The following is a 143467-nucleotide window of genomic DNA, read 5'->3' as shown; positions in this document are numbered from 1 at the left end:
GACACTCAGGCCTATTCTCCTGCCTCCTCACCCTAGAAACTGGCCAGTGCTCAGTTGCCCTGAACCAAAGACCTCCTGGAAGGCCAGCTCCCTCCCGCACTGTTCCCAGCAGAGTAGGCCTGTTATCAGAGTTAATGAGAGTTACTCATGGTTTAAGTGCCGTTTCCGACCTAGAGTTGGCATTTCTGCTCTGGTTCTGCCTCTCCACCGTAATTAACTAATTAACTATCAACAAGGGGTGATGTAGTTATGACACAGAAAGCCTGGCTCCTTGGCTTATCACCCAGAGAACCCCCTGGGCCAACCCCCCCAATCCAAAGGTGCTGGCCTGAGTTAAATAGGATGTCCTCAGGCCCCAGCGCTGGTCACTCAGCCAGTGTTCAAGGCCACTCCCTTCCCGGGTTCCAGAGGCCGAGCTGGGGCTGGGGCTGCCCTCATGGTGAACACTGGACTCTCGACAAACTGCTTAGCCACCAACCACTGTGTGCCCTTAGGAAGTGCCACTGCTATGGCCCAGGGTTTATCACTGAGGCTCCCTGAGCTTCTGTCCCTCGTCAGTCAACAGATATAACAAAAGCTTTTATGTTAGTGAATGTAAAAGTGCACTATGCCATCCCCCCTTGTATGGATGGACAAACTGGGGCCAGGGGCATTAAGTCTCTTGCCTGGGACCACTAGTAGGCAAGTGGCACTTGGGTCCAAATCCGGGGCCCCGCACCCAGCCAGCCCTGCCTGAGGCAGCTCTCTGAAGAGGGAGCCTCTGGCTTGCTGGTGCTCTCAGGGCAGCTGACCCACCGGAGGGGTTGGAGTCTCCACTCCTTCTACCCCAGCTTCCGAAGATGGTGGGCCAGGAGCTCCAGAAGTCAAAGAGCCCCCAGCAGGAGTCTGGGGAAACTCCAGAAGGCACACCTGAAGGGGGTTCAGCCTATCAATGGCCCTGGAAGCCTTGGAGGCCCAAAGCCATTGAACCCAGGCTGGGGCCTGAGCTCAGTGGGGTTCCAGCTAACCCACAGCTTTGTTTTATCATGTGCCGCCAGCATCCATGGGATGCTGGGAGAACTGTTTTGTAAAAGGCCTCTCATACCAGACTCTTGATGCTCCAACTTGGAATCTTGATGTGGAATAACTGTGGAAGCAGCCTCCAGTCAGAATTCACTCACAGTCTTGTGTTTGGTGATGGATTCCCAACTCTGCTGTGAGGTCCTCCTGGGGGCAAGCCTCAGGCCGCAAGCCTCTCTCAATTTCCCAGAGCACTTACCACAGTGCCTCAGCTGAACAGCTGCTCAATTATCCTCATATTATCAATCACAGACTGTTTGCATTACCAGTAATTTCTTTCCAAATCCTGTCCATGTAATTTCTAAACATGTTAGCATTACTGTAATGGTATGCAAGTGCTATTTGATTCCCAACATTTTTTATTTGACATTATTTTATCTATTGCACACTTCAATTCATAATCCACATACTTGTCATTGTTAATGGCTACACCGGATTCCAGGGTCCCGACGTCCCATACTTTGCTTAAGCATTCCCTGATGGCTGGGCAATTGGGTTGCCTCCAATGTTTGAACACTATAAATAGTGCTGCTAGGTCACCTGGCTTTTCTCCCCATCGCCTGGACATGAGAAGGGGGTAGGATGGGGGTGGGAACCTCTTCTCTTGTGCATTCCTGGAAAGGCCTACTCTTCATACTACTTCCCTAGACTAGGGGTAACAGAGGCCCACTGCTGCTCTGTTCCAGACAGGCCGGGGTCTTGGGCTGTCATTGGGGAACTTCTTACCTGGCCTGTGGTGTTCCGGGAATGAGAAAGGGTACTCAGCTCTGGGATCTTGAATCAGCAGGGCTCCCACATTAAACTCTTTGCTTTGGAGCTGGCCTTTGGGTGCAGGGGCCGTTGGATCATCTCATCAGACAGCCCTGAGGGGAGACCCGATAACATATTGCTTATGTTCCTGGCAGGTCAGCTCAAGGTTGCCCTGGGAATCACAGAATGTCTGAGCTGAAAAGGGGACCTTCAGTTTATCTAATCCAACATTTCCATTTTATGGCTGAGGAAATTTAGGTCCAGAGAGGGGCAGGGACTTTCCCAAGATCACCCAACTTGGCAGACTTGGGTCAGGAGCCAGGAGGCTCCTATAACCAGGCTGGGCCTTAGCATCCTCCAGCCTCCCCACTGGAGCATGTCGATGGATTGGAATACTCACCATAGTTAGTATGCCAATTCTTTACAAATTGACCTATAGATTTAATACCTTCCCAATCAAAATCACAGCAGGAGCCTTTGGAGGTATGGACAAGTGGACTCTAAAATTTATACAGGAAGGTAAGCCAAAACAAATTTTGGAAAAAGAAGAACAAAGTTGGAGACTCACACTACCTGGCATTCAGACATACTAGAAAGCAACAGTAATCAAGACAGTGTGGTTTTGGTGAGAGGACGAACCCAGAAATAGGCCCACACAAGTATGGGCACTTGATTTCTGGAAAAGATGGAAAGGCAAGTCAATGGAGAGAGGAGAGTCCTTTCAACAAACGGTGCCACAACAAGTAGACAACCCACACAAAACAATAAACTCTGACTACATATCTCATACAAAGATGAAGAATAGGTCATAGATCTAAATGTAAAAATGTAAAACTATAAAACTCTTGAAGAAAACACAGAAATTCTTCGTGAATTAGGCAGAGAGTTCTTAGATACAATAACAAATATATGATCTATAGAGAAAAAATAATTAGATTTGATCAAAATTAAACACATTTACTCTTATGAAAGACACTTTAAAGACAATGAGTAAAAACCCGACAGATTGGGAGAAAATATTTGCAAATCACAGATCAGAGAGCAGACTCATACCCAGAATATACAAAAAAAAACTCTTGAAATTCAGGAAGACACAACCAAATTTTTTGAGTGGCAAAGATTTGAAAAGGTGCCTCACCAAATAAGACAGTCAGGTGAAAAATAAATACATGAAAAGATGTCCAGCATCATTAGTCATTATGGAAATGCAAATTAAAACCAGAGTGAGATACCATCACATACCTATGAGAATGACTAAAAATATCGACAATATCAAATGAAACAACTGGAACTCTTATTATACATTGCTGATGGGAACGCAAAATGGCACAACCACTCTGGAAAACAGTTTGGCTGTTTCTTCTGAAGCTAAACATATATTTACCATATGACTTGGCACTCTCACTTCTAGGTAAATGAAAACTTATGTTCATACAAAAACCTGTGCTTGAATGTGTATAACAGCATTATTTACAGTTGCCAAAATCTAGAAACAACTTAAATGTCCCTCATTGGGTGAATGGATAAACAGACTGTGGTACCTCCATGCAATGGGATATGATACTACTGGGTAATAAAGAGCAACAAACATCAATGCGTACAACTTGGCTGAATCTCACATGCATGAAGCTAGGTGAAAGAAGCCAGTCTCAAAGGTTACTGTAGGGAAGGAAAAATAATTTTCCCTCCACCCTCCTGAGTTCCTAGCTGAGGCCCCCTGTAATAAAAGACAGATTAACAAGAAAAAAATGAACAGAAGTTTATTAATGTATACCTCATATATGTATGAGAGATACCCAGAAAAACTGAGTAACTCTCTGAGGTGGTCCAAGCCACCAGCTTAAATACCATCTTCAGCTAAAGACAAAAGAAAGAATTTGGGGGCTTGGATGGGGGGAGGCAAGCTGTGGGAAATTACCAGGAAAAGCGTGGTAAACAGGGTAAGGTTTGTTATGCAGATTTAAGTCTGTGTCTTCTCCCCTGATAACTGTTTCTGGAGATTTAGAGTCTCCCTTCTCTTCCTGGTACAAAGAAGGAGACATCTTCGTAAATGAAGACTTCCTTTTTGAATGTAAATATCCCTTACAAAAGGATAACTTCTACTCTGTTTTTAGAACTTCTTCTGTGTGTACTGTTTCTTAAAATAATCAGCTCAAAACAATTCTCATGCCAAAGAGGCATATTTTGGGGTGGCATACACTTCATTTCATACTGTATAATTTCATTATATGACATTCTGGAAAAGGCAAAACTACAGGGACAGAGAATAGAGCAGAGGTTGCCAGGAGTTTGGGGTGGAGGAAGGGTCTGAGTGCAAAGGGCTACCCCTTTGATGAGGGGTATTCGTTATAGTGTTGGAATTGTTCTTTATCTTGTCAGTGGTGCCTGTGTTAAAACTCAGGCAACTGTATGTAAATTAAAGATACAAAGAGACTTCTACTGTATGTAAATTAAAAATACAAAAAGCAAAAGTGACAAGGCACTTCTGTATCATTAACTCATCTGAGTCTCTTAACAACCCAGTAGTGGACCCATGAGCACTTTCAAAGAAGGAATAGATTCTTTAAGAAATATTTACGGGCCATTGCTATGGGCCCTGTTCTAGGTACAGGCACGAGGCAAAGTCTTGACCTCATAGAGCCCCCATTCCAGTAGACAATTCTGAAGAGGGCCTTGTCTGTGATCCTGTAAACTTCCATCTCAATTCTGCTTTCCCTGGGGAAAAGTCACCTCTCCTGGGACAAGTTGCTATGGTCTTTGTGAGGGCAACCCCGGGGCCCTGGGAGGTTGCACCAGGCAGCAGGAAGCCTGACAAAAGCAACGTTTCCATGTATCAGGACTCAGATGGCCAAGGCTGCCCACTATAGGGGCAGCATTTGGCCCAACTTTTCCAACAGAGAAAAGACACGCCCTGTTGACATGGCCCACCTTCTCTGGTTCACTCCACTTCTGCTGTGAATTCCCCCTTTTCTCTTGTGATTAAAATCAACTCAAATATGGGTAGGGGTGGGTTGAGGGGGAGGAATGTAAGAGCAAGAGAGAGTAGGTGAATGAGCAAGAGCAGTGGGTGGGTCAGCAACAGTAAGTCATGCCAGGTGACACTCTAGTCACTGTTCACATGCCGTTCTTTGAGTCCTCAACAATCTTATATAGCAGGTACTTCTCTCCTCTATAGAGGTGATATAAATGAGCCCTGGGGAGATTAAGTGACCTGCCTGAGTCCTACGACTAGGAAACAACTGGACCAGGCTTTTAACTCCTCTTTGGGATTCCACAGCCTGTGCTTTGGTGGAATAAAGAGTGTAGACTAGTGCTTCTCAAACTTGACTGAGTGTCAGAGAATCACGTGGTGGGGGCTTGTCAAACCAGTTTGCTGCTTCCTACCCCTGGAATTTCTGAGTCTGTAGCTCTGGGGTGGGTTCTGAGAATTTGCATTTCTAACAAGTTCCCAGATGTTGCTGGGGCGGTTGGCCTGGAGATCACACTTGGAGAATCATTGATATAAACACTGAGCTCATGTGCTCTTGAGCCACACAATTTTGAGTGGTGGGAAATTCTGGTTTCACCACTTTCTAGCTCTGGACTTTGAACAGTTAACTGTATGTCAGTTCTTCACCTATGAAATAAGGAGAATCATACCTTTGGGTTGTTGTAGGGTACTGTAAAGATTAATGAGTTAGTAAGTAAGTAAAGTGTTCAGAAGACTGCCTGATAAAATATAAACACTCAAAAATGTCAGCTCTCAGTGTATGCTGGACTCTTAAAATATATCCTCTCATTTAGTTTCAACAGATCTTTAGAAGTTAATAGCATTTCCAACACTTTAATTTTACAGATGGGGAAACACATGGTCAGAGAGATGAGGGACACAATGCAGCTAATCACAACCCAAGCTAGGATCTGAACCCAGGTTTTCTGGCTCATAGTTAGGGCTCATAACAAATTAGGTCTCGCTGCTTCCTGGAGCCTGGTCCCCTTTCTTTAAACTCTGAGCCCTGGACAGTGGATGTTTGCACCCTTAAGGCTGAGTGCACACATAATTAGCTGAGAGTGGGTGGGGCTGAGTACGGGAGAAAGGAAGAGGGAACAGGAGGCTTCAGGAGGATGTTTGTCTGGGAACCTGGCATGGAGTTACTCAGGATGCCTGGAATAGGCATTTTGTGTCTTCAGAGGGCAGATAACACAGGGTGACTCAATGTCTTGTCCACACATTCCCTCTTTTCTTGTGGCTGCTGTAACTGGAGTCATCAGTGAATGATGTGACAGGTGCAAACGGATCACCCACTGATGGTTTGCACAGCACCGGAGGACACCCCTACTTCCAGCCTAATATGGACAGAAAATCCAGCTACTGGACTACAGCATCAGCACACACTGCAATCCTTCCCGGGATGAATCAGAGCATCCCACTCACCCACACTGAACACAGTGTTCCATGAGAAAAAAGGATCAACAGTGGCAAGCCCTTCTGTGGTGGGCAGGGAGGTCTTTGTATCCCCCAGTCCTAACTGCAGTTAGTTGCCCTGCATTAAATGCTTATGAACATCAGTGGAGGCAGGGTCTAGGGTCAGCCCAACTACTCATTTGCTGGAAAGGAAACTCTGACCCGTGTTTGGCACTCGATGGGTTTATAAATGGATGACTCCCATTTCAAATTGGCAGCCTGATTTCTCCCCTGAATTCCAGATTCTTCTGTCTGCTGGTTTAGGAGACATGTCTACCTGGGAGTCTCCCACACTACCCAGATTCACCATGTCCAAACCTCCTCTCAATATCCTCTTCCCCCATGAGTTTGCTCTTTCTCTTGTCTCTACTGTCTAAGTTGGTGATAGCCGTGGAGCACCCAAACCAGAGGCTCAGAGAGGACCCAAGGTGCACATTCTAACGCAAAATTCACTCTGAAAGCTGCCAGTGGCCCTAAAGTAGGGGACACTCTGCAAAGAGCACTCAGGACATCTTTGGCAGCTGCCAAAGATTGCCCCAGGAATGTCCACTCCCCTCTGGCCTGTTCCCAGTTGCCTGGGCCCTGACTTGTTTCTTTCTGAGGGGAACTCTGTGTGGTGTGTAGATTGACCCTTATCTTAAATGCCAAGCTAGAGGAATCACCTCACACACATTTGGGGATGATCTGAGATGCAGATCAGGTACAGATTATACTACAAGTCTTGCTTCTTGACCACGGGGCCTGCAATTCATTCTCATTTTGCTCCTTGTGAATTCCTTCTGACTTAGTTTCGGATCCCCATCACCAGCCCTGGATTCGGGGAGGGAACAAAAAGTGGGGAGGCAGAGGGGATGGGGACAGCTGGAATCCTAAACAACAGCTTTTGGTCTGCTGTCCATTTGATCCTGTCGAAGTCCCCTGCTGGTGTGCTAAAGGGAAGGGGACCTTTCTTCTCACATCCCTCCCCCTCTCTTCCCTCCTACCATAGAGGCCCCCAGTGCTGGGGTGCGGGAGGAGAAAGAGACAAAGCACACCAGGAACTGAGGGGTTAAACCATCTTCTGCTCTTCACATTCCCACAGCTGAAGACTTCTGTCAGCCTTGAGACTCTCAGATGCTGAAATAGTTAACTTTAGAAGGAACAACGGAGTGATTTGGAATGTTTCCACTTATTACAGGGAAAAGGAACGCATTGTTCAAATTTCTTAGCCTTTTTTTTTTTTAATTTAAGAGATGTGGGCTATTAAAATGTTTCCTCTAAAATAAAAAGGCTTTTGGGGTGCCTGGGTGGCTCAGTTGGTTAAGCGACTGCCTTTGGCTCAGGTCATGATCCTGGAGTCCTGGGATCGAGTCCCACATCGGGCTCCCTCTCCCTCCGACCCTCCCCCCTCTTGTGTTCCCTTTCTCACTCTCTCTCTCTCTCTCAAATAAATAAATAAAATCTTAAAAAAAAAAAAAAAAGCCTTTTGAAAGTTTGATGAAGGTAGCCACATTTCAATTACGTTTATTACAACTAGGTTTAGACGTGTATTTGGTGTACCGCTGGGTAGAATGTAAAGCCAGGGATGAACATTCTAAACTCATCCCCAGAAAAATACACTTTGATTATACATGTAAATTTTGCATGCCTGGTGGGGGTGGGGGCATGTCTTGGATCCTCCCCAGCCACCTAGTTAGGATCACTAGGCTCACAAACTTTAAGAACCAAGCTCACGGCCACTGAGAAGCTGAGCGACCTCAATCAAATCCTAGCCTAGGGTCTCAGGCTTCTCTTCTGTGAAATGTGGAGCCTAGATGACAAGATCAAGAAGGCCTCTCCTAGTCTTCATATTCTGATTCCACACTAGTGCTACTGTGTGTGTGTGTGTGTGTGTGTGTGTGTGTGTGTGTGTAGTGACCAAATGTAATAAACAATAAAATTACTAGGCTGTGTCTACTGTTTTCTGACTCAACCCTTGCTGGAGAAGTTCCTACCAATACCCTGCCCTGCCTCTGTGTGGGTTTAACCACTCTGTGACATCGTCCGCTCTGGGAAGGGGTGTTCCCCCCCAAGAACCCAACTTCCCCTTAGCAAACTTTTATGAATATTGTAGGAACAATTTTTTGTTTCAGTGGAAAACTATGCATGTCTAGAACACACCCTTCCTGGTTATCAGATTCTACTGTTCTACTGTCTTTGAGCTATTTTGCAAGGCCCTTTAAATTATAACTGATAGATATGTAAATTATAACTGATAGGTATGTAAATTCTGTCCTGTTGGAGATGTAATTGACTTCCTCAACCCAGTTTTATCTTTATTTATCTCTAATTCATCTTAACGTTATTTACTCAATATACAATTGTGTGTTTCTGATTTTTCCTTTGAACATCTGCCTGCTTCCCTCATATCATGAGGAAAATAATTACCTGAACATGTACATTTTTAAATCTGTGTGCGAGTCATGATTTTACCTTTTTGTGAAAATTATCTTTTAATAACACAGTGTCTCTTCCTAACCTTTTAGGAGACTGTTTCTATGTTTAGCCTATTATTTGAATTTGGTTTCACTTCGGGGCTCTCCTATCCTTACCAATTACCCCCTCACGTCCTCCCTACCCCACCCCATGTATTCCTCCTTCTAGAGTCTTTTATTCGTTTACCCTGGACCTGGACAGAATCAGGCTTGAACATATCCAGGCACGGCTGGAAACCAAATGTTTTGGGGGTTTGTTATGTTGGAAATTTCAGCTTCAGCGCTTTAGAAACACAGCCTGGGCATGTTTTGGTATTTGGGATCATTTAAGAGCTACCTATTTGGTGCCAGGAGACAGACATCATAGTTAGCATTTTCCTAGCTTTGGAAGGCAGAGTTGGGGCCTGCGTCTTTTCAGATAATTTGTAGGACGTTAACTATGCAAATAATTTAACCCTTCATTTCAGATTTCTTTTTTTCACTTTACAATAGAAGGGGTATAATATTGAGGGCGATTTCTGGTAGCTTTAGTTAATGTTTTTGCTTTTTTAATGGCTTCAGTTAACATTTTGGGGTTTTTTTGTTTGTTTGTTTGTTTGTTTTTAATGCCTTTAATTAAGAACTACAACAAACCCTGAATGTGACTTTGCCAATATATTTAGCTGGCTTATTTGGGTGTGCACGTATGTGTGAAACACAGGAGATGGAGGAAATGAGAAAATGCCCCAACAATTTGCAAAGTGTATGAACTGGGATACTTATGTTTATAATTTCCGTTTTCTTTAGCTGTCAGGTTTGGACCCCAAACAATGATTATCCTGGGGGAAACAAGAGCCTTTGCAGGCAGCCCAAGTTCATGGCTTTTCTGGGCCCCTAGCAGGGTAGGAGGTACTTTGTTACTTGGACAAGCTAATTAGAGACACTTCATTTACTCTTGGTCAAATTTACAGCCAGGGAGGAAGGAGAGAGAGGAAGTGAATGGGTCTCACTTCTTAACTTTTTTTTAACCTTAAGTCTTCCTTGGCCCTGGTGTAGACAAAGTACATTTTTAATCTCCAAAGTCATGGTTCCAACAGTACACTTGATTAATGTTCTCAGATGTCTTGCCAGAAAACATGTTGTTGCATCAAAGAAAGGGGGAAATTATACATGTGGTATGTAGCTTATGGAGGAACAGTTTCTGAAAATAGGCATAGAGGATGGATCACAGATTGGGACTAAACATAGACTCTGTGGGCCTTAAGGAAATTTCTCTGAATAGTTCAGTGAGAAACAGGGAGGCCATTTCAACATTTTATGAATGAAATTCTTCATTAACATTTTTTCATTAGAGAGAGGCAGACTTAATCCTTGGCTAATATAATTGCAGCACCAGAGATATTAATGTAATTTTAATATCACATTATAAAAATGCAGTGCTATAAAAGCCTCTAATTTCCAAGCTCTACTGGGCACCAGATGGTATGCTTATACAAAGAAATCTTTTCTTTAAACAGGAGAAAGTCTGTGAGGTTATAGGCAGAGAAGTTGTCGATGCTTAGGATCTTGATTTGGATACTGATGTTCTTTGGAGCCACCAGAAGAAAAGGCCCAGCAGATACCGGATGCTAGGTTGCTTGGGTCCTAACTCTGCCTCATTCTTGGAATTGGCTTTCTGCTTGTGACAGAGAAATTCAGCAAGGAGTGACTGGAAATTCCTGGCCTCTGGAAACCCCACTAATGGCTTCACATGGATCTCATTCCCTTTGAATCTACCAGAAGCCCAAATGAGAAACCTTGGATCATTTCAGACTCACCCTTCTCCCTTCTTACTCGGCCCGCCCAAAGCACCATTGACTCCAACCCTATTTCCAACCCCTGCACTGGGGGCTACCTGAACAACAGTCTTCTCCATTCCCTTGTCTGGATAAGCAGTAGGCTCTGCGTTGGATCTCTCTGCTGTCCCGTCCTTCCCTTCTATCTTCTTCATTCTGCCAGAGTGGTTTCCTTAATTGCAAATTCTATCGTGATCCTCTCTTGCTTACAAATCACTGCCTGCTCCAGTAATGGGAAAATTGGGCCCTTAACTAAAGGTTATTTGGGTCCCACCTAAGAAGCTTGAAAGCAAGTCTCAAAAGATCAAATTGCTTCCAGGTAACTTAACTGAGTCTCAGAATGAAGCTCAAAAATATTTAAATTAAAAAAAATCCGGCATTCAGCAAGGTAAAATCCACATTATTCACAAGGTTATTCGGTTAAAAATTATCAGGCATCAAAGAACCAGGAAAATAAAATCCATAATGGGAAAAAAATCAATTGATAGAAACAGATACAGAAATGACACCAATGACAGAAATAATAGACAAGAACATTTTTTTTAAAGGTATTATAAATATACTCCACATGTTCAAGAAGATAGAGGAAAGCATGAGCATTTTGGGAAAAACATGAAAGATATATTTTTTTAAAAGACCCAAATCAAATTTCTAGGGATAGGAAAACTAAATGTCTAAGATGGAAAACATACTGGATGGGATTAACCATAGATTAGACACTGACTGAAGGATAAAAACAGAGCATGTAGGATAATGAGCTATAGGACAACTTCAAGCACATAATAGAGGAATAATTGCAGCCCCAAAAGGAGAGTAGAGAGATAAAGAAAAGAAAGAGCTGAAAAATTTTCCTATTTTGATAAAAGGAACCAAGAAGCTCAATGGACCCCAAGCACAAGAAACATCAAGAAAATGACACCAGTACATATAATCAAATTGCTTAAGAAGTAATAAAGAGAAAAATCTTGAAAGCAGCCAGAGAACAGCCATGAAGAACAAAGAGAAGAATGACAGCAGACCCATTGTTGGAGGCAATGCCATCGAGAGGACAGTTGAGCAACTTCTTTTAAGAACTGAAAGCACTATGGACTTCGAGTGCTACACAGGGTTGAACCAAGGAAGCTCTACCAGGCTCAGACTAATAGGTGGTCCCATGGGAAAGTCCTTTGTTTGGGGAGGAACAAAGGGCCAAGACGGTTCTGTCCTGGGGGCAAAGAGCTCAGGTCTCAGAGCAGCACTTCTGAAGTGTTTAACCATTTTAGGCAATGTTTCCCCAGAATTGGATTTCAGGGTCGTAAATCAGAGACACCTGTCTATAATGCCCTGCACTCGACAATGCATGGAAATCTCCATGCAGATGACTGATAATGGGGCTCAAGAGGATCACAGACACTCTCTCAAAGGATAAGTGAGGCTCCACAGCAGGGGCCTCATCTCTTTCCCTCACCTACTGTTTCTTCCAAAGAAAGAGTGGTCACCCACAGGCCACCAGACAAGTAAGCACACCAAAGTTGCCCAAGTTCAGCCCAGCACCTCCCAGACCTGTACCTCAGCCACCACCCAGACTGTGTCTGAGCCTGCATTTTTTCAACTCCCCCCTCCACCCAGCTGCAAGAGTTATCTTCCTGCAAATCACAGCTCCCTCTTATCACAGAACAAAATCCACATCCTCCAGCCTGGAATTCTCCACAATCTTTATTTGTTCCTTAGCATAAATGATGTGCATTCATGTCTGTTTCCCCACTAGCTTGCCTTAGCCTGGGTACCCCAGAAAGCAGAGCTCATGGCACAAGTAGATATGCTACTGCTTTATTAGGGTGTGCAGTTCTTGGGAAACAAGAACAAATGAAGAGGGGGCGAGGCAGGAAGCCAGGGGAGCCAACATGCTGTGTGCTACTAAGCTGGCTCTCACTTACATGAAATAAACCGATTGTTTGGTATCATGGGGCCATCTTCCAAGAGGCTGTATGAAGCTCTTGAGTCTCAGGACAGCCCAACCAGGGGGAAGGAAGCGGGAAGAATGTGCCCATGTCTCCATTGGCCAAAGATCTGCCCAACCTCATTCTTTGGGGTTGTGGGTATAAGGCCCATTAGTGGCACCTCATACCTCAGAGGCAATATGGAAGCCCAGAGGTAGGAAAAGAGGTGCACAGTGTGGGGATGAGCTGAGGGGCTGGCAAGATGGTGCCCCCTGGAAGTTGGCTGGAGCTGATGCTGAGCTGGTTGCACAGAAGCAGCTAGAGCACAAGCAGTAGCCAGGGGCCCCAGAAATGGTGAGGCCAAGAGCATCAAGGTGGTTTAGAAGGGTGTCTCATGGAATACGTGAGTCCTGTAGCCACCACGTGCAGAGGGTTCTCGAACATTTGAAGAGGAGTAGGTGCTTCGATATAACAACTATAACAATTTGTGTCAAGTGCTTGCTTGGCCTGGTGCTTTGGAAATGCTCAGTAAACATTAGCTACTATTATTACTATCATCATCCATGATATCAACCCTGCTCCATCTCTCTGTCCCGGAAAAGGTATTTCTTGCCCACCCCGTTGGCAGTGTTCCTAACATGTGTGGCAGGTGGGCCTTTTCCAAAGGCCATCCCACCACATCACATAGGTCATTCTGGCAGCCCACAGAGCTGGGCAAGAGAAGAGAAAGTGGGCCTGAGGGTGGGGCTGTGCTGGGAGGGGTCCCTCAGCTGCATTTCCCCAGATGACTTCCCCTGGCCCTGCCCAGCCCTGCTTCTGCTTCTCTCCACTTGGTCAGCAGACATGAACCAACACAGCAGGCCTCCTACCCAGTTGCCCAGGGCCAGCACCCACGGATGTATTGGGGCAGTTCTGCAGGTGCAGAGGCTCTTTCCTAGGCTGAGTGCCTTGGGAAGGAGGGCGCAGCTGCTGGAAAATACCAGAAACTCCCATTTGAAGGTGGTGAGAGCCTGGCCATGAAGCATCTCTTCCTCATTCCCTCATCCTGATGCAGTCCCTCTCCTCACTACATCCTGGTCATGGTCTCTCCTTACCAATCTTAGTCTGGAGCTAAGGCCTGTTGGCTTTGAGCAAGTCAGTGGTTCCTCGTGGCACCAAAAAGCAGTCGGGCTCCCGCAGGAAAACAGCTCACCAGTAATGGAGAGAGGGGCGAGAGCTGGAACTGTATCTCCCCCCCCCATCCCCCAGAAGCAGGGTCCCATGGCCCTCCCCATGATAGGAAATCACCCAGTAGCCTGCAGCAAAGAACTCCTCTGGACCCAGCTGGAGAGGCACAAGAGGAACATCCAGAAAGCTTCACCAGAAGGATGCAGCACAAGAACTTGACATGTGACCCAAGAGTCTAGCACATATGGTGGTGGACAATTCATATGTATGTTCCTCACTTTAGAGTTACAATTAAGTGATGTGATTTCATTAGCTTATTTGTTCATTCATCCGGCAAATGAGTTATTAGCACAAGAACAAGGGACATGATCGTGAAGTCCAGCTGCAGCAGGAAGAAGGTCCACAAGCAAGTTAATGAAATTATGACAGAGGGAAAGAAAAGGCTATTAGCTTCCAGAGAAGGAGAAACTCACTCTGCCTTAGGGAACCAGGAAGGAATTGTCAAGGAGGATTTTTTTAAACAGGGTCAGGAAGGAAAAATAGGATTCTGCCAGGAGGAAAAGTGAGGAGGCTGTGGACAGGATTGGTGCATTCCAGGGAGTCAGAGAACTGTACTAAACTATGGGGATATGAAGAAACATGTATTTATTATCTTTCTGTGAATTTTTACCTAAAACATGCTAGGTTCCAGGTAATTGGGTTCAGTGTCAGGAGGGCAGAAAATAACAAGGCAGGAATGATCCTTCTCTCTTTCTAGTTGAAAAACCAGAAATTAAACAAACAAAACTCACACAGATAAGTATACAATTGTGCCAAGTCTGTGAAGGGGAAGAGGACCTATGGGAGCATGAATGGGGTGAGAGGGACCCGGTTGATCTGGGAATCAGGAAAGGTTGCCCTGCGGAAGACAAGTTGAGCTGATTAGTCAGGCCAAACGTTCCAGGAAAAGGGAACAGCATGCCTGACAGTTCTGGAGTAGAAAAAGCATAGGTTCCAGAATATCTGAAAGAAGTACCGAATTCAAGCAGCAGAGGACCCTGGCTTATGGGATGCAGGCAGAGTGAGATGACACAGGACCAGAAGGCTTCCTTCTTTATCCTAAAAGCAAGGGGGTGACATAATGAGATTTGTCTGCCCCTGACCAACCCCATGGAAAATGGAGTGGAACAGTAATGGATGTGGGGAGACCAGTTAAACCAGCGAGTCTTAATCACAGCTATAGGTTAGTTAACTGGGAAATTTTTCATAAGCATGGTATGGAGCCCACTACCAGGGATTTTTTTTTTTTTAATTGGACTGAGATGAGGTTTTGGCATGAGTGAATTTTTAAAGTACTACAGGTGTATCTAGGGGTGAGAAGCCTGGAGTATATCTCTTTGAAGAAGAGGAGGAGGAGAAGGATGCTATCACTCCACTTCAAGTGACAGAAGATGGTGGTTTGGCCTAATGGTGATGGAAGGCAAACAATGGGTACTTTTAGGAGGCAGAATAGAGAATAGTAACAAAGAAGTATGACCTACCAGAGTTTGGGTTTGGGCAATTCACTGAGAACTAAAACACTGGGGAAGTGCCAATTGTGGGGTCATGACATGAATTCAAGTTTGGATGTGTTGAGTGTAAGAGGTACATTCATCTGAGTGGATGGAAGGCAGTTGGCTACATATAGCTGGATTTCAGAGAAGTCTGGGCTAGGGTGCAGATTTGAGTGTCATGGATGTAGAAGTGGTATTTGAGATGTGGCTGGGATTGCCTAGCAAAAGGAAAATGTGTGGGGTGGGAGGAGAGAAGAGGACCTGGGGACTAAGGCTGAGGGACTCCTCAGCTGGAGGTTGAGGAGTGGCAACAGAATCTATAAATACGAGGCTGGAGAGAGTCTTGAAGCCCAAAGAAGTCAACATTTCAGTGTTCCTGAAGGTCAAAAACAATAAGGTCTGAAAAATGTTGATTGGATTTGGCAACCTCTAGGTCACGGATGATTTTGGAGAGAGATGTTCTGATGGAGCAATTAGGGCAAAAGCCAGACTGGAGAGAATGGGAAGGAAGGAAATGTAGAGGACACCACAAGAGTTTCGTTGTAGAAGGAAAAAGGAGAGGGTCGTGGTCGCTGGAGGGGGTTGTGGGATCAAGGAAATGTTTGCTAAGATGTGAGAGAACAGTGTGACCTGAGTGACCTGAAATGTTACCAGGAAGGAGAGGAAGGGGTTGCAGACACAGGAGAAAGATGGGATCGTTGCAAATGTAGAGGGGTGGGATGAGACCCAGAGCCCTGGAAGAGGGATTGGGATCAGTGATAGGAGTCACCCTCTGTTGTAAGAAGATTGAGGAATGAATGGTTGGGCGCTGAAGTGAACAGCTTTGTCCCTTTAGGGCGGAAAGGGAAGAGACATCCCATCTGATAGCTTTCATATTCTCCCTGAGGCCATCTACTGGGAGAAGGGGTGTGCGTGTTGGGAAGGACCCTTCAAGGGTGGGTGCTAGGAGGCCTAGGAATCTGAAGAGAGTTAGGATGATCAGCAGTATTTATTGTGGAGAGATGAAGGTTGAGGTGGCCAGAGAAACAGTAGAATGTGGGGCACAGATCTGTGGAAAATGCTGCTCAGGAGTTTATAGTATTAAGTTCTAGAGTGGTTTTCTGAGACCTAGGGAGACTCTATTATATTAATTATTTATTACTGTTTAACAAGTTATCACAAAACTTGTTAAAACAACCGACCTTTATTACCTCAGTTTTGGGTTAGGAATTTGAGTACAGCTTAGCTGGGTGACTCTACTTTGAAGCATCTCACATGACCGCAGTCAGAGTGCAGCCTGGGGCTGGGGTCTCCTCTGAAGGCTCCACTAGGGAAAGATCAGCTTTCAAGCTCACTTGTGTAGCTTTTGGGGGGATCCCGGTTTCCCACAGGCTATTGGGCTGAAGGCCTCAGCTTCTCCCTGGCACTTGGCCTGCAGCCTCCTTCAGTTCTTTACCTTGTGGACTTCTCTGGAGAGCAGCTCACAACATGGCCCCTGGCCTCTCTCAGGGTGAGTGAGAGTGAGGGAGGGTGTGCAGGATAGAAGCCATCATCTCTTGTGACTTAATCTCAGAGCTGATACCCCATTGTTTCTGCCTTACTCATACGGTAGAAGCAAATCACCATGGCCAGCAACTCTCAAGAGGAGGGGATTACACACGAGTCAGGAGATGGGGATGACTGGGGCCACCTCAGAGGCTGCCTACCACATTGCACGGAGCATGCCAAATAGGAGACGAGGCTGGGGAAAGGATTTGGTCAAGTCGTGTAGGGCCATGGATGCCAAACTAAGAGATCAGAGTTTCATCCCACAGACTATTGGGAGTCATGGACAATTCTGAGGCAGAAGGGGGGGTTAGATGAGTTTTTCGAAGGCTTACTCTGAGGACAGGGGGATGATAGAAGAAGTTCAGAAGTCGGTGGCAATCATCTCCTGAAAGGATGGGGACTTAAATTGGAGTCTGAGAGTGCTTATGGGGAGGAAAAAATGGATTCCAAGGACAGCTGAGCAATATTACATGGTTCTCAGCCAGCCCAACTGGTTGTGGCCCAAGGGGTCTCCCCTGATGAGGAGTCAAGGGGTTCTTTAAATGTTGGGAGGAAGGACAGTGTGGACTCCTCCCAGCATGAAGCTGTTTTCATCTTGGTGAAATGAACAGACACAGGGTTGGGGTAGCCTCCAAGAGGGTAAGTGGGGCTGTCGATGAGCCACGTCGTTCAGGGAAGGTGGGGACTTTCATAGAGCAAAGGAGCTTTAGGAAAAATGCAGATTTTTGAGAAGCTAGTGGAGGGTGGGCTGATTCAGAGTCACCAGCTCGATAAGAAAACGTACAGGGTAAGAGGAGGAGGAAACAGGAAGGAGTGCTGCTGGGTGGAACCCAGGCTGGGCGGACTGAGGTGGGGGCTCAGCCACCGAGCTGAGCGATGGCACTGGGCCAGGAAAGCCCGCTAAGTGGCTCGGCCCACAGCGCAGCGGGCCCTGCCTCCTGAGGCAGGGTCATAACCACATGCCCTTCCATGGCATTTGACAGCCCGCAGGCCCCTTCCACGTGGGTTCCACTGTACTTTCACAACAGTGCAGAGAGGCAGGCAGGGCAGGGCAGATAGTCTCCACAGGAGAGGTGGAGAGAGAGAGCCTTGGGGCCCTCGGTTGATTTGTTCAAGGTCATGTGGCTAGTACACGGCCCAGCTGGAGCATGAACCCTGGCCGCCGAGTCCAGGCCCAGAGCTCTCTGCCTCACGGCACCTGAAGTCATCAGGGGGCCCGCACAGAAGGTGCCCCTCCTTCAGGGATTCAGATGGCCAAAGGCAGGGCAACAGAGCCACATGAAGAATCCCAGAGTTTGGGCTCTGGGGCTCACTTAGGAGAAACGGAGGAAGAGGTGGGAGTAATGACAGAGATCCAGGTGGATTCCAAGGGTGGAACCTGGGGGCCTCTCCAGGAAGTATGGGAATCAGGAACCGGCAGCTGTTAGGACCCCTGAGGGCGGTCTCTCTCCCTCTCTCCCAGTCTCCAGCTTCCCACGTTCTATCTTTGTGTCCATCTCTCTGGTCTCTCCCTCTGCCTGTGTGCACCCGTCTCTGGGCCTTCCTCTTTCCACTTCTACCTGTGCATCTGCTTTACCATCTTGTCACCAACTGTTTTCTCCGCTTCTATGCATGCATGTGGTGCTGAGGGAGGAGAGTGCAAATGGGCCCACCCCATGGTTCTTGAGGCCATGGCACAGCTCCACCTGAGAACACACCAGACCACTAACAGAACCTCCTGGAACACAGGATCCGATACGGCCAGCCCGGTGACTCTTAGAAAAGTGGGTCCCTGGGGCGCCTGGGTGGCTCAGTCGGTTAAGCGACTGCCTTCAGCTCGGGTCCTGGGATTAAGCCCCATATCGGGCTCCTGCTCGGCGGGAGGCCTGCTTCTCCCTCTCCCATTCCCGCTGCTTATGTTCCCTCTCATTGTCTGTCAAATAAATAAATAAAATCTTAAAAAAAAAAAAAAAAAAAGAAAAGTGGGTCCCTACGAGCTGGGACCTGAGCACTGGGGTCCTCAGCAGGGACTCTAGTTTGATGCTGTACCAAAGAAACAACCCCTGGGGCCACAACAGTGACTGCCCTCAGCCAGGCATGCTCCAGCCCCGGGGCCTTTGCACTTGGAGTTTTCTCTCCTTGGAACTCACTTCCCAGATATCCATATGGTTTGGTCCCTCATGCTGCCCGGGTCTTTGCTAACATGGAACTTGTCCACGAGCCCTCTCCTGACCACCTGATCTACAACCGTGCTCCCAGCCCCTTCCCACATTCGTTACTCCCAGCTTCACTTCCCTCCATTATACACCACCATCAGGCCCATTATAGGTCTGTCACTTATTTTTTTGTGGTCTCTATCCTCCTCCTGCAATGTAAGTGCCACAGAGGCAGGGAGTTTTTACTGTCTTGTTCACTTTCCTGTCTCCAGGGCTGAAGCATAGGGTGAGTGCTCAATGAAGATTTGCTGAATGTACTTGTTAATCAGTGAAGTATATCTTGTCTCCCCAAATGCCCTTTGCTCACATCAGTGAACGTGAAACAATGGTCTTGTGAAGTGGGGGTGAGTGGGCTCCCTTGAATGGACAAGAAAACAAGATTATGAACCCAGAGGTAGACCTTTGCAAAGGAAATCTTTCCTTCTCTATTCTTATGGGTTGACAGAATGAGCTAATGGTTTGGGAATGAACACAAATAGAGACTTTCTAGGTAGAATAACTACAGATGTGACAAACTCTATGAAATGGAGTAAGTGTAAATGTTAGTGAAGGCTGCCATGTTGTGGGGTTCACCATGGTCCCTCGAGTAACGCCCCATGGGCAGACACCTAGCCTTTAAATGACTAAGCCTGGCTTCCCTTGGCCTCGTTCCTGCCCTAAGTAACACAAGTGTGCTACCAAGTGAGGAGCCGTTGGCCAGAGACGTTGTTGCCCAGAGGGCCAGGAGGAACCATCCAGCTTGGTCAAGACCCAGGTGGGGCAAGGCCTCTGGTGAGGCAAGCCAGGTGCTTAGGGCACAAAATTTAAGGAGGCACACACTCTGGGGTTAGTGACAGTGCAGAGTTGGTCCTTGAGGGATCTTAAAGATGAGAGCCTCCCTAAATCCTGTGCTTTTAATAGGATACTAGCTCTCTGGATGGGAACCATGATGGCTTTCAGGGCCCTGGGCACTTTTGCCTTTGTGGACCCCTTCCTTCTTAAAAAATATATATTAAAAATTATATTTTCAAACTGTGTTAAAAAGACTAATGTAATCCAAGCTGGATTATATTCACATTTTTCTTCTGATTTTAAATATTTTATTTATTTGAGAGAGAGAGAGATTGAGAGAACGAGTGGGAGGAGGGGCAGAGGGAGAAGCAGACTCCGCAAAGAGCGGGGAGCCTGTCGCGGGGCTCCAACCCAGGACACTTGGATCATGACCAGAGCCGAAGGCAGATACTTATCGACTGAGCCACCCAGGCACTCTCTTCTGATTTTAAAATAAAACATTTTAATGGCCCCTAAAATTGTCCTGGGCCCTAGGCACTGTGCTTAGTGGCAAAGCTGCCCATGGCAAGGGGTTGTGCATGCTTGAGACCGAGTCCTCCTGAATGCTGCACCTTAGATGCGTCATTTGCCTCCCCTTAGTCCCCGCCCCGGGCACAGGAGTATTTACAATCCTGAAGTTAAAACCTCTTTCAAGTGATTTTATCTCCTTCCCTTCCCTTCTCTGACCTTCAGTACCCTCATGTCTCAAACAGTTATAATCAAGTTAAGAGTTGTTTATTGCAATATAAATAGGAGAACCTAGTAAAATCACCATGCGACTCAGCAATTCCACTCCTAGGTAATACCCACAAGAACTGAAAGCTGCGACTCAAACATACTCCATTCGCCCATGTTCACAACGTCACTGGCAGAAACCATGTAAATGTCTGCCGACAGAGAGAGACACAGAATTCGATACACAAGCACCCCAGAATATTATTCAGCCAGAAAATGGAGGGAAATGCTGACATAGGCTACGGGGATGAACCTGAAAACATCAGGCTAGGTGAAATAAGCCAGACACAAAAGGACAAATACTGTAGGATCCCACTTATAGGAAGTACCCAGAAGAGGCAAATCAGTAGAGACCAAAAGTGATTCAGAGTTCCTGTCTGGGATGATGAAAAAGTCCTGGAAAGGGATCGTCGTGATGGTTGCACGATACTGTGAATGTACAGAGAGCCACTGACTGAGACACTTAAAAATAGTGAAGATGGCACATTTTAGGTCTATTTTCCCACACTACAAGAATATATACATAAGCGCTTTACACAGGGTAAAATGTCATACAGAGTAAGACATCGTTATATTATCGTTATTGATAATTACTGTAGAGGTGCGTTCCAAAGTTCGCAGACAGACAGGCGGGCGTAAAGCTGCTTTGTAAACACAACCTCCTCCAGCCCAGACCTGTTGCTCAGCACCCACTGGAGCCACAGATGTGATGCCCGAGTCGAAGAATGCCTGGACCGTAGCCAAGATTCTAGAAGCCGTGGGTATCGCAGAGCGTGCACTTTCACCCTCGAGATGCACCATTCCCTGCCTTCCAATAGCATTTCCGTTGGGGGGCCGGGGACATGGGCTGGGTGGGCTGAGAGAGCTCAGACCATCTTGCTGTTGGTGGCGTGAGGAGCGAACCGTGAGAGGTCAGGTTACCTACTGGGCCCGGACAGTGGGCACTTTGTGCTGAGCTTGGCCCGATTCTGCCTCCTGGTTTGGAAAGAAGGTCTTGGTATCTGAGCTGAAAGGAGAGCTCTGGGGGCACTGTGACCTGGGAGGGGGGCCCACGGGCCTCAGCACAGAAGCTAGTTCTCCTTCCATGAGCAAACCCCACTTGCCAAGATGAATCTTCCAAAACTCACAGAAGGGGGTGAGGTGGGACGAGGGAGCCCGAGGACAGAAGGACACTTCACAAACAAATCTCCCACATGGTTCCTTTAGATAACAAGTCTATCCAGGGACACCTGGGTGGCTCAGTCGGTTAAGCGTCTGCCTTCGGCTCAGGTCATGATCCCAGGGTCCTGGGACTGAGTGCCGCATCGGGCTCCCTGCTCATTGGGGGAGGCTGTTTCTCCCTCTCCTTCTACTGTTCCCATTGCTTGTGTTCCTTCTCTCTAACAAATAAATAAAATCTTAAATAAAAAAAAACGTCTATTCTGTGCAATTTTGGATCCAGGGACACCATGCCTCTTAGGGGAGCCTGTGAATTCCCTGGAATTGGCAAGCAATATGCTGGTATTTGTGGGGAAAAAGTTTATAGCTCCCATCGGATTCTCAAAGGAGTGCATGACACCCCCCCCAAAATGCTTTTAAAAACACTGTTCCTGTGAATTTAGGGACCAGTATTCGACCCACATCGTTTCCAGCAAGTGTACAGATGGCTTCCAATTGTGTACTGGGCTGCATATACCTGGCGGGAAAGATACGATGCTTCAGGAAGGGTCGCTGCTCAATCCCCCCACCTTCTTAAGTGAAGCAACTGGTTTCTAAACAAGCAAGCTTTACATCTGGGCACGAATGCTGTTCACCATTATCTCTCCTCCTTCCTCCCAGCTTGTGTGTCAATGACACGCCCAAGCCACCAGTGAGCCCAGAGCACTGAGCCCGTAAAAGAATGAGCCCCACAAGCCCGACTGATTCCAGTCGATTTTAAGCCCCAGAGTCCTAGGCGATCTGCAGGGACTTTGAGCCAGCCTGGCCAACATCAGGCAAATGCAGCTGGCCTGGCCCCATGCTTCCCTGCATGGGAGGCAGTAAGGAGAAGGGTCATAATGCATGGGTAATTTAAAGGCTCTGAAGAGTGACTCAGACATTCCAACGGGGCTTTTATTTTTCCTTTTTGTTGATGTGTGAAATGTAATTGTAGTCATTTTTTCCAGTGAGTTGATAGACGGTGATGGTCTGTGGCAGCTTGTGAGCTAGGGCCATCGGGAACAACTCCAGATGCCAACGTTTTTCTCTCTCCCACCCCCGACACCTAAGATAACCACCCCAAGGCCAAGGTCAGAGGTTTCTCGGTCCCAGGAATCGTAGCAAAGGTGTAGGCTGCAAATGGTCACAGGAGGTTGTCTGGGAAGGGTGGTCCCACGGAGGGGTGGGAAGCCTGGGAGCTCAGGCCCGACCACTGCCCGTCCCACCCCCCAATATTCTGTTCCCTGTCATGAAGGAAGAACAGAGAAACGGCTCGTTGTGCATCAGAGAGGTGGTCATCAAGAATGGGTAAGACATATAACATTTGGTGAGCACCGTCTAGGGGCCAGGAGCTGAGCTAACTATGCCCTTCTTTCCACATGTATCATTTCATGTAGTCCTCACAACAGTTAGGACTGTTTGAGCCTGAATGCATACTCAATGTCAGCATCTACACATACCCCATCTTTACAGCAATTACTCCGTTCTGTTATGGTCTCTCTCTCCACTTCACCAAGGAGGAAACCGAAGCTCAGAGAATTCAGTCACATGGTCAGCTAGGGAGTGGTGGGAGGATAGGGGTATTGAACCTGGTGTAACTCTGAATCCAGTCTCTCGCTGCCACACCAGGCTGCCTCCCATCAGAGAGCTGGCTGTGCTGGCCCACGATAGACCTGCATGCCCCACCTTGGCCACGGAGCAGAGCTTTCCATGGATTTCACAGGTAGCAGCTCCTGGTTTCCCCCTCACCAACCATAGAGACACAAGCTCCCAAATAGAACCTGCTTTACTCATCAGCTGGTTCCTAACAGACCTGCCAGGGAAGGACAAGGCGAGGACAGGAGGACAGACCCTTAGATTGGCATTGCACTAGGGCATAGCCCTCACCTCTGTGGGGAGACATTCTTTGGTGGCAGGACTGTTGGGGGACCTCCCCCTAACCCCTGCCCAGGACCCCAGAGCCTAAACCTAGCTAGTGGTACTGGGTAAAGGACAGAGAGACAAGGCAGGACTGGGCAGTTCTTTTGTGGGCTGTTTAAAGACATTGTAGGGGTGCCTGGGTGGCTCAGTTGGTTAAGCGACTGCCTTCAGCTCAGGTCATGATCCCAGGGTCCTGGAATCGAGTCCCACATCGGGCTCCCGGCTCGGCTGGGAGCCTGCTTCTCCCTCTGACCCTCTCCCCTCTCATGCTGTTTCTCTCTCTCAAATAAATAAATAAATAAAATCTAAAAAATAAAATAAAAATAAAAACCCTCCCCCCTCTCATGTGCTCTCTCATTCTCTCTCAAATAAAATCTTTAAAAAATAATATTAAACCCCCTAAAGTTAATCATCTTTTTCTTTCTGACTGCTTTTAGGATTTCCTTTTTGTCTCAGTTGTTCTAGATGTTAATTTGTTACATCTAGGTGTATAACTCCATCTTTTGTGGGGCGGGAGGGGTTCAGTGGCCTTCTCAAATCCATGGGATGTTGTAGCTAATCACTTATGACAAATTCTCATCCATTTCTTTGTTGACTATTGTACCCCTCTCATTTTTCCCCATCTGCTTCCAAAGCCCCAAGTGGATGCATACTAGATATTCCATCTCTGCTGTCTCTACTCAATGTTTTCATATTTTTCACCTCTTTATCCCCAAAGTTGTTGAGGATGATGTTTGGCACATGAGAAATCATCGTACCCTTTCCTGGTAAAGGTGGGTAAACATAGTTACTTGGCGGGGGGGTGGGGAAGCGAGCTTTCTATTTAAAAGACAAACTGAGAAATGCATCACTGCAAAATAGATTTATATGAGGACGAATTGGGAATTGAGAATGGCCCTCTATATCTTTGCAACTCAAGGCCATCTTCCTGGACTGGTAGCCTTGGCCTCACTCAGCAGCTTGTTAGAAATACAGAACCTCGGGGTGCCTGGGTAGCTTAGTCGGTTAAGCGTCTGCCTTCAGCTCAGATCATGATCCCAGGGTCCTGGGATCGAGCCCCGCATCGGGCTCCCTGCTCAGTGGGGAGTCTGCTTCTCCCTCTCCCTCTGCTCCTGCACTCACTATCTCTCTCAAATAAAATCTTTAAAAAAAAAAAAAAAGAGGGGCTCCTGGGTGGCTCAGTCGTTAAGCGTCTGCCTCCGGCTCAGGTCATGATCCCAGGGTCCTGGGATCGAGCCCCGCATCGGGCTCTCTGCTCGGCCGGGAGCCTGCTTCTCCCTCTCCCACTCCCCCTGCTTGTGTTCCCTCTCTAGCTGTCTCTCTCTCTCTCTCTGTCAAATAAATAAAATAAAATCTTTAAAAAAGAAAAAAAAGAAAAAAAAAGAAAAAGAAAAAGAAATACAGAACCTCAGGCCATCCCAGCCCTCCTGAATTAGAATCTGCATTTTAACAAGAGCCCCAGAAAATTCATACACACTGTAAAGTCTGAGAATAGCTTCCTCCTCACAAACTTGCCTGAGAATATTAGAATTGCCTGAGGAATTTCTAAAAATACTGGCACCTGGGTGTCATTCCCAGCAACACTGGGGTGAGGCCTGAGCATCGAGAGGTTCTTTTGTTTGTTTGTTTGTTTTTTAAAGCTCCCCTGGTGATTCTAATATACAGTGAGCACTGAGGCGTTCAGGAGGGATGGGTGTCTGGTCAGGGGGAGAAACCGAAGAAACAGAGGATGCACACTCAGCCAGCGGGAGCCAGTCCTGGCTTTTCCCCGAAGGCGCCCACCGGGCTTACAGGAAGGAAGTTGCCCTGGGATTCTGGGTTTTTACCCCAATTCTGCCTCCCCTCCACAGACTGTGTTCCTGAACCTGGTCACTGCCCGTCAAACGAAGGACTAAGTGAGCCATCCCTCTCGGACTCCTGGTGTCCTTACTGGAAAACGAGGCTACTTATTCCCTCTAGCCATAAGGTCTGGTGTTTTCCCTGCATGCTCTGTACCACCCTGCCCCCTGCTTCGTGGTCCTGCTGAGGGGGCCTCTCCCAGCACTGGCCCCATGAGCAGCCTCAGTAGGGCAGGTGTGCTCCTAATGGGTACAGAGCGCATGATCCCCTTGCCATGACGGTGGCGATAGCGGTTACTCTTTGGAGTAAGGGACAGTGAAGGGACACTCAGAAGCCTTCTGGGGTGTGAGCACTCTAGATCTAGACCTGGGTGGTGGTTTTATGGGTGTACATGTCACTGAGCTATTCACCTGGGAATTGAGCCCTTTATGTAAATTATACCCCAATTAAAAACAAAGAGCCGGTAGTGCTCATAACAGGCCCCAGGGGAATGAAAAGTTCAAATCACTTGACCATCAGGAGCTGGGGACATCAGCTAGCTTGAGAGTTAAAGCAGAAATTGGGTAGAGGGGGAGAGGAGAGCCAGAGACCCAGATAGACAGACACAGATCAAGGTGGACAAACAGAGAAGGTGCTTATGGGAAGTTGACCCAAATTCCAGGCAGTTGAATTAGTCCTAGGAGAAAAGGGTGCGGTTTGGCCAGGACTCCCACTTTGGGCACCGAAAGTTCTGTATTCTGGGAAATGTCTCGGGCCAAGGCAGTGGGGACAGCTCAGCACCCTGCTCCCAAGGCCTGGTGCCAGGCTGGCGGGCGGGGGCGGGGAATGTGCAGGCCCAGGGAGAAGCCACCTGTGCCCAGAGCCCCCGAGGCGTTCAGGAGGAGCCCAGCCCGGGCTGGGTAGGTGGGCTCTCTCCTCTCCTGCCAGAGGTGGCTGGGAAGCCCCCGGGGGTCTAAGAGGAGGTCGTGGCCACCTCCTTGGAGGTCCTCCCGTTTCTCCAACCGCCTTCTGTCCAAACAGCCTCCACCTTCACGGCGCCCAGCAGGTTAGTTTGCAGTTGTTTATTTGCTTATTGGTGTTTTCTTGGCTCGGAGCCCCTGGGGGGTATGGGCGAGGCTTCCTTGCCTTCGCACACTATTCTAGCTCTGCTCAGCGCCCCTGCACCAATGCCTGGGGGGGGTTCTTGATCTCTCTGTGCCACAGAGCCTCCTGGCAGCTTGAAGAGGTTTTAATGCTCATCTCAAAAGAAGGCTTTCCATGCACAAAATCAGATGGGGAGGGTCACAAAGCACATCTATTACGCGGAGGGACTGCTAGCAAAAGATTATTGTTCGTGCATTTGCGATCCAGTCATAAACGTCCTCCTTCGCGAATGCTTTACCTACCGAAATCCAGCAGTAGGTAGGGTGCTGAGTAGCCACGACGATGACGACTGGCCATTCGTGACACCCGCAGCGACTGCACGGCGGAAGTGGGACTGCCTGGGATTTCTGCCGGTGACCATCACAGGTGCCAGCGAGCCTGCTGTGGTGGGCGGCCCCCATTCCTACAGCGGGATGCTAAGTTTCACTGAGTAGTTAATGAAAATATGGGGGTAATTTCTGTCCCAAGGTCACCCGTACCCCTGAATTCTTGTACTTCAGGTGAAAAAGCACTGTGTAAGTGAAGGAAAGTCAGGTGGAAACTGTAGAGGGCAGTGCCCTGGGAGTGTGGTTAGCCCTGGCGGGACCTGGGTGCTTCTGGGATGGGCAGAGGAGGTTGAGAAGCAGGCTCAAACCGGATTACTAGCCGGCAAACCGTGAGGCCAGAAGCAAACAGGGGACCCAGTCTCTGAATCTCCGAGCTGGCTGGCGGTTCTCAATAGGCTTTGTGGTAGTAAAAATAACATTTGGCGTGACCCTGGCCTCCTCCCTCCATTCCCCTGTGTGGGAGGACAGACGGCTGGCAGAGTGCAGGCCCTGAGGGCAGCCTGGAGAGAGGCCTTTGGGGAACAGGGGGAGGTGCTTTGGGGTCAGCCCCGGGTCAGCCCCCCCGCCTGGCCAAGGGAGAGGCTTGGAGGGCTGCTGGGCAGACCTCGTCCCTGAGGCTTCCCTGAACAGCCCCCATGGAAGACCAGCTTCAGGTAAGCCCTCCTCTTTTAAGGTGAGACCCCAGCTGGGAGAGGTGGTACATTCAGACCTCAAGGTCTTAGCAGGAGTGATTTTTTTTTTTAATATATATCACCCTGTGCATGAGTGCAGGGGACCAGAGACCCTGGGGGCAAGGAGCCCCATTACTGGCACCAGCCCCAGTGACCTCCAGCTGGAACACTGCCCTCTAATTAGCAATCAGGAAATCAAGGCCTAGCACGGCGCCAAGCAGCAGGACCCCAGCCGCGGCCTGGTGACATTTCCACCCTCCAGACAGCATGCCCCTGCCCTGCACAGCAGGGCTGCAGACCCCACGGGTTATTTTTATCTAATGGTGCTATTGTTGGTCATTGAGTAGCTGCTGCGGCGGGTTCCAGCAGCCGTGAGCTCGCAGGGACGGTTCGTTTCCTGCTTGGCTTCCTCCCCTCCCTCTCGCGAGCTTCCCTCCCGCCACCAGGGCTCACAGGCAGGCCTCCCCGAGGGCTCCTGGAGCCTGCCTTCCCTGGCTCGTGCCCCCCAACCCACGAGGGGGCCCCAGCCCCTCTCCTTGGGCAGAGAACTGGCGGGGAGGGGGGGGGGGGAGTAAAGCTAGTTCTTCTAGGTGCCTCTCTCACACCCCAAGGCTCTAGGAGATAAAAGCCCTGCTTTCTAGCAAGCCAGCTTCACCAGGTCGGGGGCTCTCCAACCGTTCAGGCCGTGACTGACAGCAAGAAAAGATCTTTGTTTGTCATAACCCGGGACACACAGCCATACCTCCGTAGGAATGAAAGGTTTCAGGGAAGAACAATCTTCCCATGTCTGCTGCACTCTGATTTTTTTTTTTTCCCCTGTTCTATTCTAGTTTTTCCTGTTTGAAGATTCTGGTTGCAACCCACAAATAAATCGATTTCACAGCCCAATAAGGATTCGTGATTCAGTCTGGAAAATACGGTACCGGATACCTCTTTCTGGAGCTGGTTCTCTTTTCTGAACAAAGGGCACTGGGGTTTCTAGAGGTCCTCTGAACTAGGCACTGGCCTGGTTTGGAGTTCTGTTCATTTGCAAAAAATGAAGCTGAGACGCCCTGGCTGAGTAGCTTTCGCATGAATCAGCCATGCGGGGGGGTGGGGGACATTGAAATGTTGCAAATCAGGGCTTTCCCCCCACCCTTGGAAAGCCAGCTCTTAACACACTTGCTGGTGCACCATTGCTCCCCACCCTGCTCTTTCTGGTTCCATAGTCGGTCTATCTCGCAGCCTTCTGACCTCAGCTTCCTCATCTGTAAATAACATTAAAAATGCTCACTTTGTGGGGAAAAATTATATTCACTGAGGACATTCTGGTAAGAGGGACAATGACTAGAAGGAAACAAAAATGCAAATAATTATTTGCCTCTGTGATGGGATTTGAAATGAGGTCCCAAACTCCACTGTCTTGCGTAATTTCCATCACTGCTAAATGGAGTTTGTACAGACAAAAAGCCCACACTTTGCAGAACTGTTGAGAATTAGGAGAAAGGAAGGCAGCCTGTAGCCCAGTTGCGAGCCGTGTAAATGGTAGCCAGGGCCAGACAAGAGGGAATTCGTGTTTTTCTAATTGGAAATTGCAAAGGAAGTATTGCAAATGGATTGCATTTCAAAGCAGGACCTTCTGTGCAGGCAGAAGGGAGAGGGGAGTATTTTGATAAATATTCTGATTCATAGACTATACTGACAAACATATCCTACATTAATCACTAATTTTCAAAATTCTAGAATAAGGGCTTTACACTTTCAAATTTACCCAGTCCAGTGCAGTGGTGCCCCCCCATCTGACGGATTCCTCCGCCTGGTGACCCCCAGGGTAGATTCTGAGCTTAGGACTGTGTGGGCTCCAGGGCCAGACAGCAGCCTTAGCCTGGCTGGAAGCTCCTCCCGTTCGTTGCCACCGTGCTCTCTGAGGCCACACAGGAATCTGTATCCTCATCCTCACCATATTTATAATAATAATGGCTGTATTTGTTTCTCACGGTGACTGTCACAAACTACCGCAAATTTTATGGCTTAACACAGACTTACTATCTTACCGCGTTAGAAGTCAGAAGTCCAGAATGGGTGTCACTGGGCTAAAATCAAGGTGTTGGCAGGGCTGTGTGCCTTCTGGAGGCTTCAGGGAGAATCTTTTCCTGGTCTTTCCTATTTTCTAGGGGCGCCTGCATTTCTTGGTTAGTAGACCTTCCTTCTTCCTCAAAGCCGGCAGCATTTCACCTTCGAACCTCTCTCTGGCTCTGGCACTCACTCTTCTGCTTCCCCAACTCGTGATAAGGACCCTCGTGATTAGATTGGGCTCACCTGGATAATCCAGGGTCTCCCAAGCCAGTCAGCTGATTAGCAGCCTTAATTCCACCTGCAACCTTGCCACTTTTACCACGGAACACAGCACATTCGCAGATTTCTGAGATTAGGACATGAGCATCTTTATTCTGCCTACCACAATGGTTAACACGTTTTGAGCACTTCCTATGTACCTGGTACAGTTCTAAGCATGTTACTTATAAAGACGTGTTTAAATCTCACCACAACTCTGTGAAGTAGGAATCCATTTAATAGAGGAAGAAAGTGAGGCCCAGAGAGGAAAAGCAAATTGCCCAAGTTCACACAGCTAGTAAGATGCAGGGCTGAGCTACAGATTCAGAAATCTAGTCTCCAAGCCCATTCTCTTAAGCCATAACCACACTTTAGTAACTGAAGGACAGATGTACAAATAGAATTCTACTTAGTTTAATCCTCATTTGATGATCCAGAAGCCCCTATAGGATGTGACAGTGTCTAAGGTCAATTAATACTGACTGTAATTTGCCACTGATCAGACAACTTTGGATGAGCTGACCAGTGGATTTCCAGGGGCTAGAATGTCTGATAAGTCTGCTTCCTTCCCCAGTGGGCTTCTCACAATGGGCAATAGTGATTCTAAACTCTGCTCTGTGGTATCTGACCTCAGCTACTTCTCTTTCCCTCTACTCCAGCCATGCTAGCTTCACAGACGTGCCTCAAAAAATCAAGTCAATTTCTACCACAGGGCCTTTGCACTTGCTGTCACCCCCACCTGGAATCTCTCCCCAGTATACACAAAACTCAACCATCACTTCAAACAGGTCTCTGACCAAGGATCACCTCTTTAAAAAAGAGCGAGGCATCGGGCCCACCTTGGTGGGAGGTGTCTCCCTCTTCCCTCTCCAGTATTTTGGTGGAAAGAAGCCATTGACATTCTCTTCTTTTCCCTGCTTCCCCCCCCCCGCCCCCCGCATTGTGTTGAACTAAAGGAGCAGATTAAGGGAGTTGCATTTGCAGGTAGGGAGGTGTCTTCACCTTGAGGTTTCCCTTGACACTGTGTGTACAAATGACCCTGAGCAAAAAGCAGGGGACAGAAGGTTTCTTAACTGCCAGATCTTTAAGGGGAAGAGAGAAAAAATCTTGACTTATGGAGCACCTACTGAATACTCAATCTTCACATCCATGTACAAGAGGTACTAGGAAAAGAATGCTGCAGATGCTGGACATTAAGAAATTGGTCCAAATTACATATGGAGGGGCTGAGTAGGCCTTGAATACAAGTCAGCCTGAATAACACAGCAAAGTTGCTCTTCCTTTATGGAGAGAGGAGGTGAACTGGGATAAAGCGGGGACAGTATTGAAGCAATTCGCCATAGAAAAAAATTTTTTTTCTCTAAATGAGTAGTTATTCTATTTAGAAACTCACACGGAGACAATGGGAAATAGAAGTGAAGACTTTGTTTCTAACCCCAGGAGATATTTGCACATGGATACCCAACTGTTTTAGCACCATATGTAGAAAAGACTCCTTTCTCCACTGAGTTGCCTTGGCACTTTTGTCAAAATCAATGGACTGTATTTGTATCTATTTCTGGACTGTCTAGTCTGTTCCACGGGTCTCTATCGTGATGCTAATACCAACCTGTTTTGATTACTGTAGCTTTGTAATAAGGTTTGAAGTTGAGATTTGGGTCCTCTAACTTTGTTCTTTTTCAAAGTTTTTTGGCTATTCTAGGCCTTTTGTATTTCCATATGAATCTCAGAATCAGATTGTTAATTTCTACAAAAAAAGCTTGCCGGATTTTGGCTTAATTTATAGATAAATTTGGAGACAACTGCCATCTTAACAACATCGAATCTTCAGATCCATGAACATGGTATACCTGTTTATGTAAGTCTAATTTTTCTCAACAGTGTTTTGTAGTTTTCATTGAACAGGATTTGCACATCTTTTGTCAGATTTATCCCTATACTTTATATTTCTTCATGCTCACGTTGTGGTATTTTAAATTTCAATTTCTATTGTCCGTTGCAAGTATATAGAAATATAGTTGAGTTTTGCATATTGATCTTAGATCCCACAACCATGCTGAACTCACATGTCAGTTCTGGTAGGTTTTGTTTTGTTTTGTTTTTGCAGGGGGAGTGGTTGGTGGATTTTTGGTGGGGTTTTTTTTGTGGGGTTTTTTTGGGTGGATTTTTTGGGTGGATTTATTTTTCTATATAGATGATGTTATCTGTGAACAAAGACCATTTTATGAGGGGCTATCTCTAAAAAGGCTGTATTCTAATAAACTCCATCCACAAGCTGTTGGAAGGAAATAGAGGGACAATCCAAGATGAGGATGATCGAGGGCTGCAAGTTATTCTCAGGACAGCAGGTCCATAAATCTAATGGTTTTATTTAGGCTAATGTTAAAATGGACTCATAGTCTATCAATACTGGGAGATATCCTCAGCACAGATCACTTGATTATCTATACTCAACATAGTTATGAACCCAGATGTGGGCTGAGTGAAGGCAAAAATATCCAGCCTTAGGTTGGAAAATGTCAGAAAACCCTTTCCACAAAGCACCACCTTCTCTCACTCCCACCTCCATGAGGCCTCCTTCTTGATCTCTGGGCCTTCCCTCTTGTGCCCTCCAATCCCATTTCCATAGAGTCAGATTGCATAAAAAAAAAAAAAAAAAATGCAAATGATCCCGTTCTATGCCCTGCACATAGAATAAAATCCAAACTCTTCACCCAGGCATTAGCAACCCTCATGGCACTATTAGCCTGCGCCCCACTAGTTAAACTCATTTCCAGCCTTCTCTCCATGCACCTCATTCCTTTCTTTGGAGGTCCCTCTTGGCCCTTCCAACAGATACTCTCAGGGCATCCTATTTTCCCTGTGTTGCACTCACCATATTTGTCATTTAATTTCACACTAAAGCAGTGCAGTGAGGGCTGGCACCACTGCTATGGTGTTTATCCCAATCTCCTAATGATGCCTGACAAATCATAGGCACTCAGTAAATGTTCTGAGTGACTACCAGAGCTCTTTTTAGCTGTATACATGCCCATCCACTCCCCTCCAGTCTTTGTGAATGACCTTATAAGATATCTTGGGTGTTTCTCTTCCCTTAGAAAGGTGGCTTAAAACTGTGGCTGTCTGTTGAAAGCTCCCCATGATTCTAAAAAAAAAATATATATATATATATATATATATATATGAATGCTTGGCCCTTGTCCTAGCCCATTGAAATCTAAGTCTCTGGGGGTAGAATCCAGGTAGTTGTACTTTTATTTTTTTTTTTTTTTAAGATTTTATTTATTTATTTGACAGAGAGAGACATAGCGAGAGAGGGAACACAAGCAAGGGGAATCGGAGAGGGAGAAGCAGGCTTCCCGCTGAGCAGGGAGCCTGATGCGGGGCTTGATCCCAGGACCCTGGGATCGAGCCTGATGCGGGGCTTGATCCCAGGACCCTGAGATCATGACCTGAGCCGAAGGCAGACGCTTAACGACTGAGCCACCCAGGCGCCCCCAGGTAGTTGTACTTTTAAAAAGCTTTCCTGGTGATTCCGATATGCATCCAGGGTTGAGAACCACTAGCACAGAAGGGAAGGCTGTTTTCATTCAGCCAGGTGACAAAAACCCATGGATGGGCTCACCCTGGAAGGGCCACCAGGCAAGATGCGTACAGAACCTCACTTGGATCGCCTCCTGACTCCGCCTCCCATGCAATTTGCATCTCAGTGCTGTGTTCGTGCAGTTCCAGCAGAGGTGGAAGAAAAGAAGGAAACCAGACCAGAGTGGAAAGCATTTTCAAACTTTATTTACAACTGTCACAGTGACAAAAAGTAGTTCGGAAAAAAAAATGCTAGTTTCTCCCTGAGCCTCAAAAAAGAACAGATAGAAGTTACAGGAGGTTCATCTTACAACAGGCATTTTTACTGAAATACTAGGGTTGTTTTTGTTTTTTTTTTAATACGATCAGTTAGAAATACACACAAGTTACTTAAAAAAAAAAAATAGGAGGCCAGACAGGAGCTCAGCCACTTGTCCAAGAGTGGCTGGGTCCCTCCCACAGGCTCGCTGCTGCAGGGCCTGACTCGAGTTGTCAGCCCCCGGCCTGCTCAGACTCCAAAGGGTCATACAAAGGTGTCTAGTGACCAGCAAAATAATAAGTCACCCCCATAAACACACATATACACAAAGTAGATTTGTTATGCAGTTTACAAGCACGTTCCCATCACACGGCAAGACCAGGACAGATGAGAGGGACACAGAAACACAGGATTTTAAAAGGCAAGACCCCATCCACGAAGGGAGGCAGGTGCGGGCTGAGACATGCTGCTGTGAGGGAATGAGGAAGGAGGGAGGACTCTCTGCAGCCCGAACAGAACCAGCGGGAGCACGAGAGAGACGCCCTGGCGGAACAGGCTGCGGGCCTCTCCCACTGCCAAGGAGCTGGAAGAAGTTATTGCCATTGGTGTGTGTAACACAAGCGGACAACACAGGGGGAGGGAGCGGGGGGCGGGGGGGAGGAGGGGTGAGCGTCAGCTTCCCAGAACCAAATCCTGCTGAGATGTCAACTGCACACCCTCATCCTGCCCCAGCTCCCCGGAACCACACTAACCTTGAGGTATTAAATACAGCTCTATGCATAAGTCCCAAACTGGGGTCAACCCACACCCACTGGGGAGCGGCCAGGGTGCTTCTGTTGGCCCAGGTCAGCCTCCAGGAGGATCTTGAGCTCACCTCTTGGCTGCACACTCGCGCCGTGAGCGAGAGAAGGTTTGAAGAGTGTGTCTTGCAACCTGCTGCTCCAGATGGTTCTTAACTCTAAGAAGCTCTAAGTCCAAGGCTAGCTTTCTTGTGCACCTGTGCCCTTACAGGGGACAGGTGAGAGGTGGGGAGGGATGAGGACCCATGCCCAGTGCTCCCTCACCGTGCCACCCACCCCCCCACGTCCGGAGCGCAAGGAGAAGCCAGGAGATGGCATGACACCTTCAGTTTCCAACTTGATCCCCAGGCTGCTGTAGGAGAGCCCTGTTAGCCCCATCTGCTAATTCCCAGATTTGGGACCGCCATTAAAGCTCACCTCCCCAACAAGAAACAGAAAGAGTCTCCTCTGCACTCAGCTCCCACCAGAAAAACGGGCCAGGAGCCCACATGGGAGTGGGTGCGGCCGCTGGTCAGGCTGGGAACTGCCCCTGCCTGACTGCTCCGCCCAGGGGCTGCAGAGGTGATGCCAGGGAGAAGGAGGGCGGCCTGGTAGAGCCAGAGCTCTGTGCCTCTGCTCAGAATAGAGCAAGCCTGGGGGAGCAGGGGGGAGGGAGCTTCGTGTCCAAGCGTCCACCTCGGTCCTCCCACAAGGGTGGGAAGTGCTCCCGCCACTCCCGAAGGGCCGGGGGAGGGCAAAAGGATAAATCAGGAGAGAGAAGCTCAAGAGTGCTGCCTCTTAAGAAACCTCCAGAACCTGTCACAGCTGGAGCAGAGGGTGGGGGAGGGGCAGGGAGTCCTTCTTTCCCACGCTTGCCTCCAGCCGGCTTTGCAGGCGGCCAGTTTCTACTGCTCTTCTTTGCCAGCCTCCCGTGAACAGACCAACACAGCTGAAATAAAAACAAAGGCTGGTGGTGGGCAGAGCTGGAGAGAGAGAGGAACGCGTTGTTTTCGGATGCCCGCGGGCGGGCAACTTCCTGGCTACACTCCTCTGCTCGCTGCTTCCTTTCAAACGGTGTATTTTCTCTTCCCATCTCCTGTCTCCCGTTTGTTCTCTTACCCTGAATGTTCCCTGCTCGCGATGCACATCTCCCTCCCCCGCCCCCCCAGAGCCCACTGGAATCCCACGGCTGCCTCTAGCCCGCGCAGGTTCAGATACCGATCTCAAAGATGCACCACTTCCCCGCACCCCCCACCCCTGCTCTAAGCAGCTTCCTTTCTCAGAAGGCCTTGCAAATTGTCGCAGAGGGCTCCACTGCCCAGCACATTTCAAAAAAAGAAAAGAAAAGAAAAGAAAACCAGCTCGGTGATTTGCAGGTGCAAAACGGAAGCCATCATTTGACATTTTCAGAACTATTGTGGCTCACTCCCTTCTTCCATCACAATGGGAAAGAACACAGTTCAGGGACAGATGCCGTCTGGTGTAGCCCCCGAGGGAGTCGACAGGGACTCTATTGCTCCTTGTTGTCTTTCTCTGTCTCTTCACAGTTGTCCTGCTCATCCTCCTGGACCAAGAACTCCTCGGGGGGCCACCGGAGCTCCCCGCTCTCCACCTCGCCCTCCGTGGGCTCCACCACGATGGAGGGCAGGCGGTCTTTGAGCTTGCAGCAGCGGTCGAAGTCTGACGGGTCGGGGAAGATCTGAAAGAAAAGCAGAGCGAGTCCCGGTCACCTACAGTACAGGAAAAGAGAAATCCCGTTCCTCTACTGCACATACACGTGGAGAACTGAGCCCCGCCTGAGTGCCAGCACCCATGCCAGGCTCTCGGGACACCGGGAGGGAGCCCTAAGGCGGGAGCCAGGGAGCACATTCTGGGGCCACCCAGGAAACCGTCCCTCGGCAGACTTTAATCCTGAAGCTGCAAGTGTTCAGGGCAGTGCCCCTAAATTTGTGGTGTTGCTCTGTTCATACCTTTTCTTGTCTTTTATTTTCAGATAAAAGAACTTAAAATCATGTGATCCACAGTAGGCCACACCTGCCTGCAGGCAGCACGTCACCCCGGCAGCCCAAAGCACGTCACAGGTACCTTAGCACTGGCTGCCTCCCAGGGCAACCACCAGCGCCTAGTCCCAGGTGCTTTACACATATCCTTTGAACCCATACGGTCGTGCTGAAAACACCTGCTGCTAATACTATCTTAAAGACTCCCAGGTTTGAAGAAGGAGGTGGCCCAAACTATACAGCCTGGAAATGAGTGGTGGAGGAATGAGATTCAAACCCAGGTCCATCTGAGCCCCGTGCCCATGCCCCGATAACACCCCGCCCCTCACATGGATGGGTCCTGATCTCGCTGCGACTATAAAGTCAAGGCCAAATCAGGGTTGATCAGGGACATTTGCTGGCGTGGCCCCAGTCACAGGCAAGCCACGAACAGAATTCTAGGCTCCTTTTTCACCTGTGAGCAGCTCTTGGCTCCTTGACGGTTCTATACCTGGAAGTCTCTTCAGAGTCCCGTCAATGAGGCTTCTTTTTTTAATGCCTACTGTGTGTCCTGCCCAGCACTGGGAGAAACCCCGCACCAGGCCATGAGGGGCTTTGCGGATTCCCTGTGCACACCGTGCCCTGTGACTGCAGCTGACCCAATTCTTGGCCCAGCAGCTTAAGTACTTAATCCGATGGGCTGCTGGTCCCTTGCCATCCGCAGCCCTCGGTGACACACCCAAGACCCGGAGAGAGGAGCCTCTGTCCGGGACACTGAGGCTCACAGAACACAGACGTTGAGAGCCACATGGCGTCCTCAAGGCTATCTCTTCCAATCTCTCCATTTGGTAGATGAGGAAACCAAGGGCCAGAGGGGACAAGGGACTTGCTCAAGGTCACACAGCTTAATGGCAAGAGAAAGGAAAGCAAAAATCGGGAGTGGGTGGAGACACATTTGCAGAGGGCCTGGGCCAGATCAAGACAGTCCCCCAGCAACAGGCAAGTGTCCTGTATTCTCAGGAGGGAGAAGAAATGCTCTCCTACAAACTCAGGGCTTCCCAGCTCCTGTGGTGCCCAATCTCACGGCACCCCAGCCCCAAGCAGTGCTGGCTCGGTCACAGGCCACGTCACAGGCCACGTGGGGCTTTCGGGAATCACAGGGCCTCAACAAAACCTCCCCAATCCCTGGGGCGCCTGGGTGGCTCAGTCATTAAGCATCTGCCCTCGACTCAGGTCATGGTCCCAGGGTCCTGGGATCCAGTCCTGCATCGGGCTCCCTGCTCAGAGGGAAGCCTGCTTCTCCCTCTCCCACTCCCCCTGCTTGTGCTCTCTCTCTCTCGCTGTGTCTCTGTCAAATAAATAAAATCTTTAAAAAAAAAAAACCTCCCCAATCCCTGCAGACAAGTGATTATTAACCATTTATCCAATAAAGCCCTATTGCTGGGGATTAAGCCTTAAGCCAGCTGCACAACCAGGCATCATTAAAGACTTAACAGGCTCATAAAAAGTATGGTAATGGCAGCCAGGAGGAAAACAAGCCAGAGGAGGGGCCAGACGAGTTGGGGAGAAAGGAGGCATGGGGAGAGGGACCCCCACTCCAGCCTTTCTCTTCCTGATGCAGCCGACCCCACGGTTCCGCACTGGGACCGTGCTGTGCACACACAGCCGATGTGCCGAGCAGGGCAAGTGGTCTCTTTGGGCCCCTCCTCACTGCCCTCACCTGGAGCTGGAGGCCCTGCATGGGGGTGAAACACAGGTGCCTTCCATGCATGGGCTTTGCGAGCAAGCAAGGGGAAATCCAGCAAGTGGAAAGCACACTACAGTTTGCAAAGCTCTTTTGGATGTCACCTAATGTCGGCCTGACCACGCCCAAGGAGCAGTGAGATCCTTGGCTCTGACGGACACATGTAAGAGCCAGGATTCAAACCTAGATCTGCTGTTTTCAGTGCCTGTGCCTTTTGAAAAGTGAATGGATGCCCATTTTACAGACTGCAAACTGACCAGGGAGGGTGGGCAAGACTCTGGGCTTCAACTGCCCATCCAGCTTAGGTGCCAGGATGACCTCTGGGCAGCTCAATCTAGAAGGTGAGCTTCCCAGTCTAGACAGTTCTTCTAAATCTTCAGGACCTGAGACAGAGCTATGAAATATCAAAAGGAGACGGACACCTGGATCAGTGCAGACCTGGGCCCCTGCATTTACCCTCTGACCTACCTGTGACGTCCCAGCAACTGGATTCTAATTATGATCACCCGAGCCAAGGCAGAGCGGAAGGGACAAGACACAGAGAGGCCAGGTGCAAGAGAAGGGGGAGGAGCACGGTGGGAGTGGAGAGCGTGTAATTTTGTTTCAGGCTGGGAATAGGCCTTTAACTAAAATTAGGGGGGAAAGATGTTAAAAAGATGATGGTGGGGGCGCCTGGGTGGCTCAGTCGGTTAAGCGTCTGCCTTCGGCTCAGGTCATGATCCCAGAGTCCTGGGATCGAGCCCCGCATCGGGCTCCCTGCCCAGCGGAAAGCCTGCTTCTCCCTTTCCCACTCCCCCTGCTTGTGTTCCCTCTCTTGCTGTGTCTCTCTCTGTCAAATAAATAAACAAAATCTTAAAAAAAAAAAAAAAAAGATGATGGTGGTGATGGAAGAGAAGTCAGGCAAATTTGCTGGGTAGAATCTCAACCTTCACAATAATCCTATTAAGTATGTAGTAGTGTGAGCCCTATTCTATAGAGGGGGACACTGAAGCACAGAGAAAGCAAGTGACTTACTCAAGGTAACACAGCTAGGAAGTGGCTGCATGGGGACCTGAACTCAGACCTGTAGGACTTCAAATAAGCTGTTCATTTGATAACACATTGTGTAGAGCCACAGACCCCAGATTCTCACTGTGTCTTTGACGTCACTTCCGTAACCCCGATCAAGTCCTCCTAACTGCCCGTGACTCAGTTTCTCCTTTTGAAAAGCAAAGTGACCTTCCTGTCTCACTAGATGGGTACAAGTTCTTGGCAAACACAAAGATGAGGACATATGCTGAATTAAAATTGGAATGTCCTGGGTGCCTGGGTGGCTCAGTCGTTAAGCGTCTGCCTTCGGCTCAGGTCATGATCCCAGGGTCCTGGGATCGAGTCCCACATGGGGCTCCCTGCTCGGCGGGAAGCCTGCTTCTTGTCCCACTCCCCCTGTTTGTGTTCCTGCTCTCGCTATCTCTGTCTCTGTCAAATAAATAAAATCTTTAAAAAATAAAATAAAATAAAATTGGAATGTCCTCTTTGGAGCTGTTTCAACAAGACGACAGTCAGTAAGTATTCAATCTCCAAGCAAGAGGTGGTAATACTCACATGGTAACTAAAATAACTCCAAACAATGCCTTGCATACCAGGAGCTGCACAGTTAAGTCTTTTAAGTTGTTGGGGGAAGTCTGAGCAGTGAACTTCTGATACTGCTCAGTTGCCAGAGAACTTTGCTCCCTGAATTGCTCAAAGCAGGTGCCATTAAAAAAAAATTTTTTTTTTCCTTTACAAAGCCTGCTCACTGCACTTAAAAAAAAAAAATCACTATAATAATCTCACCTTTCCAGCAAAGACTTTATTTTTTTATCAAATAATGCCAATTTATGCCTCTGAAAATTGTAGCTCTCTCCAAAGCCAAACAACATGCACTCAGAACCAATCAGCTCCTCATTTCCTCACATGCAGACAGAAAGCCTTGCACAGTGTTGCTGAGCATTCTGCCGGCACAGTCTTATCTCCAACAGCTGCTTAAGAGGCTGACCCTAAGGAGGTTGAGATTTTTCCACTAAGTCATGCTTTTTAATCATCTAGGCAGCAGAAAAATGAGAGGTTGCAACTGCAGTGTGACGGGGTAGGGAAGGCGGTGGAAAAAAGGACTCGAGTCGGACTTGCCAAGCACATGACAGGTAGGGCTGGGGCGGTAGGCCAGCCTGGCATGCTGTTTGCCTGCAGGAGCTGGCAGGGAATAAAGAACCACCCCTGCTCCAAAGAGAAACTGCTTCTGGTTAAACCTCTTACTCCAATGTGCACCTTCTCTCTGGACTGGGGAAGGGGGAAAAAAAAAATCCTTTTCTCTTCCCTCTGCAGCAAAGACTCCTTTCCAAGAGGTCCAGAATGGAAAATGGGAGGCTCTGAGAAGCATTTCCCACCCTAAGCCCCACAGAGGGCAGGGAAGATCTAGAAGCATCCATCCCCAGCTTTGATTCTCTCAGCCCTGCCCTTCCCTCCTTCTGCCAACACTGGACTCCACATCCAGCTACCCAGCTGTCACACTCGGCTGCCACGGCTGATGGCTTGGATGAAGCTCATAGACACCCAGCTCCTTCCTTTGCAAATGGAGTGAAGTCTTGAAGATCACACACACGGTCCCGGCTGGGTCCTGCACGTCCCACTGTGTAGGAACGGCAGGCGTGCAAACTTGGCGCTCGTGAATCTTACAGAGGACACTTCTTCAGAGGCCTCCTTTGCCGGGTGGCCTCTAATCCCAACAGGCCCTGACATTTTGGGAACTCACATGGGTTCACTTGAAAGGTCGAGGGAGCTTTAGGACCTTCTCTGAGGAAGAAATGCTCTGTGAGATGAACCGTGGACGCCAAAATACTGGCATTTCTGGCTGTGTAGATTAGAGCTGTCCACTGGAACTTTCTGTGATGGTGGAAATGTTCTCTAGCTGCACAAGGCCACATACGGCTATTGAGCCCTCGAAATGAGGTTAAATTGTTAAATTTTCTTTTAGTAATGTAAATTTATCTGATATGTGTAAATATAATATAAATTTAAATGTAAACAGTTGCATGTGGCTAGTGGCTGGTGCAGCGGGCAGTGCAAACATTAATAATTAAATATGAGGACCATGAAAGCAGGGTTGTCCAGGAAAACGGCTCAGGAGGTTTGGTTGATGGGCCAACGTGGGCAGCCTCACAGCAGAAGTCTGGGGTTGGGGGGTGAGGAATTAGTCAGAAGGCTTTTTGCTTAAGTATAAGAGTTGCTGGTCAGTCAGCTCCCATTTCACCCACGGAGGGGGGACTGAAAGGTAATATCAGATCTCCAAAGGCCTGAAATTTGGGGGCCTAGCTATCAACTGTCTGCCTCTAAGCCAGGTGACCTAAACCTCGCTGCCTCTGCGGTGGGGAGAGGAGAGATGTCTGGCACCTGGGATGGAAAATGTGAGCAATTCTGGGTGAAGCAGCCCTCCCCTGAGTGCACGCATCCCTCAGCCATCATTCCTGACAAACAACTCAAGCTGGCCACAAAGAGGGCCGAGGGCTCAGCAAAGAGCCGAGAGATGCTAATAGGGAAAGCGGACACCAGCGGGAGCAGGAGATGAAAGGTGGCAAACTGGACACACAAAGGGCTCATTACCAGCTCTGCAAGCTGAGACCTCCGGAGCGTGGGCATCTTGCTCCTCTTTGCTGGGCTCTAACAGAAGGATGAGGTGTGCTGGGGTGGGGTGGAGAGGGGAGGTAGGGCAGAGGGCCTGAGGTGAATCACCAGGCAGTCCCCAAGGCGCTGAGAGGGATCTGCCTCTGCACACAAAATCATGCAGTGAGCCTCGCCCCTCTCTGGTTCCAGAGGGGGAATAATCAACCTCAAACCTGCAACGGAAATTCCCACTCCCACTGGTGGTAGACCAGGAGTCTGAAAAATTGGGCTTTTACTTTACCCCTGTGTCTTATTATCTCTGTGACCTTGATCAAGTCGTTTTAACTTCTCTGAGCTTCAGTTGCCTCCTGAGTGAAACAAGGAAGGGATTTCTTCTACTTTATAGTATTGTTGGAAGGATTACATGCTCCTGCATGTTGAGTGCCACATAGTACCCAAGGGGCTCGAAGCCGTGGTGGCCCATTTCCCTCCTGTCTTCATCTATAGATTGGGATTAATGTTAATCCCCATCTCATAGGGCTTTGGGGAGAATCAAACACAGGTATGTGTGAACATGTTCTGTAAACTTTAAATTCCTAATGATGGTTCTTATTAGGTAAAACTGGGGTCCCCAAGGAGCATTTAGAGTGAGGGACTGAAAAGTCAATAGTCCCAACGGCTTGGGCCAGGAGCAAGTGAGCAGCACTCCTGGGCTTGCACTCAACAATTCTAGACCAGGTTCTTTGGAGAAATGGGTTTGACTTCACTTCTCTCCCAGTGTTTCTGTTTTTCCAGGGCATGGGTTAGGCCAGGCAGAACAAAAGCCACTGTCTTGTCCAGATCCTGGTCTTCAGTGCAAGCCCCTGCAGCTAGCGATCTTCCCATTATGCACCTCCACACCCCCACCCCCCAGCCCACTCCAGGGGCCTGCTGCCCAGGCCATCAGACCCCTCCTGCCCCTCAGCTTCCCAACGTCTGGGTTTCTTATTTTTCCTGCAGAACAACAATGGATTGGCCTTGTGTGTTTATTCCTTCCTAGGAGGGGCTGGTTTCTAACAATGGGCAGATCTCTACCAGCATCCTGCTCTGCCAAGGGCTGAACGAATGAGCAGCAGCTAATCCAAACGAAAAGTCACCCTGCTTTTTGTCCCCTAACAACATGTGAAGGCAAGGAATATATATGTTCTTCGAAATACTTGCCTCCTGCTATTTCATCATCATCATCATAGCTATTTGCATTTTACTGACTTTTCAAAGTGAAATGTTGGTTAGTAAGAACAAAAAGAATTAGAGCAAACGGCAGAGTAGCTCCTAACTGGATTCAGGAAGAACAGTCTCATCTCCAGTCGGATGCCAGTCACCTCACTCTCCATCCCTGACGCTCTCACTCTGCTCAAATCCCCCTGGCCTGGGGCTCTGGAATATCCACCTCACCCCTTCCTACCCTTCTCTGGTGTCTCTAATCCTATAGGAGACTTGAGGAGAGATTTAAGGCTTTGTAACAACTGTTGGATCTCCTTCCTTTGGATTAAAGATGCTTAAGCCTCCAGCCCTGAAACTTAAAAGAAAAGGAAATCCTCTAGATAAACACCATCCTTCATAAACATCTCTCAAACACACACCCATCCTGCAGGTCAAGAGTTCCAAATTCCAATTAATTAGCACTAATTGCTACTGATAACTCTGGGCCCAGTGAGCTGATGGGGCTTTTGGAAGGTTAAAGAACATTTCTTAAAACTCTCTAGGGCAGTGAGAGAAAGACTGCAGTTATCTGGCATAGATGATTTCAAATACCCACATCCTATTGACTATATTATCATTGCCCTTTAGAAAGAAGACATGCCTCCCAGTCACCTCTGGGCCGCTGCGGATGACAGATCCCTTTCTCCATCCTCCTCCACTGGAACTAACCAAATGTCCCACAGCCATACCTCGTCTCAGAAAGCCCAGAATGGCACGGCTGCCATTTCCAACCATTCTCTCGTTCTTTGTTTTGGAGACAAAAATCTTGAATGTGTGGCCTAGTCCCACAGCCTTCCCACCCTTGTCTGGAATCCCCTTCCTGACCCCTTCCACGTGGCTTCCAAACACATTCCTGCATGGAAACAACTCTTTCAAGTCTCTGAGGACAGCCTTACAGGCCTGCCCCATGGCCTTTGCTCAGCTTTCACTCATCACCACTTCTGCAACACCCCACCAGGCCATCCGGCCTGCTTCAGGCGTCATGGTCTCTCCTGATTCTTATGCCCCTGCCCTGGCTCATCTGACCCATCTACCTTCATCTTCCCTGTGCCCTCCCTAGACTAGGTGTCATCCTAGGCTTCTCTTCAGACTCAGCTTCCTGGCTTCACTGGTCCATCACAGGCGGAGGATTCCCCAATCTACAGCGGCACTTCCCCCTTCCCACCTCCCATGATGGATGACATCCATCATCTCCAACTCACCTTGTCCCAAACTGGGGTCATCAGCTAATAGACCCACCTTTCTTTAAGTTAAAAACATTGTTTCCCTCTCCCAAATAGGAATCCTTGCTTGACAGTAGGTGCTAGAAGAGAGGCCTGGAGAATTCAGTTGATCACAGCTACAGTGTTGAGGCTACAACACTGAAACGAACAGGGCTGTATATCTAGAAGCGGTCTACACTAGCAGGGAGGTGATGGCCCTGCTGTCCTCTGATCACACATAGTCTTCCTGTTCGGTCTAGAGCAGCGCTTCTCAAAGCTCAGATCCCAAGCTCCTCTCATGGAAGAAGTGCCCACGGAGATAAAATACTTTCTAAATAATACGAAGATGTCATTTGCCTGTCCCCCTGCGCTAACACTTGCACTATGGCACGCACAGCACCGGTGGGGGAAATTGCTGGCCCCTTGGCAAGAATTAATGAATGCTGCAGCAGCAAACTGTCCTGGTGGTCATTACGTTCTTTGCCACCTCACACAATTTAAAAAAAAAAAAAAAAAAAAAAAGGACCTAATATCCTTGATAAAGCAGTCAAAATGAATTTTTGTTAAATACTGACTCTTAAGTACATGTTGTTTTAGTGTTGTATGTGATAAAGCGGAAAGCCAGCAGACAGCACTCTGCTGCATCTCGAAGTCCCATTGTAATCTCGAGAAAAAGCACTCATGTGACTGAGTCGTCAGCTGAACTAGCCACTTTTCCCGCGGAACACCGTTTTTACTTGAAAACGTGTCTGCCCAACAAAGCATGGTTGTTTTGACTTGGGTGTTTGGGGGACATGTCCTCAAAAGTGAACAAAACAAGCACGTCACTTCGTGGAAAATGACTAACAATATTTGTTCCCAATGATAAAAATCAAACTTTCAAGCATAAATCGTATCAGCCACCATAAACTTGTCCACTCTCTAATACTTGAAGGCTTTCTTTTTTTTTTTTTTTAAGATTTTATTTATTGGGGCGCCTGGGTGGCTCAGTCGTTAAGCGTCTGCCTTCGGCTCAGGTCATGATCCCGGGGTCCTGGGATCGAGCCCCGCATCGGGCTCCCTGCTCCGCGGGAAGCCTGCTTCTCCCTCTCCCACTCCCCCTGCTTGTGTTCCCTCTCTTGCTGTGTCTCTCTCTCTCTGTCAAATAAATAAATAAAATCTTTAAAAAAAAAAAAAAAAAAAAGATTTTATTTATTTATTTGACAGAGAGAGAGAGAGAGCGTGCACACACAAGCCGGGGGAGCTGCAGAGGGAGAGGGAGAAGCAGGCTCCCCGCTGAGCAAGGAGCCCGATGCGGGGCTTGATCCCAGGACCCCGGGATCATGACCTGAGCTGAAGGCAGATGTTTAACCGACTGAGCCACCCAGGTGCCCCACTTGAAGGCTTTCTAATGAGACTGGTAAAGGCACGAATAAATGTGACTTTCTGATGTTTTATGATGCAATGTGTCCATATTTGGAAGATCTATCTTACTCAGTGAACATGTATTTTCCAAATGATCAACACACCACATTACAAAACCAAACATGGGCAAAAGACGCATTCGAAGTGCCAGACAGACTGCTGGATTTGAATGAAGAGCACAAAAACCCCATTGATAAGGTTTCAGATTCCACGTTGCTGCTAACCTTTAAGAAACTACCACTTGTTGAGTTTTGGTGAAATAGCAAAGAAAAATATCTGAATAAGGCTATGAAGATATTTCTTCCTTTTCTTAACTTTTCTAACAGATCTTGCATGGGCCAGATTGTCTTCATTGACTTCAACCAACACGTATGGCAACAAACTGAATGCAGAAGCAGATATGAGAGTCTAACCATTTTCTGTTAAGCCAGATATTAAACAAATTTGCAAAAAAAAATATGAAACAATGCTTTTCTTCTCACTAAACTTTGGTTTGGGTTTGGTTTTGAAAACATATTTATCTTTATTAAAAACTGTTATTTAGGGGCACCTGGGTGGCTCAGTCGTTAAGCATCTGCCTTCAGCTCATGTCATGATCCCAGGGTCCTGGGATCAAGCCCCGCATCGGGCTCCCTGCTCGGTGGGAAGCCTGCTTCTCCCTCTCCCACTCCCCCTGCTTGTGTTCCCTCTCTCACTGTGTCTCTCTCTGTCAAATAAATAAATAAAATCTTTAAAAAAAATAAAAAATAAATTAAAAAAATAAAATTGTTATTTGTATTAACATGTAATGGTTTTACTGTTATTTTAAAGGGATTAAAACATGAAAATTTTAAACACTCCATTTTAATATCAAAAGACATAACCCACATAAACAAATATCTCTGGGGGTCCTAAATAATTTTTAAAGAATGTGAAAGGGGCTGAGATCAAAACATTTGAGAACTGCTGCCCTAGAGAAAAAAACACCCTCCAGAGGATGACCACATTAAGTCAAGGTTGACGGAAGGTATGTTTTAAGACTGGGAAAGATCTGAGGGGAATATAAAGTTGCCTTCAACAGCTAGAAGGCTGACATGAGGAAAAGAGAGCAGATTTTTTAAACTCCAGTGGGCGGATCTAGGATCAGGATAGAGGATTTCACCTCATTATACAACATTCTAACAAAAATGATAGAATCCACTCTCTCCCGTATAGATGGGGAAATCGAGGCCAAAAAGAAGGGATGTGAGTTTCCTGAGGTGACAGAGGTAGGAGCAAAGCCAAGATTAGAAACCAGTTATCCAGATTTGTAGCCCATAAGCCCATGTGCTGAGAGGTTCTGAAATTCACGTCCCTGATTATGTCCAAAGAACACCTACGTGACCCAATGCCACCCTCCTGTCACGTGCACTCCCACATCTGAGATGCCCTAGTGCCAGTTTGAGTCCACCCATTTGTCTACTCTCTAAAAGAATCTGGAAAAACCCTGTGTCCTTCCACATGTTTTTAAATTGACATCTAAAACTTCTGATATATTACAAACATTAACATTTTAAAATAGAACTTTTATACCACTCTTTTAAATGCACCCAATGCCTTATAAATACCAAAGCAACTTGGTATCAACCATCACCCATGAAAAAACTCACACACAGGGCGCCTGGGTGGCTCAGTTGGTTAAGCATCTGCCTTTGGTTCAGGCATGATCCCAGGGTCCTGGGATGGAGCCCCATGTCTGGCTCCCCGCTCCACGGGGAGTCTGCTTCTCCCTCTGCCTCTGCCCTTCCCCCCCACCCCGCCCCCGGCCCCCAGCTCATGCTCTCTCTCTAATAAATAAATAAAATCTTTAAAAAAAATAAACTCATACACAAGCTCTAAAATCTTATTCTTTTCTCTGCTTGAAACTGTATCTCCATCCTACTGTTCATTAGAATTTTAATGTTTTTAGTTATTAGCTTTTTTCATACTTCTCTGCAATAAAGAGACATATTTATTATATAAATGGATAGTTAGTATTTTTATGTCAAATGACCCTAAGGCCTGTTACCAACAACAACAAATCTGGATTGGCTCCTGGCAGCTATGTATGTAACTGATCAATCAACATACCACAAGTAATTGTTACACACAAAGGTAATCTTTTTTATTGGTTTCTCCATGTGATAGATAGGCGGGATTTATGGAGCTTCCTAGGCAGTAACATGTTGAATGGCCCATTTGTTTGGTGCCCCTATGGTTTCTACACCCTGGGGAAGTCACCTTAAAAGACTCAGCAGGGCAAGAAGCAAGGGGGAGGAGGGCAAGCTTGACAGGAAGGTAGGCAAAGAAACTGGGGAAGCCCAGCTTCAGGAAATGGGATTTTAGCAAAGCAACACAAGGAGGCTGAAGATGTGGAACTAGGTTTCCCGAAAATGCTCTCTGCTGTCACATCCCTTGGAAAGTTTCTGTGAACCCCAGGGGCAGCTGTCCGCTGGTTTTAACACTCTGTTAAAACATCAAGTAGTATATACATGGAGCATCATTAAGAAGTAATTTGGCATGAGAACCCCTAATCTTAGGCTGCCAAGGAAAACAGCCAGGAAGGATCCTCATGCTTCAACTGCCACATGTGAGGGGCAAATGACCAAAGAAATACAGAAATCATGATTTAGTGTTAGCTGATCTTTAAGAATGCTTTCATCTAAGAGGAAAACCAGAGTCGAAGAAAAGAAATTCCTTCATGATAACAATAGTGATGCCAACCTCAGGAAGTTGGATACCATGGTAATTACGCCTTCATGTCCACAACCACAGTATGGCTCAATTATCTTTTTTCTTTACTCACTTGTTTAAAACATATAAAAATGAAACTCTATATCACTACAGAGATGGAAAACTAGTATTACTTGTCATAGGTAGTAACCATAAAAATATACCACCATTTCTAAAGCTTGTGTAATACCTGAACAGACTTTGTAAACCACCAGGAGTCTGTGGACCCTACTGGAACATTGGCTTGGAGCGTTTATTTGTTGCAAAGAACCTGAGGCTTGCACAGTTGTTGGGTAAAAGGCCCCTGAGTTCTGGGCCCAAAACTTCTATTATGCTCAGATCTACTTCTAAGAGCCCAGTCCATCCTGGATTCCAGGGAAGCCATATTTCTAAACCATGACCAGTCCACGAGCCAGACCTGGAACCTCGGAAGAGCAGGATGGCTTAGGGGACTACATTTGCATCTCTCCAAACTTCATGGGTCTCCAGGCGGAGGTGACTTCACTGGTCTTCCTCAAGGTCACATGGTGTTCCGATGTCATTAATAGAATAAAGGAGACAAGTAGGGCAATCGCCGACCCATATGCATCTGTAATCCCGAGTGTGTCATTATACCCATGAAGGGACAAAAACATGATCACCAGCTATTTTGCAATGCTGGCTAGATGCTGCCTAAACATCATTAGTTGTTATCATCTCTGCTCAAAATAAGCAATTAACAAACTAGAAGATGTACAACATCTCCTAAACACTCTGAAATAAACCACCTTCCTGACTCTAGCCACAGAGCTCTTTCATGATCTCATGTCGATAGCTTTTACACCCCTGAAATTCTATGTGCTAGAGCTCTCCATGACAGGAGCTTCTATTTTGATAAACTTTTCTATTCGTTTTCTGTCTTTAAGGTAATATATAATCAAGAGGCTTAATGATATTGAATCTCTTTGAATTAGTAATTGTACTTCCAAGAACTTATTCCAAGGAAAGAAATCAGGTCTGTGCAGATATTTATGTAAAATGATATTCAGAGCAGTGTTGTTTGCAGGAACAAAATATGCCACAACCTAAATATTCAGCAGTAATAAGTGGCACGTAACAAAATGAAATGCCTTTTTACAAAGAAAAACAAATGGACATAGTCACAAAATTATAGTCAGTGAAAAAAAAAATTCACTAGAGCATACACATATTTATCCCAATTTTATTTTTTTAAACATAAATGCATACAAAAATACTAGAAGTAAACATACCAAAATATTTCAGTGATAGAAATATGGATGGGTTTTTTTTGTATTTTAAATTATTCTAAATTTCTAGAAGGAATAAGTATTACCTTTATACATATAACACCCACCCACCCACACACACACACAAACTCACACACTTAACAACTTTTGACTTAGAAACTCTGTCCTACGACTCGACTCTGAGGAAATTGTATCAACTATGGACAGAGATTGATTATATTATATAAAGATTATATATATTATATATAAAGATATATAAAGATTGATATGTAAATTATTACATTATTTATAAGAGGGAAAATGGATATAATCTAAAAGTTTTCAACAACTGGGGAACAGTAAAAAGAATCATGTCATCACTTTAGGATCTAACATTGTACACTTATTAAAAATGCTGGCTTTGAAGCATTTTTAAAGTAAGTTGTCATGATGTGATGCTCATAACCTACACACTGGTAAGTAAAAAAAAAGCAGACCACAGCTCTGTGATTTTGGCTATGTGAAAACATTAAGGGCGCTGGAAAAGAAAGGAAAAGCTGCTAAAACGTGAATAGCTGTGACGTGGGCATGGTGAGATCACGGTCATTTAGAAAACAAAAAGGTTAAAGAAAATTAAAATTCCATCACGGGCAGAGGTTACTTTTAAAATTTGAGAAGTAAGCATGAGAACAATAAAATACATACTTTATCAGTGAAAATATGAAATTACTGGAGAGGGGGGGAAAGGAAGAGAAAATTTTCCTATCATCTCAACACTCCAATCTAAGACAACCCCTATTAACATTCCACCAGCTGCCCTTTGGTCATAAGTGAGTGTGTGAGTGTGTGTACGTGTGTGCACGTGCATGCACGTGTGGGTGTTCATGGGAGTGTCTGCAAATGTGTGTGTGATGAGTACATGAGTCTTAGCAGGCAGCTCGGGCTCTGTCCACAGAGATCAGTGTGTGAGCTCGGTGCTGCCCACACGCCTTGGGCTAATAGTGACCTCCTAAATTAGAGCTTGTACACAGGGCTGTGTCTGGAAAAACACATTCAGGAATTGGGGAAAGCCAAGGATGCTTCTCAGATCCAGGGTGGACGAGTGTTCTACAAAGTAAAGGCAGGAGGTGAGTTCACGGTATACTATTAATTCTGTCTGGGAACCACCTTCAGATTCAAGTTAGGATAAGGTCAGACCTAGAAGCCAACCACCTCTGAACTGAGATTTGTGAATGCCCTTCGCGCTCCGGCCAATTCTACTTCAGGTGAGAGATCCAGAACCTTCCTTCCCACTGGCTCCAGTAAAATTTGTGGCTGAGAAACAAGTAGTCAATGCTGCTTCAGCTCAATGCTTGGGTGCCTCTTCTCTACAGTTTACCTCAAAAAGGAGCTTCTGACAGTGCAGGGCAGCTAATTCTAGCAGTCAGGGGGCCAAAGGAGCTCCTAAACTTCCCTTAAATTCAAAATGCTAGCTGCACGATAGTCTGGAGAAACTTCTGGCAAATTTTAATTTGTTTCTAAGACAGGTCTGTGCAATAAGGGGCCTCCCCCAGCTGACGAATGAAACCGCAGACACAGGATCTGATCAAGAATCCTCCTGGGGTGGGCTCAGGGACCAGAGAAGGGCAGGTGGGGAGGCCAGAGGCAGCAGAGGCGGTCCAGCACCTCTGAACTGGAAAGGAGTGAAGGCCTGACAACTCTGAGCCCCATGTGAATGAGGGCCTGTTTTCATATCCTCCGAGGATTATTTCAGGACTTGGACCTGAAAGATCATTTCAGGACATTCACTAGACACCCAGGAATAGCTCTTGGCTCTGGTCACAAGATTCGCCACCCAAACTCAACCCTTTCCCCAACGGTACAATCCTTTCTATTCAACTTGCAAGACTGGGCTGATGTCAAGAAGATGCTGATCCTATAAAAATCTCTGCTGTGGGATGGCCACAGTAGAGGGATAGTTCTCCGTGCAGGAAAGGGAGAGGGGAAGGGGCCAATGGATCACCCCGCGCTCCTTGCGCCGCTCTGTGCAGGACGCGGGGGCCTGCGCCGCAGGGACAGAGAGCAGCCTAAGACACAGCCCCTGCTCAGGGCAGTGAGGAACACACCAGCCGTGGAGAGGCGTCAGGCCGCACACAGGCCCTTTGAGAGAAGGCTGGGCTGCTCGGTTCTAGCGTGCAACACGGTGGCCAGGAAAGTGAAGAAAGCTTGTTCTCTCCCTGGCCGTGTGACAGACTCACTGTTGTGACCACAGTGTGTGTGCTGGGGGGAGGGGAGGGGGGACCCAGGGGGACGATTCCAGCCTTCTGCAGGCCCTCACCCCCGGGGGCACTCCAAAACAGTGAACATGATGTTTGTGTCAAGGCTTTGGGCCTAAGAAGGAAGGTGCCGGGTCCCTCATACAAAGTAGAGCTGATCTGAACAAGGTAGGCACTGACTCAAAAAGAGGCAGTGTGTGTCGACACAAACCCACCCAAAAACGAGGCGCTCCTTGGGCTTTGGCCCCAGGCGGCCCGAACTGCCTGTTTTGCCTCACATTATTATGAGTTGTACCAAGGAGGGAGCGGAGTGGAGGGGGTGGGAGAGGAGAAAGAAAACTTGCTGTGATTCCAGTAACATGTCGTGTCCATAGCTGGACGTGTCCTGCCAAATGCTCTGCAATTTTAGCTTTATTTCCCTCCAGGGACAACTGAGGCTTTTTAAGTCTGGTGTTGTGAAAGATGATTTCCTAGGGACCACGGGACTTCCGTGAGGCCACGCAGCAGAGCCTCCAAAACTCTTGCAAACATGTGGGGTACCACAACTGGGGGTCACCACAAGGAGGAAGAGACAGAGGCGGTGGATGGATTCCACCTGTAATGGCCCCCTGAGCAAGGCTTGTGGGGGATGGAGGCAGAGACGATGAGGAACTTGAACCGAGGGAGGAAGCTCCACCCATCAGGTATTTACTTCAACACGTTCATTTGGACGGGTGGGAACACACAGGGGGGGCCAGGCTCAGGGGGTCTTCCTAAAGAAAGGCTCCACACAGAGAGGGTTTCTGAACCGCTGCTGACTTAGAGATTAACAAGAGCCTGTTCACTGAGACGGGATTTGCTGCTTCTGATAAAGGGAAGCAGCAGGAGGAGGGTGGAGAGAGCCCGCTGCTGTTGGGCCTGGCAGACAGAGGAGACTGAGAGATCCCCGTCCAGGGAGAGGCGAGCTCTCAGCCAGCCTAGTGCTTTACCCCCGTCCTGAATGCCGAGCTACCACTCAGGCTCTCAGACTGCAAGAAGCAAATGACAGAACTGTGGCAAGAGGTCAGCATCCCCCCCCCCCCCCCCCCGTCTCAACTCTCCCTCCTCCCTACAGTGCAAAAGCCAGGCTCTCCCTCCCTCTGGTCTTAGGAAGCGAAGGAAAGGATGCAGGGAAGTCCTGAGCTCTGCGGATCAAAGGGAAGGCACAGGACACGGAAGACTGTGGTGTGTGAAGAGTGAGCTCCTTCTGGTTTATAGTGCATCCTCCCCGGCTTCCCTGAGGGGAGCTCGCTGCCTGTCGGACTGGGGATGGATGTCAGGTGGTAGGAGTCTGTGACCAAGCCCAGCATAGGGAATTCAAGGGGCAGCCAGTCAGAGACACGCAAGCTGATCAGAGAAGAATTTAAAGAGCCTCGGGAAGGACAGAGCTATCAGATCTTGGTCCCGATGCTTGAGAAGGGGCAATTTTAAATGAAAACCAAGGAGCCATACCTCTATCTAGAACTTAGCGAGGGTGGTAAGATTGCAGAAGGCTCCCAGGCCGTGCTGGGGCAAGGCAGGTAGGAAGGCCAGAGCGCCGAGAGCCCTTGGGTCGGGGCAAGGCCAGCGTCTCCAGACAAAGGCGAAGGACCCTTCCCCGCACAGGACCCAGGCCGGGTCAGCTGCACCATGAAAGGAGACCCCATCAGAGAGGCACTCCAAAATGCTACATACTTAGAGCCCCTGGATCCAATGGAGGGCCCCGCAAGGCAGCCACTGACCTGCTTCCTTGAGTTGGGGCCAAGTAAGAAGGTGTAGGTGGCAGCCGTCCAGTGCCACGGGTGGGGGCACCATGGGAGGCCCACGAATGCAGTGAGGGGAGGGAGCCAAAGCCATCGAGGACCTAAATGTCCTCATGGCTCACTCAGCCCCAGTGAACCAGCCACTCCTCGCAGCCTGCCCAGAATGTACTCAGACTTTCGGGTAACCATTTACCCACCCACCCAGCAAGGTGCCATAATTCATGCCAAGTGCGTGTGCAAACAAGGAGTTCCCATATCGAGCTGACTCTCTGAATAAATGTTAAGATGAAACAAGGCACTGGATCTGTTGATTTTTATAGATGCTCACAAAACGACACTAACTCCTAAGCATGAAAGGTAGGTCTTACCTGAATTTTCCAGGGGATAAAGATATTTATCTGAAGCCTTGGTAGGCCTGAACAGAGGAGACCCCTTAAAAACCCTAAAGTAGAAGTGAAGATGGCCAGCTTTTGGATCAGGAGATTCAACCTCACCGAAACAACCACCATTCACTTGGCAACTGCTCTGGAAAGACCTAGAGCCAGCATGCATCTTGGGCTGGGGAGGCTGATGGGCACAAAGAGGGAAAGAAGGCATCCCCTGCCCTCAGAGACTTGGGCAGGACCCATATCCTCAAAGCGCAGGGCAGCATCATTTCAGAGAACAAATGCCACAGGTGTTGCAAGAAGAAAGGTCACATCTGGGGCAGAGAAGTTAGGAAAGCTTCATTCTTGGGTAGGTCTGGAAGGTGGGGGAATGATTGACGAAGTCCAGCGTGCCTATCTATTTTACAACCTTGTCTCAAGGTCAAATCACAAGCCTGAGATCCTATTTCATCTGCCAAGTCGGGATTGATGTCTCCTTCCCACTTTCAGTTCCTTGGAAAAGCAGGGCCTGGTAAAAGCCATGTACTATTATTACCCTCAGGAAGGATGCCAAGAACAGAGTTCTGAGATGTCCCGCCCCAGATCTAAGCCCAGCCCGAGCATGCACAGAGGATGGGCTTCGGCCAGTGCCGTCCCAGAGCTCTGGTGGGAATGTGTTTAATTGCATGACACTAGCTCTGAGTGGGCCCAGAGGATATGGGTCATATGACAATTGTCAGATCAGCTGGCTGCAGAGCCCTGCAGCTGGTATAAACAGGGGCAAGCCAGGGGGGTATCTGGGCGTGCAACAAAATTAGAGATGGAGGTGCTCTCTCCCAGTCCTAATATTCTCTCAGGGCCCAGCCCCAGTCTGACCGGCCAAGCCTTCTCATGGCCATCCGTACCTGGACTGACCATGGCTTTGTGTCGCTGCCCCAGACTGCCTGTGTTCTGGGTATTACGCCCATGTTGCTTTCCCATGGGAGCCCTGGGCCCTCTGCAGAGTGCCCACCGCAGCAAGTGCCCAGGAAAAATGATGCTCTCCCCTTTCTCTTCATCAGGCAACCAGAGGACCTTTCCGAAATCTGGTGACAAGAGTGCTTTGAAGTTCTAGGTAAGATATTTTGGAAGTGGACAGTAGCCCCCACCCGGGCAGCAGGAAGAGATTTCCTGAGGGGCCGTGGGAACCGGGCTCTCAGGCCAGCACCACTAGGAGAAAGTTAGGGCTCTTTCATCAGGCGGCATCATGACATCTAGGGAGCCCAAAGGCGTTTTGATTTCCCACTGGCCGCTGCAACCCCAAGTCAGCCTTCCTCCCCCCGCGCTGCAGCCCCTTCCACCCCTTCACCTGTCCTGGCCCTCACTCGGGCAGGGTGGCCCGAAGACGGAGAAAACAGCGCTGTAGGATGTGGCCCCTTGATCCTGGGACATGTTCAAAAGAATGTAAAAAGCACACACAAGATGTACTGACGACTGTGTTTGGAAGGGTTCTGTGATGGAATGCTAAAACCCAGAACTGAGAGAAAATCTCACCTGTAACCACAAAGAGATTCGGTCTGATTCAGTGGCTTGGAAACTGGTATCCAAAAACACCCTCGCTGGGGGGCCAGGAAACTTCTACCCTCCCACAGGCTGTGGGGCCTTCGATGGTCTCTCTCAGACCCACTCTGGGGGTGGAGGGTAGAAAACCAACCAGGAAAGGGTATCCCCCTCACTTCCTTCATCTCCTCAGGCGACATGAATACTTCTTTCCAGCCAGCTAAAGGGGCTTGGCCAGACCCTGACACTGAACAGAGGGGCCTTCTTGAGCCTCCCAGTCCGAGGTGACTCTGCTGTCACCCACCAAGTTACCTTACACGAACTCAGCTTTCATCTCAGCTCTTTGATCAACCCCTTCCCCATCACATGCCCGCAGCTCCCTATTTGTTTCTTGCTTTACAAAATAAATGCCCTGGAATGGTTCTACAGAATGACTAGCCAGAGCAAGTCTAGATTCTAAGCAAGAACCAGCTCCAGGTGCAGACCCATGACATATCAGAAGAGCAAGGCTTTGGAGTTTGGGTCTACTACGGTCTGAGCCTGTTCCTTTGTCTGTTAAACAGAGCAAGAACTCCCACCTCAGAGCTATGGTCAAGAGTAAATGAGTAACATTTGTAAAGTGCATGGCTCACAGCAGACATTCATTTCGTATCTGCTGAATGGGCCCATCACACCCCTTTCGTCTTCCCCAGGCCACACACCCTTTGTACACAATTTCCCTAGCTCCAAGGTCTTCCCTGAAAAATAGACTCCTTCCTCTCCCACAGTAATAACCTCGGAACTCTCCCGTTCACGCCCCCAGAGATATCAAGCTGCTGTGTAGCCCGCTGGGGGCAGCAGGTGAGTGCATAGCAGGGAGGAAGAGCACTGTGTTAGGAATCTGAAGGTCACACTTAGGGCACTTTTTGAGGTCTTCATGTATTTAACATCCATCACGCAGGATGATCTCTAATCTAGACGCCGGAAATCTGATAGCTTGCCTTTGGGGAAAGGTCTCCTCAATTCTAAGTACTTTGAACATGAACTCTGGTGGCCTCAGTGGGTCGACCATCCACCTGAGGAAGAAAGCAGCGTTTGACACAGATGTTCTTCCACCCGATCACCTTTCCCGTAAGCTACCCTTCACGGTGGTGTTTCTCCTGCCAAGGCACGGCCGTGAAGGGAAGTGCTGGTCTGAACCGACGGCACAAATCACGTCCCCCCCTCGTTGCTGTGAATGTGCGAGTCCACAGCAGCCGGGATGACTAAGGAATGACTTCGGCTCATGCCTACTGAACCCTTACTGTGTCCCAGGCACCATGAATGCCTTCTACCCAGCATCTCATCAAGTTGAATCTTTACCACAATCCTCTGAGGTAAGGACTATTGTTGCCCCATTTTACAGATGAAGAAACTGAGGCTTACTGGCATGAGGGGACTTTCCCAAGGTCACATAGCTGTTCCAAGTGGCACTGGGACACAGAACCACATCTGCCTCCAACCCCAGCAAGAGTCACCAGGCTCCAAAGAGCCGGAGGGAACCCAGGACAGAACTCACCTGATAGGAAAGGCCATCCTTTCGGGGGTTGAGGCCAATCTCCTCCATGGATGGGGTGTTCATCATCACTTCAGTCATCTCGGCAGATCGCAGATAGTCGGGGCTGCCAAGAAACCCAGACCAAAAGTCAACAAACACACACACTTTCACATTCCTATCCTTGGTGCTTTCTGCTTTTAGATCAGGGGACTGTCTGGAGGCAGGATGAGAGGTGTTCAAAACAGAACTCACAGAAAAACAAGCTCACACCCTGAGGAAGTGCCTTATAAGCCCAGGGCATCGGGGCCCTCAGCCTCAGCCAACAAAGCCCTGAAACTGCCTGAAAACCGCTCTGGCAAACCTCTCTTTCCTCCTCTCCTGTACAAGTCCCCACTGGCACAGAGCACTCTGGATTTTCTTTGTGATAGTGACAGAACTAGAAAAAAACCCAAACAGTAGGTAGCTGAGTCCATCTGTCTATATTAAAACCAATTCAACCCGTCTCTAGGGGAACTGCATATTATTATTACATAATGATAACAGGTCAACCTCAGGGAAACCAAGTCCAATAATGCTGCCTTCCCAAATTCCTCTCTCTCTTCCTCTCTCTCTGGTGTTCCTTTTTGCAAAATGTCCCACTTAAAGCCCCAAGGGGTCAGCTTTCTGCAGCCTTCACATCTGCCATCCAACCCCCTTCTCTAGTCCAGCCACAGCAGCTGCAAGCTCACAGCTTGAAAAACATCCCCTGGATTAAAAGCCTTAAGGATGCCCGGACTCTGATTGCAGAGGAAATTTCCAGAGGAGCCAAGCTGGCCCACCAATGGCTGACATGTGAAAGTGCTTTGTACTCTGTAAGCAGGATACAAATGTTCCATTATCCTCACTCAAACCACGGGCACATACAGGGTCCCGAATGCATAATGCCAAATAGTACATACCAGTCAGTGCACTCCCGACACAACACCCAATATTTTCACCATCATGCCTTTACACAGTTACAAAATAAATAAATGTCGGCAAGGCTTTAGACGGACTACATCTAAGGAAACAGGGGTTTCCTTAGATTCTTCTTCACTTCATCATTACTACACAGAGTAGAAACAGCATTGGATTTGGAAACAGAAGCATTAGGTCTGGTCCAGGCTCTGCCACTCAAGAGCTGTGTGATCTGGAACAAGTAATATAACCTCTCTGAGCCACAGGTGCCCTGTTTCTTACCATGATGCCAATAATGCATATATCACACTTACGCTAAATGGCTCATCTCTGGGGTGGAAAAACCGTTGCAAGCTATGAAGAGCTAATCAACTATAAAATAATTCCCAATTATTTTATTTCCCTTAATTTCTCAGGGGATAATAACCCTGATGGGCCCTAACACCCACCTTGGCAAGTTTTGAGTGGCCAGGGGCACAAAGCCTCCAGCAGCCTTCGAAGTCTCACCCACATGGCACCTGGCTGCTCACACACCAGGGAGGTGGGAGGGGAGCGGCGCCCCTAAGGAGGGGGTACGCAAGCCTCACGGGTGGGGGAATTTTTACTTTGTTCTGAGAGTTCATTTCTCTAAACAGAGCCAGGGTGGGGGAGGAGAGACAGAAGATGCTGGGCTTCCGGGCAAGGGTTAGGGTCAGGAAGGGGGGGGGAGGGGACTCCAAAGGCGGATTCATCCCGGGTCCTGGAAAGGCTGCCGCCGACCCCCAAAGAAACGGGCCCACGGGGCTCTCGCCAGGCTCTTCGCCTGGTGTAGGGGCGCTCGCTGCTCGCTCCGGGCTGCGGCGCGGGCCCCAAAAGTTGAAGCGAGAAGCAGGAACTTCCCGGTTCCTGGGCTGAGCAGGACAGCGCGCAGTTGGAACCCGCGGGTCCGGCCCGCCGTGCCCGCACCTGAGGGCGCCCTTCCGCGCCGTCAGTGCTCCCCCGCGGCCGCTCCTCCTCTTCCCGGGCGCAGGAAGGAAGCGGCAGCCGGCGCGGCCGGGGGCCTCGCTCCGCAACCAGCGCGGCGCCCGCGGCGCATCCCTCCCGGCCCAGATCCCGGGTCCGTGCGAACGTCCTCCGCCCCCCCGGCCCGGCCCCGGATTCTTCCCGGCGGGTGAGAGCGGCTCCCCGGCCCCAGCCCGGGCCCCCACAAAGGCGCATCGGGTTTTGAGGAGGAATGAGATCGAGAGGGCGCAGCTTGTGCTTGTGCTGCTGCTTGTGGCTTTCATCAGGTTCCGTGTGGGGAGAGCGTTTTTCCCCACCCCTCGAAGCTCTGCAAAAGCCGCCGCTGCACCAGCTCAGCCCCGCTGCTGCCGGCCTCGACGCGGAGACTTGCATGCAAACAAAAAGAAAAAGGGGAGGGGCCGGGGCAGAGCAGGAGCCCCCTGCGCCAGCCGGGGCGCGTGCCTCCTGCAGCCCTCCGCATTGGGGGTTCTATTAGCGGGATTCAGGCTTGATCCCTGGTTCTCCCCCCACCCCACCACCAGCACATACACACCCTCCCAGCCGTCACTTAAGTGAGGGCTTCGAGTTCACTCCCTTTGTCTGGATGCTCTCGGCACCACCGGCCCCCACCCCCACCTTTGCAACCTTGACGTTGACTCTGGCACGGGCTGGGGCGGCGGGTGAGTGCCGGCGCCCGCGCCGCCTGCTGCCCTCGCACCCGAGCCCGCAGGAGCGGGCGCCCGGGCCCCGCAGCCAGGGCCGCGAGACGGATGCCCGCCGAGGGCGCAGGATACTCACCAGTGAATGGGGAAATACACAGACATGAAGTCCGAGGGGAGGCTGACCCACGCCCTTGTGATTTAAAAACGGCCACCGCGTCCCGAGTAAGGATGTCAGGGGCGCAGACAGGCGCGGCAGGCGGCGGAGTGCGGGCACTAGGCGTTCGCCGGTCCGCCTTCCGGAGACAGCCCCGCTGCCAGCTGCGTCGGCAGAGCACACGGAGCTCTCGGTTCCCCACCGAGCCCGCGGCCCCACAAAGAGCCCGGGAAGCTGTATTTATAGGGGCGGGGGCGGGGCTCGGCCGCGGGTGGCCCCGCCCCCCTCTCGCCCACTCCTGGAATAACGTCACCAAAATCATGAATGGCTTCAGCGCTCGCAGCTCCTGCCGGCGGCGGCTCGGGGGCGCGCTCGGCTCAGCTCCCCGAAGGCCGTGGTTTGCTTCCAGCCGGGCTCCCTCCCCAAGACTCACACACGCAGACACGCGCGTGGACACACGCACGCGCGCGCACACACGCACGCACCAGTTCAATGTCAACGCCTCTTCCTGACGACAAACCCGCCCGCGTCCGCGGCCCCCTCCTTGCACACATCCCTGGGCACTCGGGGCGGAGGATCGTGGGCTTGAGGAGGGCGCTGGACCCGCTCCGGACGTGACCGCTCGGCGGCCGCGCTGCGCGGTAGGAGGGCGCCATCCCTCGACGCTGGATGCCTGGCGCCGGCGCCCTCCTCTGCACCTTCTCGCCGTCCCCAACCCCATAACTCGGGACCCCTCTTCAGCGTTCATCCCCCAAACTAGGCCTCGCCCGTGACACCTCGATCGCTGCGCCCGAGGCGCATCCCTTCCATCTCCGGCAAGCTGCGTGGAAATGGGAGCATCGCTAAAAAAAAGAGGCGGTGTAAAGCAGGGAGGGGGCGCGAAGCTGGGGAGACCCAGTGCCCGTGGGGGTTCGCGTTAGCTTGCAAGGGGCTGGTGTGCAGCCCGCAGATCCGTGGAGGATTTTATTTGTGTGAGAAAGGATGTGGTGTCGTCGTAGGGTTTTTCCATTGGACACCTACACCACGGCGGCGCGGGGCAGGGCGTGCGGGTGGGCACCGCACAAGCACACCCCACTAGCCTTGGCTCCGGATCTGCTGCAAGGAGAAGAAACAAAGAGCTTCGGCCAAACCCCTCCCACACTGCCCAGGAATTACAACTCCAGGGGTCTGTCCAGGTGGTCAGGCTTCTCAGCCCCCAGAGCCAGGATGGGAGTCTGCCCCTCTGTGGCTGAAGCGCGTTGCTTCACACCTCTGCTCCACAAACTCCCGTAAAATGGCTTTATAACCCTGATCTATATGTGTACTGGGGACTGAGGAAGTGTGTGTGTGCAGAAGAGGAAGGGGGAGCTTTCAAAAACTTGGCAAAATTAAATGTGCTTTGAAGTCAGTCAGCTCTTTCAACGGTAGTGAATGTATTGAATCCATATATACACTTAAAAGTGGAAATACATGAGCTTATCTCAGGTGAAAGATAATAGGATTAATGGTGAGGGCTTAACAGTGGCAGGACCATGAGGAGGCCCTCATAATTTTCATCAGCCCTCCCAAGCTAACCCAAATAAAAATAACCATGGGAATTAAATTAAAACAACTTTGCTATTTTGGGTCATTCATATATACAACCTGAGTAATAGTGTACTTCCTATGAAAACACAGCTTCAAGACAACCCCTCACTCCCTGCCTCCCCCCTCCCAGTTCTCTCCTTCCTGAGAAATTCAGGAGCTTCTGCTCACCCCCACCCCACCCCATAAGATAAATCAGAAATTGATTCATGCTGCCAAGAACCACCTCCATGCTCCTTCTCTGGAGATAGTGTCCTGATGGAGGTCGATGCTTCTATGGACAGGTGCTAAGGGGAGATGCTCCAGTATGGGATTACCACTAACAGAGGGGGCTGTTTGTGCCTTTTGCATAGGGGGGAGAAACTTCTCAAAGGCTGGGTGGGACGTGTTGTCATCTACATAGTCAAAGGAGAAGCCAGTGTTTGGAGAGCTTATTTCCACCCTGCGACTGAGGTCAGCCCTGGGAGAGCAGGACTCGTGTCCTCTGCCATTTCTCCCCAGTAGCAATCCCTGGCAAGGCCTGGGATGAAAGACTGACTCACCATTTTTACATACCAGCTGCCCAGCATTACATATTTGTGATTATCGCTTGTGAAACTTTCTAGACTCAGAAAGCTACCCCCTACCCCCTGCAACACACAGACCCTTCAAGTGTCAAAATGGCCTCATTTTGAAGAGGGTGGGATGGAAGGTCTCCACCAGCAGATGTCCGGCCTTCTGAAAAATCCCCCACATTGGAGAACCTTGAGGTAACTCCCTGATGCCTGTTCTTGAGGAAACTTTATATTAATGCCCATTTTAAGTGAAAGTTACCTCTTGTCAGTAAGTTGGAGTGGAAAGCAAGCCTTGGGTTAGAACCCCAAATCTACACTTTCTGTTTCCCCTCTGAAACCATGGTGACACATTCATTCATATGAAAATATGGGAGGCATGGGGCTAAACTTTGGTGTCACTATAACAACTACGCCATTTCTCAGTCATAATACTTTATGTAGTGCCTTGCCGTTTTTTAAAGCATTTTCATGATCTCGGCTTTCAAAAGAATGTAATACAGTCCCTAGCCTAGAGTGTGCAAACCGAGTCTGAAACTGGGGCACTTGCCGAAGATCACAGAGCTACTCTGCTACATTGCTCTGATCATATCTGTAAAGACACAGGGTATCTGAACATGCAGACTGACCACGGCTTCCCAATATCTTATGAGATAGGTTTCTATCCCTACTGCCTTCAAATAAAGAAACAGAAACACCAGTGAATGAAGTTAACATGGAGGCCCAGAATCTTCGGGCTGAAAGAGAACTTCCAAATCACCGAGTCCAGTCTCCTCATTTTACAGGTGAGAAGACACCTAAGAGATTAAATGGCACGTCCAAGGCTATTAAATGGTGTAGATGGAACCTGAACGCAGGCCTTCAGACCACTGGTCAAATGTTCTTTCCACTACAACGCTACATCTCTGCCAAGAAGTCAGTAGCAGAAGTCAAACACACGATCTGGACTCTGCCAACCCCGTCAGCCCCCCACTGGCATTTCCTGAGCATCTCCTATGTGCCACTCAGTGAACTAAACAGCCCTCTGCACTCCCTCCCTCTGCCACCTTTGTCTTCAGGGACTCAAGAATCGAATTGCAATTCTGCTTCAGTGAAAATCCAAGTGTAATCAGAACTGCCTTGCTTTCCAACATTGCCTAAATCCAGTTTCCCAGCTCCTTTTCTCTCGCACCTAAAATAAGAATTAAAAAAAGAATAAAGGTACTGACTTACCCGTGGCATCAATGTGCAGGTACGCAGGCCATGTAGCTAATTACTCATTGAGTAAAAAAGTCTCCATCTAAATTCCTTTAGCAATGTATTTCCATGCTTGATCTCCCTCCTGCCTTGCAAAAAGACAGTATTGCTTTTAATCTGCCTCGTAGTGGTGAAGCTCGTGCTTTGTTCAGCTCTAAGGGACTTCACAAAGTAGATGTTGGCTAAGGTTCACTTGTGCCTGCTAGCATGTTTACGCCTCACGACGACTTTAAGATACAGGCACTATTATCCCATTTGTCAGATGGAGAAAGAGAGGCTCAGAGAGGTCAAGTAACTGGGCCATGGCCACACAGTTCTCGAATGGCTGAACCAGAATTTGACTCTGGGCCTTGTTGGTTCTAAAGTCTATGTTTTCCCCACGATACTACACATCCTGGCCCTTGTGGCTTTATTTGTTTTAACAGATAAGCTACAACTGAATATAAAATGTTAGTTCCGGGAGCGCCTGGGTGGCTCAGTCGGTTAAGCACCCAACTCTTGATTGGGCTCAGGTCATGATCTCAGGGTTGTGAGATTGAGCCCTACCCCCGTGTTGTCATCGTCATCATAATCATCATCACTGGGCTCCATGCTCAGCAAGGAGTCTGCTTCTCTCCCTCTCCTTCCTCCCCTCTCCCTGCTCACTCTCTCTCTCTCTCTCTCAAATAAATAAATCTTTTTTAAAAATGTTAGTTCCAATAGCAAAGATCAGGACTACTAGAGTCCATCCAGTGGGGTAGGGCTGGCAGAATAAATAAATTTCCCATCCTGGGAATCTGGGAGCTTCTTAAAGATATCAGTCAAAGGCTTGGGGTTTAAAAAAAAAAAAAACTGAGTAGAAGAAGGGGAGTTTCTAGCCAATTTTTTCAGTGAAACTCATTTGAGTACATAAAAAATCTGAAAGGCAAGAATGTGTGTGGGTTGATGTGAGGATGAAATGAGATAGTGTTATGAAAACACTTGGTAAGCTGGAAAGCACTGAGCAGACGCAGGGCTTGTTTTTAAGGTGTTTTGGGGGAAAAGATGGGGTTCAGCAGAGTTGCTTGCATCTGCTTTGGTTTTTCACTCATTTCAGGCAAGGACCGCCCCATTTTCCCCTGGAGTCCCTTGACTGAAGTTTCCAGCACTGGGGGGAGAGGGGGAGCAGTCATGAGAGGCAAGTAGTGAAGCTCTGCCCAGCGGGTGCTGCTGTGGTCCCAGCGTCCCCACATCTCCCCTCACCCCCTACGAGTTCCTCCAGTCTTTGGTGCCTCTCAGCAAGTGTCCAGCCGGGTTCTGGACACATGATGAACGCCCGACCTGAGTGTGGGCATGCTTTCCCACGTCAGCCGTCAGGGAACTAGTCCTCACTCAAAACCACCAAACCCACCAGACAAAATCCTCTAGCCTTTGACTTACTTTGCTGTAAGTTCTCAGGCACGTTGCATGGCTTCTCTGTGTCCCAGACTCCTAAAGCAGTAAAGCAGGCAATAGGAATCTTTTGAGCTCTCAGAACTCTAATAAGGCTAAGAGAAATTGCTTCTATAAATGCTCGAGGGGAAAGTGCTTTGCATCCTATCATCCAGGCTCTGAGGCCCGACATAAAGCCTGTGGGTACTCTTGCCCTGTGCCATCTTAGGAGGGGCCTCCTTTTTTCCACCCAGAACCCACTCACCCCCCAAAAGAAGCCTGGGACCTGGCAGCCCACAAATCCTTGCTTTCCCAAATATCAAAGAGATTCAGCCCTGGCTTTTTCTTTATTTCTACCAAGGGGCCTTTGAACCAAAGGGATTTTTAGAGAACGAAAACTCTATGGAATCCTTAGGGTCCAGGCTCTTGAAAGAAAACACCAAAACTGGAACCAGTTCAAGGCTCTCGTGTCCAATTAAGGAAATACTCACATTCCTATCCTAGCTCGGCTCCAGCATGCTTTCTCTCTTTCCACATCTACACAGGAATGCACTTTAACAGCCAGAAGAGAGGTTCCTATCACCAGGACTCGTATCATATAGCACGGGGCTCCTCGGGGTGGGCTCCGGCAGGCTGACACCTTCCCTGAATTAGACAAAGAACACGCACCACGGAACAATCCAAATTCCCTTCATACCTCTCGGCTCCTCCTCCCCCTACTCCCCCTATTTCACCCACAGCTCTGGACCAGAGGAACTCTGTCATACCTGTGGGTTATGAAAAAAGAGGAAAACACAATAGTTTCTTGTGAAGAAAGGCACTTTCAGTTTTCTTTTCAAGTATACAGGATGTCGCCCTCCTTCCTCCAGGGGCAGCTGTGTCCCTCCTGGCTTCATCCCCAGGGCTCCTTGGAGGAGGAGTGAGCAGTGAATTATGCACCAGGGAGCAGCTCCTTCAGACGGCCTCTGCCAGCTGTAATCCGAGCTCACACCAGCTCGCTGGAGTCCCAAGTGTGCTTCACACCCACATGGTGCCCAGCCTTGGGATCAGATGGCTGGGTCCTTATTACACTTTCCTGCCCTTTCAGCAACAATTCCACCAGGTCCTAGGCACTGACTGTGGGCCAGATTGGGGTGGCTCCAAGGAATCACTTGAGGGGAACTTTAGCTCTCCTAAATCCATCACCCCCCAAAGCCATCCCAAATAAACATACTCCAAGAGATAACAGTGTGTCTACCGGGCCAACACAGCTTTAGGATAAATTCCCTAAATTGCTTTAGTGATCCCTTACACAATCCTAAGGCTGAGTAAAAATAGCACACATGCTATGCATACAAGTTTTGCATATGAGTTTGCATATAAGATCCCTCGCCTCTGGGACTCCTGGGTGCCTCAGTCGGTTAAGCATCTGCCTTCGGCTCAGGTCATGATCCCAGGGTCCTGGGACAGAGCCCCACATCTGGCTCCTTGCTCCGCGGGGAGCCTGCTTCTCCCTCTGCCTGCCGCTCCCCCTGCTTGTGCTCTCTGACAAGTAAATAACTAAAATATGTAAAAAAAAAAAAAAAAAAAGAAAAGAAAAAAGACCCCTCGCCTCTGCCTTTCCTACCAGATTTGCTCTCCTGAGTTCCTTGTATAAAGAAATCAAGGGCTGCCTCTGGGGCTTGGCATAGGGTCCTTCACTAAGGAGATTGGGAGGACCAGACACCAGTCCCTTCTAAGACCATATGATGACCACTGCAGTAAAGACATGTGACCATGGTGGGTGGTGTGATTACTCTTGTCTTGGGGAGAGGGGTGCTGACTACCAGAATATAAGCTCCATACGGGTAAGGACTAAGTCTGTTTTGTTTACTGCTGGACTTCATCACCTGGAAGAGTGCCTTGCACATAGTAGGCACTCAAAAAACATTTGTTGAAGGAATGAATGAACGAATGAATGGTATCAAGAAAAGCTAAAAAGAAAGGATGCCATTAAGCTGGCCTCGAAGGATGGGTAGAAGCCAGAGAAGGGCAATCCTTACTACAAGAACAGCAAAAGTAAAGGCTCAGGGGTGAGAAAGTGCGAGGGGTGTGCTGGAAACGAGGAGTGAGCAGAAGAATCTTGATCTTGGGAGGGAGCACTGGAGCCCCCCACAACTCCAAGTTTGCAAGCTGGATGGAATGCCTATTTGTTAGTAAAGGTCCTTGTACTCCACAGAACGGATTGTGCACAGAATTTCTAGCAGGAAAAGAAAAGGCAGTCACTTCTATCGGCCAAACCCATCCAGTTTCCCTCACTTCTACATCATTTGAGTGAATATCAGCATTTCTTTTCCAGTTAGGTGGCACCCTAGCAGAAGTGTTAAGTAGGTCAAATTGAGTTGATGTGAACTGTGTCTTCTGAGACTTCCCCTTTCCACTCTCTCTCATTTCACACCTCTCTCTGACCTGCCCACTGATTTCAAGAAGCCCATGCTCCCTTCATCACAGCCTTGCAAGCTTCAAAACCACGCTTTTCTTTTCCCTGTGAGTGTCCATCCTTCAGCTCCCTAATCCCAGGCAGCTGCCGGGCAAGCACACTTGATTTGATGCAGAAATTCACACTATGGTGAGAAAGACATGCTCGCGGTGCATCCGCGGTCTCCATCCAACAATAGGCATTTCAGGCAGGGTAAGTGGGTGAGAAGAGAGAGCTCTGTGGTCACAGAGGCTGATGATGGTTGGTGACAGAAGTCTGAGGGGAAACCATGCCATGGTAAGACAGAGCAAGAAGTGAACCCCTCAGAAGGGTGGGCGTGGCTGCAACCAGTGGGCTTGCCTTCTGGAGGGATCTGATTGGAATCCTGGCCCCCAGCTGTAATCTGGCAACAGCACTCGAGTGGATTAAGTCCACTGGTCAATGGGAGTGGGGGGAAGGGTCTTGGCAGACCCTTTTCACAAGAAGGTACAGAGCTTTGGACTGAAGGGGACTCCTCTGAGTGGGCCCCAGGTACCCGGTGCACCTGCCCAGGCCCAGGCCAGGCCCCGGAGCCCAGGTGTGCCCCAGGAGAGAGGTCCTGCACCAGCCTGAGCCAAGCCGATGACAAGCCATGATAGTGAGAAAGGCCATATGCCTTTCCACGTGCTTAATGAGGCCCTCAGGGCAGCCGAGGCTCCCATGGAGGGCTTCTAAGCCTAGTGAGCCCACGGAGCGGTACAGTATGGCTTCAGGCAGGAGCACCGTCCGCTACTGGGGGCAGTGGGGCAGCTGGGCGCTTCTGAAGCCTGCAGCCCCGCAGAACCTTGCCCTGCACTCCCCACCTGCCCTCTGAGCGGGCCCCTGTCTACATCTCCTACCTTTTCAGCCAGGCGTCCTCTTAGGAAACAAAAACCAGAAAGGTGGAAGGAGATTCTCCTGAGGCTGCTGTCTAGCTTTATGCTTTAGTGCCCCTGATGTTACTAATGAAAAAAGCTAGCATTATGTGCGCTTGAGTCTTTCTGGAGCTTGGGGGCCGTTCCTTGCTCTATAGCCACCTGCTCTTTTGAATTTCGGAGTGCTCGGAGAGTGCGCCAATGAGAGCTCCCCCCCCAGACAGGGTCCCCTGCACACCCACTCCCCAGGGCCATTCTCATTTTATCGCCTCCCTCTGCAGGACGTAATCTTCCACAATGCTTACGAATTTCTCAATTTAAAAAGAAGAAAATACAAGGGGCACCTGGGTGGCTCAGTTGGTCAAAAAGAAGAAAATATAAAGACTAATGAATTACACTCCAGATTATGATGTTGCCTGAGATTTTTAACAAGAGAATGAACAGGTCTCTTTACTTGGCCTCACTCTACTCATCTGTAAAATGGGCCTGATGTTCCCCGGCCTCAGCTCACTGCACAGGAAGGATGCAAGAATGGCAAGCATTCAGCTGCCTTGGCTGAGAAACGTGAGGTATTAAATCATCCTCCATTGGATCTGCTTGAAAATGAATAGTAAAAAGAAGGGAAAGTGAAACTCCGGCTGATTACTTCGTTTTGTTGCTTGTTAACAGGAAAACATAGCAAGGGCAGCAACCTTCTCTTGGGTTTCTTTTTTTTTTTTTTTTTTAAGATTTTATTTATTTATTTGACAGAGAGAGACACAGCGAGAGAGGGAACACAAGCAGGGGGAGTAGGAGAGGGAGAAGCAGGCTTCCCGCGGAGCAGGGAGCCCGATGTGGGGCTCGATCCCAGGACCCTGGGATCATGACCTGAGCCGAAGGCAGACGCTTAATGACTGAGCCACCCAGGCGCCCCTTCTCTTGGGTTTCTGAGAAAGCAAGGCCAAGCCAGTTCTCTTAGAAGAGAAGGATGCCAAATCTAATAGTTGATATCCTGTCTCTCCCTCTTTCCAGCGCTTTCTTGGAGTATTTGCACTGGCTCTCGCACCTGCCGACACCCTCGCTAGAAGCACACAGGTGTGTGAGCCACGCTTTCCCGTGGCAGCCCAGGGAGGTTCTACCTGACTTCGCAGGCACGGAATCGGTCTCCCACACGCACAGCCTGCCCGTCCACACGCGGGGACGTGGGCATTTTAAAGCTATTTGTATTACAGAGTATTTCTCAATACCCTGGTACCGAGTGCCAGCAAATCACCCAGCTCTTCTGTCCTTGGGGCTCTATGGGTCCGCACAAGCACCCGTGCGTCTCAGCTGCTGAACGAGGGCTCTGTCTTCCAGGTCCAAGGTAAGGAAATAACGCTGACCCGAACCCATGTAGAAACAGAAACTTCTCATCCAGTTCACATTGTTTTGCCACCTTTGTTTGTGTTTGGGTATTTGTCACAAGCAGCAACGAACTCCTCCCAGTGACTTCGGGGGAAACAGGTGTGAGGGACTGGTGTGATTCCAGCATCTCTTCCTCCTACAGAGCAATGACGGGGAGCAGAGGCGCGCATCACAGGGAAAGGCGCCTGCACCGGGAATAGCCCTCTGACAGTCGGGAAGGAGGCGTGCACTGCAGAGGGAGGTCTGCAGGGGGCTGCTTCCCTGGCCCGAGCGGGAGGCGGCGCGCAGGGGAGGGGCAGGGGACGGTGGGAGGCGCTGCAGAGGTCGAGCATGCAGAACCCAGTCCTTGCTTGGATGTGGGAGCGGAGGAGAAAGGGAACTGGAGAAGCCTTGCATTTCTTGAGCCTGAGGGACTGCAAAGCTGGCACCACCTGCAAAGTGCGGAAGGGGCTGTTCTGGGGGGAAGCGGGTCCTGCCTTTTAGGGGGCGGGTTTCCCACGGGAAGACGGCCCGAGTTGTAGCTATGGCTACACGTGCTGTCCTAGCGTCCACACCGGTTGTTTCTCTCACTCTTCGGTCTGCGGTGGCCAAGGCTTCTGTTCCGAAGGTCAGGCGCCTGGCCATTCTGGGTGCCCTGGGTGCCTGGATGCTGTTGCCAGATGGGTTCTTCAGGGGCAGACGTGGAGACAGGGCTTGGGAGCAACACCCAGGAAAGGCAGGAGAAGAAGCAGGAGGGGGCCCAGAAGGAGGTCTCACGGAGAGGCAGGCTCCACAAATCTCGGCCAATTCTATGGGGAGCTGTGGAGGAAATATTACCTGTTGGAGTGGCCTGTGTTGGGACAAAACTCCGGGGTCTGCCTTCCCCTGCACTGCTCTGTCCTCAGTGTGGGCTGTCCTGGGGAAGGACATGGTCTTGGGAGAGGTGGCTCTCTTTGGCTGGTGCCAACCATAAAGGACCTGACAGCTGGAGGCCATCTGCTGACCCCACTTCCACAGCTGGGCAGTGGGTCCTCCTCTGACAGGGGATCCGGGTGGCGCATTTCTATCTCTACCACAGACTCCAAAGCTTGCAACTCGGCTTTATGGCCTCTTCACTTTGCCATGCTTTGCAGAGGGTTGCAGCTCGGAGAATCCTCAGGGAGAGGACAGATGAGATGCTAGCCCATGTCCTCCATCTTGCAGGCGACAGAACTAAGGCGCCGAGAGAGGAGTTGCCTTTCCTCAGCTCCGACGGTCAGTGAGTGGTGAACTCAGGACCAGCACTTGGTCTGGTCCTCTGGCTCCTTGGCCTGTGCTTGTCCCAAGAAAGGAGACTGCTCTGTGCCCAGCGGCTCACGGCAGGAAGACCATTGCTCCCAGCCTGTGGATGGGCTGCATGTTGTGACCCCAACTTGCCCATCAATGTCTGCAGGTTTGCTGGGAGCACGAGGGCCTCACTCCCCAAAGCACTGAGTGAAGACGACACCAGGCCTGGGGAAAAGACTGCGCTCAGATTCCAGAGGGGGGGGCCCAGAGGGCCTTAGAAGTCAGCCCTTCAGGTCCCCAGAGCAGTGCCCATAGAATAGTGTTGAGGACGATCTTCATGACTTTCCACTGTGTCTTCTGATTCTCCCCCATGGGGAGCCTCAGCGCCAGGAATGAACTGGATGCGCATCTCTGAAGCTATTGCTTCTTTTTTGTACATCGTGGGTGCAGTGAGTGCTGGGTGGGTTTAGGTTAGCGGAGTCAGAGCTTGATTTGAAGATAGCTTAGCCCAAGCATACGAGACCTTATGGTATATGAGAAAGTATTACCCCCATTAGGTTTCATCCTCTTTTCAAACCTTTATTTTCCTTTCCCTCATATTCTCTCGTATTTTTTTTTAACTTTGCTCTATTTTACATGGTGTCTGTAAATTCCCTCAAGTGCTTGCTAGAATGATGTTATATGTAAACAACAATATTAATTATGACTTCTTTGGAGGCCTCCACTGTGTCTTGGGACTTGCTGCTCTGAGTGTTTTCTTCTGGGAAGAACTTCGCAGGGTGGAGCTGGGATGGCTCTCCAGGAGTGCCTGAACCTGGCCTTCCCCACCCTGCGGTGCAAATCTCGGTCCCATCTCTGAACCACTCTGGGTGAGGTTCAAATGCTGATGGTGTCCCGGGGGAGCCCGACTTGTTGAGGGGCCACCCAAACTCCGGTCTTCCACGGGTCCGCTGGGGGTCTCTCATTACTCCCGCTGCGCCCTGTGTGTGGGGCTGCCTTGCTCCTTAAGATCCGGACATGATGCAAGTTCATAGCTGGAGGCAGTCTGGGTTTTGCAAGAGCACATCGAAGTTCTTCGAAGAATTTAAATATCTCCAGGTCAGTCAGTCCGGTTATAATTGCCTTCACTTTGGTGTTTCCACAAGCTGGGGCATTTTTTTCTTCTGAATGGCCCTAAGAGGCATTCTTTCCAAGCTGATGCATCAAAGCATCTGTTCCAGGTATGAAGATTCTCAAACGGCATGTCCTGTGGGTGAACACATCAGCGCCAGAGGGATCGAAAACGAGGCTTGTCCACCTTTCTGAAGAGCTGTCTCCATCGAGGCCAGGACTTACTGGGCCCCATACTCATTCTAGGGTTCCTGAATTCCTGTGCTTGGCCCTGACAATTCTGTACAAAAGGAATTATTCTCAGGGATCAAGAGGGTGAATCGCCAAAAGCAGAGTCACCCCACCCGAATGCAGGGTGTTTATTATCCTTTGTCTTTGGGTTATTTCAGATCACTGGGAAGGGGAGGGAAGGTAGTAACGAAATCTCTTGGCAATGACACGTACATCGCATGAATTAACCTCTCTTAGCCTCTATTTCCTTGCCCGTCAAGGAGGGGGCAGGAATAATAACCCCCACCTTGCAGAGCTGGGGTAGAGAATAAGAGCTAGATGACAGAAAACACTTGTACAGCACCTGTCACAGAGTCAAGACAGAGCTCCTTAAATGGTTACTATTTCGACTGTGTAAAAGGCACACAGTCATCTGAACATGAAGACTTTGCGAACTCAGTGTGGTCGGTGGGCCAGCACTAAGGGCAGGCCCCCCGCAGCTTGATGGAAATGCAATTTCTAATGAGATCCCCAGGTGACCATATGCGCATTACAGTTCGAGAATCATCGAATTCGGGGACGTCAATTCTACCTTTGAATCTGGTGGATTTGATGGCATTTCTCTTGGCAACCGACAGAGTCAGTAATGAGTCCGTCAATCAAATCGAGGCAATATTTACCTACCACGGTCGGCACCCCCCTTCCTCCCCCCTCCCCCCACCCCCACCCCCCGGGGCCAGTCTGGCTCTGCAGTGGCTCTGGCCAGCATGCTGCTCGCCCCACTCACCTGTCTCCTGTGGTCAGCTGTGCGGTGGCCAAGGCTCCGGGGACATGAGGGCTCCTTGTTTACTGGGCAAGCACAGATAAGGTTTCTCACAGCCCCACCTGAGCGCCCGTGCCAAGGTAAACTTGCTCTCCAGAACTGCTCCCTGACTGGAAAATGTGTCAGTCTATTTACTTCTCACTCCCCCTGGAAAAAGTGTTGGGGGGGGGGCGCAGGGAGTGGTTGGCCATGATATCATTCTTTCCACGGAACTTCTCAAAGGCATTGCATTTCACGGTGACTTCCAGGCACCGGCTGCGTTTCGCTGCGCAGCGCGGAACAGAACTGGCCAGGAGCACGCGTCTCTCTTCCTTCTCCCCAGCACTCTGCCCCCTCCCCTCACCTCTCTCTGGGGTTTTTACTCCCTGCGGGTTTTGCAGGCAGCCCTGCAAAGGAACCTGGAAGCCAAGAGGTGGGTGAGAGAGTTCTCCCTAGCATTTCTTGCAGAGGTGGAAGGAGCCAGGAAAGGGACCCCCGCGGGGCAAGTCTGCTGCTTGCAGACACATCAGAGAATCGGGAATGAAGAGCAAACCAGTTTTCTAAAAGCCATACAAAGGGTCAGCAACGGTTGGGGGCACCGCTCCATTCCTCAGTTCTTGTTTACACTTCTCTGGAGAAGAGCTAAGACTTTCTACGTGGGTTTCTGGGGCCCGCAAGCCACTGAGAGATGCCGCAGGCCAGCTCACAGCACTGGAGGGAAGCTGGCCTCGGGCTGGGAGGGCGAGCCCAGCACTCCTTCCCCTCAGCAAGATCTCCTGCAGATCAACACTGCTTCCATCTCAGGTCTGAGGTACTTCCTAAGAAAATAAGAATGAATAAAATAAGAGCAGGACCTTGCACAGACCAGTAAAGATAATGTGCTATGGGCTGAGAAATAGGATTAATCCAGTCCAAATTAAGAACTTTTAAATTTTTATTTGTAATTTTTCAATATGTAGATAAAATCAGAGACTAATGATACAGGGAACCCCTGTGGACCAACTTCCCAGCTGTAGCCGTCAGGAAAGACTTGGTTGTGCTGTGCTAACAAACATCCTCAAATCTCAAAGGCTGGGAGCAACAAAGCTTACCCATCCACCTGTCCTCCACCGGCTGCCTGGAGACATGGTGTCTGCTCAGGTCCTGGGGAAGAGAGAAGGTTTGACTCTGCGCGGCCATGTTGGCCAAAACTTTTGTGCACTGGTTCATGAGGCCAGAAACAGAAGTCACTTCCACTCCAGTTCACCGGCCACAGTAAGCCTCTAGGTCACCCCTAACTTCAGAGTGAATGGGAAAGGCAATCCTACCACGGGCCTGGAAGGCAGAGAGCCAGATACATTCGGTGGGCAGCATTAATAATGGCCACATCAGCTTTAGCAAATATTAGCATATTGCCTTATTTGCTTCAGGTCTTTCTACTGCAAAGAAAGTAAATATTAGAGATACAACGGAGTTCCCCTCTGTACTCCTCTCCAGCACATCTCCTTCACTTCCCAGGGCTGAGCACTGTTTTGAATTCAGTGTTAGTCATCCTCATGCATGTTTTTATATTTTGTTACTATTTTTATTGCATTTTGCATGTATCCATAAGCATTATAAAGTATTACTTATTACGCCCTGCCAGCTTTTAAGCTACATACGTGTATATATACAGTATCAGAATCTTCTGCCGTGTTCATTTCTCCCTTAGCATTACAATTGTGAGATTTTTATCTATGCCGGCCCATGCTGTACTGTACTCCATTGTATAACTATAATACGATTTAGTTATCCATTTTCTTGCTGATGGACATTTAGGTGGTTTCCAAGCTACAGCAAACATCTTAATACATGTCTTCTTGTGCCCACATACAAGACTAGATGCCTAGGAGTAGAACTTCTGGACACGACCACCTACGACTTTACTAGTTATTGCCAATTTTACAGTCCCAGTAGCGGGGAGTGAATTTCCGTGATTTAACAGCTCTGCCAACACTTGGCATTGGCTGACTTAAATTTTGGCTGATCTGGTAGATGTAAATGATATTTTACTGCTGTTTTGATTTGTATCTCTTTGCTTAATAGTGGAAGCAAGCATCTTTTTGTATTTCTACTGACCTTCTGGGGTTCCTCCTCTACAAATTGATAGTTTATATTCTTAGCCCATTTCTTCCCAAGTGCTGTTTATCTTTTTCTAATTAATTTGAGAGATTTCTTTACTTGTTACACTCATTGCAAGTGCCTTCTCTCAGGCTACGGCTTGTTTTTCACTTTGTTATAATGGCCTTTTGTTATGAAGAAGTTAATTTTTACGAAGTCAAAATTATCGATTTTTTTTATGTTCTCTTTTTTGTTTGTTTCTTTCTTAAAGAGGAATTGTTCATTATCTTAGGGTCATGAAGAATTTTTCTGTATTTTCACTCTGTGCTTTAAAGTTTTGCTTTTTGTTTTTAGTTCTTTAATCTACAGAGGGTTGATCTAAGGCAGAAATCTAATTTTGTATTTTCCATATGGATAAAAGTCATTCCTAGGACTCATTTATTAAATAGACCACCCTCGGGGCACCTGGGTGGCTCAGTCGTTAAGCGTCTGCCTTTGGCTCAGGTCATGATCCCCGGGTCCTGGGATCGAGCCCCGCATCCGGCTCCCTGCTCAGCGGGAAGCCTGCTTCTTCCTCTCCCACTCCCCCTGCTTGTGTTCCCTCTCTCGCTGTGTCTCTCTCTGTCAAATAAATAAATAAAATCTTTTAAAAAATAAATAAATAAATAAATAGACCACCCTCTCCCCACACATTTGTAATATCATCTCTGCTTGGTATTGTTTCCAAACACAGGTGGGCCTGTGGTTAGGCTTTCTGTTCTGTTCCAAGGTTTATCCTTTTGCCCAAACTCTGTTGTCTTCATTACGAAATATTTTGATAATAAATCTTGATCTGGTAGGGCAAGTTCTTCCACGTTCTACTTTTTCAAAATTGCTTCTCAGTTATTCTTGGCCCTTTGCTCTCCCAAATCCATTTTGAGAAATCAATTTCTTCCAAATCAGATTATCTAGTTCCAAACAAAACAAAACAAAACACCCTGTTAGGCTTCAAATAAAATTCTATTGATGAATTTGACAACTTTATGATTTTGGGTGTTCCCATCCATATTCTTTTGTATGGCATGTGCTTATGATTTTGCAGCCCTCAATAGACCCTCATTTCCTCCTCTGCTCCCCTCTCCAACCCTTCTGACCTTGACTCAAACATTGCTTACTTCCTGTTTCTTATTGTAGCTTCAGTATCTTTACTTCCAGTACTCACCTCTTTCAAAGGCTCCTAATTCTTCTTTTCAGCGTGCAACAGGTAAAACCCAGACACACATTATAATGATAAGGGGGTAGAAGAGGGCTTCTCATAGTCTCCTGGGAGGAGATACGACAGCATAATTACATATGAGGGGGTGCACAATAATCTTTTCTGAGCTTCAGGAGGTAGCATGGGTAGTAGTTAAGAGGCCAGACTGCTAAGTTTGAATCCTAGCTCTATCATTTACTGACTCAGATCTTGGGCAAATTACTTAGTGTCTCTGTGCCTCAGTTCTCCCTTCTGTAATGTAGGGGTAAAAATATTAATTATCTCGTAATATTATTATGAGAAATAAACAAGTTAATGTATTTAAAGTACTTGGGACAGTGCCTGGTATACTGTGTGTTATCAGTTATTGTCATTACTAAGATAGGATTTCCAGAGCACATTGGAAATATGACTAGTTTGAATGTTCAAACTAGACAATGTCAGAGTGACTCATTAATCCTAACACAGAACAAAGAAGTTGCTGGTTAGCATTGTATCTTCTCAGTAAGCAGATGGGCACTATCCACATAATTGAAGGTTTAATCATTAGTGACCCTCCCTGGTGCTAGTTTAGTGTTAACTATGTCGTAAATTTCACAGAATCAATGAGTTTAGGGTTGGGTGGTGCCCAAGATAATCCAATCCAATTTCCCACCTCCTACTTGAAGTCTCTTCAAATAAAACTACACAAAAGGAAGACTTTTATGAAAGATCAGAAAGGCAGGAATATTGAAAGAATATCAAACCTATTTAAAAAATAAAAAAGAGGAGATGGTAGAAAATCACATGAATCGATAAAGGTTCAAAGTTTGCTCTGAGTGGCCAGTAAGAGAAGCCAAAAGTGAAAGGGTGTTTTCTAAAAGCTGATAGCCTAGGTACAGGAGAGAGAGTCCTAGCCAGAAAAATGTCTGTGCCTTGGAAACCAAGGGAGTATTTGTCAAGATTATACATTACTGCCTATGTTGGCCATTTGAGGGGTTTGGAAGATGTCCTTCCCCCTCCTTGCCACCAGGCTCCAGGGGACCTGACATTTCCCACCACTGTTACCCTCTTTGGGTTAAGACTTTGGGTGCCCTATTGAAAGTATATTTTCTATATATATTTCTTCTATATATATAGAGAGAGAGCTCATGAGGAGTAAACCCATATCAGCTAGGAGACCCTTAAGACTGAATTCCTCAGCATAGGCCTAGCTGAGAGCAGGATCGTAAGGTACAAATGCAGCGAAGGAAGTCCTGCTGGGCAGAGGGGAAGGGAAATGCTCAGAGTATGGGGCCCTCTCACAAGCAGGGGAGACCAGAATGGGAACTCAGTGAAACCAAAGGAGGGGAGGACGCGGGGGATGGAGTGGGGAAATACAGTACAGAGTTGTGGTTGAGCATGTGGGAGCGGAGAGTGAAGAGTGGGTGGAATCACCAGCCTAGAGTTGCTGCTCCATCTGAAAGGAAGCTGGCTCTGGCCCCCAGAAGCTTCTTCCCAGTGATCTGGAGAGCCACAGACCTGCGGGGAGTCTTGACCCCCTCTAAGGAAGCAGGATTTAAATCAAGGACTCCACATCACCAAGGGGGAATCTGCCTTCACAACTCAGACCCAAGGGCTAGAGGTTCTTAGGTGCATCGCGATGTGCCCCTGAAGACAGTGACACCTTCTTACATGCAGCTCCTCACACTTAGAGAGCGCTTAAACATCTCTTTTGCAGCTCTTCACACCCTTACAAGTGGACAAGGCAATGTCATTATCCCCAAGTTATAGAAGAGGAAACTGAGGGTCAAAGAGCAGGACAACTTGCCATAGGTCCCATAGCTGGATAGGAAAAAGTCAGGCCAGTTTCACCTGGGGATCCCCACCACCGTCAGAATAGAGCTCGAGGCCAGAATTGGTTGTGGATATGGCAGTCATTATCTCAGAGCATGGCTGGGCCAGGCTGGCTGCCCCAAGTGCATTCCCACAGGGAGGGATCTGCCAAAGGGGCTGCCCCCGCATAGAGGTCATGCATCTGGGTGTGGGCACGCAGTATTGTCAGGAATCTTGATTGCTGCCCTGGCCCCAGAGCACCTCATGCTCTGGCTCTGAGGCTTCTCCAACTCCTCCATTCTCTTAGTCCATTCATTCATTCATTTAACACATAGTGGGCACTGATGCACTAGGATTACAGACAGACAATTGGACCCTATCATTGCCTCCCACAGTGTGGTGGAGGCAGCAGTACCTAAACAGAAAAGGGCAACAAAATGTTGAGTCTTTTCAGAGAGGGAGGGTAGTGCAGTGATTAGGATCAGACTCTGGAGCCAGAATGGGAAAATAAATTATGGAGAGAGGGTATATTTGAAGGTAGACTTTGACTGAGACTTTCTTAGAAATAAAGAAAATATAAAACTTCAGGTTGAAAGGACATAGTGTTAAACAAGATAAATAAAAAAGGAACTCACAGCTGGATATATTGTAGTGAAATTTAAGAACATTAATGACAGAGAGAAAATTCTCAAAACATCTATAAAGAAAAAGTAGATCAACTAAAAAAGAAAAAGAATTGGGGTACCTGGGTGGTTCAGTTGGTTAAGCATCTGACTCTTGGCTTCGGCTCAGGTTGTGATCTCAGGGTGGTGGGACCGAGCCACAAGACAGGCTCTGCACTCTGTGCGGAGTCTGCTTGGGACTCTCTCTCCCTACCCCTCTGCTCCTCCCCACCCCCCCCCCAAAGTGAATTAATAAATCTGTAAAAAATAAAAATAAAAAATAAGGAAAAAGGAAAAAGAATCAGCATGACATTAAACCCCAATAACAGAACAGGACACAGACAATGAAGTAATATTTTAAAGTGTTGATGGAAAAAGAATTCAAATCTAGAATTTTATATCCAGCTAAAGTACTATTTAAATGTAAGTAAAATAAAAATAATATCAGGTATATGAGGCTTCAGATAGCTTAACCAAAAACCCCTTTTTGAAACATTCTTGGAGCTAATTTTTTAGTGCAGGAAGGAAGCTAGATAAAAGCTCCAGAATAAACCTGAAGAAGAAGAAGAGGAGGAGGAGGAGAAGTGGAGGAGCAGGGGAGGAAGAAGAGGAAGAAGAACAAGAAAAAGAAGAAGATGGAGGAGGAGGAGAAAAGGAAGGAAGGAAGGGAAGAAAACATATAGGTAAGGTCAAAAATCAGAGAAGTAGACTAGAGCAACAACAAGACATTAAACTAGCTGGTGTTTTGAAAAGATTATAAAATATACAAATACATGACAAAATTAATGGGGGAAAGACAGAGAAGATAAACAAGGAATAAACACTGAAAGAAACCACAAACACAACAGAAAGTTTTAGACTAACAATATTATGAAGAACTGTAATTAGGAGACAATAAAATTGATGTAATTTTGGCAAAATGTGATTTCCAAAACTAGAATAAGAATAAATAGCACACTGAGTTGCAAGGACCCAGTTAAGAATTACAACACAATCAAAGACCTCCCTCTTCCTGAAAAGCCCTAGGCTCAGATGGTTTTACAGAAAAGTTCCACCCACTTCTAAGGAGATAATCACATGAGATATATAAATTGTTCTAGAAACTAGAAATAGGTTTCTCCTTTGTTATAAGACTGGTGTAACCTTTATTACAAAGTCAGATAAGGATTGTAAAAACAAAAAAACTATCATGCTCTTTCATATTTGAATCTAGATATGAAAATTATAAATAAAATATTAGTTAACTGTATCCCACCATGTATTTAAAGAGTTATGACAAATTAAGGTTTATCCTAGAATATGGGAAACTTTAACTTGAGGAAAAAATACCATTAAGGTAGGGGCGCCTGGGTGGCTCAGTCATTAGGCGTCTGCCTTCGGCTCAGGTCATGGTCCCAGGGTCCTGGGATCGAGCCCCGCAGCGGGCTCCCTGCTCAGCAGGAAGCCTGCTTCTCCCTCTCCCACTCCCCCTGCTTGTGTTCCTGCTCTCGTTATCTCTCTCTCTCTGTCAAATAAATAAATAAAATCTTTAATAAAAAAAAATTTAAGGTAGTTTTTACCATTAATGAGCTAAAGGAGAAAAATTTCATGCATTTCAAGCATTTGATGAACACCTCTTTTTGACGACTGAGGACTGACCTTTGAATTTAAAAAATATATCTCACAGAACTAGAGTAAATGTATATTTTCTCAACTTGATGAAGACTATTTATTGAGTATCTATAGCAAATACGGTATATGGAGAAAGTTTAGATGCATCCCTGCCAGCCCAGGTACCTGCCCTCACTGCTGTGGACTAGCCCAGTACTGGAGGCTTAACCACAGCAATATAATCAGAAGAAAGAAGAGCTAGAGGCAGGAAAGAAAACTATGACTGACCACACTGAAAACAGAACATATTCAACAAATTATTGGTAGGAATACGAAAGCTCAGCCAGTTTGCTGAATAAAGATAATATTATAAAGATGAATATCTTTCCTCTACATCAGCAACGGAAAGTATGTTAAAATAGAAAATATTTTTAGAGTGTACAATTTGGGGGCACCTGGATAAAGAAGATGTGGTATATATATGGGTACACACACACACACACACACACAACGGAATATTATTCAGCAATGAGAAAGAAGGACATCCTGCCATTTGTGACAACACGGATGGAACTTGAGCACCTTATGCTAAGTGAAACAAGTCAGAGAGACAAGGACAAATACTGTATGATACCACTTACATGCGAAATCTACAAAAGCTAACTCATGGAAATAGACTAATGGTGTTTACCGAGGGCTGGAGGGTGGGAGACATGGGTAGATGTTGGTCAAAGAGTATAAACTTCCAGTCACAAGATGAGTAAGTCAGTCCTGGGGAATCTGCTGCATGGTGATTATAGTTAATAATTCTGTATTATATACTTGGAAGTTGCTAAGAGAGTAAAATTTAAATGTTTTCCCCACAAAAAAAAGAGATGGTAATTACGCGATATGAGGGAGCTGTTAGCTAACACTAGGGTGGTAATCATTTTGCAATATATAAGTGTATCAAATCAATACTCCTGTACACCTTAAACTTACACAATGTTATTATGTCCATTGTATCTCAATAAACTGGCGGGGGGACTTGAGTGTGCATAGAAGTCACCTGGAGATCTTCTTAAAATGCAGATCTAATTCAGTAGAACCAGATGTGCCCGGTATCCTGCAGATGCTTCTAACATGCTCCCGAGTGATGGCAATTCTGCTGGTCTGGGGACCACATCGTGGGTAGAAATACAGTAGATCTGCACTGTCCAGTTGGCAACCGCTAGCCACATGAGTATATTTCAATTTTATTTTAAATTAATTAAATCTAAAATTTAGCTCCTCTGTCACACAAGCCACATTGCAACTCTTAATAGCCACATGTCACCAGTGGCTACCATATTGAACAGCACAAAAATACAGAACACTTCCATTATTATGGATTGTTCCATTGGACATCACTGGTCTATCATTCAACTACTAGAATATGTAAAACTTGTATAGAGGATCAAGACAAGAGGATCAAAGCAAGAGTGTCAATGATTTACTGTCAGTCTTATAAGAAGTTAACTTGGACTTTTAGGTGATGACTGAGGATTGACCTAAAGTGACTGATTCTGAACATCACTGTCACTGCATTGGACGCAGGAGTCAAAAGCATGTACAGTAAATAAGCAAATCATACAAAATGATCCAGGAAACACCTCCAAGGCGAGAATTAAGATCCAGAGTAATATAAAACAAATCAGAAGCCAATAAGAATAAAGCAAATGAAATAGGTAAAGTAACAAGTTATATATTTCAGGATGGCAGGAGTGGGGAATGAGGAAAGCTTATAAATCACTAGGAATATAGCAGAAGAAGGACCAGAGGTTAGGGTTCATGGGTTGAAAACAACAATACCAAAAAAGAAACACTTGTTGAAAGCATCACAGACATAGTAGTGGTCAGAAATGTATCTGGCTCTAGCTTCCAAATGAATGAATGAATGAATGAATGAACAAACGAACGAATTAATCACCCAACCAACCAAATTGGAGGGAGTGCCGATTTGGGGGCTGAGAAGGAATGTGGAGGAGCGGGAATACAAATTGGGGATGATGCGAAGACAAAGTGGAAGAAATTAAACCAGCCAGAGAGGGTCTTTGCACAGCTTGATAATGGGGACACATCATAAGTTGAGAATGACGACCTGACATTTCTATACCAGAAATTTAAAAAGAAAGAAAGATCAGATGGAGAGGGATTCGAGATCTCTGTTGGTGGAAACATTAGGGCAGGGTGGTGTCTCTAGGGCCCTAAGACCAGATTCTGAGTTTGTTTTTTAACCACTGTATGATTTTGGACAAATCAGTTAAGCTGGCAACATTTCTTCATCTTAAAAAATGGGGTTAAAGGCAAATCTGTCCTACCTGCCTCTCAGGATTGTTAGCCTGATAAATAAAACCATGAATGTGACCTGAAGTTGCGCCCCTGGGCAGAAGCATGAAGGGTTGTTCCTGTGATGACTGCCGGTTCCGGTGAGCAGCCAGAAGGCTTTGGGCTCTGTGGTCTCCCTCTTGCCTTTCAGTTCTGAGCTGTGTGGCCTGGAGGGGACTCTGCCCATGGTCCCTGGGGCAGAGGGAGCTGGGTCACATCGTTGACCTTCATGCTTCTCAGCTGCTGCCCAGGGAGGTTCAGGGCTTTCCTCTGAGGACAAAGGACCCCAAGGGACAGAGAGCCCACTGGAGGCACCCCACACTGGGCTGGAGTGTCCGAAGCTCAGGGCGACCCCTACCAGAGACTGGAGGCAGGGGCCTCCCCTTCCCCCTCTGCTCAACCCCTCAGGGCCAGCCGGCGCCCCCTCCCCCAGCTCCCCAGCACAGGCGTCCACAGGGTCACCATGTCATCAGCTCACATGCTAGTGAGAGACGATTTTAGGGGACCTGCCTGCGAACTCACCTCAACTAACCTGTGTGCGACTTGCAAGGACACGTTACAGTCTGCAAAGTGCTTTTACCCGACCATTCCAATAGTCCTGTGAGGAGGTTGTCAGGATCTACTTTTCCTTGATGTGGGAGCAGGCAGAGAGAGGAGAGAGGACACGGGAAAGATGACATGGCAGACGGATGACCCAAGTTTTAGATCATCTGTATTCAAATCCTGTGCTGCTGTAGGCCTTCTGGGGGCACCCTCCCAACTTCTGGGGGCAGGCCACAGAGGGGAGGGCTTTTCTTTCCATGCCCCTGGCTCTCAGATGCACGCTGCCTGAAACTGGCCTTTCCAGTCCACACGGGCTGTCCTGCTTTTCCTCTGGGTTCTCTCCCCGAGAAAAGGTCTTACTTTACTTACTTCTGGGGCCAACCTGGGCTTTAAAAGGATGGAAGCATCGAGAATGGCAGGCTTCTGCCACCTCCTGGTGACTCATGAGCATTGCGCTGGCAGCTAACCCATTGCTGAATTCCACCAAATCCACTCCTTTGAGCTCATTTTCTTTCTTAAAGGTAAATACTCTGGGGAATTTTTCAGTTTTTACTGTGTCTGAACAGATTACAAATCATGATATCATACTATGAGCCTCAGGTGGAAAGTCAGGAAACCTGACTCAAACCACTTGTCTTTTGTGGGATATTGGGCAAATCTTTGAGCCTCAGTTTCCTTATTTGTAAAGTGGGAATGCTGTCTACACACTGGAGGGGTTGTGAGGGTTGAGTGGTGGGACATACCTGAGGGTCCTGGAGCGGGGCTCGAGAACAGTCCCAGGAGCCTCAGTTTCCTTATTTGTAAAGTGGGAATGCTGTCTACACACTGGAGGGGTTGTGAGGGTTGAGTGGTGGGACATACCTGAGGGTCCTGGAGCGGGGCTCGAGAACAGTCCCAGGAGCCTCAGTTTCCTTATTTGTAAAGTGGGAATGCTGTCTACACACTGGAGGGGTTGTGAGGGTTGAGTGGTGGGACATACCTGAGGGTCCTGGAGCGGGGCTCGAGAACAGTCCCAGGAGCCTCAGTTTCCTTATTTGTAAAGTGGGAATGCTGTCTACACACTGGAGGGGTTGTGAGGGTTGAGTGGTGGGACATACCTGAGGGTCCTGGAGCGGGGCTCGAGAACAGTCCCAGGTTCTATTGGCTCATCCTCCTGGCTCTGCAGAACGGTCGCTGCCCCTGTACTTGCACTGAACTCAAGTCAAATATTTCAAAGAACTGTAGAATTGGAAGGCAGTGAAAGGCAGGCCACAAAGCGGTTTTCAGAGGTTCCCTATAAGGCTCGTTAGAAGTCACTAACACCCCAAGCATTGCTCAAATACTCCTGTTCCAAAACCTCACCTCATCTCCACTGGGAAAAGGTTTCCAGAGCAAAACTCGCCTCTCACGAAGCAGTCCCCTTCCTCTCTGAGCAGCTCTGCCTGGGAGCAGGTACTGTGGGACCCCTCCTTGACTACACTTGCCGAGGCCCACAAGTGAGGTCAGAGGGCAGGCTTGGGACCTGTGCGGTATTCTGCCAAAAATCCATTTGCTTTCTCCTTTGGTGGATTAAATTGGGGGCTACCTGGTTTTGCCTTTATTAAAATATCTCATTCTGAATTTCCCCGCTGTGGAGTGGCTTTTGGAGTAATAGACTCCTGCCTTACAAAGCAGGAGATCTTGAGTGGGTCTCTTGGCCATTCATAGCTCCATGTGGAGTCCATACCTTGGCGCCCACAGCACGGGACTGCCATTGCTGAGAGGTAATCTGGGGACAGGCAAGCCTGGATGGGGTGAGGGATGGAGAGCAGTGAGGGGACGAGTTGAGGCCATCTGGGAAGAAGAGCACCCAAAGCCGGAGGTTGGAGAAGCATCCAGAAAAGGAGTAAGAGGACAGTGGAAGACGGCGCGGCCGTCATTTGACAGTTTGGCAGAGGAGATGCTGAAAATCATCTCATTCTCAGCCTGGGCCACTTATGGGAACCATAAGAAGTCACCCAGCCCGGAAGGCTACACAGTTCCCCGTGTTCTTATTGAACGTGAGTTCGGACTTTCCGGGAGGAAGGGGGAGGGAAAGGAATGACCATGGAGGACCAGGTCCCCCCACTCCTGCCTCTCCTTCTATTGGTGATTACAGCAACGTTTTCCTGTTGTGCTTCTTGTGGGGCCTCTAGATGAAATAAATTCTGCATGTTTTATCTCCCCTGCTAGATAGTCGGTGCCTTCAGGGTAGGACCTGGGACTGATTTCCTCATGTGTCTGGAGCCTCACAGAGTGCCTGGTATACAGCACATGCACAAAAATGCCTGTTGCATTTAAATGGCCAGCAAGTCATCTGAGTCGTTTGAAGTTGGAAACCTGACATCATTCAGCCTAGTAGCCCTCAAACCTGGATGTGCGTTAGAATTATCTTGGGAGCTTTAAAAAAAAAAAAATATTAGTGCCCTAGTCCCTACTCGGACCAATTAAATCAGTATCTTGATAGCAAGATTTTCAAAGTTTAAATGCCCAGAGAGAGGGGCGCCTGGGTGGCTCAGTCGTTAAGCGTCTGCCTTCGGCTCAGGTCATGATCCCAGGGTCCTGGGATCGAGCCCTGCATCGGGCTCCCTGCTCAGCTGGAAGCCTACTGCTCCCTTGCCCATTCCCCCTGCTTGTGTTCCTGCTCTCTCTATTTCTGTCTCTGTCAAATAAATAAATAAAATCTTAAAAATAAATAAATAAATAAATAAATGCCCAGAGAGAACTCATTACCTGAAGGCAGGAGGCAGTGAATCCTTTTATAAAGCTGAGAATCGCTTTCTAATGCATGATAATTATCCATTGTATTATGTTTGAGTTATCTTGTAATGCATTTTCTTAAAGTAGAGCCCATGTACACAAAATATATAGAACTTGAAATTTTTAAAAAGGAGCTAGGAAATATGAAAGGGAAAAAGATAATTTTCACTGGGTATTTAGAGACTTGCCCATTCGTGGAATGGCAAAAGATGCAGTATAATATAGTGCTTGAGCTGAGTATTTTTTAAAGGGGGAGAAATAAGCCTAGGGATGGAATAGAGTAAGAGAAAGAAGACCCCCACCTTCCAGTAAGAGTCTCTGTATGACCTGTTGGGGCAGATCCTGGTCCACAAACACCTTCTTTGGAAATCTGTGTGTATCTGAATATCCTTGTGTTTAAATGGGGTAGAAGCGATATAAATCTAAGTGTGGGTTTTAGTTATACTGAAGTATCTGCTGAGAGAAGCTTGCGTGGCCAGCGCCTTGCCTGCACACACCCAGCCGCTCAAAGTTGGCAGAGAGGATCTGCCGATCACAGCACTTCAGGACTAGAGCACGGTGGGAACAGGAAGCCCCTTGACACCTGTTTCTCTAAGCGTGGTCCTGAACCAGCAGCATGCACCTCATCTGCTGGTCCCTAGAACTACTGATCGGAATCTGCATCATGGCAAGATTCCTGGGAGATTGGCAAACACACGAAAGCTAAGAAGCACTGCGCCTTGAAGGGTGCCCCACTTCCCGTCTTCTGAAGACCACCTCCGGCCTCACATGGAGAGGCTTGATCTTTTCTTACTCGCCCCAGTAGCCAGTATGTACCTCTTCCAATATTTGAACAACCTTTCTGAGCCCTCCTGGTTTTTTCTGTCTGTAGGGAACAGAAAAAAGAAAGGAAATAGCTATCATCACTGATCTGAGGCCCAGAGGGAGAGAGGAAGAGATCAAAAGTCAACATCTGTGATTCTGCAAATAGAAAATGAGATGTTTCCCAGGCGGGCCTGGAAGGAGCTCTCGGGTGCGTGGCTGGTCCTCTGTGGTCCCATCTGAGGTGGCTGGGCTCCATCCAGAGCCTTTAAAGGCAACCTCAGGGCTGCCCGTGCTGGGGCAGTGGGAATGCTCAGCCAAGCTCCTGGGGAAACGTGGGGCAGATCTGCCAAGGCGCAGGTACCAGCAGGGCGGGGCCCCGGCAGCTCCTCTGCTCACTGGAGACCTTCGAGAAGGAGTAGGATGACATAGCCCCTGGACATAGGACACCCTGTACAGGTGACAGGCCAGTTACCTCCTCCGCATCCCCAGCTCTGAGCCAGTGCCTTGTCCTTCCTCTGTCTGGGGACCAGGTCTATCTAGAAAGTGATATAGAGTCTCAAGCCTTCTTTCTGGCGTTCTTGTAAAGTTGTTTCTCTGAGGGAAGAGCCGGAGTGTTCCAGATTAACAGAGCAGCCAGCACGCTGGGCTGGGGCCAGATATGGAGGGTTGGAGGACTGAGGGGATTAGTTGCTCTCCCAGAAATCCCTGTGAGCCATAGCTGGGCAGGTATCCCCAGGAGGGCCCCCCACACTCTCCCAGTGTGCCCCTCCTCTTTTAATCGATGATACTCAGGGTAATCTGTTCTATAGGACAAGGTGCCCGTGAACCTTTGTTCTCCTTCAGCACCACACTTGGCTCAAGGCTGTGCATGCCCTTCCTTCCCATAGCCGAGGACCTCCCACCAGACAGGCTCACCTTGGCTCAGATGAAGTTTCCCTTTCCTTGTTCTGGATTCAGGCCAAGAGCGAGCCTCAGATGCACGGGCCTCAGGAACATGGATTCCCCCTGGAGGGCTCCTATGGGGAGGGTGTTGGGGAGCTGTGCTGTATGCCATGAGGGGTCCTCCCCACCCTGCATCTCCTCGCCACGGAGGTAGAGGAGGCTGGGGGCAATTCGGTCCCGAGAGGCCCTGATCTGGATGCTCACTGCTGCCTGGGGTTGTACCTTAATTACTTAAGAAGCGGAGCTCGGTATTACTGAGCAACTATTCATTTCTGACCCAGAACCAGCCAAACAAGCAAAATCGGACGCATTCCTGGCTTGCAGGTTGAGAGTGGAAAAGAAATACTTTCTTTCTTTGGCTATTTTTTTTCTAGACGTTCAAGTCATGGTTTATTTGTGGATAAAACTTTAAATGTTGGTGCTCTTTAACCAGGAATTCCATCCTCCTGAGGACATATTCAGGGATATGAACAGATGTTCCCGACATTGCCCCTTAAGATTACGTAATGTTCAGCAAAGTAGCATAAATGTTCAATGAAAGTAGCAGAAATGTGGGGCGCCTGGGTGGCTCAGTTGGTTAAGCAACTGCCTTCGGCTCAGGTCATGATCCTGGAGTCCTGGGATCGAGTCCCGCATCGGGCTCCCTGCTCAGTGGGGAGTCTGCTTCTCCCTCTGCCCTCCTCCCTCTTATGCTCTCTGTCTCTCATTCTCTCTCTCTCAAATAAATAAATAAAATCTTTAAAAAAAAAAAAAGTAGCATAAATGTTCAACAGCAAGGACATGGTTAAATAAATTATGGTTCAGCTTTATGGGGGGACAATGACACCCAATAAAGGTAATGTTTCCAAGAATTTTAATGACTGGGAATATACAAGAATCATGTGAATAGAAAAAAGTGGGATTCAGAACTGTATAAAAAATTAACAACTGTGAAACTATATATAATGTGGATGCTTATATATGTGTGTGTATAATATATAAGAGAAAAAAGACCAAACCGTAAATATGAATAGAACCTATTTATGGATTATTTAATTATGGTTTTATTTGTTTACTTGTTTCCTTATGTAATCTTTTCTATATTTTTCACATTTTCTTGTCAGAATTTAAAAATGTTTTCTCAGGAGGGAAATCTGTTTGTATAAAAGGCCCTGCTTGCTCTCTCAGGGTCCCCACTGTGCAGGCTGACTGGCACCTGGCTCCCCTCCTCAGTGGGGGGCACAGCTGAGGCCCCGCCCTCCTGCTCCTGCCCAGCTGTCTTCTGCTTCTCCAAATCCAAGCCAGCTGTGTGTTTGGGTCTGTGGGCCACCAACCAATCCTGCATGTCACCTGCGTCACTGAAAGGAAGCAAGGCAAATGCGAGCTCCAGTTTCTTTCCGAGGGTCCCCACCTGTCTTTGTGGGTCCTGGTTTGTCCTTTTCCCCCGACTCCAGGTCGATCTTCCCTTTCCACCTGCCAGTCCTAGGGACTTCAGGCCCAGCACCTGATGCAGGAATAAGCACTTTATGTAGACTGCTCAACCAGCATCCACAATTGCACGAGATCTAATCCCCCCAAATACCTTTATTTCATATCACTCATAGAGGTTCTGCCTCTCTGATCAGACCCACTGGATATAGTGAGGGGCTCAAAGACACACAGACAAATGCCAGGTCCAGGTGTTGATACCTAGACAAGCTACAAAGGCTGAACTTCTTCTATAACAGCGTGCCCCCCCCCCATCTTTCAACCTTCAACACCCAGGGTTACCTGTTCTATGGGACAATTGGCCCAATTTCTGCAGCAAGTCAATAGCATGGAGAAAAAATAGGAGTGAAGAAGAGGGGAGAATGGATTGCTAGGTTATAAGAGAAATAAAAGACAGAATATCCAATGCAAGGTGTGGCTACATCCTGATTAGAATAAACCATCTTTGAAGAGATACCTTTTAGATAAATGGGGAAATCTGGGCTAGACACTAGATATTGGATCATCAGGGAATTACAGCTCATTTTGGTAGGTGTGACAGTGACATCGGAGTTCTGTAGGAAAATTTCTCATTTTTGAGATACATTCCAAAATGACACAGTGCTGGGGTTTGTGTTAAAATATTTTGGCAAAGAGAAAAAAAGGAAAAAGGGATAAATGAAGCAGGGGTGGAACATTTCTGATGATTGTTGAATTTGGGTGACAGATAACGGAGGTTCTTTTTACCTTTTGCTCTCTTTTTTGGATATGTTTAAATCAGCCCTGTTGGGCACCTGGGTGGCTCACTCGGTGAAGCGTCTGCCTTGGGCTCAGGTCATGATCCCGGAGTCCCAGGGATCCAGCCCCACATCGGGCTCCCTGCTCAGCGGGGGAGTCTGCTTCTCCCTCTGGCCCTTCCCCCTCTCGTGCTCTCTCGCGCGCTCTCTCTCAAATAAATAAATATTTTTTTAAAAAATAAATCAGTCCTGTGTTCTTGGGCACGTGGTGGGGTTTGGGCCTGCAGCTGCACCCCTGCCTGAGAACAGAGTGGGGAGCCACGCTAAATTCTTGCTGCTCAGGACGGCGTTCCGCCAGGGGTACAGTGCCCCAGGTGTCCTGTCCCCAGATGTTTCCCAAAGCTGCCGGGGCAGAGGAGTACAGGTGCGGTGTGTCCCTTGTCCCGCCGCCTCTATGGCTGTTGAATGTGCTGCTCTTAGCTGAGCTGGAGGGGACTAGCATCCAGGACTTTCTGTGGTCCACAGAGAGCTGCAGGCTCCCTTTTCTCCATCCCAGTCTTGACATACGAATCCAGCTTTGCTTGGGTTTACACAGGGAAAGACCCAGGTTTGTGCAAACCAGGAGTCCATGAATTCTACGCCTGCTGTGGCTGGGGCTGGTGCAAGCAGGCGGGCGCCCTGTGCCAGGACCATGCGCAGAATCTCATGGCAATAAACCAAAGGTTCCATTCCACCCCTGGCCACCCCCCGCCTCACCAATTAATAAATATTTATTCAGTGCAAGGACTGGAAGGGAACTTAGAGAAATGGTAACTCTCCATCTTAAAACACAAAGGCCCAGAGAAGTGTGCTGAGTGGGCGGCCCAAAGCCGCTCTGGCGGTAATTTGTCATTCTGGCTAGCTGTCATCTGAACACTTTCCTCTGGGAGGGGGGGCTCCTGAGATAGCTAGGAGGCACCTTGGAGACTGGACGCTGAGGGAGGTCGGACTCTCCGCACTCAGCCCTGGCAGCTGGGGAAGGGGCTCCTGAGCCGGGGGAGGTCGCTCCCCCCAGGTCAATGCTGCCGCCCGAATCATAGGGGGGGAAGATGAAGGTGTGAAGCGAGGCGGGAGGTGGCAGCAGCAGGACGTGTCCCGGGTGGTGGTGCCCACAAAGCTAGTGGCCGGCGCCGAGTCGCTGGGCCTGGCCCGCCCTCCCATTCTCTGAGCTGCTGTCTTCCTTGCTGGGTTGGTTTCCTATCACTTTTGTAACCACTTACCACAAACGTTGGGACTTCAAACAATACAAACTGACCATCTTACAACACTCTGGAGGTCAGAAGTCTGAAACAAGTCTAACAGGGATCGGGGCGCCTGGGTGGCTCAGTCGTTGAGCGTCTGCCTTTGGCTCAGGTCATGATCCTGGGGTCCTGGGATCGAACCCCGCATTGGACTCCCTGCTCAGCAGGGAGCCTGCTTCTCCCTCCCACTCCCCCTGCTTGTGTTCCCTCTCTCGCTGTGTCTCTCTTTGTCAAATAAATAAATAAAATCTTAAAAAAAAAAAATTGGGGCACCTGGGTTGCTCAGTTTGTTAAGCGACTGCCTTCGGCTCAGGTCATGATCCCGGAGTCCCGGGAGTCCCGCGTCGGGCTCCCTGCTCGGCGGGGAGCCTGCTTCTCCCTCTGACCCTCCCCCCTCTCATGTACTCTCTCTCTCTCATTCTCACTCTCTCAAATAAATAAATAAATCTTTAAAAAAAAAAAGTCTAACAGATCAACTCAGGGTGTTGGCTGGACTGGTTCCTTCTGGAGGCTCTGGGGAGAACCCATTTCCTTGTCTTTCCCAGCTTCTAGACAAGGCCTTCTGCATTCCTTGACTCATGGCCCCTTCATCTATCTTCAAAGCCAGCAGCAGAGCACCTTCAAATCTCTTTCCGACCTTCCCTTCCAACATCACATCTCTTTCTCTGACTCTGACCTGCTTCCCTCCTCAAAGGACCGTTGTGGTTACATCAGGCCCACCCGGATAATCCAGGATAATCTCCCCATCTCAAGATCCGTAATTTACTCACATCGGCAAAGCCCATTTTTCCATGTAAGGTGACATATTCACTGGCTCCAGGAAATAGGACCTGGACATCTTCCAATACCATTATGTGGCTGACCACGCCCTCCAATAAATCCTCATCCTGTTTCAGAAAACCAAGAACTGTTTCAATTACCGTTGACCCTGGAACAACACGGGGTTAGGGCTGCTGACTTCCTGCGCAGTTGAAAATCCACATATAATTTTTGATTCCCTAAAAACTGAACTACTGATAGCTTACTGTTGACTAGAAGCCTTATTGGGAACAGTCAGTTAAGAAAATGCTATTAAGAAAATCATAAGGAAGAGAAAATACATTTGCGGTACCATACCGTATTTATTGAAAAAAAATCACGTGCAAGTGGACCCACGCTGTTCAAACCCGTGTTGTTCAAAGGTCGGCTGCTTTGGCAACTGGAACCCCTGACTAGCATTGATACAACACTTGGAATTGTTAGAGCTCTGGCTGGGATCTGCTTTCTTTGAAGAAAACAGAACTTCCAGAGAGCCAGCTGGACCCTGCCGAGAGGCATTCCCAGTATCTTGCACACCTGCTTGACTCCCATCACCTGCAGTCTCTCCAGCCGGGACCTTCGCTGGCCTGGTGCCTCCCCACAGAGCAGGTGCTCCATCGGGGTTTCGGGATAATAGGGGGGCAACGGGCAAGAAAACCTGAAACAAATCCACACCCTCAGATTCAGTAATCCCTTTCCGGATAGCTACCTGAGGAAATGCAGACTAAGAATGCACCTTGCTACACCTCCCAGGGAGGCACCGGGGCCCACGGCCCCCCTCCCCTCTTCGCCTCCCCCCTTCCACCTCCCCCCGCAGGCTGAGGAAGGCAGGTGCTCCCCACCACTCCCAGGGAGTCAGGCCTGCTCCTGCCCGCGGTGGGTCAGTGCTTGCCCTGTGCGCGACAGCCCTCTGGCGGCAAAACCGAGTCACCCCAGTAATGGAGAGCGCCAGAAACCCATGGAAATGTGGCAGAGGCCTCAGGTCTCAGAGGGCTCAGACGGGGGCGGGGGGGCGGGGGGCAATGCCAGAGGTGGAGAGAAAACACTCTCCCTCCCTCCCTCACTCCTGTCCTCTCTCTCCCCCTCTCCCTCCCTCCTTCCCCCTCTCTCCCTGCTCCCTCTCCCCACCCCCCCACTCTCTCTTTCTCAGCATCATTGCCTCTCTTCCACCATCCGGTCCATTCGCCTCCTCTGTTTAACATCCTAACATGGCCCAACCTGGCTCCCCAGCCCTGGATCCACATGACCTTCTAGCTTTGGGCCTACTCCAACCAGCAAGTTTCTTTTCTGTCTGGTATTTCACCTCAGTTGCTTGATCAAGCTTCACCACTCAGGGGTCAGTGTGTGGATGGCCCACTGATCACTGGCCGTGGCCTGGACAGCTGGAGTCTGGTGGCCTCTGCTCACGGATCAGGGGAATTGCTCTCTGTGGGTGGGGGCAGCAGAGCCACAAATCCAGATTCCAGGGCCCCACCCCAGACCTGCTGAGTTGTACTTGCTGGAGAGTGAGGTTTGGGGAGGCAGATGACAAAGAATCTCCCTAAGAGGTTCCCCTGCACTCTAAAGTTTGAGAAAACGCAAGGGAGTAAAGTTGGTCTTCCTTTCCCTACCATATGTGTTCAAACCTGAGCTGTCTCTGGCATCCACACTCTTTGGAGGAGGTCCTTGTCTCTTGCTTTTTTTCCCAACATCATGGCCTGTGCTGCTCCCCCCGGGAACGGGGTTGGCATCTGAAGGCTGGACCTCCAAGCTGGCCACCTGGCTTCACACTCTCGTCCCCTGCAGTGTCTGGCCAAGTGGCTGCCAGCTGACCTCCTAGGGCAAGAGCAGCTGACTTGCGCTGGTGAGAAAGGTCAAGTGTGCACCCTACTTGAGTAGGAGGCTCCCAGTGCATGGGGGAGCTCACATGGGGTCCCCATGTTGGGACAGCAATGGCCTCCACTGGACACACGGCCAGGAAAGGCCACTTCTGGGTTGAGCCAGGCTTTCCACTGTGATGGCCTCAGTCCACTGGGAACAGTGGGAAGAACTGGGAGACTCACAGTGGATATGAAAGCCCGAGGCTGCACAGGGCCACACAGCTGAAGAGATCCCCCTGCAGGAGTGCGAAAGGGCTAAGAAATCGGGTGTTTTGCAGATTTCCACAATCCAATTCCATGCACGGGTATCAAATGCTGGCGACGGACGTGCTGAGCACAAATGAGAGGAACTCCAGGCCCCATCCTCTCTCTGGGGGGTGACGCACACATGTGCAACCAGAGACTGGAAGGTGGAGGTAGAAGAGCTCGCCAGCCCTTTCTGCCCCCATTATAAAGAAGCAACTGAGGCCCAGAGAGGTCGGGAGTAGAAGCTCAAAAGCCAGTTGGTGGCCCAGGTGCATTCAGTGCAGAAGGCAGAGACGGGAAGGGGGCACCAGCGGGGGCTAGTGTGGGCCGGCCCAGGGGGCATCTAAATAGAGCTCTGAAGAGACGGGAGGTGGCAAAGGAGGACGGTGGGAGGGGCATCCAGGAGGCAGGGAAGGAATGACACGCAACCTGGGGACCCTGGTGCTCACTGAAGGACAGGAAGAAGCAGCCAGGGGGAGAGCCTGCTACATCGTTTGTGGGCTCCATGCCAAATAAAACTGCAGGGCGCCTGTTGGGTCAGGGAAGTCATGCTCCCTTTCCCACAGTCTGCTGGCTCCCACCTCCAATCAGAGGCCGCATGACACCCAGGGATTCCGGGCTCTGCACCAATATGCACTTGTACCTCCAGCAAGGGGAGGCAGGAGGTTCTGGCCAAGCCACCAAAGCCAGCCCTGAAGGGGGACAGCTGCTGACCCCCACCCTGAGGTGCCATGAGATGTGGCCCCACCCTGACCCTCCTCATGCCTGTACTTAGACCCTCGAGTCCGTGCCAAGTGACCTGGGAGCCACCCTGGGCAGAGGACAGCAGTGGCTGCAGGCCAGGGGTGGGAGGGGCAGGCCAAATAGGGACTAGAGCCCCGGGGCTCAGAGAAGGAGATGAAGCTCCACTGTCCGAAAGACAAAACGACTAAGAATTTCAGGGCAGCAACTGCAAGAGCATCGAATCCCAGAGCAGGGGCCCCCTTAGGAGCCTCGGGGGCCTGTGTGATGGCACGGCTCACACGTGCACGAAGCTGGCCCTGGCCAGGGGACCTCGCCTGCAGCCCTCTCCTCCATCCTAGGGTCCTTCATCCCCAGCTTCTGGACAACTGAACAGCATCAGTGCCCACTGGAGAGGGAATCGAAGAGATGAAACCAGGAACCAGTGCAGATGTGCACAGAGGAGGCCACATGGGGGGGCGCAGGGCGGACGGGGAACACAGGCCACAGGCGAGCGCCACCAGACCAAGAAAAGCGTTCTTTGTATTCTTTACTGAACACCTCCCATGCGGGTGAAATGATGTCCTGTTGATGTTTGTTTTTTGTTTTTTGTTTTTTTCCCCAACAAACTCTATTTTGATTTTCTGCGGGCTGTCATCTGACATTCAAAACTGCATCAGTACCATAAAAACAAATTTGAGGATGCTTGTAAAGAAACGATTTGGGGGAGTCGTAGCAATGGTTTTGTTGAACATTTTTTGTCATCCTAGTCTAAACAAGACTATACACAAGAATGTAAAACTTGTCGGGCGCCTGGGTGGCTCAGATGGTTAAGCGTTTGCCTTCAGCTCAGGTCATGATCCCAGGGTCCTGGGATCAAGCCCCACATCGGGCTCCTGGCTCAGCGAGGAGCCTGCTTCTCCCTCTCCCTCTGCCTCTCTCCCTGCTCGTGCTTTCTCTCTCTCTCTCTGTATCTCTGTGTCTCAAATGAATAAATAAAATCTTTAAAAAAAAAAAAAGGAATGTAAAACTTGTGACGTTTTCTTAGTTTTAAACATCAACTTAAAAAATAGAGGTACAGGATGCCTGGGTGGCTCAGTTGATTGAGCGACTGCCTTCGGCTCAGGTCATGATCCTGGAGTCCCGGGATCGAGTCCCGCATCGGGCTCCCTGCTCAGCAGGGAGTCTGCTTCTCCCCCTGACCCTCCCCTCTCATGCTCTCTGTCTCTCATTCTCTCTCTCAAATAAATAAATAAAATCTTTAAAAAAAAAAAAAATAGAGGTACATTTTTAAGCTGCCTACATTTACAAAGTCCTGTTTTCATTTTGTTGTTTAGAAATACCCAGTCATTGGTTCTTACAGCAGGCCTGTGAGCTTAGGGGCAGGGGACCAACGGTCTGAGAGCCTGTTGTACTGTGGCCATTGATCCTAAAAGTGCACCCACGGGCCTGGCTTTGAGTCCTAGTTCTGGGACCTAAACTCTGATCCTCAGGTTCCTTGTCTGTGAAATGGGAAAATTGAATCTCTCATATGTAGTTGGTGGGAGTTGTGTGTTCAGTGAGATGAGGTGTTAGAGCTCTAGTGTAATGGCAGGCACAGAGCAGACATTCGGATGGTGGGTCTTTGTGTTTTAGTTTCAGGAGTAGAATTTAGTGGTTCATCAGTTGCATGTGCCCCTTACATCAAGTGTCCAGCTGTTTATCAATTGCATGTGCCCAGTGCCCATTACATGAATTGTCCTCCTTAATGCCCATCACCCAATTATCCCTTCCTCTTACCCCCCTCCCCTCCAGCAGCCCTCATTCTGTTTCCTAAGATTAAGAGTCTCTTATGGTTTATCTCCCTCTCCGGTTTCATCTTCTTTCATTTTTTCCTCTCTTTCCCTATGATCCTCTGCCCTGTTTCTTAAATTCCACATATAAGTGAAATCATATGGTATTTGTCTTTCTCTGATTGACTTATTTAGCTTAGCATAATACCCTCCAGTTCAATCCACGTCATTGCAAATGGCAAGATTTCATTCTTTTTGATGGCTGAGAAATATTCCATTGCATACATATACCACATTTGCTTTATCTATTCATCTGTCGATGGACATCTGGGCTCTTTCCACAGTTTGGCTATTGTGGACATTGCTGCTATAAACATTGGGGTGCACGTGCCCCTTCAGTTCACTATGTTTGTATCCTTTGGATAAATATCTAGTAGTACAATTGCTGGGCCGCAGGGTAGCTCTATTTTTAACTTTTTGAGGAACCTCCATACTGTTTTCCAGAGTGGCTACGCCAGCTTGCATTCCCACCAACAGTGTAGGAGGGTTCCCCTTTCTCCGCATCCTCACCAACATCTCTCGTTTCCTGACTTGTTAATAGCCATTCTGACTGGTGTGAGGTGGCCTCTCATTGTGGCAGAAGACAGGAACAGACATTTCCCAAAGAAGACATACAAATGGCCAACAGACACATGAAACAAATGCTCAACATCACTCAGCATCAGGGAAATACAAAACGGTGGGTCTTTAAGTTCTCATTAAGTTCTTTAAATTCTCCCCCGAAGGCCACGCAAGAGGTACGGTCGACCGCAAGGGGGCGAAAGGGGCTGGTGAGTAGAAGTGTCAGGAGTCACAGGGCTGCCCCCCGAGGAGCCAGGCTGCCTGCACTTCGCAGCGCCCTCCGTCACTGGGACCAGCTGCCTTAAACATTCACGCCACATTTGAATACCTTAGTCCACAGTGTGGTATTTTTTTCCTGCCAACTTTTTAACACTCTGATGAATTATGTGCCTACTTAACCTAAATTCTGCCACTCCACAAAAAGCGCACACAATCTTCTGAGATAGAAGGTGTTATTCTGAGAAATAATGTTACTCTCGCCTTGAAATCTGTGGATTTGAAGGTGGCTCCTGCCTAGTCCCAACGTGGGAAATCGGCGAAGTGTTTAAAAACTGTCACAAGGGGCGCCTGGGTGGCTCAGGGGTTAGGTGTCTGCCTTCGGCTCAGGTCATGATCCCAGGGTCCTGGGATCGAGCCCCGCATCAGGCTCCCTCCTCTGCGGGAAGCCTGCTTCTGCCTCTCCCACTCCCCTTGCTTGTGTTCCCTCTCTCACTGTGCCTCTCTCTGTCAAATAAATAAATAAAATCTTTAAAAATAAATAAATAAAAACTGTCACAAGACACTAAGGCTCCAGCGGGGCAGTCAACAGGAGGGCGTGTTCACAGAGGGAAGGTCTGTCCCAACAGAATTACACCAAAGTATTTTTTTCAGGATGAATTTCTTATCTCTGCCTTCCTTTGGAATAAGTTATTCTGCTTTCTATGGAAAATAAAATAATTAAATTAAAAAGGAAGGACGGTGGTCTGGGGCAGGTGCTAATGTCCCCATTTCACATGTGGGAACAGAGGTTCGGGATCACACAGCTCCTAAGAGTGGGTTCATCTTCAGACTCTAAGTGGAAGATTAAGAAACGCATGTGAAGTGCTTAGCACAACAGCTATCAATGGTAAGGAGGCGGGGAAGATGCGGGGAAGATGCGGAGAAGAGCGGGGACAACCCCCTCCGGCCACAGCTGCCTCTGGTTTCACCGCCTTCAAGAAAGGGGCCACTGTGACATTTCCCCTTCCTCGTCCCTGGGTCCCTTTTTGCCGTCCAGCCCACAGCCCTGGAATTACTGACCCTTTCACCTCAGCAGGGTGTTCTGCCACCACCCAGGCACTTTCATTTCAGGGTGACATTGACAAACAGATGGGCGCTCCTCTTTCCGCAGAAATATACAGTGGTGGGTGCTCGTGTTACCCAGGGCGCCCCCTGCTGACCCCTCATCAAACAAGATTCGTGAAGAGCACCTTCGTGTTTTCAAGCTAACAGGCTCCAGACTGCAGCCAGCATTTCTTCTTCCCTTGCATATGGACATCTCTTTCCCTCCACCGGGCACTCAGGGTAATCCCACCCAATGGCCACTGTTCACAGGAGACAGTTTGGTGACCAGAGAAGAGAGAGCTAAGAAAGGCATTCTTCAGTTTATCAAGAGATGAGCACTGGCATCTCTCTCTCTTTTTTTTTAAAATAGACTCTAGGGGCACCTGGGTTGCTCAGTCGGTGAGCGTCTGCCTTTGGCTCAGGTCATGATCCCAGGGTCCTGGGATCGAGCCCCGCATCGGGCTCCCTGCTCAGCGGGAAGCCTGCTTCTCCCTCTCTCACTCCCCCTGCTTGTGTTCCCTCTCTCGCTGTGTCTCTGTCGAATGGATAAATAAAATCTTTAAAACAATAAAAATAAATAAAATAAAATAGACTCTAAGTTTGCAATTTTAGGTTTGCAGCAGAATTGAGCCAAAAGTACAGAGTTCCTATATATCCCTACCTGCACTCACAAATGACTTCCCCCATATTAAAAGCCCCTCCAGAGTGGTACGTTGGTTAAAATCAATGAGGCTATTTGAGGCACCAAAATCATGCAGGGTCCATAGTTGACATTAGGGTTCACTCCTGGTGTTGGATATTCTGTGGGTTTGGACAAATGTGTAATGACATATTTCCAGCATGATGGTATCACACGGTATATTTTCCCTGCCCTAAAGATCTTCTGTGCTCTGCCTATTCATCCTCCCCTCCCCTCCAGTCCCTGACACCGCTGATCTTTTTTCTGTCTCTATAGTTCTGCCTTTTCCAGAATATCATGCAGTTGGAATCATACAGCATATAGACTTTTCAGACTGGCTTCTTCCACTTAGTAATACGCATTTAAATTTCCTTCATATCTTTTCATGGTTTGATAGCTCATTTCTTTTTTGTTTGTTTAAGATTTTGTTTATTTATTTGAGAGAGAGTAAGCAAGCACGTGTCGGGGGGAGGCACAAAGGGAGAAGTAGAAGCAGGCTCCCCGCTGAGCAGGGAGCCCCATGTGGGGATCAATCCCAGGACGCCAGGATCGTGACCTGAGCTGAAGGCAGTCGCTTAACCAACTGAGCTACCCAGGCGCCCCCACTAGCTCATTTCTTTTTAGCACTGAAAAATATTCCATTGTCTGGATGTACCACAGTTTACTGATTCATTCACCCACTGAAGGACATCATTTTGGCAATTATGGATAAAGCTGCTACACACATCCTGTAATAGGAAAAACTCAGCTTTTCTCTCTCTTCCCTCCCCTGCACTGTATCTTTATATTGTATGGCTCTTTTACCTTCACAGAGAACACTTCACTTCTGACACTTCAGGTCACCAAATGTGTGGAGGTTTTTCCCCACATGAAGCCATCATCCATGACACCAGGCGCATGTCCTACAATTTAACTCATTTCTAAACTATCTACCTGGTGATAGTGTCCAATCCCACAGGCTAAGGGCTCAGTCCCACAAGACTGTCTCCATCCCACTTCAGATGCCAATCACAAATAGTAGGTCCCCAGGTTACTCACAACTTCTGTCCAATTTGGCTACACATCAGAGATTTGCATGATTCCCTCCTCAGGTGTGATTAATTTGCTAGAGTGGCTACAGAACCCAAGGAAACACTTAATATTTACCAGTTTATCAGAAGATATGTTAAAGGATACAGATGAACAGCCAGATGAAGAGACGTGTAGGGTGAGGTCTGGGAGCATCCCAAGCACAGGAGCTTCTGTCCCTGGGGAGCTGGGGTGTGTCACCCTCCCAGTGTGGATGTGTTCACTCATCTTGAAGTTCCTCAAGCCCGAAAACATATTGGGATTTTATGTAGGCATGATGGATCAGAAACTTCATTTTCAGCCCTTCTCCCTTCTCAAAAGAATGGGGGGCAGGGCTGCAAATTCCAAGCTTGTAATCGTGGCTTGGTCTTTCTATGACCTGCCCTCCCCAGGAGCCATCCAGGAACCTCATTAGAACAAAAACACTCCTATCATCCAGGAATTTCCCAGGTTTTCAGAAGCCCTGCGTCAGGAACCAGGATCAAAGACCAAATGTTAGATTAAACAAAAGATGCTCCTCATGCCCTTATCATCCAGAGAATGTCAAGGGTTTCAGGAGTTCTATGTCAGAAATGCAGGGGGTGGGAGGTAGAGACCAATATATGTTTTTCTGTTATCTCACGCATCCATGTGCAGGTTTTTCTGCGGCCATAAGTTTTCTAGGCTCCTCATTTTTAAGAAGGCTTAAAGCAGAGGGAGATAAAGGGTTTTTCATATATTGTGGGTGAATTGGAGGTGATACCTCTTCTTGAAACCCTGAGACCAGAATCACTTTTTACAACCAGCAATGGAAAGATGGCATAGGATTTTCTCCTCTAAAGGCTTTCCCTGAACCTCCTGCCTGCTACCTTCAGCTCCAGAACCCTCCAGCTCTTTTTCAGCAGGATCGCAGCTTCTGAAAGCGCTCATGAGCCCATGAACTTACAACGTTCTGTCTTCCACATCAGCTGTGAGGACGTGGGCACAGGGCACTGTGCTTATTCATCTTTGTGTCCTCAGATCCTAGCGATTATTCAAAAAATATTTCACAGATACATACAGAAATGGGGGGAATTTGGTCTTTCTTCTACTCTAGAAGGTAAATCCAAATTTCCATCTGTATCTATAGCTGAATCAGTTTGTGGTTTTATTAACTCTTTTGCCCCATTATTCAAAGGGCTTGTAAAACAAATAAACAAACTAGGCAGAAGGCGGTATTGTTTTTCCACTGGGATGCAAATTCCAAAGTCACAGAGCATGTCTCCAAGCCAGGAATAGAACCAGGGTCTTCCATCTCAAACCAGTCTCCTCTCTCATCAGCTTGAGCCCAATCTTTCTAGAGCAGTCACTCTTTAGACAAAGAGTGAAGTTGTTATTGACGTCGGAGAGGGACAAACATTAGCCAACAGCATCATTATTCTACAACATGCCAGCCACTACTGCAGGTTAATTACAGCTGAAAAGATCAAGGACTGGCCAGCCTCACCGCACATGGGGAAGAGGGAAGAAGCGCTTCACGCCTGCTGCCCAGCCTGGTCCATTCCCTTTCTTAGAGTTCAGCCAAGGGATCAGAAAGCTGGGTGCCATACCTAAATTACCTGGTTTAATCCTCACAGCAGGTGAGATGCTGCTATTGTCCTGTTTTACAGATAAAAAAAATCCATGGATCCAGTGTGTTGACTTGCCCAAGATCATCCAACTTGTAAGTAACAGAAACCAGATTTTACCCCAGATCTAACAAATTCCAACCCATGTATGTTACTGTCCTGCGGCTGCAATAACAAAGTACCACAAACTGGGTGGCTTCAAACAATAGAAATATATCCTTCTGCAGTTCTGGAAGGTGTAAGTCCAAAATCAAAGTGTCAGCAGGGCCATTTCCCTCCGAGGCTCTAAGGAAGAATCCTTGCTTGCCTCTTCTAGCTTCTGGTGGCTGCCAGTAAACCTTAGTGCTCTTTGGTTTACTGATACATCACTCCAACCTCTGCCTCCATCTTCATTTGGCCTCCCCTGCTTCTGTATCTCTGTGCCCAAATGTCCCCCTTCTTATAAGGACACCAGCATATTGGATTTAGAGACCACCCTCATCCTGTATGATCTCATCTTGACTTGATTATATCTCCAAAGACTCTATTTCTAAATAAGGTCACATTCACAGGTTCCAGAAGCTAAGATTTGAACATATCTTTTGGGGGGATACGAATCAACCCATAGCACCACGTTTCCCCCATTATATCAGCTGCCTCATATGAAAGATGACTAAAATGGCGAATGCTTCACTCTCAGGCATCATTTGTTCTCAGTTCTGCCTGAAGACTTCATAGTATGGTGGCAAGAAACAAGACTGGTTCTTGAGCTGTGGGTTGGGATTGCAACTCTACCCTACGCTGGGCCTCAGCTTCCCCAGATATAGAAGATGGAAGTTAGACTAGATAAGTAGTAAGGTCTCATTGGAGTGTGATGTGATGGGCTGCAAAGACAATAATGACAAAATCTTATGCAGCACTTCTTTCTGCCTAAATTATAGCTACTTTAACCCCATTCGATAAATATTGTCTTAGAATCTCTATGTACCCATCTCTAATTATATTTTCCACAACTAGAAATGTTCCTTTGAGTAGTTATTGTGCCTAGAACCTAGTGTGGGCCCAGGAAATGCTTGTTAAATAAACAGTGTGATAGAGTGGTAGGAATACAGGAGTGAGAGAATGAGAATTTTGAATTATGTGGACATGCTCACCAAGTGCTATATAAGTTTATGCCTTGTTTCCCCAAAAGGAGATTAAGCCTCTGGTGGGGAGAGTCTTCCTCTGTTCTTTGCAATGCTGGGGTCAGGGCTAGCGACTGCAGAGATACAATACGTAGTTTAATTCCTGCCTCCTTATTCATTTTTACATAAACACACACATGTGATCACACCATCCTCGTTGGTTGTTTGTTGTGGTCTCCTTTCTCCTCTACCCTCTTCAGTCCCCACTACTACTCCAAATCCTTCCGGAGGAACTATATTAACAACATGGTATGTTTCTTTCTATACATGTAGACTCATATACAGGCACATGGACATAAGTACTCATGTACAGAAATGGGGAGGTTGTTTGTCATTGTTTTATATGATAAGATCATATTTTAGATACTTGAAACGCTAAAGTACTTTGCTGGTAGAAATCCACCCAAGTGCACTGGTGTCACTCTAAGTTCATGGGATATACATAGTTCCGTGGCATAGATGTACTGCAATTTATTTAGCCAGTCCATGACAGATGGACAGTATTTGATTTTCTGATCCCTTGTTCTTGAGAAAGAGAGTTGCTGAGAATTCTCTGATCTTACTGCCAAATTATATTGTCCTCATTTACCACCTTCCTCCTCCCACCCCCCAGTTGTCCACATGAGCCGGCTGGTACTCGGAGTTCTGTCTTCTCCCATTGAATCTGAATCCACATAGTTCTATTACATCTTAATGGGATCTGAGGCTTTTAAAAATGGAATCCAGACATTCTGGACTGTTTTCAAAAGAGATGACTTTTTACTTAATGGCATCAACCCCACTAATCCTGTCTGAAATGTAATCAACCCATCAGGCAAGAGAAGAAAATACTATTTCTTGAGGGAAATGGAACGAGCTGTCTACAATCAAACACACCTCCTGTTGATCAGGTGCCCTGAAATAAGAGAGGGGCAGCAGAACCTGGGAGCTGGCCTTCTGAGCTGAAGCCACTCTGGCTGGGGGTCCTTCCCCAAGCCTCCAATCTTCAGCTGCATCAAGAGAATAACAACTGGGGCGCCTGGGTGGCTCAGTCGGTTAAGCATCTGCCTTCAGCTCAGGTCATGATCCCAGGGTCCTGGGATTGAACCTTGCATCGGGCTCCCTGCTCAGTGAGGAGTCTGCTTCTCCCTCTCCCACCCCCCTGCTTGTGTTCCCTCTCTCGTTGTCTCTCTCTCTGTCAAATAAATAAATAAAGTCTTAAAAAAAGAGAGAAAAGGAATGTGCATAGAAGCTTTACTCATATATATTTATAACACTTAAAACCTGGAAACAACCCAATGTTTATCAGTAGAATGGATAAATATTGGGGGACATATTTATACAACGAAATATTACACCATAATAAAAAAGAACCAACTACTGTTTACATGCAACAACATGGGTGAATCTCAGGTATTATTGAGTGTGGGGGAAGAAACAGACTCCAGATACAAGCTTCCATTTATGCTAAGTTTAAAAATAGGTAAAACTTAGGGGCGCCTGGGTGGCTCAGTCATTAAGCGTCTGCCTTCGGCTCAGGTCATGATCCCAGGGTCCTGGGATCGAGCCCCACATCAGGCTCCCTGCTCCGCGGGAAGCCTGCTTCTCTCTCTCTCCCACTCCCCCTGCTTGTGTTCCCTCTCTCGCTGTGTCTCTCTCTGTCAAATAAATAAATAAAATCTTTAAAAAAAAAAAAAATAGGTAAAACTTATCTGGAGTGGTAGAGGTTAGAATGGTGGTTGCCCTTGGGGAGTATTGGCTGAGAATGGGCACAAAGGAATCTGCTGGGATGCTGGAAATGTTCTTGAGTTGGGTAGTAATTACACAGGTTTATTCATATGCAAAAATTCAGCAAGATTTGTGAATTTCACTGTATGTATGTTGTAACTTTGTTAACCCCTTCCCCTTCTCCTTCCTCTTCTCCTTCTTCTTTTCTTCTTCTCATTTAGTTTAAATAATAGAAATTTATTTTCTCACAGTTCTGGAGGCTAGGAGTCCAAGATCAAGGTGTCATCAGGATTGGTTTCTGATGAACGTTCTCTTCCTGGTTTGTAGATGGTTGCATTTTCCCCAAGTCCTCACATGGCCTTTCCTCTGTGTGTGTGTGGTGTCTCTTCCTCTTCTTATAAGAACACCAGTCCTATTGAAGTAGGCTCTCCCCTTATGACTTCATTTAACTTTAATTAACTTCTCCCCACTTTTGTGTGTTTTTTTTTCTATGCTCATTCTTATGCATGCCTTTTCGGGACTAATGTGCTTGTTTCTTTTGGGTCTGCAGTACGCAGGAATGTAATTGCTGGGTGATGGAGTAGGAATATAGTTAGCTCTTATAGTACCTCCTGATGAATGTCTAAGTAGTTGTACCAACATGTACTCCCACTGCTGATTTATGAGAGTTCCAGTTGTTTCACATTCTCTCCAAAACTTGGTATTTTCAGTCTTGCTAAGCTTAGCCATTCTGGTGGGTATGTAGTGATACATTGTTATAGTATAAATTTGTGTTTCCTCTTTGTAGCATTGAATATTAGCATGTATGGTTTGAAAGAACCTGAAAGACCATCTACTCCAATCCCGCCCTTCAGAAGAGAAATAATAAACAAAATGGACCCAAAGAGGTGTGATTTGCCTAGTATCCCATAGTTAGTTGGCATTATAACTCAGTCTAGAAGCTTAGAAGAGCTCATCTGGCCCAGAGATTATCTCTATGGAGTGCTACTTCACCCTCTCATTGGCCCACCCCTTATCCAAGACAACCGGCCATCTGTGTACTCTCTGTGTACAGTTTGCTCACCCACTTCTGGCCTTTGACCCCAGAGATATCTAGCTTCCTGGTCTTTCCATTTATTAGCTGTGAAATTTTGTCCAACTCACTGTGATGGTTAATTTTGTATCAACTTGGGGAGCCTATGATGTCCAGTTGTCTGGTCAACACCATTCTAGATGTTGTTTTAAGACATATTTTTAGATGTGATTAACATTTACAATCAGTACACTTTGATTAAAGCAGATCGTACTCCATAATGCGGATGGGCATCATCCCATCAGTTGATGGCCTTATGAGCAAAGACTGAGGTTTCCAGAAGAAATTTTTCTCAGGACTGCAGCATAGAAACCTTGGCTGAGTTTCTAGCCTACTGCCATGCTGAATTCAGACTCAAGACTGCAACATCACTTTTACCCCAATTTCCAACCTGCTGGCCTGCCATTAAGGATTTCGGATTTGCTAGTTTCCACAATCACATAAGCCAATTCCTTAAAATATTTTTCTCTCTTAAAATCTCTCTATATAGAGTTTGCTTATCTATAAAATAGGATATAATGAAACCAATCTTGAAAAGTTGTTGGAAAGATCAGATACAATGCATAAAAATTCCTAATGCAGGGGTGCCTGGGTGGTTCAGTTGGTTAAGTATCTGATTCTTGATCTCAGTTCAAGTCTCTATCTCAGGGTTGTGAGTTCAAGCCCCACTTGGGGCTCCACACTGGGCGTGGAGCCTTCTTAAAAAAAATTCCTAACACAGATAGTTCATGGTTAATAAATGACTATTTAAAACATAAACCACCTAATTTATGCTAAGTAGGTTGAAAAAGTGGTACATACCAGGTTGAAGAAAAATTTAGTAGAACCAAAGGATATAAAATAAAAAACAGTCTCTCTCAGCCCAGAGAAAATTACTCTCAATGGTTGCTCGTATTTCTTCTAGAAATTTTCTATGCAAAAACCTGCATGAATGTAAGAATGCTGTACCAACAGCCTTAGTTTTAGTTAAAAATATGTAACATATATAAAATATGTAACACATACAAGACTGTCTCCAGATGGTCCAGACTCTGAGCGGTGTCCTGACCACAAAAAAAAAAAAACCTCAACAACTGAAAGTTAAAAATAAACTCAAGCTCATAATTGCATTATTCAACCAGATGAAAGATTTGTCTTAAAAATCTTACTTTTCTCTCCCATCCACTTGGCTCACATACCTGAGCTATTCCGCATTTTGTTTTTCAAAATTCCCTAGAAAAACTCCCTAAGCGTGAGGCCTGGTTTCTTTTCCTTTTCTCTTGATCCTTCTCTCACATAAGAAAAGCTGTATCATCTAAGTTAATTCTCATGCAAACCCTACCAGATGGGTGTTGTCCTCATCCACATTTTATGGATGAGAAAACTAAAGCTCAAACAAGCTAAGAAGCTGTGTTTAGGCACTTGCAATTTAAATAGCTAGCTTATTCCAGAGGCCAGGGTCAAATGCTAATAGGTTTTGTCCAGTCCCCCTTCCCCTCTGTTGACTTTTGGGACCTTCTCAAAAAGACATCCAATGTCTAATGATGCCTCCTATGAAGTGTCCTCCTTTACAGGCTAAAACTTCCTTCCTCACATCGTGATCTTCTTAGGACCATTTTTAATTCCTCTATGGGAATTCTGTGGGTACTACTAGCTAGAGCCTGAGTGAATCCTTCTTACCACCTTCTCAGTTACTAGTGTTAAAGGATTTCCTTCTTCCTTTAGTGCCCACGGTTCTTGGTCACGCCACTTCAAAGAATGAAGAGGTAGACCAGACGAAGAGTGGTGGGCAACAAAGCAAAGTTTATTGAGCGATAGTACAAAGCTCCCAAAGAGGGAGGGGACCCGAAAGGGTTGCAATCGGGAGTTTCTAAATCTAGGGGTTTTTATGAGATTGTTGGTGGGCTGTTTTAATCTGATTAGCCCTCCATGTGCCTGTCACCCAATCAGGGTTTTATCCACGGGCTCATCAACCTATCAGGTAGTTGTTCACCTGTGAAAGGGTAGAGGGCTCCTTCCAGGGTGGTGTAAAATCCTTTTCAGGCTGGTTTCCTCTTAGGGTGGGGGCCCCTTGTCCCTGCCTGTCTTTCTCCCAACTATCCTTCATTACTAGGCTGGGGATGGAAGGGCACCATGAGAGCCAAACTTAATGACATCTTCCAATCCTTACGCTTGTGAGCATCAACATCTTAGCTACGGTGAGGAAAAGGGAATGTGGGGAGAAACAGCTTTTAAATGTTTCTATTTGTCATCATCCATGTAACTATGAGGTCTACAATAGTTTTTTGGGTTTTTGGGTTTTTTTAAAGATTTATTCATTCATTTGAGAGAGAAAGCACGCAGAGAGGGGCAGTGGAGAGGGAGAGAGAGAATCCCAAGCAGGCTCTGCACTGAGCACAGAGCCCAACAACAGGGCTCAATCTCACAGCCATGAGATCACGACCCCAGCCAAAACCAGGAGTTGGACACTTAACCAACTGCACCACCCAGGTGCCCTGCCAAGGCTTACGGTAGTTTTAAAATAGGTCCACAGAAAATGGAGCCCAATCCTTCCTTTTTTTTTTTAAATTTTTTAAAGATTTTATTTATTTGACAGAGAGAGAGAGAGAGACACAGCGAGAGAGGGAACACAAGCAGGGGGGAGTGGGAGAGGGAGAAGCAGGCTTCCCGCGGAGCAGGGAGCCCGATGCGGGGCTTGATCACTGAGCCACCCACGTGCCCCCAATCCTTCCCTTAAATATGGGTTAGTGACTTCTAATAAATGCAGTATGGTGAAGTGATACTCTGTGACTTCTGAAGGTAGTGCATATAAAGGATATAGCGTCTACTTGGCTCTCTCTCTTAGGACCCTTGTCCTTGGTACCTAGCCACCATATTCTGAGGAAGCCCAGGCCACGTGGAGAGGCCCTGTGTCAGTTTTCTGGCCTTCAGCCTACAGTCAGCACCAAGAGCTAGCCATGTGAGGGGATGAGCCTCCTGATAATTCCAGCTAAGGCCCCAGATATCGTGGGGCAGACACGAGCCATCCCCACAGCACTGAGTCTGAATTTTGGAGCCACAGGAACACTGAGAGATAACAAATTATTATTGTCTTAAGCTACTAGTTATTGGGTTAATTTGTTACTCAGCAATGGACACCTAATACAAAGCCATTTCCAACCCCCTGGGTTTTTAGGGTTAGCTCATTCACAGGGTAAAATGTCAGAGGGTGAACGACTAGAATACAACGCCCTCATTTATTGACTCTCCTGCTACATGGGAAGCAAATAAGAGACTCCTACCCGTTGCTGGAGAGTCCTGGGCCTGGGAACCTGCTTCTCTACACCCACGAGACCTGCAAAGTCAGAGATCTGTCCTCAAAGTGTAGAGCCACACCTGTCCTGGCTCGGACTGAGGCCTGCCTGGACTTCTCAGATCTGAGCTCCATTTGTCACTCCTGCTTCTTCAGTTGGCTGTTAGAGTTGCTTCTCTTTCTTCCTCAGCCCACTGGCACTCACATTAGATGGTACCCCAGAGAAACAATAAGGGCCAATACGCTGTGGTTTACTAATTTTTAGCTGCATGTCATTGCATCAGGAGTTCAGCGAGAGCATGCATGGATCCCCATGCCTTGTTCTTCGGGTACCAGGCAGAAAGCACACTGCAATAATTTTGGGAGACATCAACATTCCCCCAGTCCCTGCTGTAAGGTTATAAATTCAACATATCCATCCCAGTTGCTATCCGCCCTGCCATATGCTCATTTCAGAGCAGCGAGGGCAAGCTGCCCAGAAATGCCCTCCTGCCAAGACCCCCTTTGGGTGGGGCCTTGAAAATGCTCACACAGACGCATCTCCCTACTCATCCTTGTGCTGTTTCTGTAGCCTGTTCTAAGCCCTTCCCGAACCTTGTCTCTGCTCCCCAGTACAGAGCTCGCTGCAGATCTCTCCAGTGGAAAGTAGTCTCTTCTGGTGTTTCCCAGATGTTCAGGCCCCAAGGCAGTGCCGGTGGGCAAGCAGCTTGTTGGCCCGGAACCAGCCTACTCTGATTCTGCAAGGGAGTCTCAGAGACTTCCTCAATTTAGTGACTCACACGATCGCTCTCTACTTGGAACATCCAGTTCTGAACCGTACCGTCTCCCAGAAATTGTAATTCCAGCCTCAGCCTCATCCCTACAGTATCCCTTTGGTTTTGCCACCTGGTGTTCCAGGAAACTTGCTCCGGCAGACCTTTCTCCCTCCCCAGGAGAGGTGGCCAGTATGGAAATGCACTTTCCGCTCGCATCCAGAGGCATGTTTTTAATTCCAGATGCAACTGGGCACTGCCCTCCAGGTCCAAAATCCGGCACAGCAAGCCCCCACCCCAAGCTGCACCACTCACAAAACCACCCGCAGGGTCAGGATGAGAGCCACGGACCCATTAAAGACATACAGGTACCCCCCTCTTGTTCAAGGTCCGCCCTCCACCACTTCACTTTTACGAAAGACCTACACTAGTACCTGTTTTCGTTAATCAAAAGAAATCCAAAGCGGATTTTCACTTTTAAGGAAAAAAGATGAAAGCAAAAAGAGCCTCTAGGGTTTCTTTGGCAGCAGTCCTCATGGAGGCGGCGCACCCCCAGCCCTGAGTGGCGCCACCAAGCGCCATCTCTGGGAACTGCACCCAGCGTCTCAGCCTCAAGCCGCCATAGCTGTGATTTATTTTGTGCATCGATGAGCAAGACGTGTCCTAAGGTATCAGAAGAGCCTAAAAGAGGTTATTTTGGGGGGGGTATGGGAATGATCAAAAAATTTTCTATACAAATTAATGGTAATCGCTTCTTCACTGAATGTCATTTCAGGTTTCGTAGGAACACTACTTTCGGATAGCGGGAGAAACAGGTACACTGTATTGTTCTACTTCATTTAATTTAATGGCTGCATCATGTACCAAGGATGTACCATAATTTGTTTAACTAAGCCCCTATTAAAGAACATTAAGGTAATTATTATTGTTATTAGACGAGCAGCTGAACCTTGGAAACACACTCTTAAATGCTTTCCCTCTGAGGAAAATGAAGAAGCTGTTTCCTATCAAGCTAACCGTGCCCTTGGAGATAATTACACCCCAGCCTGAGACTCCCTGACATTCTCAGAGGCTGTTCCTGATGGGAGTGGGCCTCTCAAGGGTGCTGGGGTGGGAAAAGGTTGACGACCAGCACAGCCTTTGAGAAATGAATTTTTAAATCAAGGAGAGTACAGGAAAAACTTCTGAAACATCCACTAATGAAAAAGTAACCAAGTGCCCTTGTATCTTCCTCTGATTATAATCCTCTGAACCCTTCTTTACCCCGCCGTGGACTACGTCCTGGGGGAGAGGCTCGTGGCTGACGTCGCCTCCTCTTCAAGGTTCAGGAAGGACTGCTTGCTATCAAGGAGGAAGGAGGGAGGAGGGACTCAGGGTCTGCAGAGCCACACACCTCCTCACATGAAGGAGGCTCCTCACCGTAATATGTCTGTCCTGCTTTGGGTCTTGCGACAATGCCTCGTAGCCAAAGACAGCCACGTTTAGGCAGACCAGAAGGAAGCCAGAGGCCCATGAGCACTGTCCATCCAGGAGGGAAACACTGTGCTAGACAGAGACAAAGAGAGGTCATCAGAGCCCAGGCTGGATGGAGAGGCCACAGAGATGGCAAAGGCACGGGAGCCGAACAGCGGTCACCACTTGGCCCCTAGGTGCCCTACACTCTCCGAAACACTTTACATGCTCTCACTCTTTTCATCTGGTAGCTGCCCTCTGAGGCAAGCGCCAGTGTGCCCATTCTACAGATGAGAAGGAAGCACAGGAATGTGACCTAACAGCCGGAAGTAAGCACCTGGCGGCACCAAGATCTGAACCCTGCAGTCTGACTCAGGCTGCTAGCCTGACCCCGGCTGTTTCCAACATGGTGGGAGCAGAAGCAGTGTGGAGCCAAGAGTTCTGTGACTGTCAGTTAGACTGAAGCAGGAGAGCAAGGTTCTTGTCTCACGGAGCCCAAGAATGAATCTCGCGGACAAAGGAGTGTGGGTAAAGCGATAGAGTTTTATTAAATGAGGAGACAGAACAGGCTCTCAGGAGTGAGATGGGTCCCAACAGGGTTGCCACTGGGGGCTTTTAGGGTTGGTCTTTTATCGAAGCTACCCAGGGAACTTAAATCCTTTTAACATCTCTATTGAGATCACCATTGAGCAAGGGTTAGTGATAACACCTTTAATGGCTTACTTCCTTTCTAGGGTCAGGTAATTTTTTTGTCGATCACAAGTGGCTGTCATAACAAGACCCCACCTCAGACACCTAGGGCAGGATGATCTGATTTGTTTCCTTATCTCTGGCTTCCTTTCACCTCCACATTTTTGGTATTTTGTGAGCCTGATCTCATGGCCCCCTACCTATCTCTCCTTACAGAGCCCCGCCTGTCCCTTACTCAAGACTAGAATGGGGAACTCTAGGGACACCCACTGGGAGGGGAAAATAAGAAGCCCAGGTCACCAGGACAGCATTGGTCCCCGAAGGACAAGGAGCCCTTGTTCTGTGCTCCAGGGGTGGGTGGGGCATAACATTGATGGTTTTCAGAGCTCGGTCCAGCTTGCTGCACTGGGCCTCAAGTAATAGCAGCCAGTCTTTGTTTACCAGGGCCTGAAAGAGCCTAACTGACTTGCTTTATTATGTTAATTGTGCAGATAGTCATTATGAGCTAAATGGTCAGAGAGAAGAAAAAAGATTAGGGTAAATAAACCAGGAGCTCCAGGGCCCAGCTGAAGAGCAGATCAAAGACAAAGGAATGGCCAGCCGTGGGACCTTTAAATCAGAAAAGCCACCTCTGTAACTACATTGGGCCTCAACACTACTGCCAACTGAATTTCCACTGTGTTTCAGTTTCAGTAGTTTTTCATGTCCTCTATTTGTCATATCAACCCTATGAGGCCTGCCAGGTAGGTATTACTATCTGCATATTACAGATGAAGAAGCTGAGGCCCGGGGAAGGTAGGGCTTGCCCAGGGTCCGGCAGCTCGAGGGCAGCTGGGCCAGAACTGTTACAGGAGTTCTTCTTCCTTCGGTGACCATGGCTCTGGGTGGCGCCCCTTCAAAGAATTAAGAGGTAGACCAGAGAAAGAGTGGTGGCAGCAAAGCAAACTTTAAGGAGTGATAGCACAGAGCTCCCAAAGAAGGAGGGGATCTGAGAGGGTTGCCAATCTGTCGGTTAGATCTAGGGGGTTTTATGGGCTTATTGGCAGGCTGTTTTAATCTGATTAACCTTCCCTGTGCCTGTCACCCAATCGGGTTTTGTCATCTACCTATCACGTGGGAAAGGGTGGAGGGCTCCTTCCAGGGTGGTGTAAAATCCTTTTAAGGGTGGTTTCCTCTTAGGCTGGGAGGCCCTTGTCTCTCTCTGCCTGAAACAAACTGAGGGTTGCTGGAGGGGAGAGGGGTGGGGGGATGGGCTAACTGGGTGATGGACATTGGAGAGGGTATGTGTTGTAATGAGCACTGGGTATTATATAAGACTGATGAATCACAGACCTATACCCTTGAAACAAATAATACATTATATGTTAATTTAAATACATACATATGTGTGTGTGTATATACATACATATATATATATATATATATATATAAATTAAGAATGAGGGAGAACCCAGTTTTCCAGTGGTGTGTGGGGACTGTGTCATGTCAGCTCTCCAGAGACCCGTGTCTGCCTCTCTTCCCAACTCCAGTCACGGTGAGAAAATTTACAGCATGGAAATCAGCAAGCAAATCCAGGCTCCCCAGCTCGCCCTGCCACCCAGAGCTGGCTGGTAAACCTTTACCAACACACCACTGAGAATATCCCAATAATTTTTCAGGTTGGTGCTAAAGGAAATGTTATGGCCCTTGAGATAGAAGTTAAAGCATAATCACTGAGGTAGGAAGGGCTGTCTTCCCAAATCCTTCAAGTTCCCCCTTTGTGGCAGCAGAAATCCTAAGAACAAAGAAGCCAGGCTCTGTGCTATGGGCTTTATGCATTATCTAATTCATTCCTCATCACAACCCTTCCCTGACAACGAGGACATTTGAGAAGTAAATTGCTCAAGGTCACACAGCCAGAAGGTAGTGAAACTGGAATTCAGATCTAGGTCTGAGCCTCTTAATCATGGTGCCATTATCTTAGTCACATTATTTCATAAGTAGACTTTTCTTCTCAGTTCTATAGCACCCCTCCTGTTCCCATCTTGTAAACATATAACGGAATTATAACTAAAATCAATCAAGGCAACTAATTTCTAACACACAATGAATATTTTAAGGGCCATCTGAAATCTCAATAAAATTCCATAGCCTATTAAACCATTTTAGCAATTTATAATCATGGCCTATAGAGAATGTCAGAATTAATATTCTGCCCTCTTATTATTTCAGCCATCGAAGATATCTTATGTGATAATTGGCTCTTAGCAGCCACAGTCTAATTTAATTCATTTATGAATACCTTGTATTTATATTTCATGGATATTGTTTTAATTATTAAATCACTACATCTTAGAAAGAAATGTAATTTTGTTATAGGGCAAATGTTCTTCATGTCAACGTTTGTAATGCCATTTTAAAAGTATATAAGGATAACAAGATTGCCTAGGTTTCAAAGACAAAATTTGTTGCATTTTGCTGGAAGCCATTTTGTCTGAAAATAAATACTACAATGCAGAACTACCCAGAGATCTAAAGCAATTGTGAGGATAAAGGAACAAAACCTACCTGCTAATGCACTTGAACCTGTAGTGTCCAGAGTTAATATCCTAATTCTGAGAGGCGGACTGACTTGAAGTAGATAGAAATAAGCCATTGCAGAGTGAACAGAACATGGCGGTGGGGTTGGTCCTGGCGTCAAATCCCAGATCTGCCATTTTCTATCTTTATGACCTGGGCTAAGTTACTGAACCCACTCTCAACATCTGTTTCCCATTTTAAAAGTGGGATCAACAATATCCACCACATAATGGAGTTGTAGTGGGAACAGAACTGGGTATGATTTGCAGAGTACAGTGCAAAATGCAAATGTAAATGCAAATCCTTTGCTCAAGAGTGGTTAAACATTTCAAGACAACAACAACAGGCAGTAAAGCAAGTGTGGGGGTCCTTCTGAGAGTGGGGCCCTCTGAACCGCTGGGGGTCCTCTGCCCACGAAGCCAGCCAGGTAAGAATCACGTGAAATGCCACATACCAACCGTGTCCCACTTGGGATGCGCTTGAAGAATAGTAGCTATTTGGGTTTGGGCTGTTTGCCACCTGATTTTTACACAGCGTGAAAAAGAAATCTAATAGTCACTTTTGTTTTAAAGATGGGTACCGGCCATGCCTCACAGAATACACCGGTAGCTACCTAGCGCTGAAAGAGTTCAAAGTCACAACAGTCCAGGCAGACGGGGGCACAGAACCCAGGAGAGTGATACCAACCCCCAGGCCAGGGTGCCTTCCCACCCCTGCACTTTAGACATCTGTCAATTGTTGGAAGAGGAATAGAGAATGCGGGATTCTGTTTCCAAGTCGAGGTCTTGAAACCATAAAGCTAATCTCATTGGGTTTTGCACTACATTGAATTAAAGTCCTAATTCTAATTTCACCAAATAGGGTTACCGGGAGAACAGGAAGTGAAGCTTCCTAACTGAGTTCCACCGTCCAGAGGGAGTCCAGAAAGAACAGAAAATCAATTTCCTGACGGTGGAGAAGCGGGTAAGCGAGTCCAACCTGTTGGGAGTAGCTCGTTTCTTTGTGAGGAAGTAAAGACATTTCTGGCAGAGACTTTTCATGTCGAGGGGGGCCATATGGTTCTCATAGAGTTTTCTACACATTCTCCTTTGGGCATCCTCTTCATCGTGGACTGATGGAGCCTCTGGAGATTTTCTTAGTTCCTACCTCCTGCAGGTGAGAACGCCCCCACTAGACTGCAGATCGGAAAGCTGAGTGTCCCTGAGGTGGAGGTATTCTTCCATCTCACCCAAATCTTCCAGAGAGTTCCTTTCTGGAGTTTTGTTTTGTTTTGTTTCGTTTCGAATGTATCAGCACCCGCTTCTCCTCCAGGCCCCCGTTGATCCTCACGGCTCCCCACTCTCTCCCCTAGGCCACATGGGACCACCCCAGCTCCTCAGGGGTCTCAGTACACTTCTCATTTTATTCACTGCTGAGGATTTCTAGCTGACTAACACCTTAGACATGTTCACAGTGGCGACACATCTCCTCCAGCTGGTAGACCCAGGTCTCCACTTCACTCCATGTGCCATGAAGGTGGGAGACAGCAACGTGGGTTGTTTTCTCAAGTACTTGTCCACAGGGACTATTCCTGGCTTACTTTAGACTCTTCCACAGCGTGGTGCCCAGCACCTTACATGAGGTAGGCATTCAATCATTATTTGTTGAATGACTATATTCCTATGACATCATTTCTTTATTCTATTTAGTTTGATCATGCTGTTGAGACCAAAGGCCCCTTGAAGCATTTGTTTATAGAAATATTTATCGAGTGCCTGCCATGTGACAGGAAAATTTCAAAAACACAAGGAATGAGCACAGTTAACTCTATCAAATACTAATATATACAGTACTAACATATACAGTAACAACGTGGTGAGTCTGGAGAAGGAAACTGACCTGCTGGGCAGACGAGAGCTGGTGCAGTCATTCCCACGATAGATCCTCCCAGGGACTGGAGTTTACCTCGCTGTTAGGACAGAGGTCTGGAAAAGGTGAGGGTCCCGGTGCAACACACAGGATGGAGAAGATGAGCTGTGGGGTATTTTAAGACCGGAACTGCAGAATCAGACTATTAGACTTGTCAACTGGGGGCTTCCCCAGACAAGCTATAACCTTGTGTCCAGGTCTCTTCAGGCTGCTATCACAGCAATATTATATTCCTCACCATTCTGGAGGATGGGAAGTCCAAGATCGAGGCACTGGTGGGTGTGGTACTTAAGCACACCACATCAGAGAGAAAATGTGCCTTCCTTACATTTCTCCAATCCCCTGAAGTGTGGTCCTGCCTCCTCTCCAGTTCTACTGGCCAAGGAAGCAGGTACCAAGGATCATTCCTGGGGCCAGGGGTCAACTAACTTGCAGTGCTTTGATCTTTACCTTCTCACCCCATCAGAGGACCTCTCCCCAACCACCCCTACCCTGGCCTCATTTGTCAACAAGGAATCAGGCAAAGTGTCCAGGATGTGTTCTATCCCTTTTCTCCCTCCCCGCCAAAGCCCTGCTTTTCCTGGGCCAGAAGAGGTAGGAGGACTCAGCAGGCCTAGGATACCTTGAGTGTCTGGCTCAGAGGAGATGAGTGCCATCAGGCTCTCCACTCTTTCTGGAGAACACAGAAGGAGAGCAGGGAGTGTGCTCAGCCATCTTGCTCACTTCCCAGCGGGAACTGTGGCCCCGCGCTCGGACTCCAGATGCCCCCAGTGTGCTGTGTGGCTGGCTATCTGGTCATTGGGTGTGCTCCCTGGTTTCACAGCTCTCCTACACAGGGGGCACACCCAGTTGACAGGGTCTGACAGGGTCTCACTCTTTGAGGCCAGACCTGGGTGTGCTCCTATGTGCCGAGAGGCCCCAAAGCCTCAGGCACGAGATGGGAAAGGTCAATGGCCCTCCTGCAGCAATCGCAAGGGTGTGGGCTGGGGTCACCAGGACAGCAGAGGGAGCAAGCCATCACTTGGGTCAGGCTCCCTTTCTTCTCAGTGGCAAATAGGTCATTTGGAAGAGACCTAGAAACCCTTCCCTAAACGGTGCCTCAGAACCACAGCACCCGGACCGGGGTCTCTGCTTCAAGCCCCAGAACAGGAGAGCCGCCGAGGAGCCGTAGCCACACCTGCCTGGAAACTTGCTCGAAAGCAGTGAAGCAGGACTCTGAGCCACTCGCTGGCCTCCTGGCTGCAGGGGGAAGGGCCCCGCTCTGAGCCGATATTGAGACTGGCTATTCCCCTGGGGCCACCTTCAGCTCTGCCCACGAGGAGCGGGTGGGTGTGTGTGGGGGGCAGTCTGGCCTTTCCTTTGACCCAACCCAGACGTGCCCGGGGCTGGAGGGAGAAAAAGCCTGGCATGGCCAGACCAGAAAATGGTCCGATGGCGCCCCCTGCTGCTCACATGCTAGACCGTATGCATTTGCAATGGAAACGCCAATCTGTTCTCACTTGGAAGAGACTTTGTTTTAAAGCACTGTGTCAGGTAACTGTTGCTGTGTAACAAATGTGTGGTTTACAACAAACAACTTATTATCTCCCCCCGTTTCTAGGGGTCAGGAATTTGGTTTGGCTGGGCAGTTCTGGCTCCAGGGCCCCCAGGAGGCTGCCATCAGATGCTAGCCAGGCTTGCAGCCATCTCCCGGTTTGACAGGTGCTGGGAACTCCACTGCTGAGGTGGTAGACTCTCTCACTTGGCAAGGTGGCGCTAGCTGTTGGCAGGAGACCTCAGCACCTCTCCACAGGGGTCTATTGTTTGCACAACGTCATGGCATGGCAGCTGACTTCCCCCAGAGCAAATGATTCAAGAAGCTGAAGTGGGAGCTGCAATGGCTTTTCGGACTTGGCCTTGCAAGGCACGCAGTCACTTGCACTGTATTCACGCTAATTCACACGAGCTGTGATTTGTGATTCGGTGTAGGCGGAAAGTACACAAGGACATGCATTCCAGACGGTGAGGCTCCCTGGGGACCATCTTGGAAGCTGGCTACAATAAGTACCTGCCATGTGCTAGGCAGTGTATAAATAATATATAACAACAACAACCATAGCATACAGTGGCCATTATTTCATGCTAAGTACCTTCCCTGAATTAGCTCATTAATCTTCACCACAACCTGACAAGTTTGGTCCTTCTGTTACCCATTGGAGAGAGGAGGAAATTAGGGCTTGGGGAGGTTAGGTACCAAGGTCACACAGCCAGTAAGTGGTTGATTGAGCATTCGAGACTTTGGTCTGTGTTCACTATGCTGGAATGCCTCCCTAGGCATTTAGAGCCAACAACCAAGCAGGTGGGCACAGAGAGCTCAAATAACATGGTCAAGGTTACTGAATCAGCAAATGGCAGAGCCAGGGTTGGAATAGAGGCCCGACTCCAGAGCCCATGCTCTGTCCAGCCCACTGCATTGCTCTGGAATGGGGGAGAGGGACACAGAAAGGAGAGAAGAACACGAAGAACAGGGTAACTAGCCCATCTAGGGCCTATGTGCCTATCAGAAAGGCTGCTCCCTTTTTTTTTTTTTTAAGATTTATTTATTTATTTATTTGACAGAGAGAGACACAGCGAGAGAGGGAACACAAGCAGGGGGAGTGGGAGAGGGAGAAGCAGGCCTCCCACCGAGCAGGGAGCCCGATGCAGGACTTGATCCCAGGACCCTGAGACCATGACCTGAGCCGAAGGCAGACGCCCAATGACTGAACCACCCAGGCGCCCCAAGGCTGCTCCCTTTTGGGCAGCTATAGTTCTGCAGATGCTTCTGGGCTTGGCAAGCTCTCCCCACTTTCTTCCTGGTCAGGGCAACATCTGAGTGTGGCAACCCTGGGGCAGGAAGGGAACAGGCAGACAAATGGGAGAGATGTGCTTATAGTGTACAAGGGTGGTTGTAGGGGGCTAGAAAAAGAGGGGAGAAAAAATAGAGAAAAGGAGAGAGAGAACAAAATTAGGAGATGAAGAAAGAGGGGACAAGAAATGGCAAAGGAAAACCAGACCAAGTATATGGCGTTGAGTCCTCCTAGGCAGATGCTCGGGACCTTCTCTACGAGTGACTGGGAGCTCCAGCATGACTAGCTGGGGAAGCAGAAGATCAAGTGTGTGGGGGCCTCGGACTCTAGTTCACCAGCTCCCCCTCATCTCCTTCCCCAGCTCCATCACTAGTTGGAGGAATGGGGAGTAGAAAGGACACTCCAGCATGAAGCTGGCCTGAGGAAACCCTAGTTTCCAGTAAAACGGGGTGGCAGCAGGGTGAGCAGCCTCCTGGGAGAGCCAGAGAGACCCAATCCAGATGCTAATGGTTAGAATATCAGAGAGCGGATTGACAGATTGACTACCTAGAGAGAAAACTGGACGGTATCAAACAAAACGGATTGTTTAATTGGCAGGTTCAGCTTTGTTAGTGGCCATTGATCAATTAATGTCTGCTTGCCTTTGTGTTTGAATTTGTCAAGGATGACTTCCACGCCAGGACATGGAGTCGGAACCCACCCGCGTTGCTGATCATTTCAAGTTTAAAGGTTAGGAGAGTCGGAGGCAGAAAGTCATGGATGTGAGTCCTAGTTTTAGCAGCAGATGTAGAAGGGGGATCCCCGCCCCCACCCCAATAGCCTCAAGTGCCCCCGCAGTCAAGCTTCACTTGGGCTGCCTCTCCTAAAAGTTCGGCAGCCTTCTAGAGGCCACTCCCCGGCAGGAAGCTGAAGCAGAAAGAGCACTTTTGTTCCTGCCTCTAGCCTCTTCCCACTCCAATAAGACCTCACAGTTGCCAATTGGTTTTCCAAAAAACAGATGTTTATTTTTTTTAAAAGATTTTATTTATTTACTTATTTGAGAGAGCGAGAGCGTGTGCACGAGCAGGGGGAGAGGCAGAGGGAGAGGGAGAAGCAGGCTCCTGGCTGAGCAGGGAGCCCCACTGGATCCCAGGACCCGGGATCATGACCGGGGCTGAAGGCAGACGCTTAACGACTGAGCCACCCAGGCGCCCCTGAAAGAATAGATGTTTATTTCACCTTCTGCTTATACTCTTCCAGGGCTTTTCATCCACTTACAGCATAAAATTTAATTCCTGAGGACGGCAAGTTGGGTCTTTCATAGTCTGCCTGCTAGCTACCTTTTTAGCTTGATCTTCCAGCAGGTCCTGTGTACTTTGTTACCTTTGGGCTTTTGTTTATGCTGTTATTTTTATTAAAAGTTCTTCCCCCCGGGGCGCCTGGGTGGCTCAGTGGTGGAGCGTCTGCCTTAGGCTGAGGTCGTGATGTGGCTGGCTCTCTGCTCAGCGGGGAGCCTGCTTCCTTTCCCTCTGCCTGCCACTCCCTCTGCTTGTGCTCTCTCTGTCAAATAAATAAATAAAATCTTAAAAAAAAAAATTCTTCTCCCTCTCTCTGCATGGTACTCTCCTTTTCAAACTTCAACCTGATTATCCAACCATCCTTCCAACCATCCAACCATCCTGCACCCTGAAATTCTACTTCAGTGCTTCCCAAGCTTGTCCACACACTGGATCACCTGGGGATGATTTGAAAAACATCCTGATGCCCCATATCCCACCTTCAGAGGCTGTGACTTCACTGATCTGGAATGTGGCCTGGGCTTGAATTTTTCAAAGATCCCCAGGTGACTGAAATGTGCAGACCCAGTTCCGGGACCACCGCCCCACCCTGTACCACATACTGTAATAGCCCTTGAGGATTTAGAGGTAAAAGTTGGTTTAGACTAGATATTTCGTGTAGAAGGAGAAATACATCAATAAATACGTAATTGCCCAACAACGTATGCAAGTGTTATGAAAGACATAAGGCACGGTACCCTTGGGAAGGTATAGGAAGTACACGTAACCCCCACTGGTGAGGTTGAGGGATGGGTGGCCAGAGCTGCTGAGTCTTCAAGGACAAGAAGGGGTGTTCCAGCCAAAGATGGGGGTGGGTACCCTACTCAGAGGGAAAACGGAGCACAGCACAGTGAGCTAGAGAGAGCGCGGGTCACCTTCAGGGGTGGACAAAAACTTAGTGTGACTGCAGCTTTGGGGTAGTTAGGCTGCAGAGGCAGACAAGGCCATGAAGGGAGCAGGGAGTGCGGAGTCACCAAAAGGGGTGTCAGGGATGTGACCTGGTCACACTTAGTAGCTGTGAATGCTCAGGAGGTAGGGCAGTTGGTGAACTGGGAGGGGAGACGATAGGAACCAGTAGGGAGGCCTTTCCTTCTTCAGAGCAGTCTCCTCTCCTACATCTTCTCTACCTGCACACTGCATCTCACATCAGACCCCCTGTCCTTGTGCCCCTGGCCCAGAGCGAGGTGCCTGGTGGAGAACGAACACTCATACCTCACCCCACATGGTCCGGTAGGAAAAGCTCAGATCCAGAGCCAGACTGCCTTGATTCAAGACCCAGTTCTACTCCTAACAAATGGTGTGATATTGAGAAGTCAGCCACGTTCTCCGGTCTTACTTTTCTCCACCATCAAATGGAGAAAATGCCAAACTCATAAGGTTATTCTGAGAATTAGAAAAAATGTATGGGGTTCTTATAGTTTCCAGAACAGCAGCTTCAGCAGCAGAGAGCCCAAGGGGGGAATGTTAGAAATGCAAATTCTCAGGCCTCACCCAAGACCCGCCGACCCAGGAACTCTGGCGCACAGCCAGGACCCAGTGTCGGAGCCCTGCTGATTCTAATGCTCGCTGAAGTTTGAGAAACACTAGTGTGTGGAAACGGCTTCACCCCTAGGCTTTTCTGGAAGCCTACTCCTGGAAAGTGGAAAAACCCACCCCGCTAACCAGCTCTGGCCTCTGTCCCAGCCCCTCCTTTCTGCAATTTCCCTGAGTTGGTCATTGCAGATGTGAGGCTCCGGGAGGCCAGGCTCTGAAATCAGGAGGTCTTGGGGGCTGGGGGGGGGGGGGGGGGCACTATACCAGCTGCTGCCTGTGTACATACGTGCATGCACAGATTTTTGATCTCTAAGTAAAACTGTGTGACCTTGACCTCTGAGAATGCATATGTTTCCTTGTCTGTAAACGGGAATGAGTACTTAAAGGCTAGTCCTTTCCACATGTGAACTCATTTTATCCTCACAATAGCCCCACAAAGCTAGGACTATTATCACCACCATTTTAGAGATGAGGGAGTCAAGGCACAGAAAGCCTACGTAACCTGCCTAAGGGCACCCAGCTGTAAGTGTTAGAGTTGGGCTTCAGGCACGGGCCCTTTGGCTCAAAGTCCATGCTCTTAACCAGTCGGCCTGCCAAGGCTGCTTAGAAAACATTAATGCGCCGGCCTTTAGCCTACTCCCCCCTTGGGCTCTCTGTTGTGTTGAAACACCTCACCCTGAACATAGTTTCTCTGCGACTTACAATGAGAATTCGGTTTAGTCATTTCACCTCTTCCGGCCTTAGTTTCCAAATGTTTAAAATGTATGGTTGGGCTAGATTTGGGATGTGAGCTGGAGCCCCGAGGCCCCAGAGAATAAGCTGTGTTTGTCTCTTGATCTGAGTCGAAAGTGACGGTCTGGAAATGGTATGTGCTCTGGCTCTCCACTCTGCAGCCCCCCACCCTCCACAGTCTCACACAGGCCTCCCTTAATGAACTCTCCAGCATCCAAAGGCACTTGAGTGTGAGATCACTCATCGGAAAATGCCTAAATCTGAGGGCCTGTGAATTTACAGCCCCAGCACCCCCCCCACAAGTCCCCCTTTCCCCCACCAGTCCCTGCTCCTCCAACTTAAAGAACACTTTACCTGGGATGTTTCTTGTGCAGAGAAGGCCCTGAGCCTTGGCTTACACCTTTATGGATGTCCTCTACTTGGCATGGCTGCCAGGTGTGAGCCTTGTCCTCTCTCATGGCCACATGCCCTGGAAATGCTGATTTATATTTGCTTCTGGAAGGGAGACAGATGAAGCTTGTTTTAGAATGGAAGGTTAATCCAATTTCAGAATCCATCACACGAGATGATTTCTGTTATTTTCATTTAATCTGGAACGTTCCGTCTGTTCAAACTTAGAAACGAATCACTGGCTGGAAGAAGGAAGGCCCTTCACGAGCTTCTGCACTCCTGTGTTGGATGCCTTTCATTTCCCACAGCAGGGATACATTCAGTATGGATAAAGTAGCTCGGGGCATTTCTACTGGACTTTGCGAATGTCCTTCATCTGCCTGCCGGGAAGTGGGCGCCAGGTGTTGGCAACTGTTAGCATATCGTCTTACAGGGAATAGGTGCTCAAACATTGCCCAATGGATACATGAATGCGCACACACTTTCTAGCAACTGGAGGCGATGCGAAATAACTCGCTGACTCTCACTCAATTTATAGGAATGATTTTATTTTTAGAATACTGTATGGCTTATAAAGAATTTTCACACATATTCTCCATAAATTATTTTCTGTATTTTAAAGTTGAAGAAGCAAGGCTTCAGGAGGTTAACTAACTGCAAAGTCATACTGTGGCGTTCAGCTTTCCAGGACTCGGGTTACCCTTTTCAAAATAAAAGGTAATATTAAAAAATAATTGTTGAAAAACTATTGCTTAAAGCTGTAGAAGCTAAAGCTTTAGATACTAAAACAGAGAAAAAACCACCTATCACAAAAACTGGAAACAATACCTAATCTTTATAATCTTTATAGTTTCCAAGCATGTGCTCACATCTGATTTCCTTTGGCCCCCGCAACAACTCTCCCCCGTCGGAGTAAAATCCTCTCTCATTGGGTGAGCCGACCCTAAGAGACTGCCCCGACGATCTTTCCAAAAGACAGGTCAGACTGACAGTTAAGAACCGAACTTGCATACTCGTGCCATCTACTGGTGCTTTTCTGGTAGCATGAGTTCCAGCGGACGTTATATTAAACATTTTTTGTGCAGGGTAAAAATCAGCAGGGCCACTCAGATGTTTTACTCATTATTCGCCAAGTCCTTGAAAATACTGCCCCCTCTCAATCGTTGAGACTCGTTTTCGAAGGAGCCTACTTTAAAACAGGACTCAGGATTTACTCAGGAAAGGGTTTGAAAAGCTTTGGATTCCTTTTGGCATTTTGGCAGGTTTTAGAAATGCCTCTGAGCACCTTCCAATTGGCTTGAAACCTGGGGGAAGGGAGATGGCTTAGCTAGGAAAAGAGAACACTCACAGAATCTTCATGTGGTCACAGTAACGCCTCCACTTGGCCCGGTGTTTTCTGGGAGGGCTACAGGTAGGGTTGGTTAGCTGAGAAGGTAGTGTGGCCAGGTGCTGACAGTTCACTCCGCGGGACCTCAACAGCTGGTAGAAGTGAAATTCTGGGAACAGCTGAAGCCCACCCTCCTGACCCAGGGGCACACCAGGTGGGATCTCCCAACTGCACCAGTCCCTGAAAACCTCTGGCCAATCCTCAGGAACATAAATAACTCCTTTTCCAAAGCTGGGCTTTGCTCTCGGTATGTTTTTTTAAATTATTAGATGGAATTGGTTTTTGTACTTTGCGCTAAATCCAGGGACAAGAGATGACTTGTTCATTGTTAGGGCAAATCCACAGAGGATTGAAATGAGCTGATTTGGTATATAAAACCATTTTTCTCATAATCTTAGGACTCTTTAAAAATTGGACTAACTCCATTAGAGCACTAGTGTGAAATAGGCTAAGACAAACACAGGAGAAAGAAAATTAGGTTTGTAAAGGAACTAGTCAACACCTGTAGTGAAAATTCTTACAGGATTCTTCTCAAAAGTTACCTTGTCTGGCTGGGGGGGAAATGGAGGCTTTTTTTTTATTTATTTACCTTATCACTGAGGTTGTATTCACTAAACTTTACCTTGGTTTCCTTTTGTTCCATGGTAGGAGAAAAATAGGAGCCTTGACAATTATTGAAAGCGAAGTAAAATGTCTATTGAAGCAGATTATGAAAGGTTCCTTATGGCAAAAGGTCAAGATGGTAACATTTGATAAACAGCAGATTTCTAGCCCTAATTTGTTATAAAGGCATATCAAACCAGGAAAGATTTAAAGAACTCTCAAAGCATTCTGGCCATTCATTAGAGTAAAATTAGAGTAAATTGTGAAGGATTGTAAAGGTTTACTGGAAAAAAGTATAGATACATTTACATAATACTTAACAGGTTTTTAGGCCATGTATTTCACTATGTTTTAACAAGAATCATTTAAGATAGGACTTTTTATAATTCATACTTGAGAAAACAAAGGTTAAGAGGTTAAGTCACACACTTCCCAAAGTCACATAGTTAATAAATCACACTCGTTACTAAAGACAGGCCTTTGAAGGCTAGTGATCTTTCTAGAAAGATTTTTCCCGGAGACTTTTCCCCTCCTTTTAAAAAGTGTATCTTAGGAAAAAAGTTTATCTAACTGTTGTATTTACTCATTTTTAAGGATCACTGTTTTTAAGCAGGTAGACATCGTATTAATCCTTTTTTTTCTTGTTCATCCTTCTAAGTCTTTTGGCCTCTTTTTGAGAAATACCTGTTTGTACCAGGTGGTAACATACCATAAACCATACATTGCATTAGCACCCTTACCCGCAGGGAATACATCCAAGGCCCCAGTTGATGCCTGAAACTGCGGATAGTACCAAACCCTATACATATTGCTTTCTCCTATAATTTATAAATTAGGCACAGTAAGAGATTAACAATAAAATAGAACAATTTTAAGATACTGTAACGAAAGTTATGTGAATATGGTTTCTCTCAAAACATATTGTACTGTTCTCACCCTTCCTCTTCCTGTAATGATGTGAAATGATAAAATGCCAACGTGACTAGAGGAAGTGAGGTGGATGACGTAGGCATTTTGATGTAGGTCAGGCTACTCCTGACCTCTGACCGTATGTCAGGAGGATCATCTGCTTCCTGACCCGCAGGTGACTGAAATCTCAGAAACGGAGACCATGGATAAGGGGAGACTACTGTATTGAGTTTGAATAACCCTTTCAATAGTGATGGTCATGTATTTGCAGATAAGTTATGTTTGCATTTGGGTAAAAAATCTGGATTTCTTGGCTCCACCTCAGAGACCAATCCAGTATTGGGAAAGGCATAATTCACTGTTTAACAAGTCTCCCAGGTGGTCAGATTACAAATATTAAAAGCCTAAATATGTTGAGTGTTGTCCAGGATCACAAAACCCTTAATGGTGCTTTGGAATGTATATTTTATGCCATAATATGTTTCAATTTGTTAAGTCCCACTATTCTAAAATAAAGAAGCCATGCAATTCATACTCAATTTTAGATGGGTATGCATCCTAATTTTTCCTTTTAGTTCCGCTTTATTTCTAGAATTCTCATATTAGTGCAAAGTGCTAGCCTAACAGGAGTTTTTCAGTTTAATCTTGCTCTACTCCCAATTCACACCTTCCTTCCCTAGAAGGTTTTATATGGCTCCTGGTGGGAAGTTGGTGTTAAAAACAGGCATGCAATAGTGGATGCCTAAACTGTGAGATATTTTTATAACTGGTGTGGAAATGAACCATCATAAACATGTCTCTGAATCTTTTACAACTGGTAGTTTCCCAATACTGCTGGATCCAAACTACCTGTGGACTGATTTCGGCCTGGGGTTGGGGCCATCTCTGTACTGAAGCATCCCATAAGACTTTTATGAATAAATAAATTTAGAAAATAGATACGCTATTTTTCTCCCCCAATCCAGAAGTAGCCACTTACAAGGGTAACTTAAATTGTTACAGTAATTACTAACAAACGCTTAACCCCAAAAATACTCACTTTAGGTTCTCTTTAAATAAAAGCACTCATGTTTAAAATCAAAACAACTTATGGCCACTGTCACCTAAAATGAAGAGGGTTTTGAAGTCTTCAAAGATTAAAGCTTTACCTGTACAACTCCCAGTAATCCGTTTATCTTGTGGTATACTCTCCCCTGTATTTGGTCAACCTCTTCATCCCAAAGCAGAATCATTCCCATTAAGTGCTTTCCCATCTCCAGTGAACAGTGTGTTCATTTTTCAATAAACAATCCAATCTGACTTCATCGTTCATGTTGCCTTTTTTTTTTTTTTTCAGTTTTGCAAATGTAAGTTTTTAAAAGGCACAGAGGACCTCGTTGTTTGTTGTGGTACCTGCCAGTTCCTTAAGTTAACCTAGTGATAGGACATTTTTTTGTTCATATATACTAAACTGTAGTTTGTCAGTGTCTGAGGCAAAAATCATCACACAGAAGTTACTACTGGTAAATTCAGTATCTCCTGGTGTAGATTAGGTTAAATTAACTAAGCCAGAATATCACCTTATCACTAACTGAAGAAAGCCATAGCTACTCAAAGGTATTACATATGTGTTCATATTAAAACTAAGATAAGATGTTATTAAAACTAAGTTAAAACTAAGACAAGGATCAGTGGGAAATAAGTAGTTTTGCACCAATGCAAGACAAAATATACTTTATTGTGACAGCGAATGCACATAGTGCTGCAGGTAAGGCATGCTACCAGGGATCTGCATATAATCAAAGGCCAGTATGGAAATGAATGGGAATGAAAGCTGTCTCTTAAAGCTTGAAGATTTATTCCATGGTGAAGGAAAGATCATTTGTGTCCACTTATCTCAAATGCAGTATTATACACCTACTTAATCAGACACCTATGCCTCTAACCAAGAGCCGGGAAGCAAAGAAGAGAAACTTAATCTTAACTGTACTCAAGAGTCACTTCTAATATCAATGAAAGATTTTGCTAGTTGAGGCAAACATCCTTTACAGACAAAGACCTAGAGATTGAGCACTCAAACATCCATTCATACATTTAAATAATTAGCCAATTTTAATGTCATTTATTTCACCAGAAACAAATACTAGAATACCTAGAAATAGTTTGGATAAAGAAACATTTATATTTTAATACTTCATAATGTTGTAAGTTTGGGGCTAAAATAACACCCTGAGTCAAATTTGATCCCTGAAGGGACCAAGTACAGTTTTAATTTCAATAGCTGAACTTCGGAGGGAAGATCTGAGAAAATAATGCTAATGACAGATCTAGTCCTTTGATGAAACTATTAGGTTCTACAGACTTGTCAAAATCAACACCCAATTGAGGATAGGCTGAAAATGCTTTGTAAAGCATTATTTTTAGATAGGCTCCTTCATTTTCCCTTCTTTTAAAACAGATGCAGATGAAATGTTTTCTGCATGAACGCACACTGACATTCTGTTCAACTCTTTTCTAAATGCAGTACTATGGGTTTAAACAGTAGGCTTTAATTTAAACACAGTAATCTCTTCTACACAGTCAATTTAGCTCGAGAGAGGAAAAGAAACACTACCATGAAAATTACTTATCAAATACTCCGCTCTTCTTTTAGAAGGTGTTTTTAAAAGCAACACAGGACCAAAAACATCCAACTATTACTTTATTTATATTACTATGCTTAAGTTACATGGAAAAGACAACCAAGCAGTTCTGCCCCATTTCAGGAAAAGTTTCCAATCAACACCAATTATGTGGTGACAAATAACTAGGAATGGTGACATCTTTGGGTCAAGACTGACAAGGAAGGATGGGTCTGGTGCTACGGTTCATCTCCAACAAGAATATGGCGCAGCGGCCAGCACAAGCCACACTAACACTGAACCTTTAGCGCTGGTCACAAAGTCGGGTCTCTTCCCTGAAGCTAGCAAATCAAGTGAAATAACTGGGTTTAAAAAACATTTTTTTAAATGAAGCCCAAATAAGTTTAAAAACCATGCTCTTGACACATTTTCCTTTCAAAATTTACATAAAACACACTTTTTCACTCTAACAGCCCAGATTTTTTTTTCCTCACATAGCCCATCATGTAGCTGCAGATAAGATTATTCTGCCTCAAGATGTAAACATAGGGAAAAAAAAATTAACGGCATCTGCATAATATTCTCTCTACACACTGCTGCTGGATGGAAAATTGAAAATTAAAAAAAAAAAAGAAAGAAAGAAAGAAAGGTTCCATCTTAGATTCTCACAACCTCTTGTTCCGCAGTTCATGAATCCGACCCTGATGCTAAGGTGACAGTGTATGTAAGTAGATTTTTGTTTTCAGTGAAGGAGACCTGGGAAAAGATGGAGTTATCTCTTTTTCTTCAAGAGTTATCAGATGGTACGTGCTCCTCGAAGCCCTCACTCTCTCGTACTAGAGCACGTTCCAGGATCACACGGCCTTCCTTATAGCGCTGGCTGTCTTCAGTGGCGAACTCATAGATCCATCCCAGTTTGCTATTGCAGTTCTTGCAGCTCACATCTCGAACCATGTGGCGGCCAGTGAGCATGACCCGGTCTTGAACTTCACTGTACTGCAGGTTAACTACCTAAGAAACATGGGAAAACAAAATTGCCAAGCCCTGTGAGTTATCTGCCAAAGAAGTACACATTATTTTGGTTGGTGCAATAAGAACAACTTCAGAAAAGCAAACAGCAGTTGTTACTTTAGTCAAACCTACAATACCCTTCCCAAGAGCTATTTTTAGAAGTTGCTGGGAAAGGCAAATATCTGGAAACTGCACTGCACTGGCCATCTAATGCAATCTTGCATTACCGTACCATGTACCAGTCCAAGCTGCACTACTTATATATCCTGTAGTCACATTTCTGTTGCAGTGAAGAGTCCTCCACCTGGAGCCATAAAACGTTGGTTTGGATCCAACTGTTATCATTCACCATTCAATGAGGAGTTCAAATAAGGCTACCAATGAAAGAGAACCTAGTATACAACAGGTATTCCACAACTACAAAAAAGTTTGCCAAATTTGTTTCTAGACATACATTTTATATACAAGCCAACTGGGACACACTAGGCCTACTACACTGTGATACAGTTTTCAAATGGATTCAAATAATCTGTGAAGAATTTCCAGTAATTCTGAACATCCAATAATCCTCTATGCTTTACTTTTCTGTAAACGGCCAGATAGTAAATATTTCTGGCTTTGAGGGCTGTATGGTTTTTATTTTAACTATTTAGCTCTGCTATTGTAGCACAAAAGCAGCCATAGGCAATACATTCATGAATGAGCATGCTGTGCTTTATTAAACTGCATTTACAGCAACAGGTAGCTAGCCGGCCATAGTATACCAACTCCTGCTCTGTACCTAAAGAAAGATCAAGAGATCTGCACTATCATTTCTTTCAGAGAAAAGCTTATTTCTAAATGGAACAGAGGGGTGTCCACTGGGGAAGTCTAGCTGACCTTTAAGAGCAGTACCCTGGACTAGTTCTGCCCCTTAGCCTAAAAGATTTGGAAATTCAACTCTGCTAATACACATCAGACTCCAGGAGGCAGAATCACATCAACCAATCTTATTTCATTTCATTTCATTTTTTAAAAGATTTTATTTATTTGACAGAGAGAGACACAGTCCGAGAGGAAACACAAGCAGGGGGAGTGGGAGAGGGAGAAGCAGGCTCCCAGCTGAGTGGGGAGCCCCATGTAGGGCTCGATCCCAGGACCCTGGGATCATGACCCGAGCCGAAGGCAGACGCTTAACAACTGAGCCACCCAGGTGCCCCTCACATCAACCAATTTCAAAGCAAGCCAGAAATCAGAGAAACAGACAGACTAGTCATTATTTTGTAAATCAGGGAACACTCTTCCTGTTGGCATGCAATAAGCCACAACATAATCAGGATGACTGGTGAGCATAAATTAGAGCAAGGGAAGTTGATTAGATGATCTTTATTCACTTGCACTGTCAAACTATGAAAGCTTAACGCAGCTCTCCCTAGGATAAATCAGTGACATGGATATAGGGGTACTTCTGCCCCTCCTTCCATAGTCTGTGAAGTCACTACTAAGTTCTTACACTGAATGTTTCATGAAGCAATGGAGACTGCCCTTCTTATTGTAACACAGTCTTCAAACTTCCACAGTAAAACATCACATTCTAGGAATGCCTTCCTGAGGTCCCAAAGACAAGCTAGTGGACACTCCTTCCTGCACGCAGACTACAGCTCTCGTTCGGGCTCTTCCTGCTATCTCCAAGCTCTGAGGGACACTGTGGTACTGCTGTCAGATATATGCACTGAACTCACTCAGGAGATGAAGCTGGTTTTCCCACCAACCTTGTTAAAAAGAAACGCTCTGCCGGTGGCGCCTGTGAACCGAGTGGAGATGAGCTCTGAGCGGTTGGTCAGGATTGTATCGCAGTTTGCACAAGAAAACAGACGGGTACCACCGATATGATCGAGGAAAATTCTGCCCATTTTTATAGCTGAAGTTCTAAAAACCTAGGAGCAAATGGAAAAGAACAAGAAAGCATCAGGATTAAAAAAAATTGTTGGTATCTACTTGGTGGGGGTCAGAGAGAACCATTTATATATATATAATGATCTCTGCTTCGTAGTTCTTAGTATGGGAAGTAGTTGACTCTGTGCTAAAGGATCCAAGGTTCATGCACTGAACAAACGAACAGGCATACCAAGCTAAGAACTGTTTAGAAGCAGTGAGCCAAGGAAGCAAACATGTTTAGGCAAGGCTGGAACAATATCACTTCTCTTCTGGCTGGTATGACAAACACAGGAAGAAACTGGAGTATCAGAAACCGAATAATGAGAAGCACAGGCAGAGATGTGAGAAAAAAGGCTTTAGCCTAAGTGTTAAGGGTACATTCTGTGCATATGTAATCTGAGGAAAGACTTGTGGGGCACGTGTGGGTGATCACAAGAGTAGAAAAGGGGCAATCAGAAATGGGAAGAGGGTAGTCCCGGTTAAGAGAGGGGCAGCTCCGGCCATCAGGCACCCTACAATCCCGGAGGGGCGACGGCACTAACAGCAGTATGCTGGGAGTCTGTGGGGGCACTGTACTCGGTGCTTCCCTTATTTCAGAATCATCCCAACAACTCTGTGAGGTTATCACCCCCATTTCATAAATTATCCAAGGTTATTAACTGATCAAAGGTCACAGAGCTTTCAAGTACAGAAAATCATCACTGGAATGCAGTTCACCCACCCTAAAGCCAAAATTCTTGCATTACCCTGGTATAAGGCTAGGAAAACAAGCACAGAAAAGAAGGGAAAGATAAGCCATTATTACATAACTTATATTTAAGAAACCATACTGATTCAATAAATCACAGAAGTGCTGAAACACTGAAACAAGAAGCTTTGAAACCCAGCTTCTGAAAACAAGGATAATCACACTTCAGTATTTCAAAAGTTAGAGTTAGTATGTGCAACTCCTTGAATTCACAGCAATTAATCCCCTTCAGCACTATTTTTTAAAGATGTAGATATAGTCAAGAATACACTACAGCTCTCATTAAATAAAGAATTTATTCCTGGTATAGTTTTCAGCTCCTGTGTTTTAAATATTTATATCACCTATCTTTAAAATGGCATGCAAAGCTGATGCAGCTGCCACTATGAAAACAAACCCTACAATCTATGTTTGTAGTACGAATCCACTGTCATTTTAAATTTGGGGAAATTTCATTACCAATTAAAAATTCCATCATTCCTTCTTACATCTGTGAACTTGCTTTAGTTATTAGGCAGTCCTAATGTCACCAAAAAAGTCATCACAAAGGTTATGATGACTTCCATTAAACATTTTGATATGGAAGTTTAATAAGAAAAACAAATGGTAAATACAATTAAAATTTGTGGCTAGTGAAAGGAAAACCACTGCCCATTAACAAACATGTCAATGAATAAACCCTGGGTGAAAACAAGACTTAAGAAATATTTAGCTTTTTGATTACATTTCTGCAAAATGACAACAGAAGAGTTACTATTGTTTCACCAGCCTTTAAAATGATAGCACTACCTTTTTCAGATGCTTAAGAACACAGTATTTGTTACATAAAGGTCAGATGTTGCAAATTTTAGGCCTGCAGGCTGAACTCATTTGGTGGCATAGGGATAAAACAGTGAACAAAACAAATAACCCTTCCCTTACGAAACATATGTGCATATGTTTAATTTGGCCCACAAAGTTTTTTATTAATAAAAAACACCTGGGCCACCATCAAACATGAAAGATTTCATTAAAGAGCCTCTGTTTTGTTTTGTTTTGTTTTTTAAACAATAGGGAGATCTGGCCCACAGGGCACGTGTTCTCCTGTGGCAACAATGACTGGAGGTGACTGGTAGCTGCACTCCCCCAAGGTCATTGGGTCTGCTCAGTCACCACTTTGCATCACATAATTACTTCCCCTGTAAGACATCTGGGTTTATGACTCTTCATATAACCACAGCATACAACAACTTGTGAGCAGGTGATCTGGGTCATGTTTCTTACTGCTGCTCAACTACAGAAAGTAATCAACAGCAAGGTTTTACAGTCTCACCTCTTAAGACACAGTCCTCAGATTCCATAATTCTTTGAAAACCAGTATAGTGCAGTGATTTAGCCTCCTGCTTGGGCTTCTGGGACTCATTACTTTAAAGCAAATTTTCCTTCAAACTTTTAAATATTCATATTGTAACTTCTTTCAACCATAATGCAGTATTAACTAGATGTGTTTGAACTGGCCATGGCAGACACAAGGCTGCTGTGGAAAATGTACTGAGACTTCAAAATGAACTCTCCCTGTACCCTCTGCCTACATCATTCTATCTTTAACTCAAAATTACCATATAGCTGTGACCATTTGCTACTGGATACAGGCAATCTCTTTATTCCTAAATGGGGTAAAGAGATTTAACATGTTTTTTCTTCCTTGCTTCAAATTCAGTCTATTTTTTACTTTTACCCAAGTATTTTTACTGGATTCAATTATATGATTCATTACCAAGACCAAAAATATCTGTGCAGAATCACTATTCCTAGTTGTGATTTCCATTTATAGAGTACTATATATGGATATAAAACTGTAAAATTAGTTATTTGCCAAAAAAGATAGGCTAGAATGCCATGGAATCTAGCAAAAGCAAGCAAAACATCCCTTTCTATCAAAGGTCTGATCTTTAGGAAGTAGGGTCATTAGGTTCTAGGTGTTAAGCCTTAGTTTTGCAGGGCTAGAGACTCAACCTACTGACTCACACTATCCAAATTCTCAAGAGGCTGCTATCAATCAGAATGCCACTTTATATTTAAGGAGAAAGGTCATTAAAAAGCTAAGACATAGAGCCTGAATCAGACTCCTTTGGACCTGGAGGATATACTGAACTCTGCCTTAGACCTAGTAATTATTTAGTGTCTACACTGTATGGGACACTATGTCACATTCCACATTTAATCCTGACAGTTTTTTAATCGTCACCCTATTTTTGCAGAGGAAGAAATAAAGTCTATGTGACTTCCTGACACTGGCCAAGCTGGAGCCTGAATGAAACCTTGCTCCAGTTGTTCTTTTCCATCTCCTCATTCTCTAGTGACCAAAGGGCTGCCAGATTCATGGCCTTTCTCCTCAGATTTATCATGTACCCTTCCTGCCTCCATGCTGATCCCTCCTGTATTTCCTTTCTTAAGTGGTGGCCAGTTCGAAAGACATACTCTCCTAAACTAGTAAACCCTGGCAACCTCTCACAAAACGTCCTAAATCACTTTTGGAGGTCTTTCCTCCTTCCCCATCAATGTCTTAATTCAAATTCTCATCCCTTCTAGATAAACCTCTTGTGGCCAGGGAGTGTATATTATTAAATGCAATGCACATTCACAGGTACCCCTACATTTGTGCTAAATTTGATAGCACTACAAAAATAAGGTCAAAGGCATGTGCTTTAGCCATCTCTCTCTCTCTCTTTTTTTTTTTTTAAGAGAGGGAGAAGGAGAGAGAGAGAGGAGAGGGGCAGAGGAAGAGAGAGAGAATCCCAAGCAAGCTCCACACCTAGCACGGAGACGACTTGGGGCTTGATCTCACCACCGTGAAATTACACCTGAGCCCAGATCGACTGAGCCACCCAGGTGCCCCACCATCTTTTTCTAAGAGCTCAGACAGACCACTCCTCTACAAACTTGGAAACTTTTCTTCTGACAAAATAGAATATAGCTAATTCTTTTAGCAAAAAAGTCCCCAGATTTTTAAAGGAATAATTTACACACCATAAAATTTAGCCACTGTTTAAGTATACAATTGAATGATTTTTAGTAGATTTATAAGGTTGTGCCACTACTTTGTATCACCACAACCCAGCATTAGAATATTTCTATCACCTCCCCAAAATGCCCACAAAGCCTTCTGCAGTCACAGGTAACCAGTGATCTACTATTTTTGTTTTTACATTCAAAATATTTCCCAGATATGCTAAGTCTCTTGCTTAGACTTAGAAGAGTTCCAAATCTCTTCAGCCACATATTTTAAAAACACCTTAAAATTGAGCTGCTTTTACACATGACTAATATTCTCTGTGTTGACTCTAGGGGCACCTTACTGTGTCTCTAAGTAATAAAATACATGCTTTGATATCTGTCAGTGTTGAAGTTCAAGTTTATAACCAAAACTAGGGCCAAACTCATCATAGCTAAAGCTTTAAGATGCTTTCTTCCTTTTTACAATCTCAAGCAAAAAACAGTAATAATCTTAATTTTAATAAGTACCATTTCCCAGATAATTTTATAAATAAGTCCTCTTTGGTACTTGCTTTTCTTACTTCCAGGTTATTAAAATCGTTAAAAGCTTGAAGTAAGTACCAAACATGGTTGTTTACTAGGAGCCTATTATCAGTTTATCTGAAATTAATGGAAACTGAAGGGCCAGGTTGAAAATATAAGTGAAATTCATAGATGATCTAAAGACCACATTTTAGTAATTGTTTCAATTTCCTTCCCCCTTCAACAGTATATTTAGCTAGCTAGAATTTTCCATTTCTATTTTAATAGGAGACCCTGGTGAAGCAATCACATTTTTGAACCTCTACCTTTTTATAGAATTTTTAAAAAATTCACAGGATTTACAGAATCTGTAAGAGAAAAAAAGCTTTTTTGCTTTGAAAAATTCACAAAATACAATGTCTCCAGGAATGTGTAACAGTTGACCCTTGAACAATGTGGGGGGTGGTGGTTAAGGATGTCAACCAGGCGCCCCCCCTGCATAGTGGAAAATCTGCATATAACCACTGACTCCCCAAAAACTTAACAGGCTATTGTTGACCCAAAGCCTTACTGACAACATAAACATAAGCGTCAAATAACACCTTTTGTATGTTGAATGCATTATATACTGTATTCTTACAATAAAGTAAGCTAGAACAGAAAACATTACAAAAACTATGAAAAAATACATCTACAGTACCGTATTTATCGAAAAAATCCACACATAAGCAGACTCATGCAGTTCCAACCTGTGTCCGAAGTCAACTATTACAAAAATTAGACAATATGGACTATGTAATTTCTTACTTTGAGTCCAAGTCAATAAAACAACTCTCTAAAAATGGCTATTTTTAGTTGAGATTTAAGGGGTTTTTTTTTAAAGCAGTTTTAGGTTCACAGCAAAAAAACACCTGCCAAGATTTTTCTCTTTAAGAAATCCATGAAAGGCAGGTTTTTGTATCCATGTAAGTTTTTGGTTCCTTTGGGTAAATACCAAGGAGTACAACTGCTGGATCATATGCCAAGTCTTCCAAAGTGGCTGTACCATTTTACATTCCCACCAGTAGGGAATGAAAGTTCCTGTTACTCTACACATCCTCTTCAGCATTTGATGATGTCAGTGTTCAGGATTTTGGCCATTCCAATCGGTGTGTGTGTAGGGGTGTCTCGTTTTAATTTGCATTTCCCTAACGGCATATGATATGGAGCATCTTTTCATATGCTATTTGCCATTTTTAAAATCAGGTAGTTTTCTTTTTGTTGAGTTTTTAAGAGTTCTTTGTATATACTGGATAAGACCTTTATCCGACATCTTTGCAAATTTTTTCTCCCAGCCTGTGGCTTATCTTCTTGCGCTCTTGATGTCTTTTGCACAGAAGTTTTTAATTTTAATGAAGTCCAGCTTATCAATTATTTCTTTCATGGATTATGCCTTTGGTGTTGTAAAGAAAGTCACTGCTATACACAATGCCATCTAGATTTTCTCCTATGTTATCTTCTAGGAGTTTTATAGTTTTGCATTTTACATGTAGGTCTGTGACTGATTTTAATTTTTGTGAATGAGGTGTAAGGTCTGTGTCTAGATTTTTTTTTTTGCATGTGGAGGTCCAGTTATTTTAGCACTGGTTTATTGAAAATACTATCTACATGAGGAAATTGAAAATGAAATTGTATTTCATTTCCACTGTATTGCCTTTGCACCTGTCAAGTATCAGTTCATGATATTTATGTGGATCTCTTTCTGGGCTCTCTGTTCTGTTCCATTGATCTATTTGTCTACTCTTTGGTCAAAACCATACTGTCTTGATTACTGTAACTTTATATTAAGTCTTAAAGTCAGGTAGTGTCAGTCTTCTGTTCTCTTTCAATATCGTATTGGCTATTCTTTTGCCTCTCTATAGAAACTTTAGAATCAGTTTGTTGATATTCACAAAGTAATTTGTTGGGATTTTGATTGGTATTGCACTGAATCCAAAATTGGGAATAACTAATAGTGTGACAACACTGAGTCTTCCTATCTATGAACATGTAGTCTCTCCATTTATTTCATTCTTGATTTCATTTTTTTTTTTTTAAGATTTATTTATTTGATAGAGAGAGAGACACAGCGAGAGAGGGAACACAAGCAGGGGGAGTGGGAGAGGGAGAAGCAGGCTTCCCGCCGAGCAGGGAGCCCGATGCGGGGCTTGATCCCAGGACCCCGGGATCATGACCTGAGCTGAAGGCAGACGCTCAACCGACTGAGCCACCCAGGTGCCCCTCTTGATTTCATTTATTTTTCCTCATATAGATCTTGTAACATTTTGTTAGATTTATACCTAGGTATTTCATTTTTTTGGATGCTAAATGTTACTGTTTTTCATTTCAAATTCTACTTGTTCACAGCTAATATATATATATATGCATACACACACACACACACACAAAATCAATGACAAATATGGTATCTTGTTCTTTGTCTGGCTCATTGCTATATACTTTCCTTAAAAGCAGGGGTCAGCAAACTAAGGCCTGTGGGTAAAATTCAAGTTCACCACCTGTTTCTGAATGGCCCACAAGCTAAGAATGGTTTTTATGCTTTTAAATGGTAGGAAAAAGACATCAAAAGATTATTTTGTGACACATGAGAACTACATGAAATTCAAATTTGCGTCCCTAAATAAAGTTTTACTGGCACACAGCCACATCCATTTGTTTATACTGGAAAGCTCTCTCACTGCCATAGCAGAGTCTTGAATAGTTGTGGCTGAAACCTTATGGCTTGTAAAATTCACAATATTCACTATCTGGCCCCTGACAAAGTATGCTGACCCCTGTTAAAAACGCTTTCAGACAGCAAAAAGGGCTTTTCATTTAGAAAGCAGTCTTTCTCGGGCGCCTGGGTGGCTCAGTTGTTGGGCGTCTGCCTTCGGCTCAGGTCATGATCCCAGGGTCCTGGGATCGAGTCCCACATCGGGCTCCCTGCTCGGCAGGAAGCCTGCTTCTCCCTCTCCCACTCCCCCTGCTTGTGTTCCTGCTCTCGCTGTCTCTCTCTCTCTGTCAAATAAATAAATAAAATCTTTAAAAAAAAAAAAAAAAAAAAAAAGAAAGCAGTCTTTCTCAGTAAAAAAGTAAACTTAGTTGGCACTCAGATTTAAGGATCAACAGGAATATTAGACAGGATCAATTTAATCCTGCTCCCCTTTTCTTCAGATATTCCTAGCTAAAATCTTTAACTTTCTATAATCAGATCAGCTCTAAAAAGACTGCAAAAATAAATAATATATACCACCTAGCTGCTGCTTCCTTCTCTCTGCATCCCCAGGACTTAAACAATGTGGCCCAGACATTTGATTTCTGCAATCAGACAGCCTGGGTTCAAATCTCAGCTCTGCCCCTTAAAAGCTGTGTAAACTTTGGATAAGGTATCCTCTGCTTCTTCATCTGTAAAATGGAGATACCAGTATCCATCTCTGAGTTGTGAGAATTCAATGCAGATTATACATTATGAGAATAGTGCCCGGCATACCATAAATGTTAAACAAAGGTAATGCAGTAAAATTAGATTTCCTTCATCCACATTCCCCACCCCAACTTCCCCGTCCTATTAAAGAGGAAGAAGGCGGACGCCTGGGTGGCTCTGTCGGTTAAGCGTCAGCCTTCGGCTCAGGTTATGATCCCAGGGTCCTAGGATCAAGTCCTCCATCAGGCTCCCTGCTCTCCTCCATGCTCATGCTCTCTGTCTCTCTCTCAAATAAATAAAATCTCTTAAAAAAATAAAAAAGGAGGAAGAAAGCAAAACACAGAACATGAGACAAATAACAATTAACTGGCTTCACCTCATGTTAATTACTGCAAAGCTAAGCGAAGAGGTGACAGAAATTACAAGCAACAGGAAAGTTAGAAACCTTCTGAAGCATCTCAAATTCTCATTGTCACAGTTCCAACCCTCCTTGTAATTAATAATCCAGTTGGGATCCAACCCTCGCAGGTAGATTTGGCCAAAGAAAGCATCACACTGCCCAGCCCTAAAAATACCAGGGAGAATAGTAGGTATTGATTTGCATCTGTAAGGACCCACTGATGAGAAAAACACCCTGTTCACAGACTTTTCCTCTAAAAAGCAATTATTTCCTCAGGGCATTTCCATGGACCACAGAACAGACAATACTGGGACTCTACCTATTGCTGGACAAGTGAGTGGGGTTTTTCCAATGCCAGGAGGTGGTTGGCAAATGCAACCTACAAAGACTCTCTCCAGCAGGGAACTGAATGTGCAGAGGCCTAGTGCAGAAAGGGTTCAAGAAATCTGCTCTTCCAGAGGAAATTGTGTTTTGCGATGGTTCTGGTAAAATGAAAACACACTGAAGCATGTTTATCTGTTTTTCAGTCTCTCCCCTCTCCAAGACAAAAGAAGGAACAAAACCTAAAGACTTTTAATAGTTTTGGGTTGATTACTATAATTAACATTTAATGCTATTGTTCTCTCATCAACTATTTTCATACTGACTTGTGACTAAATTCTATTGAAAACTTAAAAAGGAGAAAATAAATTGAGTTCCATCCATAAAACCAATTTACCAATTTTTGTACAAAATATTTACCAAGCCAAGGTTTCAGTGACAAGCGAAAGCTCTGTTTTCCCCTTGTTCTCTTGCAATACCCGACCAGTTTCCTTTGCTGTGTTAAATGATGTTCTGGTTGTGGAATCAGGTCTTCAATGGGCAGTAACCTGTACTTTTGTTTTTGTCCTTCAAATAATGCCTTTGTTGTTGAATGTTTTCCAGATTTACTATATTTCTATTAATACTTACTGTTTAGTCATCACTAGAAAATAAGAGTAGTTATGTAACTCAGTGAGGCAGCTAAACTGAGTTGGTAATCTCCCCAAAACACCCCATTGGCAAGACAAATTCGAGATCTCTCATTTGTTGTGATGCAATACCATGAGTCAAAAAAGCCTTATCGGGTGGACTGGAGTATAAATGAACTGTCTGGTTTCCTGATTAAGGTGTCAAGTAACAAATTCATGTCATAGCTAAGGTTCATTTCCTACATTACCCAGATATTAGGACAGGATTGCCAGAGAAACAGATAATGATTTATATAGCCATTTAGGCTCTATAAAACCTAAAATGGTATTTTGGGCACAAATGTACTTAGGACTATCTGTGAATCTCATGAATATATTTAGAACTAGCTTTCACATCTCATGAACATATTTAGGACTATGTTGGAGGGTAGTGTCTAATTTAATATCTTCTTTTTATCTAATTTAATATCTTCTTTTTAGACTTAATTTTGGCTTTATTTCCCTTCCCTTTTGTTTCTAAACCTTTTTCTCTCTTCTACCACTTCAGTAGAGCAAAAGGCAAATAAGTAGGGAAAGGTCCTTGATGATCCAACCATATATTATTTTTAGAAACCACATGTATGTTACTAACCATTTTGGAAAAGTTGTTTTCTAAAAATTCAATTTCCATAGTTCCCCTGTATAGAATTAAATAATTTACTTGAGCACATTTTATTATCTCCCTCCCCTACAGATAAGATGGTTGCTAGAGATAAACTTAAAAAGAAAGTCAAGCAGTAGGCCTATAGTGGGCACTGAGATGGGTGAGGATATGATAAAGTTAGATATGTCCTTCCCAAGGAGGTACATTCTACCTGGTGTTCCACTACGTTCCCAGAAAGATAATGGGATAAATGGAAAAATACATTGTGTGCCAAATTCCACAAGCTCCACCTTCTCACTATTTGTAAATGCTCCAGGCCTGTTTTTCCTTCCAGGCCTGTCTGCCCAAAAGCCACCCAAGGACTCTCCCATTTTCTAGGTCTAAGCAATACCAATCCATTTAAGAATGCTTCCCACTTCACTCTTACCCACTGCCCCATTTTGAAACTCCCATGACACTCATTTCATACTTTAGTAACACGTACGTTTGTCCTGTTACTCAATTTCATTTGTCTATGACTTTTTACTAAGCTACAGGCTTCTAGAGAAAAGTTCTTGGTAACTTCCTTCTTATCTAACACAGTACAAATACGCAATCAAGTCTTAGGAAAAGAATCCACCAAGATACTTCACATCTGGCAGAAATATTTACCCTGGGAACACTTCGTGTGTTTTGGTTCGTCTGTGTTGGAACGCTGCTGCAACACTGTGTACACGGCCACGCAAAGTGAGCTAATATCCTATTACCCCCAGTGTGACTTCACCAGCAAGTCTAGTTTTCCAAAACCACAAGGTTAGCTAGCCTGAGGTTACTTCAGGTTTTCCATCTGTCAAGGAGACCTGGAATAAAAATCCTCAGATTACCGACAGGGCTCTGTAAACAGAAAAAGTTTAAAAATAAATGAGCTGTACACCTTCCCAGACTCTCTCCCTTGAAGGGGGGGGGCGGAGATTAATAGGCGTCACGATTAAACAGATCTTTTGGTAGCAGTTCCGTTTTCCAACGCCCGCTGTTCACAATACTCATTGTCCTACCTAGCTACCTCGAAGGAGGGCAGAATAAAGGGGCTGCGAGAGCACGCCCACCCTCCCACCCGCGGGGCGAGGCCGGGCGCGACCCGCAGCCGCCCAGACCCCGCCAGCCGCCCGCGGCCCCAGCTGGCCCCAGCTGATTGCGGGCACGTGACGCCGCGGGCCAATCGGGAGGGGCCGGGCCGAGCGCGGCGCGGCCTCCTCCCGCACCACAAACACGGGCCGGAAACAGCTGAGCGGGCGGCGGCGCGGGGTCCCGGCCTGGCCGCCGTGGCCCGGGGACGCCCGACGGCCGTCCAACAGTCGCACCCGGCCCTCCGCCGGCCCAGCGGGGCCCCACGCTCGCTTCTGGGGCCAGCCTGCGAGCTACAGGGCAGGGTGGCCGACATTCACCAGGCGGGGCAGACACAAAGCCAACACGGCCCCCCGCCCGGAGCTAGTGCCAGGGGGCCGGGACGGTGGCTCTTTTTCAAGAGGCGCCGCGCCGCGGCGTAATCACGGCCCCGCAGCTCGGAACCGAGTTCGGACTTCACTCGGGGGCCGGGGGCGCGGCGAGGCTGCCGAGGAGCAGGCCTCCGGACATCTGCGGTGGCGCGGAGTCCCGGCGCGCCCCCGACACTGCGGCGGGGACGCGGCCCGTGGGGGCGGGGCAGGCGGGAGGTGGGGGTGGGGGGGGATCGCCGGCCAAACTGCCCGCGGAAGGGCCTCCTAGGCGGCGCCGGGGAACCGGCCGGGCGGGAGGGCGCGGGCGCCGAGCTGAGGGGTCGCGGCTGTTGCGGTCGCGCCGGTCGTCCCGGCTGCGCGGCGGGGGCGGGCCGACGGCGGCCGCCGCGCCTGGGCCTCACAAAGAGGAAACAGCCCAGCGCGCAGCCCCGGCACTGGGGCCCGCCCAGAGGGGTCGAGGGCGGCCGCGCTGGGACCCCGGGGGGAGCCCGACGAGGAAGAGGCACTTCCTGCCTGAGTCCCCCCGCCCCGGGCCGATCCCGGAGTGCTTCGAAGCCGTCGGCCCGGAGGGCTCCTCAGCCCCCGTCGGGCTCCGAGGCCAGCCCCCCGCCCACCGCACTCACCCCGAGCGGCTGTGAGATCCGCGGCCGCCAGCGGCTCTTCGCTCCTCAGCTGGGATGAAGCCCCTCGGCCACCGAGTCTCCAGGTTTAGTCAGGCCCTGGCCTTGGCCCCGCCTCTCCCTGGTTGGGCCTCCGCGTCAATCACTCAGCATAGCTCCGCCCCTCGAACAGTCGGCTCTCCCGGTTGGCCCAGAACCCCCTTCATTTCTAGGCCCCGCCCCCATCCCTGGCACCCTGCCCCTTCCGCTGGGCCCCGCCCCTTCCCTGGTTCACCCTCCCCCACTCCCTCTCCCCTCCGCGTCGCTGCCCACCCCTCCCAGAAGCCGCAGACACAGGGCGAGCTCCCGCAGTTCGCCCCGCCCCTGACTCTACTCCTCGTACTCGTACAGCCAATCAAAGAGGCTAACTCTGCCCCTTCTCCGGAGGCGGCCAATGTGGAGAGACTTAGGATCCACCTCCTTCCCAGCTGAGAGCACACAA

At 47.2% G+C, this 143467-nt stretch overlaps 2 protein-coding genes and 1 long non-coding RNA gene across 5 annotated transcripts; all 3 read right to left on the bottom strand.

Annotated features, from left to right (window-relative positions):
* Nucleotides 1–33560: 33560 nt before the first annotated feature.
* LBH (LBH regulator of Wnt signaling pathway) lies at nt 33561–59959 on the bottom strand. Its single transcript, XM_036075812.2, has 3 exons — nt 59709–59959; nt 57015–57117; nt 33561–36112 (listed from the first exon to the last, which is right to left on the bottom strand). The coding sequence occupies exons 1-3, from the start codon at nt 59732–59734 to the stop codon at nt 35924–35926; spliced, it is 318 nt and encodes a 105-aa protein (XP_035931705.1). The 5' UTR covers nt 59735–59959; the 3' UTR covers nt 33561–35923.
* Nucleotides 59960–73460: 13501 nt separating this feature from the next.
* LOC144379337 (uncharacterized) lies at nt 73461–123067 on the bottom strand. Its single transcript, XR_013442157.1, has 2 exons — nt 122748–123067; nt 73461–75571 (listed from the first exon to the last, which is right to left on the bottom strand). It is a non-coding gene; the product is annotated as an uncharacterized LOC144379337 (long non-coding RNA).
* Nucleotides 123068–127378: 4311 nt separating this feature from the next.
* On the bottom strand, nt 127379–143132 carry YPEL5 (yippee like 5). 3 transcript variants are annotated; one of them, XM_036075810.2, is made up of 4 exons: nt 142990–143132; nt 141543–141730; nt 131045–131209; nt 127379–129293 (listed from the first exon to the last, which is right to left on the bottom strand). In XM_036075810.2, the coding sequence occupies exons 3-4, from the start codon at nt 131183–131185 to the stop codon at nt 129069–129071; spliced, it is 366 nt and encodes a 121-aa protein (XP_035931703.1). In that variant the 5' UTR covers nt 131186–131209; nt 141543–141730; nt 142990–143132; the 3' UTR covers nt 127379–129068. The 3 variants fall into 3 exon arrangements, with proteins under 3 accessions (XP_035931703.1, XP_035931702.1, XP_077912269.1); XM_036075809.2 differs by lacking the exon at nt 141543–141730; XM_078056143.1 differs by lacking the exon at nt 142990–143132 and having other exon boundaries at nt 141543–141741.
* Nucleotides 143133–143467: the final 335 nt, after the last annotated feature.

This window comes from Halichoerus grypus, chromosome 10 (assembly GCF_964656455.1).
Source record: "Halichoerus grypus chromosome 10, mHalGry1.hap1.1, whole genome shotgun sequence".
Classification (NCBI taxonomy): domain Eukaryota; kingdom Metazoa; phylum Chordata; class Mammalia; order Carnivora; family Phocidae; genus Halichoerus; species Halichoerus grypus.
Note: the sequence above shows the minus strand (reverse complement) of the source record. Positions and strands in the feature narration are given on the sequence as shown.

Excerpts from the sequence above, each read along its gene's own strand:
- YPEL5 (XM_036075810.2), bottom strand. The coding sequence starts at position 131,185 with ATGGGCAGAATTTTCCTCGATCATATCGGTGGTACCCGTCTGTTTTCT. Across the intron at positions 129,294-131,044 it reads GAGCGTTTCTTTTTAACAAG|GTAGTTAACCTGCAGTACAG; the intron begins GTTGGTGGGAAA and ends CATGTTTCTTAG.
- LBH (XM_036075812.2), bottom strand. The coding sequence starts at position 59,734 with ATGTCTGTGTATTTCCCCATTCACTG. Across the intron at positions 57,118-59,708 it reads GTGTATTTCCCCATTCACTG|CCCCGACTATCTGCGATCTG; the intron begins GTGAGTATCCTG and ends GTTTCTTGGCAG. Across the intron at positions 36,113-57,014 it reads AGGATGGCCTTTCCTATCAG|ATCTTCCCCGACCCGTCAGA; the intron begins GTGAGTTCTGTC and ends CTTTTCTTTCAG.